The 144179-nt window shown below is 40.5% G+C and overlaps 1 protein-coding gene across 1 annotated transcript; it reads left to right on the top strand.

Annotated features, from left to right (window-relative positions):
* Window positions 1–35974: 35974 nt before the first annotated feature.
* On the top strand, window positions 35975–135076 carry ARL13A (ADP ribosylation factor like GTPase 13A). Its single transcript, XM_056124132.1, has 8 exons — window positions 35975–36033; window positions 36697–36767; window positions 45877–46126; window positions 46956–47061; window positions 47572–47759; window positions 48318–48408; window positions 48501–48659; window positions 134846–135076. Exons 1-8 carry the CDS (start codon window positions 35975–35977, stop codon window positions 135074–135076), a joined length of 1155 nt encoding a protein of 384 aa, XP_055980107.1.
* The last annotated feature ends 9103 nt before the right edge of the window (window positions 135077–144179 follow it).

Below are 144179 nucleotides of genomic sequence, written 5' to 3'. Positions count from 1 at the left end.
GTCGGCCATGTTGGCCGCTTGTAAGGCGAACGCTCTACCGCTGTGCTATTGCTCCAGCCCTATGCCATAATTTATGTATTTATTTTGGTGACTGCTATTGGGTTATGGGGAGTGGGGCACATCCAGGGATGTTCAGAAATTACTTCTGACTTAGTGCTCTGGAGTCACTCCTAATGGTGCTTACAGGACCATGTGTGCCAGGGATCAACCCCAGGCCTCCTACATGGAAAGCACTCACTATAGCACTGTCCTCCCGTTGTTCATTGATTTGCTCAAGCGGGCACCAGTAACGTCTCCATTGTGAGACTTGTTGTTACTGTTTTTGGCATATCGAATACATCATGGGTAGCTTGCCAGTCTCTGCCATGCTGGAGGGATACTCTCGGTAGCTTACCAGGCTCTCAGAGAGGGGCGGAGGAATTGAACCCGGGTCTGCCTTGTGCAAGGCAAATTCTCTACCCACTATGCTATCGCTCCAGCCCATGGAAAGCGTATGAATCAGAAATTACTCCTGGTGGTGCTCAGAAGATCATATGGGATGTCAGGAATCAAATTCTTGTAGGCCATGTGTAAGGCATGCATTCTACAACTTTACTATCTTTCCAGCCCCTAAATATTCCTGATTTATAATGAGATGGAGCACATTTCATAGGCTTATCATTTGATTTGCTTTATGTTTCTAAGGGCATTGCTCAGGGGCCGAGGGTCACTCTTGGCAATACTCAGTCCTGGCAGTGCTCAGGGGCCATTAGGTCTATAATTGGTGGGTTGTTGCTTGGAGGCTATGTAGTGCTGGGGATGAAACCAGGACCTTTCACATGCCAGGAATGTGCTCTACCACTTGAGCTATCTCTCCAGTCCCCAATATGCTTTCTTAAAACCGATACCAACAGAGATACGAAAAGGAAAAGAAATACATGGTAGTGAATTGGGCTAGGAGCAAAGGTTTTAGAAAGAAGATCCTAAAAGCATGAAATAAAACTTTCCTAGCTGACCATTTTTTTCTGAAGACTAAGGATATACAGATTCCGAATTCTCAAGTGCAGCAGCTAAAAGTACATCTAAACGTGCACATAAAGCATGTTAGAAGTCTAACTAAAAATTCCTGTCAGAGACTGAAGGGGTAGTTATAGGGGTTAAGGTGCTTGCCTCGTATGTAACTGACACGGCTTTGATCTCTGGCATATGTGAATATGGTTCCCTGAAAATTTCCAGGTGTGGCCCAACTGCCCTCCCCTAAATAATTTCTGTTAGAAACCTATATCTAAACTGTTCTTTTTCAACCGGGACAGTTACTGTTGTTTCCTGGAATCTCTTATCAGGTTGTATTTTCACCTGGATCTTAATAATGCCCTTGTCTCAAAAATGGCAGAATCAGTTTTTGCAGATTCCAGCTAAAAATCTGTATGAAATCAGATTAAAAAAGCAGAGAATAATAATGTTTTCCTTATTTCCAGCTTTATTAAACTATGATTTACAAAATAAAATGACATAGACTTAAGAAGTACACTGTAATGCTTGATATACACAAACATTGTGAAATGATTATTATAATAAAGCTAATTAAAATGTCTATTTCCTCAAACAGTTACATTTTGGGTGCATTCTTTTACCCAGCACAAATCAAACAAAATTCTAGAGTAGTTGATAACAGACTATAGAGTAACATATTTTAGAACTGACAATCATTCATGTACCTATGATTCCTCCGGAAAATCTTATTAAAATGCAGATTCTGAATCAGTAGGTATGAGGTGAAGCCTGGAATTGTACATTTTTAACCAGCTCCTAGATGTAGCTAATCTGTAGACTGTATTTTGAGTTTAGCATATATACTACAGAATCGGACATCTCTGACTTTAAATTCCACCTCTGCTTTCTTTTCTTCCTTCCTTCCTTCCTTCCTTCCTTCCTTCCTTCCTTCCTTCCTCCCTCCCTCCCTCCCTCCCTCCCTCTCTCCCTCACCCCTCCCTCCCTCCCTCCCTCCCTCCCTTCCTTCCTTCCTTCCTTCCTTCCTTCCTTCCTTCCTTCCTTCCTTCCTTCCTTCCTTCCTTCCTTCCTTCCTGTGAGTTCAGTTGTGTGATGTGTAGAGTGGCCCAGTATCACCTCCTCAGTCCTCCCCAGCAGAAGAACTGAGAGATGGGGGACTCATATATAGATGGTAAAACGGCCCATTTATTGCAGAGCTGTTAGTATACTTATAGAACATCTGAGGGGTTATGAGGTATAGGACTGCACGTAGGTGTGATTGGTCATTTACAAAAGAAAGCATTTCAACTGAGGCAATTCTCGGGGTGGGGGGGGGGAGTTAACTCAAGAAGACACTCTGCTCCCAGGGCTTCTATATTGCTTTTCTCTTTCCCTTGCTACTAGTACATATTAAAGAATTAAGTTTACTTATTAATACTGGCAGTTATTTGGATAAACACAGTAAAAGATACAGATTCAAAAACTTAGTTCTCTGGGCTCTAGTGGCAGAGCCACAGGGCTTCTACTGTAAATCCCAGACTAGATCTTCAGACCAGTTTAGCTTTTCCTTCTCCATGGAAGTCCTTTCTCTTAAATCATAATAATCAAGATCCTGCTTTTATGCTTTCAGTTGTCCCATTTTAATTCCAGGGTAGCTTTGCTGCTTGCCCTGGGTTTATCCAAGTCCCACAGCAGGATCCCCTTTTGGGGGGTGTTAGAAACTATGGCAACCAATGCCTGAGTCAAGTAATTATGATGGATGCCCAGAAGTAGATTTATTTTAGAGTCAATTAACTCCCAAATATTAGGAGCATAGCATTAATGGTCTTTCTGTATTTAAGCATTGCCCAATAGAAAAATATGAAAAGGCCATAAGGGAAATAGAAAAACAAGTAAGTCACTACAAATATAAAGTTCAGAATAACTAAGTAACTAAGCCTGACTTGGGCATTTGTAAAGCACAAAGGAAAGGTTAAAGATAAACTCAGGGGTCTAGGGGTGCTCATAAGAGCACTGTAAGTTTCTCTGGGAGGAGGATAAGGGGCAATTCATTTAGGGTTAATACCCCAACACTTTCTTTCTCTTTGTCAGAGCTGGCAGTTCTCAGGGATGACTCCTGGCTTTGCACTAAGGTATCATTCCTGGTAGTGCTCAGGGACCATATACTGTGTTGGGGATTGAACCCAGGTCAGCTACATGCAATGCAAGCATCTTACTCACACTACTACCTCCCCAGCCCTGCTTTCTTAACTGTAACTTTTCTGGTAAGTTTTTTAATTTCTCTGAATCTTAATTTCCATACCTTTAAAAAGATTATAAACATTACCTACTTTATTGGGTTGTGGAGGTTAAGTAAGATAGTGTATGTGAAATATGTTTAGCATGATGTATGGCAAAAGTCAGTTACTAATAAAAGCTACTGTTGATATTCCATGAACTGGCACTCCTACATATCTATGATACTCTGAGGACTGTAGTTCAGAATGATTATCTGAAAGCAATGCAAGAGCTTAGATTAATCAGAGAGAGCAGATTGAATCTTATTTAGTCATATTTGGTGTTACGCTTATTTTATTGTGTTCTGAGTCTTTTAAAATTGAGTATTCATCTATATCAGTCAGGATCCCAGCAGGAAACAGATGGCACTCTCAGATTAGCATAGTGTAAAGCTTAACAAAATGACTATTTACAAAGGTGTGACCATAGTGGGTAAAAACCAAGAGGAACAGGCAGTGCAGTGACTTGGGGCTGTTACTCCCACTACACTCAAAAGAATGAAGGGAGTAAACAGATGCCAAAGAAGTGACTGTGGTCTAGAGAGGGTCCTTTTGGCAGAATTTGTAACTTTTAGTTAAGGTTAGATGTCACTCTGATCAAAGAATAAGCCATGCATAAATACCCAGACTTCAATTTTGTTTTTTCTAATTTTTAAATTTTTTCATTTTATTTATTTATTTATTTATTTTTAATTTATTTATTTTATAAGTTAGTTCACAATATTTGATTACATTTAATATTCAAACATCAATCCCACCACCATTACACCTTCCCACCACCAAATTCAGGAAGTTTCTATCCCAAGCCCCATGTCCCAAAACACAACCGAAAGAATACATTTTGTATTGTCTGTTATGAAGAACTGCTGAACATGCTTACAAAAAAGTGTTTATATAGAAAATAATGTGAAGATTGTTCTATTTTGGCAGGATCCATGAAGACATTCTATAGGATATTACTAACTTGTTGTTAAAGTTTGGGTGATGTGAGCTTTGCTATATATATCTGAAAATATGTATATATGCATAAATATATATTTCCCTCTATGATTGGTTGCCTACTGTCTGAACCCCATCAAATATGGTGTGGTAATTATGGAGAATGGGTAGGGAGTGTCTTATGATGTGTCGCACAGCCTCTTTTGCTTCCGTGTGGTTCAGGACTATATTCACTCATATGTGAGGCTCAGCCCCAGCATGTGGGGAGAAGCCTTGAGCATGGCGGAGGTTGGGTTGTGGAGGTTAGCTGCCGGGGCTGGACCCCTTGGGGCAGGGAGCGCTCTCACCCACTCCACTCTGGGGTGCCCCGAGTGAAAACAGCCTGGCGCAGAGTCTGGTGGCATGGCGATGGGGGCCTCATGTTATGCTCCCTTCTGGGAGATGCAGCCATGTGATCTGGATGGTGGCCAATGATGAGATTATATGGCACCAGCAGGAAGTGGCTTATGGGCGTGACCCCTCAGTTGCCGGAGATTGGAGGAAATGGGCAGAGGATCTCTGCTCCCAGGTCCCATTGAGCCCAGAGTCCAATGTCACAAAGTTCTGCATTACCTGGGTTCTTGTGGGACTTCACTCATGTGTGAAGCTCAGCCGGAGCATGTGGTAAGTGGCATGGAGTGTGGCGGTGGTTGGGTTGTGGAGGTCGGCTTCCAGGGCTGGGTCCCTTGGGGCTGGGAGGGCTCTCACCTGCCTCCCTCTGGGGTGCCCCGAGTGAAAACAGCCTGGCACAGAGTCTGGTAGCATGGCTATGGGGATCTCATGCTATGCTCCCTTCCTGGAGAAGCAGCCGTGTGATCTCCTGACTTCAATTTTGAGGGATGGGCCTTCCCAAAATGTCCAGAGTAGGCTTTTTCAAGTATTTGTCCCTTTGACATGTAGAGTTAACATCGGTAGAGTCCCTGTGGGCTTTGTACATTTTTGTCTTCTTTTTCAAAATTTTAGTTTAGGCACTGCAGTTTACAAAACTATAATTGGTATGACTTCAAGAGAAATTATTACCATTATCTTAAATAATGAAGATACCCAGATTTAAGGTCATCTACAGAAAGAATCATTTTTATCAAATAAGATCAAAGAAATTGATCTTATTAATAATAAATAAAAACATTAAAAAACTATCTAAAGACAAAGCAAACATATGTGCCACTCTTTTTATTTATTTATTTGTTTATTTACTTATGGTTTGAGGGCCACACCCTGAAGTATTCAGGGCTTAATCCTGGCTCTGCACTCAGGGATCACTCCTGGTGGGGTTTGGGGGACCATGTGGGGTAACCAGGATTAAAGCCTTGGTAAGCCAATTGCAAGGCAAGTTCCTTACCCACTACACTATCTTTCTCCCTCCAAGTTACTATCTTAAAAAAACACATTTTTTTTTACTTTATTTGGTGGTAGGGGATTTGGGCCACACCTGACTGTGCTCAGGGTAGCAAATGTGGTGCTGGGGATTGAACTGTGGCTGGCTGTGTGCAACGCAAGCCTCTTAACCTCTATATCTCTCTGATTCCAAGTCACCTTTTTTGAGGTGGGGGAGTGCATAAATGGTGGTGCTCAAGACTTTCTGCTGAACTCTGTACTCAGGGAACACTATTGATGGCATTCAGGGTACCATATGGGATACTGAGATTTAAACCTGGATAAACAGCATACAAGGCTTATCCACTGTGCTCCGTATCCAGTCCCTAGTCATATTTTGTAGTACAAAACCCCTTCTTATCTTCTTGACAACCCAGTCATTGTACACAAAAAATTAAAAGTTTTTGCGACTCTGTGCACTTTTCTCCCCCTTAAACTTAAAAGGCCTTTCTATGTTTATTAATACTAAAATAGACTGGCCTGAAACCTATTGTTAGGACTTCTGGGAGAAGTCATTTTGATATACTCTTTTGGTTTTAATTGGCCTAAGACAGAACCTTAAGAATATTTTCGGAAAGCAATGGGGTGGGGAACATGGATGGTTAGAAGTGGTCTCTGGTGAAGAGAGCAGTGTTGAAGCATTTTATGCCTGAAACCCAATCATGAGTAACTGTAATGTCACGGTCGCTAAATAAGAAAAAGAATGCTTTTGGGGGGCTGAAATGAACAGTTGAACAGTTGGTCCAATCCCTGGCACTCCATATTGTCTCCTGAACACTGCCAGGAGTGATCTCTGAAAATAGAGACAGGAGTAAGCCCTGAGCATCGCCGGATATGGCACAAAAACCTAGCACCTAGCACTGTCCTCCTGTTGTTCATCGATTTGCTCAAGCGGGCACCAGTAACGTCTCCATTGTGAGACTTGTTACTGTTTTTGGCATATTGATCACGCCACAGGATCTTGCCAGGCTCTGCTGTGCGGGCGGGATACTCTCGGTAACTTGCCGGGCTCTCTAAGAGGGGCGGAAGAATCAAAACTGGGTCAGCCGCATACAAGGCAAATGCCCTACCTGCTGTGCTGTCTCTCCAGCCGGGCCCAAAAACAGACTAACAAAAATAATATATTTGTATGAATATTCATAAGGACCCCAGACTCTTGACGAGACAGTAATGGTCAGTGTGGACTGTGCAGTAGAATTTTCCTCAGCCTTGTCATTAGCATACTAAAATATTTTCTCTGCTATTTTCTAAAATATCAATATATGTCCACTGTATATACCTTAGCTGTGCATGCTTACCATTCCCCACCGTAAATATGCATCAGTTTCCTGAAAAATTGCTAAATATGTATAGATTCTGACATCATCCTAACTCTGCCAAGCATAAAACCATTTTCATGGCTGTGGTTTCTTGTTCTGTAACACAAAAATTTGTGTGACAGAGCTGAGTTTATGAACAGCTGGTTTCTTTTTTCTCCAAGCAAAAAGGAACACACTCTGGTGGAAGAAACCAGGACTATCTATCTACAAAGTCAGTAAGGCAGACTTCTCAAAATGTTGATTTTTGCAGTAAGGTTTTGTAACTTCCTGTTACAAAGGAAGGGTTTTCAATTTGTTGTCTTGTAAGCTGGGTGAGAGAGACCATTAGAATTCAAAAGTTTTTGTTAGGATTTCCATCCTTTGGGGGAGGTTAAGAAACAGCGGGGTTTGGAAAAACCCTTTTGTTCAGTCTCCCACCCACTGGCTTCTCTCTGGCTAATGCAACCCTGAAGGGCAGGCAGCAGAAGACATACTAAAAGAAAAGGACCCCTGAATCAATTCTCCACAAATATAAGGGGATATTAATAAAATAACAACAGTAACAATACTAACAAAATCAGATCTCCACTTTGAGTTTGCTCAATCACCTATGATGATTATGTATGATTTCCTACTTTTATTTATACTTGTCTCTTTTTTGTTGTTGTTAATGCTATTTTTAATGTGATTCTGGGATTTGATTCCAGGGCCTCACATATGCAAGGAATGCAAGTATAGTTCTAACTCATATGCCCAGCTACTCTATTTATTTCTTTGTCAACAAAGCCCTTCTTTTCTATTGAATTGTTCATGTGCCTATTTTGGACAACAGAGTCTATACCATTCCTTAGCTCAGAAATTAAAAATCCTTCAGTTTGTCTCAATTATTCTGTAATTTGAATCCATGTAAGTTCTCCATAACTGTCATTGTATCACTGTCATCCAATTATTCTTTGATTTACTCGAGCGGGTGCCAGTAACATCTCCATTTGTCCCAGCCCTGAGATTTTAGCAGCCTCTCCTTACTTATATTTCCCAATGCTGTCATATTGGAGGCTCTTTCAGGGTCAGAGGATTGAGACCTGTAATAACTGTTTTTGACAGATCGAATACACCATGGGTAGCTTGCCAGGCTCTGCCATGCAAGTTCTCCATACACACACACACACACACACACACATATATATATATATATATATATATATATATATATATATAATTGTTACTGTTACTGTGTCTGGCATATCGAATACTCTCGGTAGCTTGCCGGGCTCTCCGAGAGGGGTGGAGGAATCGAACTCGGGTCGGCCATGTTGGCTGCATGCAAGGCAGACGCCCTACCTGCTGTGCTATATATATAATGAAATTTGTTTTTCCCTAGTAATCTGTGTGATATTGATTTGTTTGCTTGATTAACCAAGAGAAAAAAAAACAGAGGGGTGAGGAAATGTTCCTCCTGCACCCTATAGTTCCTTCGCTTTTTGGATGTCCTGCCATGAATCTCCACTACGAAAACCCTAGTAGTAGTCAAGAAGGCAAGGGAACATGTTGATGCAGTCTAAAAAATTAGTTTCCCAAGGCAAAGAGCAGGGTATAAAATGGTGGAGAGTAGATCGGGTGGGGGTAAATAGAAGATATCTACTATACAACCTATGACATATACAATCAAGAAAAATACTATACAGACCAGAATATTGTTCCTCTGACCAAGTCAAGAAAAAACAAATTACAGTTTTGGAAAAAGCTAAAATCAACTAGTTTATTATGAAATGGAGTCAATAACTTCCATATTATTTCCCATTGACTGTCCTTTAATCATCCAAAAACTCAACATAGCTAAACCTGAATTTGCTTAACCAAAACCCAACTTTCCTATTTCCATCAATGGTACCCTTTAATATAGGTAATTCTCTCCACCTGAAGCAGTGCTCCATTTCTTTCATGAATATGGAAATCAATCTTACCTATCCTTTAATTTCTAACTCAAACTTCTGCCATTCCAAGAGGTCACTCTTCGACTACTTTTGTCTACATTCATTTCCCTTTTCTCTGAATTACCATGGCCAGTAATTTATTCACTGCAATCAGGTATTGCTATTAAACTAGTTTGGGCATATATAGTTATCCCCATTAGATACTGCTCTTGTTTTCTTTCTGTCATGATCCAGTATCTTGCCACCACGGGTCTGTGACAATTCATGATAACTTCTCAGAAAAAAAGTGAATGCCAGGGGATCTTACTGTTCATATATAAAGATATAATCACTAAATACATACATACATATATTTATGTATAAAATACCAAATATATTAATACAAAGCTCATCTAAATATCCCTCAAGTTATACATAGAATTAAACAAATTATGAACTATTTAGGTTCCACAGTGATACCACCAGGAGTGAATCAGAGCACAGAGCCAAGAGTAAGATCTGAGACCATGGGATGCTGGATATTGAACCCCAGCTGGCTTCATGCAAGGAAAGGACCCTATCCTCTACTATTTCTCTGCCCCACTTTTTTGTCTTTCAACAATACCCACCAAGTATTTATTTATTTTCAATTTTTTAATATTGCACAGACTTTTATTTATTTTTTCTGTTAAATTCATTTTCTCTTTCTGAAAATTATCTTTCGTTTATTTTTTATTTTTTTAATTTTATGTTTTTATTCATGAAACACCATGAGATACAGTTGTAGACTTACAAACTTTCGTGCTTGGGTTTCAGTTATACAATAATCGAGTACCCATCCCTCGACCAGTGCCCATTCATCACCACCAATGACCTCAGTAGCCCTCCCACCCTCCACTCCATCCCCCCAGCCCATCCTGCCTCTGTGGAAGGGAACACTCTCTCCTTTAGGGTGTTGTAGTTTGCAATAGAGGTATTGAGTGGCCATCATGTTCGGTCTATAGTCTACTTTCAGCAAACATCTCGCATCCCAAGCAAGTCCTCCAAACATCCTTTACTTGGTGCTCCCTTCTCTGTCTGAGCTGCCTTTTCCCCCAGCACATGCTGCCAGCTTCCAAGCCGTGGAGCAGACTTCCTGGTACTTATCTCAACTATTCTTGGTTGTTCGACTTCCATTCTGTTACTTTTTATTCCACAGATGAGTGCAGTCTTTCTATGTCTGTCCCTCTATTTCTGGCTCATTTCACTTAGCAAGATACTTCCCATGTAGAACCACTTGTATGTAAATTTCATGACTTTAACTTTTCTAACAGCTGCATAGTATTCCATTGTGTAGATGTACCAAAGTTTCTTTAACCAGTTATCTGTCCTCGGACACTCTCGTTTTTTCCAAATTTTGGCTATTGTGAACAGTGCCATATGAACATAGAAGTGCAGATGTCATTTTGACTGTACTTTTTTGCCTAGCCTGGATATATTCCCAGGAGTGGTATTGCTGGGTTGAATGGGAGCTCAATTTCTAATTTTTTGAGAACTGTCCATACTGTTTTCCAAAAGGGCTGAACCAGTCGGCATTCCCACCATCAGTGAAGGAGTGTCCCTTTCTCACCACATCCACACAAACACTGGTTACTTTTGTTCTTTTGGATGTGGGCCAGTCTTTGTGGTGTGAAATGATATCTCATTGTTGTTTTGATCTGCATCTCCCTGATGATTAATGATGGAGAGCATTTTCTCATGTGCCTTTTTTGCCATTCGGATTTCTTCATTGTGAAAGTTTCTGTTCATTTTGTTGCTCCATTTTTTATGTGCTTGGATGTTTTCTTCTTGTGGAGTTCAACCAGTGCTTTGTTTATCCCTGATATCAACCCCTTATCCAATGACTATTGGGCGAATATCCTTTCCTATTCTGTAGATTGTCTTTGTATTTTGGTCACTCTCTCCCTTGAGATGCAAAAGCTTCTTAGTTTAAGATAGTCCCATTTGTTTATCTCTATTTCCACTTGCTTGCGTTTAACCTTTGAAGATACCATTAGCTTCAATGTCGTGGAGGATTTTTCCAACCTTGTCTTCAATGTACCTTAAGGATTCTGCTCTGATGTTGAGGTCTTTAATCCATTTTGATCTTACTTTTGTACATGGTTTTAGGCAGAGATCTGAGCCCAAAGATTAGATGATCATATATTTGGGGGGAGATGTCAGTATATTCAGCCCTGTTTCATTGATCTGCAGCTCTGCATTTTTTTCCAGCACCATGCTGTTTTAATTATTACAGCTTTGTAGTGGAGGTTGAGCTCGGGGTGATTGATTCCTCCCACTTTCTTTTTTCCAAGGATTGCTTTAGCTATTTGTGGGTGCTTATTGTTCCATATGAATTTCAGGAGTGTTTGCTCCATTTCTTTGAAGAATGTCATGAGTATCCTTATAGGGATCGCATTGAATTTGTATGATGCTTTGGAGAGTATTGCCATTTTGACAATGTTAATTCTCCTGACCCATGAGCAAGGGATATCTTTCCATTTTCTCATGTCGTCTTTTATTTTCTGAAGTAGCGTTTTATAGTTTTCTTTATGCAGGTCCTTTATTTCCTTAGTTAAGCTGGTTGCTAGGTACTTGCTTTTCTGGGGCACAATTGTGAACAGGATTTTTTTTGTGTCACTTTCTTCTCTCTTATTATTTGCATATAGGAAAGCCGTGGACCTTTGGGTATTGATTTTATAGCCTGCAACTTTACTTTACAAGTCTATTGTTTCTAGGAGTTTCTTGGTAGAGGTTTTAGGGTTCTCTAAGTGTAGTATCATATCATCTGCGAATAGTTTGAGCTTTATTTCTTCCTTTCCTACCTGGATGCTCTAAATATCTTTTTCTTGCCTAATCGCTATTGCAAGTACTTCCAGTACTATATTGAACAGTAGTGGAGAGAGTGGGCATCCTTGCCTCGTCCCTGATCTTCGGGGGAAGGCTCTCAGTTTTTTCCCATTGAGGATGATGCTTGCTGTAGGCTTGTGGTAGATGGCTTTAACTATATTGAGGAAAGTCCCTTCTATACCCATTCTGGTGAGGGTTTTCATCAACAATTGTTGCTAGATCTTGTGAAATGCTTTCTCTGCATCTATTGATATGATCATATGGTTTTTATCTTTTCTTTTGTTGACATGATGGATTACGTTGATTGATTTCCGAATATTAAACCATCCTTGCATCCCTGGGATGAATCCCAGTTGATCATGGTATATGATCTTTTTGATGAGTTGTTGAATTCTATTTGCTAGCATTTTGTTGAGAATCTTTGCATCCGTGTTCATCAGGAATATCGGCCTGTAGTTTTATTTTCTTTTGGTGTCTTTGTTTCCTTTTGGTATTAGAGAGATATGAGCTTCATAGAAACTGCTTGGGAGAGTTTCTGTTTTTTCAATTTCCTGGAAAAGCTTGAGAAGGACTGGCATTAGGTCCTCTTTAAATGTTTGGAAAAATTCGCTAGTGAATCCATCTGGACCCGGGCTATTGTTTTTGGGAAAACTTTTGATTACAGTTTCAATGTCCTTGATATTAATAGGACGATTCAGGTATTCTAGATCTTCTTGATTCAGCCTTGGGAGATTATAGAATTCCAGGAATTTATCTATTTCTTCTAGGTTCTCTTGTTAAGTGGCATACAGACTTTCAAAGTAGTCTCTTATGATCTTTTGAATTTCTTTGGTTTCTGTTGTGATAGCCCCCTTCACATTTCTGATTCGGTTTATTAGGGTTCTCTCACTCTCTCTCTTTCTTTGTGAATCTTGCTATTGGTTTATCTATCTTGTTTATTTTCTCGAAGAACCAGCTCTTGGATTCATTGATTTTTTGGGTTTTCATGTCATTGATATCTGCTCTAAGTCTTTTGTGTGTATGTGTGTGTGGTTTTCAGTGTTTTTTTTTCTTAAATTTTTATTAATGAAACACCATGAGGTACAGTTGTAGACTTACAAATTTTTGTGCTTGGGTTTCAGTTATACAATGATCGAATACCTATCCCTCCACCAGTGCCCATTATCCACCACCACAAGTCTTAGTATCCCTCCCTCCTCTCACCCCAACCTACCTCTGTGGCAGGGCATTCCCTTTTGTTATCTTTCCTCTTCAATGCTGTGGTTTGCAAAATAGACAATGAGTGGCAATCTTGTTTGGTATATAATCTACTGTCATCATACATTCCCCATCCTGAGAGGAACCACCCAACACCCTTTATTTGGTGCTCCCTTCTCTATCTGAGCTACATTTTCCCCTAGAGTGTGCGGCTGTCCTCAGAGCCATGGACTAATCCTCCTGGTACTTATCTAGGCTAATCTTGGGTGTTAGTCTCCTATTTTGTTATTTTATGTTCCCTGGATGAATGCAATCTTTCTATGTCTCTCCCTCTCTTTCTGACTCATTTCGCTTAGCATTATACTTTCCATGTAGTACCACTTGGGAATGAATTTCATGACTTCATCTTTTCTAAAAGCTGCATAGTACTCCATTGTGTAGATGTACCAAAGTTTCTTTAACCAGTCATCTGTTCTCGGGCACTCAGGTTTTTTCCAGATTCTAGCTATTGTAAAGAGTGCTGCAATGAACAAACAAGTGCAGATGTCACTTTGACTATACTCTTTTGACTCTCTGGGATATATTCCCAGGAGTGGTATTGCTGGGTCAAATTGGAGCTCAATTTTTAATTTTTTGAGGATCGTCCATACTGTTTTCCCAAAGGGCTGAACTAATCGGCATCCCCATCAGCAGTGAAGGAGAGTACCTTTCTCGCCACATCCGCCAACACTGGTTGCTTTTGGTCTTTTGGATGTGGGCCAGTCTCTGTGGTGTGAAATGATATCTCATTCTTTTGATCTGCAGCTCCCTGATGATTAATGATGTAGAGCATTTTCTCGTGTGCCTTTTAGCCATTCGAATTTCTTCTTTGAGAAAGTTTCTGTTCATTTCATCACCCCATTTTTTTTATCATTTTTTTTATTAGTGAAACACCATGAAGTACACTTATAGACTTATAAATTTTTGTGCTTGGGTTTCAGTTATACAATGATCAAGTACCCATCCCTCCACCAGTGCCCATCCTCCATCACCACGGGTCCCAGCATCCCCCCCACCCTTCATCCCCCCGTCCCACCCTGCCTCTGTGGCAGAGTATTCCCCCTTGTTCTCTCTCTCTTCTTTTTGGGTACTGTGTTTTGAAAGAGAGGCATTGAGTGGCCATCATGTTTGATCTATAGACTACTTTTAGCATGTTTCTCCCACCCTGGGAGGGCCCCCACAACACCCTTTATTTGGTGCTCTCTTCTCTATCTGAGCTTCCTTTTCCCCTAGCACGTGTGGCTGGCCTTCAAGTCATGGAGCAAAATTCCTGGTACTAATCTCAGCCATTCTTGGGTGTTAGTCTCCATTTTTGTTGCTTTATGTTCTCCAGGTGAATGCAATCTTTCTGTGTCTATCCCGCTCTTTCCGACTCATTTCTCTTAACATGATACTTTCCATGTAGTACCACTTGTATATAAATTTCATAACTTCATCTTTTCTAACAGCTACATAGTACTCCATTGTGTAAATGTACCAAAGTTTCTTTAACCAGTCATCTGTTCTCGGGCACTCAGTCAACCAGTATTTTGTATATTCTTGATATCAACCCCTTGTCAGACTGTATTCGGAGAATATCCTTTCCCATTCTGTAGACTGTCTTTGTCTTTTGGTCACGGTTTCTTTGGAGTTGCAGAAGCTTCTTAGTTTAAGATAGTCCCATTTGTCTGTCTCTGTTTCCACTTGCTTGGCCAGTGGCGTGACATCTTTGAAGATACCATTAGTTTCAATCCCATGGAAGGTTTTGGCAACTTTGTCTTCAATGTACCTTATGGTTTCTGGTCTGATGTTGAGGTCTTTAATCCATTTTGATCTTACTTTTATACTTGGTGTTAGGGACAGATCTGAGCCCACTTTTTAGCATGTAGCTGTCAAGTTTTGCCAGTACAATTTGCTAAAGAGGCTTTCCTTGCTTCACTTCACATTTCTTGCCCCCTTTTCGAAGATTAGATGATCATTTGCTTCGGGGGAGATGTTAGTATATTCGACCCTGTTCCATTGTTCTGCAGCTCTGCCTTTCTTCCAGTACCATGCTGTTTTCATTATTACTGCTTTGTAGTAGAGTTTGAAGTTAGAGAGATCGATTCCTCCCATTTTCTTTTCCCCCAGAATTTCTTTAACTATTTGTGAGGGCTTATTGTTCCATATAAATATCAGGAGTGTTTGCTCCATTTCTTTGAAGAATGTCATGGGCATCATAATAGGGATCACATTGAATTTTTACAGTGCTTTGGGAAGTATTGCCATTTTGACAATGTTAATTCTCCAGATCCATGAACAGGGCATATTTTTCCATTTCCTGGTGTCCTCTTTTATTTCCTGAAGTAGCGTTTTATAGTTTTCTTTGTACAGGTCTTTTACTTTCTTAGTTAAGCTGATTCCTAGGTACTTGATTTTCTGGGGAACAATTGTGAACAGGATTTTTTATTCATGACACTTTATTCTCTCTTATTATTTGCATATAGGAAAGCCATGGACTTTTGGATATTAATTTTATAGCCTGCAACTTTACTATACAAGTTTTTTGTTTCTAGGAGTTTCTTGGTAGAAGTTTTAGGGTTCTCTATGTATAGTATCTCATCATCTGCGAATAGTTTGATCTTGATTTCTTCCTTTCTTACCTGGATACCCTTAATATATTTTTATTGCCTAATCACTATTGCAAGTACTTCCAGTACTATATTGAACAGCAGTGGAGAGAGTGGGCATCCTCGTCTTGTCCCTGATCTTAGAGGAAAGGCTCTCAGTTTTTCACCATTGAGGATGATGCTTGCTGTAGGCTTGTGGTAGATGGCTTTAACTATATTGAGGAAAGTCCCCTCTATACCCATTATGGCAAGGGTTTTCATCATAAACGCGTGCTGGATCTTGTCAAATGCTTTCTTTGCATCTATTGATATGATCATATGGTTTTTATCTTTTCTTTTGTTGATATGATGGATTATGCTGATTCATTTCCGAATGTTAAACCATCCTTGCATCCCCGGGATGAATCCCACTTTGGTCATGGTGTATGATCTTTTTGATGAGTAGTTGAATTCTATTTTCTAGTATTTTATTGGGAATCTTCGCATCCGTGTTCATCAGGGATATCGGCCTGTAGTTTTCTTTTCTTGTGGTGTCTTTGTTTACTTTTGGTATTAGAGAGATATGGGCTTCATAGAAACTGTTTGGGAGAGTTTCTGTTTTTTCAATTTCCTGGAAAAGCTTGAGAAGGACTGGCATTAGGTCCTCTTTAAATGTTTGGAAAAATTTGATAGTGAATCCATCTCGACCTGGGCTTTTGTTTTGGGGAAGATTTTTGATTACAGTTTCAATTTCCTTGATGTTAATAGGTTTATTCATGTACTCTAGATCTTCTTGATTCAGCTTTAGGAGATGATAGGAAGTCAGGAATTTACCCATTTCTTTTAGGTTCTCTTGTTTTGTGGCATACAGACATTCAAAGTAGTCTCTGATGATCTTTTGAATTTCTTTGGTTTCTTTTGTGATATCCCCCTTCTCATTTCTGATTCGGTTTATTAGCATGCTCTCTCTCTCTGTTTCTTTGTGAGTGTTGCTATTGGTTCATCTATCTTGTTTATTTTCTCGAAGAAACAACTCTTGGTTTCTTTGATCTTTCGGATTGTTTCTTTGTTTTCCATGTCATTGATTTCTGTTCTTAGTTTTATGATCTCTTTCTTTCTGCCTGATTTGGGCTCTTTCTGTTGATCCTTTTATAAGGTCTTCAGCTGTGAAGTCAAGTTGTTTAATTGCACCCTTTCTCCCATCCTGAGATTTGCTTGCAGAGCTATAAATTTTCCCCTTAATATGGCTTTCGCTGCATCCCATAAGTTCTGGTAGCTCATGTCTTCATTCTCATTTGTTTCCAGGTATCTTTTGATTTTGTCCTTGACTTCCTTCCTGACCCACTCGTTGTTCATCATTGAGTTTTTTAATTTCCAGGTGTTTGATTTGGTTGTCCGTGTCTCTGTGTGATTCAATTCTATCCTCAGTGCATCGTGGTCTGAAAAGGTGGTTGATACTATTTCTATCTTCCTAATTCTATTAAGGTATGTTTTGTGACCTAGCACATGGTCTATTTTGGAAAATGTTCAGTGCCCACTGGAGAAGAATGTGTATTCTTTCTTTTTGAGATGTAAAGCTCTGTACAGGTCTATAAGCCCTTTTTCTTCTATTTCTTCTTTCAAAGCCAATGTTTTCTTGTTGAGTTTCGTTCTTGTTGATATATCCAGAGGTGATAAGGCGATGTTGAAGTCTCCGGCTACTATTGTGTTGTTAGCAATGTCCTCCTTAAGATTTGTTAGTCAGCATGGTACTGGAACAAAGGTAGAGCTGCAGACCAATGGAACAGAGTTGAATATACTGACACCTCCTCCCAAGCATATGATCATCCAATCTTCAATAAGGGGGCAATAAATGTGAAATGGAGCAAGGAAAGCCTCTTTAATAAATTGTGCTGGCAAAACTGGACGGCTACATGCAAAAAAGTGGGCTCAGATCTCTGCCTAATGCCATGCACAAAAGTAAGATCGAAATGGATTTATGACCTCAACATCAGACCGGAATCCATAATGTTTATTGAAGACAGAGTTGGCAAAACTCTCCATGATATTGAAGCTAATGGTATCTTCAAAGATGTCACACCGCTGGCCAAGCAAGTGAAATCAGAGATAGACAAATGGGACTATCTTAAACTAAGAAGCTTCTACACCTCCAAAGAAACAGTGACCAAAATACAAAGACAGCCTACAGAATGGGAAAGGATATTCACCAAATACACATCCGACAAGGGGTTGATATCAAGGATATAAAAGGTACTGGTTGAACTCCACAAAAAGAAATCACCCAACCCCATCAAAAAATGGGGCAAGGAAATGAACAGAAACTTTCGCAAAGAAGAAATCCGAATGGGAAAAAGGCACATGAGAAAATGCTCTACATCACTAATCATCAGAGAGATGCAGATCAAAACAACAATCAGATATCATTTCACACCACAGAGACTGGCCCACATCCACAAGAACAAAAGCAACCAGTGCTGGCACGGATGTGTTGAGAAAGGGACCCTCCTTCACTGCTGGTGCGAATGCCGGCTGGTCCAACCCTTTTGGAAAACAGTATGGACAATTCTCAAAAAATTAGAATTTGATCTCCCATTTGACCCAGCAATACCACTCCTGGGAATATATCCCAGAGAGGCAAAAAAAAGTATAGTCAAAGTGACATCTGCAATTGTCTGTTCATTGCAGCACTCTTTACAATAGCCAGAATCTGGAAAAAACCTGAGTTCCCGAGAACAGATGACTGGTTAAAGAAACTTTGGTATATTTACACAATGGAGTACTATGTAGCTGTTAGAAAAGATGAAGTTATGAAATTTACATACAAGTGGTACTACATGGAAAGTATCATGTTAAGAGAAATGAGTCGGAAAGAGTGGGATAGACACAGAAAGATTGCATTCATCTGGGGAACATAAAGCAACAAAATGGGAAACTAACACCCAGAAATGGCTGAGATTAGTACCAGGAATTTTGCTCCATGACTTGGACGCCAGCCACACGTGCTAGGGGAAAAGGAAGCTCAGATAGAGAAGAGAGCACCAAATAAAGGGTGTTGTGAGGATCCTCCCAGGGTGGGAGAAGCATGCTGAAAGTAGACTATAGACCAAACATGATTGCCACTCAATGCCTCTCTTGCAAAACACAGGACCCAAAAGAAGAGAGAGAGAATAAGGAGGAATGCCCTGCCACAGAGGCAGGGTGGGATGGGAGGGATGGGGGGTGGGAGGGATTCTGGGACCCGTGGTGGTGGAGGATGGGCACTGGTGAAGGGATGGGTACTTGGTCATTGTATAACTGAAACCCAAGAACAAAAATTTATAAGTCTATAACTGTACCTCATGGTGTTTCACTATTAAAAAAATTTTTAAATACAAAAATAAATAAATAAATAAAATTTGTTAGTAGTTGTTTTAAATATTTAGCTGTTCCCTCATTAGGTGCATATACATTTAAGAGTGTGATTTCTTCCTGTTGTACGTATCCCTTGGTGAATAGAAAATGGCCTTCACTGTCTTTTCTAACCTTTTTCAACCTGAAATTAGTCGGATACTAGTATGGTAACCCCAGCTTTTTTGAGGGAGCTGTTTGCTTGCGGGATTGTTTTCTATCCTTTGATTTTGAGTCTGTGTTTGCTCTGACTGTTGAGATGAGTTTCTTGTAGGCAGTAGAATGTTGGGTTCTGTTTCTGAATCCATTTTTCTACTCTGTATCTCTTAATTGATGAATTTAGACCATTGACATTGAGAGATATTATTGTTATGGGGTTTTGTGTCATCTTTCTGTAAGGGTCTGTTGTGCTTGTAGGGTTTGTCTTATCTTATAGTAGCCCCTTTAGCCCTTGTTTTCGGTTTAGTTTTGAGTCTATGAAGTTCCTGAGCTGCTGTTTATCTAGAAAATAGTGTACCATTCCTTCAAGTTTGAGCGAGAGTTTAGCCAGATAGAGTATTCTTGGTGAAGCATTCATTTCAGTGATTTTTTTCCGCTATATCCCACCATTGCTTTCGGGCTTGGAGGGTTTCCTCTGATAGGTCTGCTGTGAATCTCAGGGGTGCTCCTTTGTATGTGATTTTCTTCTTTGCCCTTGCTGCTTGCAGTATTGTGTGTCTATAGGTGGTATCCATCATTCTAACTATGATATGGCTTGGAGTGTTTTTGTTACGGTCTCTTTTAGCTAGCACCCTTCGGGCTCCTTGAATCTGAATGGCTGCATTGTTGAATTCTCGGAATTTTTCAGCAATGATTTGTTTGACCATGGCTTTTTCATTGGGATTGTTTCCCTGAGCTTCTGGGACTCCTATGATTCTAATGTTGTTCCTCTTTGAATCATCTATTAGGACTTTGATTCGCTCTTGAGCTATTTTGAGGTCTCTTGCCATTGTTTGTTGTTGCCTGTTGGCTTGATGCAGCTGATCTTCCAGCTCACTGATTCTTTCATCAGCTTTGGCCATTCTACTTTTGAGGGCACAGACTGAATTTTTTATTTCATCTATGGAATCTATGATTCGTGACATTTCTGTGCATAGCTTTCCAATTTCTGCTCTCATTTCTTCCTGTACTTTCTCGATTGTGCGATCCATTGTTTCTTTCATGTCTTGTTTCAATTTACTGGGTATCTGTCTGACTGTTTCATTGAGTTCATTCAACATCCTCATGACTTCATATCTGAATTCTTTGTCAGAGAGTTCCTTAGGTGAAAGGCACCTACTGAGGCTTCTGGACTCTTTACATCGTCCTCTCCATGTGGATTTGTGTTGTTTCTTCATGTTGGTGTGTAGGTATAGAAACTGTGATGTCACACTAGATGTCTTGGTATAGTAAAATACCTGCAGCTGCGTGAGCATTGGCCCGCCTCAAATTAATCCACGCCCACTTCTACCGAGGCTACACCCCTTCTGAAGAGGCCACACCCCCATGGGAATCAGGTTTGTGTGTGAGGGGTGAAGGCTGAGTTGGGGAGGAGACCGGCAGAGCAGCGTTGGGGGCGGGCGAGGAGGAAGGGACTCAGGTCAGCTTTTGTTCCAGGGTCCGAGAGGACGCCTGGGCCTTTGCAGGGTGAAAGCCAAGTCCTGGATTCCTCTGCTCTAAGTCTTATGATCTCTTTTCTTCTGCCTGGTTTGGTCTCCTTTTGTTGGTCCTTTTCTAAGATCTTGAGCTGTGAAGTCAAGTTGTTTATGTGGGCTCTTTCTTCCTTCCTGAGAAATGCTTGCAGAGCTATAAATTATCCCCTTACACAGCTATATCTGTGTCCCATAGGTTCTGGTAGCCCATGTCTTCATTCTTATTTGTTTCTAGTTATCTTTTGATTTCTTCCTTGATTTCTTTCCTGGCCCACTCGTTGTTCAACATTGATTTTTTTAATTTTCAGGTGTTTGCTTTGGTTTTCTGCATCTGTACATGATTAACTTCTATCTTCAGTTCATCATGGTCTGAGAAAATAGTTGATACATTGTCTATCTATTTATTTATTTTTAAATTTTTATTTGTGAAACACCATGAGGTACAGTTGTAGACTTACAAATTTTTGTGCTTGGGTTTCAGTTATACCATGATCGAGTACCTATCCCTCCACCAGTGTCCATTCTCTACCACCAATGATCCCAGTATCCCTCCCACCCCCCATCCCCCAATACCACCCCGCCTCTGTGGCAGGGCATTTCCTTTTGTTCTCTCTTTCCTTTTGGGTGCTGTGATTTGCAAAAGAGACACTGAGTTCCGCCCCTTTTATTTAGGTTTAACATAAAAGTTTAGGGGACAGAGAGATAGTACTACTCTTCAGGGCACTTGCTTTGCAAGGGACTGACCCTTATTTGATCCCTGGTACCCCATATGATACCCCAAGCACTGCCAGGTGTGATTCTCTGATATATAAGCCCTGAGTACCAATGAGTGTGGCACAAAAGTCGAAGAAAATTACAGTTATAAAGAAATAAGGATGTTATATGCTATGTAGTGGCTAGAGTTGGTATTAGAGAATTCCATATTTGAATATCACTAAGAAAGTAAATCTTAAAAGTTATCACAAGAAATAATTGTAACTATGTATGGGAACAGATGTTAATTAGACTTATTGTGGGGAACATTTTGCAATATATACACATATGATCCCCAAAGCACTGCAATATTACTTTTGTGGTAATTTGTGATAACTTGGTTTACAACAGTTCCTTATTACTGTTCTATACTTGCAGTGCTACTTTACCACACCTACCACTGTAGTGCCAGGCTCTGCACTTAGGAATTACTCCTAGCTTTGCTCAGGGGACCATGTGAGATGCCAGGGATGGAACCCGGGTCGGCAGTGTGCAAGGCAAATTCCTACCCTGTACTCTGGCCCCAGCATCATCAGTTTTACCTGGGAGCTTGTTAGAAACTAAAACTTTAGGCCTTACCTCAAACGTTTTGAATAAAAATTGGCTTTAAGTATGAGAAATGCTACTCTATCATGACCTTACTTCCCACAAGTTACAACAGTGATTCCCAAATTTCAGTGCACCTAGAATCTTAAAAAAATAATGACTAGCCTCCACCCTACACGTTATGATTTGATGTATATGAAGAAAGAGTCCATTGGATGTTTTATAAGCTTCCAGGACATCTAAAGTTCAATAGAATTTGAGATCTACTAGATTACAACTTTCTTTTCCTGATATTTTGCAGTCAAATTTCAAAGTAATATTTTTATCTGTTTTATTTTTCTATGTAAAGGCTTGACATGACCCATTCTATAAAAACTTAATCCAATCAGCAGTGGGAAGAAGAATGACTACAGAATGAATGGATGATCAAAAATATAGCCACTGCTGCTCAGAAAGGCTGTGGGAAGTGTAGTTTTCTTATGTTCAGTATTTTTCAATTATAGCTGCATATCTGAATAATATGGAAAGCTTAAAAAATCTCAAAACCTGTGATAAAAAGTAGGTAAAGGGATACACATGATAACCTTTCAACATTGCACAAAAGGAGAGAGAGAGAGAGAGAGAGAGAGAGAGAGAGAGAGAAGAAAAGTGACTGCATAGAGGAAGGCTGGTGGGCATTGGGGATGGGGTATGATGGGAGGGAGACTGGGGAAACTGTTGCTGGGAAATGTACACTGGTGGAGGGATGAGTTTTGAAACAGTATATGAATGAAACCTAATCATGAACATCTTTGCAAGAATCTATCTCACAGTGATTCAATAAAAAGTCTATTAAAATAAAAATTAAATCAAAAATCTCAAAACCTAAGCATCATAGAACAGAAATAGGAAAGGAAACTTAAAAAATTGGCAGGGACAGGGAAAAAACTTACAGGGCTGTAGAGCATGATTTGCATGTGGGAATTCCCCGTTCCATCCCCTGCACCACTTGGGCTATGGTCTCCCTAGTAGTTCTTGTAGTGACCTCTGAGCAATGAGCACAAAGTACTCCCCCAACAAAGGAGAATGTGACCCTAAAACAAAAAGCAAGCAAAGAAAAATATTTTGGCATTTTTCTTGTGCCTCTTCCATTTCCTCTCCAACTCAGAACTGTTGAAGATAGTGACCTGATTTTACAGTATCAGACTCTGATGCTTTTACTTTTTTTTTTTTTGCTTTTTTGGGTCACACTCGGTGATGCACAGGGGTTACTCCTGGCTCTGCACTCAGGAGTCACTCCTGGTGGTGCTTGGGGGACCATATGGGATTCTGGGAATCGAACCCGGTTCGGCAGCGTGCAAGACAAACGCCCTGCCTGCTCTGCTATTGCTCCAGCCCCCAGATCATGATACCTTAACCCAGGAATAGCATTAGAAGCATTTCTTTATAAATTATTACTTAGATATATTCTAAGCTGTCAGAGTCTATCTAGAGGAAGAATGCTGAGAGTAGTCTCTGTTTCACCTAATTCGGGATTTACTTGGAGCACAAAGCTGATGTTCATTGCTTAGGGGTATTTTGAGTCAAATAAAGTCCCAAGGTGCCTAATATAAAAATAGCTGATTTTTAATACACTACCTAAATATATCCATGTCTAAAGCCAATTGGATTGGTACTTTTGACCCTATCCATCAGGGGTCGGTCACAGAGAATGAGACAGACAAACATAAGGAGACAGAAAAGCACACATACAGGGACTGTCCAAGCTTTAGGTCGCTTGGGCAGTCATCGGTGGTCTCACAGGGCAGCCATCTACTCAATGCACTATGGGTTCCCAGGGCATCTAACAGGTGAGCCTTTGTTGACAGAGACATTAAGGACAGTAATTAAGCACATCAGCATTCAATAGGTACATGAAGATAAGAGACAGGAGTATTCTACATTGCTGTCAGAAGGCAGCCTACAAATATAAAGTCTTGACAGTTTCCTATTCTATTTTTGCCCATGCTGTCCTTCTAAAAGGACCCTAAACAGTATCACATTACACTTGCCTGGTGCATTTTTGCAGCTGGTAGATATTAGTTATCTGTTCTTTCTTGCAATATAATTCTTTCCTTAGTGCATTTTTGCAAACCCCTTGCATTCTAAGACCTATTTTACCGAGGGGCATATCCTACCTTTGGGCTTTTCTGCCCCTCCCACCTTTGGGGGTACAAATTCCTACATCCATGTAATATACTATGTAAATATAGCCACATCCATATAATATACTATCAATATTTAAAGCCAAAGAAATATGGCTATATTTTAAAGCCAGAGAAATATTTCTTTGGGAAATAAAAATATTTTAAAATTACTATAATGGAAAAGTTAGAAAGTCCCACATAGCCAGGGCATGCTCAGAAAAGACCAGAGAAGACAAGAAGCTTTATCTCTGGCTCATCTAAGTTCAAGAAGTCTGTTCTTTAGGTTGATCTTTTTTTTTCACTGTTTTGACTTTTTGGATCACACCCTGTGATACTCAGGGGTTATTTCTGGCGCTGCACTCAGGAATCACTCCTGGCAGTACCCATAACTGGGGTCAGCCACTTGCACGGCAAATGTCCTACACCACCTGTTATACTATCACTTCTGCCCTAGGCTGATATTTAGTCTGATCACGGAGAAACTGAGACTAGGGCAGACTTGTAAAGAGCCTGGATAAGAAATAAATTAACCCCTACCTACAGCACAGAAAAGAAATGAGGGTTCCTTTTACTTATTTTTATTTCCTCATGTTCAAAGAAATCTCTTTCAAAACACTAGCTTAACTTTAGGTAAAAAATACTTCAGTGAAAACACACCACAAATAATTCAGTGCTTTGTAAGTACTTTAGAAAAGTCACTAAACAGATAACCATAGCTCTCAACAACCAAGAACCAAAAACATTTGGCACAGAGAGCAAATTTGATTTCTGGAGTTACCACATTATATTTAAAGTTCAGTTTTCAATTTAAAAAAATCACAGGCAAGACAAAAAGGGACAGGTAATTATGGATCGTTCACAGGAATAAAATAAACTGGCAGACACGGCTCTTGAAGAAATCCCAGGGACAACAAAGACTAAATTAATGGCCTTAATTCTCAAAGAGATTTGAATGTTATAAATGCAATGCTCAAAGAACTAAAGAAATCCACAAACACTGAACAAAAGAAAGCCTAGAAAGTAATATGTGAACAGAATAAGAATATCTCTGTAGCACTGTCCTCCTGTTTTTCATCCATTTGCTCGAGCGGGCACCAGTAACGGGAGGACAGTGCTACAGAGATATTCTTATTCTGCCACTCAAGGACCAAGGGATACCCGGTTCTTGTCTAGCCTCTCAGAAAAATTTCAGAAGTAGACAAGCAGTGAAGTAAAACAGATTAACAGATTTTATTTAGAGATTTTTGGTGAAGGGGAAGGAGGAAGAGAAAGTGAGAGAGTCGAGAGTTTCATGCTCAAGAGAGAACTTGGAGAGTGGGCTTCTCCAAGGGCGGAGAGAGCATCTATACACACCCCAGCATTAGGCATGAAAGCATGAAAGTACACATATGAAGAGGGGAGATGCTGGCGGTACATGTGCTCGACCATTGTGCGCACAAGCAGCACATGGGCTCGGGAAGCATATGTGCCCTTCCTTTGTTCAAGGTGGTTTTTATAGTTTTTTTCCAACCTACCCCCACGTGAGGCTTCTACCTAGGTAAACATCCGTTGCTAGGGAGGTTGTCAAAGCGGGTAGGGATGGGAGTAGTGAAGGTCTTCTTTGAAATTCCTTGCCTGGCCTTTTTTCTCCTATTGGGGCTTCTCTAGAAGCGGGGGTCCAGTCTTCTCTGGGTCTATTGCTGGCCAGGTGAAAGTCTTATAAGGTCTTATTTCCTGTTTTCTGCAAAGTCTTTCTAAAATTTCAGAGCTACTGATACCATTATTTCCCAGGAAATTCATTGCCATTACTTTAAAGAAGGGGGCCTTCCCTATCTGCCTGCCTGCCTACATCAGAATCAATGAACTTATGATCATTGAAATAAAAAATGAAGAATAGTTAACAAAACTTAACACGGTTAAGCAGACAAACATACACATTATGGAAATATCAGATTCAGAAGAGAAAGTAAAAGGTCTAGAAAGAATCACGGTCACGGTCACGGTCGCGGTGCTCCCGTTCATCGATTTGCTCGAGCGGGCCCAGTGACGTCTCCATTGTGAGACTTGTTACTGAGTTTGGCATATTGAATACGTCACAGGTATCTTGCCAGGCTTTGCCATGGGGGCGAGATGCTCTTGGTAGCTTGCTGGGCTCTCCAAAAGGGGCGGAGGAATAGAACCAGGCTCGGCCGAGAAAGAATATTTGAAAAAAAATTATTGCTGAAATTTTCCCAAATCTGATGGCAAGACATGACTCTATATACGTGGTAAGTGCAAACTCCAAATAACGATGTTTCTATTTCCTGGTGTCAGCTTCTATTTTGCCCAAAACTGACATAATTCACAATGCATAAGTCTTTCACTTCCTTTGTTGATTCCTAAGTACTGTGTATTACTGAACACTATTTTAAATTAAGTTGCTTTTTTAAATTTATTTCTCTTCTAGCTCATTGCTTGAATATAGACACACAACAGAGTTTTGTACATTGGTTTTGTAACCTCCTACTTTGCTATATTGTTTTTTTTCCTAAGAGACTTTTGTTGGAGTCTTTAGCATTTTCTATGTATATTATGTCACTCTCAAATAATGATAGTTTAACTTATTTTCCAATTTGAATTTCTTTTATTTATTTTCTGTACCTGATTGCTGTGAGAAAGACTTCTAAAACTACAGAGTAGCACTGTAGCACTGTCCTCCCATTGTTCATCGATTTGCTTGAGTGGGCACCAGTAACGTCTCCATTGTGAGACTTGTTGTAACTGTTTTTGGCATATAGAATACGCCACAGGGAGCTTGCCAGGCTACGCCATGGAGAAAATGAATGTCCTTGCTTTATGCATGATCTCAGAGAAAAGACGGAGTTTTTCTCCATACAGAATGATGTTTGCCATGGGTTTGTTGTATATGGTCATTACTAGCTTGAGGTATATTCCTTCTATCTCTATTTTATTGATAGGTTTGCTTATAGATGAATGTTGAATTTTGACAAAATCCTTTTTGTATCAATTGATATGACTACAATTTTATCTTTCCTTTTGTTGATCTGGTGTTATTATTTGATTGATTTGCATATATAAAATCAGCCTAATGACCTTTCTACCCAAAGCAATATATAGATTCCAACAATCCCCATCAAAATATTGACAGAATTCTTCAAAGAAATAGAAAAAATGCTACTATAATCTATATTTACATACATAAAATACTCTAAATAAGAAACCAATTCTGAGTGACAAAGAAGATGAGAGGTATAACATTTCCTATATTTAAATCATACAACAGTAGTAATAAATTAATATGTTGCTGGAATACAGACTCTCAGACAAATGGAATAGAATTTAGAACCCAGAGACAAATTCTCAGATATATGAACATTATCTATAATAACGGAGCAAGAAATGCTCCATTTTGCAATTTTTTATACATAAAGTGGAGCAAGAAAATCCTCTTCAATAAATGTTGCAGGAAAATAAGGATAGCTTTACAGAAATAAAGAAGAGAAAATAAAAAAACTGGAACCATATTTCACATCATACACAAAAGTTAATTTTAAGCAAATTAACGATCTTGAGATGGGGCTAAAATGATATTACAATGGATAAGTCTCTTGCCTTGCAGATGGATAACTTGGGTTTGATCCCCAGCACCACATATAGCCCCCCAAACTCCCACAAGGAGGGCTCCCTGAGCACAGAGCCAGGTGTTAGCCCTGAGTACCACAGGGTGTGGCCCAAAAATAAATTTAAAAAGTCTTGATATTACACCAGAATTCATAAAATACACCAAAGAAAATATAGCAGCTCTTCATAGGATATGGACCTCAAAGATGTCTTTAATGATTTGGGTCTACTAGCAAAGAAAATAAAAAACAAAAACAAATAATTAAGACTACATCAAATTTAAGAGCCTTTGCATGGCAAAAGAAATGTGGGCTAAAATGAAATAAACACCCTACAGAATGGGTTTAGAATATTTCTAAACCATATATCAGATAAAAGACCAATACATTCATTTTATAAAGTTATCACATAGCCCAACAAAAGAAACTAATACCTCATCACAAAGTGAGGAGAGAAGATGAACAGACACTTACCTGAAGAGGATATATGGATGGCTAGTAGGTACATGGAAAAAGTGTTGGTCATTTCCTATTAGGAAAATGCAAACCAAAATGATAATGAGATAGCATCTCATACAAATGAGAATGGCATTGATTTGAAACACTGAAGACAACCAGTATTTACAGGAATAGGATGAAAAAGAAACCCTTTATTCTTTTCTTTTCTTTTTTTGTGGTAATGACACTCAGCTCAGCCTCCGAGGAAAACAGCATGGAGACTTCTTTAAAAATTAAAAATAGGGGGCTGGAGCAATAGCACAGCACGTAGGGCGTTTGCCTTGCACGCAGCCAACATGGCCGACACAGGTTCGATTCCCAGCATCCCATATGGTCCCCCGAGCACCGCCAGGAGCAATTCCTGAGTGCAAGAGCCAGGAGTAACCCCTGAGCATCGCTGGGTGTGACCCAAAAAGCAAAAGACAAGAAAAGAAAAGAAAAATTAAAAATAGAGCAGTAGAAAGAAGCCTGAATCATCACGGGTCAATTGATCTTTGGGCTGAAAACTCTGAGCTGAGAACTCTGGGCTAAAAACTCCAGGCTGAAGCCTTCTTGGAATGGGAGCAGGCTGACTTCTTTCCCTTCCAGAGAGGCCCAGCACACGAGACCTTATAAATGGCCTAGTTCCACACATCCTGGAGTACATGGTCACATACGTGGCAGCATGATACTGCATCAGTATTTTACAGTAGTAACAGCCCAGTAGAACCAAACTAAACTTACTGGGAAAGTTGCACAGAAGCCCACCAAGCTCAATGAACAAAAACAATACCGTGAAAGGCTCAGTAAATCTTCAGACAATGGCGTTCTTTAGGAACACCATCGTGAGATATAAAAATTACCACAAATTTACTTTTACTGATCTATTTTATGATGATCACATTTGTCATTTTGTTGTAACAAGCAATATAAAATAAATTATTTTGTGCCTGCCATGGGGACAATATTGGGGGGGAGTAGGTGGGAAACAGCTGATATTGGTGGATGGAAAGTCCAACTAGTGATGGGACTGGTGTTGGAACATTGAATGCCTGACAGCCTGAAATAACTGTATTATGAATAACTTTGTAAATCACAGTGTTTAAATAAAAATAAATAAATAAAATTTATAAAACAAAACTAAGAATAGAGCTTCCTTATGCCATTATAATGTCACTGGGCATCTATCACAAGAACGTAAAAACATTAATTCAAAAATATGTATGCACAACTATATTCATTGTGGTGCTTAGTACAATAATCAGTATATGGAAACAGCTCAAATATCCAACAACTGGTGACTAAATAAGTTTTTGTACAGCATGTGACTGACCCCAGTTTTATCCCTGGTCCCCTAAGTACCACCAGGTGATTCCTCCGGAGCACAGGTATATTCCTTGGAATACTGTGTTTGACCCCCAACCAAGAAACCCTGATGTTTATATATATATATATATATATATATATATATGCATATATGTGTATGCATATATATACAATGGAATACTATGCAACTATAAGAAAAGATCAAATCTTGTAGCTTGCTGCAACTAGGATGGAACCTGAAGGACATCATGTTAAGCAAAATAAGTCAAAGGGAGGAGAACAAATACCAGATGATATCACTCATCTGTGGTATATAGAGAAACAGAATAAGGGAATTAATAATATCTAATGATGACAACATTTTGGCCTTTGAATGAAAAACTGAAATTACCAAGTAGTAGGGGCAGATGAGGGGTGACAAAGAAATAATGGTGGAAGGTTTTAGGCACATTGGTGTTTGTGAGTACAGTAACTTTGTTAATCAAAAAACACTAAAGTTAACACATTTGTAATCTTTTGCCTAACTTATGATAATTTAAAAAATTAAGTGCTAAAACCAAGAATATCTACCAAGAATTATATATCCAACTCTTCTTCAGAATAGAGTGATTAAAGCATTCCCAGATAAAGGTAGTAGAATACATTACCAGTAGTCCATTCCATATTATATGCCAAAGAACATCCTTCAGGTTGAAAGAATAGGACACCAGAAAGTAACTAAAAAGTATATAAATAAATACAGATTTCTGGTAAAGAAACACTTATATAAACATATATATGAATACATATGTAAACATAAAATCAAACATCATTGTATTTATAATTTATATTTTTACTTCTCTTACATGATTTGAAAGAAAAATGTGTAAAAAATAATTTGAAATACTATTATTGGGCACATCATATATAAAAACCTAAGTTATGACAAAAAATGGGAGTGGAGCTATAAAAGAGGAGATTTTTGCTACTGCTGCTAAGTTAGTGTCAATTTAAACTAAATTGTTAGTAATTTAGAATGCTCATTGTAGTTACCATAGCAACCACAAAGAATACACATTAATAAACTGTACCATCTAGGGATGCATACTTAGGAAAGAGAATCACTAGAGATATAAGAAAGTGAGTACTAAAAAAGTCATGGTAGCTGTTATTTTTTAAGATAGAAAGTGGGCTTAGGATGGTGATTAGGATGTGTTATTAGGATGGGTTATATAGAAGGACTTATGTCCTAGTATACAATATTTTTTTCTTTACTTTAGTGGTAGTTACATGGATGTTTGTTGCAACTCTTTAAGCTAAGTTTTGTTCTATGTAATTTTCTGTATCTGTGTTAATTTACCTTTTAAAAAGTTATAAAAAATAAAATAACAGGATGAAAGAAAAACAAAAATAACCTGGGTGAGGTATAGCTTATTTGAAAAGGTTGCATTTAAATTGAGAACTGAGAACTGGTGATTCAGCTCTGTGGTAGGACACATACTTTACATGTATAAAGTCCTGAATTTATTACCTGAAACTCCCCCCTCCAAGAAAAAGATGAACTAATAATTGGCAGATAAGAAGAGTAAAGGGACTAGAGACTGAGGCAGAGAATATGAGTCAAGATAGGTGTAGGATAGAAGAAGGTCCTGATGCAATAATTAGTTTTTTTTTATACCCCCAACAATGGAGTATGCGTATGTTTTCTATATGTGAGGGTGTGAGTTCATGTGCTCTAGATTGTGCCCAAGAGGAATAAAGTTGGGCTATTATAATGAAATTAAAAGAGGAAGATGAGATACATAGTTAATAATATATGATTTATGTTAAGAAGCTTAAAGTATTGGCTATCATTAACTATTCTCTCTAATAGATGAAAAGATAACTGCTTTATTCCATCCTCTGCTAAAATATATAATAATCAGTTCTAGATGACTTCTCAATTATTTGCTTGACTATTTCTAGAAATTGCACCTCCATGTGCCAAAAAAAGTTAAGAATGATATCCCTTACTTTTTGTAAAGTTGTAATAGGGATTAAATGAGTAAACATGTACAAGTGCTTAAATGAGTACTTAATTTACACAGTAAATTCTATATAGATACTCTGAAAACAAACTGTTTTCAAATTAGAGAGATGGAGGATTGACTCTACCTACTAAGTAGTGGTTTCCATAGTTATTTTTGAAACCTAAGCCAAAGCATTTGGATGTTGTCTTACCCCTTATAAACAGGGAACTATGCTGTGTTAATTTAGCAAGACAGAAATTTATGTACATTTTTCTTTACTCTAGAGAGATTTTGTCCTTTACACAAATAAGAAGTAGCTTCTCTTCAGATAAATAATAACTTTCCGATAAGAAAATTAAATAATCTCCATTCTACAGATAAATCTGAAAATGTAGGTTTAATTTAGTTGACTTTATTAGGGTAACCACTCTCTAATGAATTGTGAATGCATTATGAATTGTGGACTAGTCCCTACTCCAATCATTTTCCTCCTTAGTTACATATGTCACATATCTTCTTTAAGAACTTGTATGGTGTTGGCTTCACATTCTTCTTTTTTACTTTTTGCTTTTTTGGGGGGGTCACACCCAATGATGCTCAGGGGCTACTACTGGCTCTGCGCTCAGGAATTACTCCTGGTGGTGCTTGGGGGACCATATGTGATGCAGGAGATGGAACCAGGGTTGGTCACATGAAAGGCAAACATCCTACCCACTATACAATTACTCCAGTCCTGACATTCTTTTTTGGGGGGGGGTCTTCATTTTTTATTGAATCACCATGATATACACAGTTACAAAGTTGTTCATGATCCAGTCTCAGTCGTACAATGTCCCAATACCCATGCCTTCTCCAGTAACCAGTTTCCCTTCTGCCTGCCTCCTCCACTTGCCCCCCCCACCACATCCTACCTCAGACACTTTTCTTCTATGTCAGTTTCTCTCTCTCTCTCTCCCCCTCTCTTATTTTTCTTTTAGGCACCATGCTTGTTATTTGCAATACTGTTACTGAAATGGTATCACGCATATCACTTTACCTTCTTTCAGCACTCAGTTTGTGTCCAGAGTGATTATTTCCAGCCATCCTACTCATAGTGGTCTCTTCTCTGTCCTAAATGCTCCTGCATTTGGTGGCAAGCTTCCTACCATGGACCAGTCATTTGTACCCTTGTTTCTACTGTCTTTGGGTATTATTAACATACTATGTTTTTTTTTAAAAAATCCTGCAAATGGGTGCAATCATTCTATGTTTGTCCCTCTCCCTCTGACTCATTTTACTCAGCATGATGCTCTCTCCATTTTCATCCATGTTATTACTTCATTTTATCCTAACAGCTGCATAGTGTTCCATTGTGTAGATGGGCCATAGTTTCTTTATCCAATCATCTGTTCTTGGGCACTTGGGTTGTTTCCAGATTCTGACTACTGTAAACAGTGCTGAAATGAACATAGGAGTGCAGTTTTCTTTTCTGTGTTGTCTTTTTGGGCCACTAGATTATATTCCCAGGAGCAGTATTGCTGGGTCATATGGAAGTTCAATTTCTAGGTTTTTTGAGAAATATCATTATTGTTTTTCAGAAAGGCTAGACCTTCTAGCCTTGACCTTCTAGCTTGACCTTCTTGATGACACTAACAAATATAAACAATTTGAGACAAATCTCAAAATCTCTGCCAATTATTAGAAAATAGACATGAGTCTGCCTGTCTTAGAGAGAGATGGCTATCAGAGAATCAAGATCATCAGGTTCTGGTGTTTCAGGCTTCAGGTTTTATCAGTTTGTCAGTTTTGATAATAGGAAATACATAAGGTTTTCTCTTTTGTCTATCATAAGTCATAGCTATTCTCTAGGGGTTCCCTATGTGAAGTCAATTTTCTTTATTAAGGAATGAATTGCACACTAAAATATTTTAAAATCTGAGCCTTCACTGTTTATTGGAGTGGTGTTAAAATTATATCCATGAGAAAACATTATTAATAGTATTGTAAAGAAAAAATAAAACTTAAAAAATATTAGAAAAACATTTTAATTAATAAAATGAGCCTTTAATTGGGAGTTAAAATATGTACATGTACACATAAATGTATACACAAGTGTATATCCAAGATAATTGAAATATATGTACCTGAATTCATAGAAATGTACCCAAGATAATAAAAAACACATGTCCATAGAGACAGGGCCAGGAATATTGCTCCATGTTTGGTAGGCTGCCTCATGAGCTGGGGGAGAAGGCAGCTGGAATAGAGAAGGGATCACTGAGTCAATGATGGTTGGAGGGACAGTTTAGGATAGGAGATGTATGCTGAAAGTAGATAAAGGACCAAACTTGATAGCCTTTCAGTATCTGTAATGCAAATCATAATGACCAAAAGTAGAGAGAGAGTATGGGGGAAATTGTCATAGAGGCAGGGGGAGGGTTGGGATGGGGGATACTGGGGACATTGATGGTGGAAAATGTGCACTGGTGGAGGGATGGGTGTTTGATCATTGTATGACTGAAACTCAAACACGAAAGCTTTGTAACTGTGCTCATGGTGATTTGATAAAAAAACACATGTCCACATAGAAATTTGAATATAAAAACATGTATATAACAAGTGGTACAATATGGAAAGTATCATGCTAAGCGAAATGAGTCAGAAAGAGAGGGATAGACATAGAAAGATTGCATTCATCTGGGGGATATAAAGTAACAAAGTATGAGATTAATACCCAAGAATAGCTGAGATCAGCACCAGGAGGATTACTCCATAACTTAGAGGCTAGCCGGGTATCCTAGAGGAAAGGGCAGTTCAGATAGAGAAGGGAGCACCAAATAAAGGATGTTTGGAGCATCCTCCCAGGAAGGGAGATGCATGTCGAAAGTAGACTATGGACTGAACATGTTTGCCACTCAATGCCTCTTTTGCAGACCACAACACCCAAAAGGAGAGAGAGAACACAGGGGATTGCCCTGCCACAGAGACAGGGGGGATGGGGGGATGGGGGTGGGAGGGATATTATCCATGGTGGTGGAAAATGGGCACTGGTGGAGGGATGGGTATCTGATCATTGTATAATTGAAACCAAAGCACAAAAAATTGTAAATCTACAACTTTAAAAAAAATAAAATAAAATAAAGGGGAAAAAAACATGTATATAAATGCTTATATAGCAGCATTACTCATAAGCATTATTCATAGAAACAATTTAAATGTCCATCAAGTGATGAATGTGTAAACAACATGCAGCAAAATCCATGCAATGTAATGTTATTTAGCTCCCCAAAGTGATAAGGTGCTGATATATACTACAACATATAAACCTTGAAGAAATTATGTAAAATATGCTTTCTACTTAGGCACTTTTAATATGTATATTATTTTTGGTGCAGAGAACACACTTGGCAGTGATCCCAGGTTACCTGTTTCTAAGCTCAGAGGACTTTAGGTTGCTGGGAATCAATAGGATAGAACTTGAATATCCTGCATACAAAGGGCACACTCAGGATGTCAAGCTTTCTGGCCAGACCATACTTGTTTTTTTCCTTTTTGGTCACACCCAGCAATGCTCAGGGGCTACTCCAGGCACTGCACTCAGGAATTACTCCTGGTGTTGCTCTGGGGATCTTTTGGGATGCCAGGGATCTAACCCAGGTAAGCCACATGCAATGCAAACAACATACCCACTGTACTATTGCTGCAGCCCCAGGCCATATACTTTAAATCACTTGAGAAACCTGTGAAGTTCATTGGAAATGAGGGAGGCATCTGGATGTATGTTTGAAATCAGTTGGACCAGATGATATCTAGAATATCTTATAGCTTTAGGAACTGTATAAAATGTATAAGAGTGGATCACCAATATTTATTTTTTAAAAATAGAAATAGTAATAAAACCAAGCCAAAAAATAGGTGTTACTTAGAACAGGTACTTCCTGAAATCTAATTTGGTTTTTAATGCATAGACTTCCACCCAAGGTTAAATATATACATGCATGTTGATTTTCAGTGATGCACTCAAAAACCTATATAATGTTCTAAGTCAATGTTACTTCAGTAACAAAAGGTAAAGGTAAAGGTAAAGGCCCTCCCGTTGATCGTCGATTTGCTCGAGCGGGCCCAGTAACATCTCCATTGGAGACTTTGTTGCTACTGTGTCTGGCATATCGAATACTCTCGGTAGCTTGCCGGGCTCTCCGAGAGGGGCGGAGGAATCGAACTCGGGTCGGCCATGTTGGCCGCTTGTAAGGCGAACACCCTACCCGCTGTGCTATCGGTAACAAAAAAAAAATGTATTCCTAATAGGGATGAATTATGGCTAAAGAGGTAAGTCACATATGATGTCATAGTGCCTGTGTAGTTTGCTTTATCAATAATGACCCCGTTTCTCAGAAACTAGCTGGCTGTTAGGGTTAAGGAAAAACAGTGCCTTCCACTAAGAGATTAATAGATAAAGCTGTACATAATGAAATAATTTTGACAGTTCCGGGTTTTCTTTATCAGTACTTTTGTAGTTATAAGCTAACTAAGGTTCATTGTTAATAATGGAGTAAATTTCTTACGTATTTGCTTTCCATGACATTAAATAACAGGCAAATCATGTTCCGGCTACTAGCTGCCTGCTGGTCTCGGCTTAAGACAACTGAAGGGACACGAAGGTAGTATTACAATAATTTCTCTAAACCTATTTTACTATTTCCTGCAACATATCTGCCTGCAGTTTGTCAAGGGACAGATATTTATAATATATGTTGTTGGATAAAGTGATTTAGCAGTAGCTGCAATACAGGGGCACAGAGCTGAGGAAATATTGTCAATTCAAGTGGGAAATGTATACTGGTAAAGGGATGGGTGTTGAAACACTGTATGACTGAAGCCCAAACAAGAACAACTTTGTAACTGTGTATCTAATGGCGATTCAATAAAAAATATAAAAAGTGAAAAAAGGAAAGTAAGAAAAACACAATTCAGGACTTTTGGGAGGGATTCCACACCACCTTCTGCCACTTTGGTCATGTCCTTTTGTTTTTGTTTTGTTTTGGGGCCACACCTGGTGGTGCTCAGGAGTTAACCCTGGCTCTACATTCAGGGATCACTCCTGGAGGTGCTCAAGGAACCACATGGGATGCTGGGGATGGAACCCCAGTTGGCTTTATGCAAGGCAAGTGTCCTACCCCATTCCAGTCCCAGTCATGCATTTTATGCACAGTCATAAGTACTACTGTAGACAGAGTCCAAACATCAAGGGAGGGTACTCTAATTTTAACCTAAGAATTAACAGTGTTTTGAACGCTTTGGCTTATTTTTCTTTTCCTTTTCAGAAACGTGAACATCATTACCGTTGGATTGGACAACGCTGGTAAAACTGTTATTGTTGAGGCCTTCCAAAGATGTAAGGAAATTAGAAACTGGCTTAGGTCTTTTATAGGACCCAAGGACCAAAGAACTACAGAAAAAATAATTTTACCCTAGCTTTACTTTATGACCCTCAGGTTTCTTCTTTTGATGATAAATACTACCCAACACATACACGTATACTCCCCCTATTATGCTGTCAGACATGTCTGTCACCTTGTCCCTTTATGAGCTACCCTAATTAAACTTTCTCTCAGTGTCAGAGTGGGTGAGCTTGATCTATGCAAAGCATTACAGTAAATTATGAAGGATATCATGGTTGAAACAGTCTCTAGTTTCAGGTAGAGCTTAATTAAAGCAAAATTTGGTTTAGAAAAGAAACACGTGTGGAATGATGAATTAGTTTAATAGTATCAAACCCATCTGACAGTTAATATAGAGGGTTGGGGTTTGAGAAATGTCACTACAGAGACAGGCAAGCTTAATACCAGATCTCTAATTTAATACCTTGACATATCAAGAAGCGGTTAGATGGAATTGCAGGAGGCTATTCTTGTTATGAAGACCCAGCTGAGACTGTAGCCAATCAATCAAAGATGCCCATTACCCATGCTTATTAAATAAAAGAAAGTGGTTTGATGATATGGCAAGATTTTACATAACCTGGCAGCCTTCAGAAAAATACAGGAAAGAGCTAACCTGACTCCTCTGCCACTGACCAACCTGAAGTCCATATCAGTTGCTTTGAATTAGAGCTTGAATTGGTGGCTGGTTTCTCTACAATCTCTAATTGTCTGTGTGCTGCCTCTCCCCCTGCACAGAACATACAGTTGCTTAGCAGATTTTTACGGAAAAATCTTATCGTGGCATTTCCCTGCTTAAAATTATTTACTTTCTCCTCGTGGTCAGTAAGATAAAACTTTAGTTTCGTAGCAGAAAACAAATTTGGCTCCTGACTTCTCCAGCTTATTTTCGTGCTCTTAACATAAACCCCCACCAAGAGAGTCAAAATAAGAAATTTGTCATACCTTTGCCTTTATACCATTTTAGTTGATATACATACACCTTCTGTAGAGGTGGTCTACAACCTAGCATATTTGGTCAATCAATACTTACCTGCTTGACCAAAAACCTTGAGGGCTAGCCTAAATATGACCTCAGCAAAGTCTTCCTTAATTCTCTGTACACCTCCTTCCTTTGTTGCCACTGTGTCTACTTCCAACGTGCACTCATCACATCATTGCACAATACAAGTCCATTCCCCTACATTCAATTTCTCCCTCCTCCTTTCTCACCCTCCACCATGGGAACCCAGAGCACCACAATCTGATCAATGGACCAGCCTAATGTGTCACCTTACATTAAAGGCAGAAAACTTAACTCATTGCTTCTTCCACTGCTCTGTTATCTGTAAATGGCAAAAAGGTAAACAGCAACAGGACAGTCAAGGAGCCAGGAAATATTTACAAAATTACCGCAATCATTTTCAGAAACCCAACCTAGCCCTACCCCTAAATTCCCATCCACTAGGTAAGGCCTAGGTATCTATAGCTGCTGAATTAAGGTATTTCTGATAACCAGCCAGCTTTGGTAAGCACGTAGCTTACAAAATGATATACTTAGCCAAATGATATTTTGACTCTGAGAATAGTGTCTGATTTCCTAACTCTTAGAGGATAGAGCCTGGTGTCTGGTCAACCTGTTACTGCATTACTTGGCTTTGTGAATGACTTGGGACTGAGTCATAAACCAATAGACTTATGATTATAATTTCATCCATAGCAAATTATTTAATGTTCAGGAAGAAAAATATCACATTCTAAAGAGTATCTCAAGCCATCTCATGAATGACCACCAGGGCAACAATAGAAATTTCATGTTTACCTTATAACCAAAAAGGAATAGCTCATCCCCTCATCCCCATACCTAAAATGTTTATAATTATCCAGAACAGATAATTGCCTAAATAGGGAATTCCAATCTACAAGTAGTAACTTGTGTGAACAATTGAAGACACTATAAAATATTTGAGGAGACAGGTCATTATTACCTATGACATCATTCACCATTATGACAGGCATGACCACTAGAGCATAAGCAGCTGCCATAAATGATGGCATTTAGCACAATACTTCTTAAATCTGGTTTAAATTTCAGTGGGGTTTTTTTGTTATTGTTTTGGGCCACACCTTGCAATGCTCAAGGGTTACTCCTGGCTCTGCACTCAGGAATTACGTGGGAAGATTTTTTAAAAACATTTTTTGTTTGGTTGATTTTTTGCCACACTCAGATGCTCACTCCTAGGGGGCTCAGGGGGTGATACAGGGTGCTGGGTATCAAACCTTCATTGTCTACCTGGAAGGCAAGCGTCCTACCCACTGTGTTATCACTTCAGTCCCTAAAATTTCAGTGAAGATGTCACTTACATCAGGTATGAGCCAAAAAAAATTAAAGGTTCACATGTGATCCTGGAGAACAGTGGGAACAAAGAGTCCAAATTTGAATTACCTTGGGAGTTTTCTTTCATACTTACTGACCCAAGACCTGGAGGCACAAACACTTTCATTTGAGGAGGGTCAGCATAATTGAAATGTTAACAAGCTCACCAAATGATTTTAAGAGACAATAGGCTTCAAGATTTTGTAACCTGTGGAAGCTTGTTAAAACCTGCAAATGCTTGGACTTCAAGCCTAAAAATTCTGATTCATTGGGTCTAGGTAGTACTTAGCTACTCCAGTGTAGCTAAAGCAGATTGTTCCCAGTCAGTGTTCTATGAAGTGTGATGCCAGAGATACAAAGATAATTAGACTAAGTCCTGTCCTCAGGGAGTTAATAAACAGAGGAAGTCAGAGAAATATAAATTGCCATGGGACATCTCCTGGCTTCTGGGTTTTACCAACAGTGCATTGCATTATTAAAGGAATTGCTCAGGTATCACGAAAAAGAAAAACAAGCTGGTGAAAATGTTTTACTCTGACAGGGAAAAAAGGATAAATCTTGCTTCAAAGTAGGAAACAAGATTTAGAAATTTCTTTTGAAATCTTAACCTATTTGCTTACTAGTTTTAAATAGCCTTATACAAACCAAGTAAATATCATATCAATGTTGTGATTTTAATTGTTATCTGAAACTATAAATAAGAATAATTGACTAACATGTAAAGAAAATTTCTAAAATAATATTAAAACATAATGATAATATGTACATTCTCACACATACGTGTTTATAATCATATGTTTCCAAATATATGAAGCTACCCTACTAGCTTCTCAGCTAAATAACTTATTCTGGAAATCCTATAGAAATGTTACAGGTAGACATGAAACTATAAGTAAGAAGCTACTGATTCTGCTCTTAAACCTCCTTGGGATATATATTGAATCTAAAAAATTAGTCTGCTACTAATGTGGGCACATTGTCTTTATGCATTCGTTAATCCCCTATTATGTTTCTTTATATCCTGTAGATGAATGATATCATTCGGTGTCTGTACCTCTCGCTCTGACTCATTTTGCTCAGTATGAAACTCTCCAGAGTCATCTATATAGCAGAAAATTTCATGATTTTGTCATTTTTAACAGTCTTTCAGTATTTCATTGTGTATATGTACCAAAGTTTTTTTTTTTCTGGTCATCTTTTCTTGGGCAGTCGGGTTGTTTCTAAATTTTGGCTATTGTGAATAGTGCTACAATGAACAAAGGAGTCCAGATGTCTTCTCTGAATTGTCTTTTTGGATACTTAGGGTATATTCCCAGAAGTGGAATTGCTGGGTTCTATGGAAGATCATTTCCTACTTTTTTGAGGAATGTCTATATTGTTTCCCAAAAGGCCTTGACTAGTTATCATTCCCACCAGCATTGAATGAGCATCCCGTTTTCCTTCATATCCACTCCAACACTGGTTGTTGCTCTTTGCGATGAGTACCAGTCTCTTTGGTGTGAGCTGATGTTTTGATTTTCGTTTTCCTGATAATTCGTGATATAGAGCACTTTTCCATATGCCTTGTGGCCATTTGTATTTTTTCTTTTAGGAAGATTTTCATCTACTCCCCATTTTTTGGATGAGTTTAGATGTTTTTTCTTGTAAAGTTCTTCAGGTATTTTATATCTCTTAAATATTGTGGGCAAATAATTCCTCCCATTCTGTGGGCTGTCTTTGTATTCTGGTGTTTTTTCACTTTGAGGTGCAGAAGCTTCTTTTTAAAAGGATTTTATTTTATTATTTCAATCTTTCAAAATCTACAATTTTGTGACATTTGCTATATTTTTTGGCTGAAAACATAGCAAGTAATCTATACATTACATTTTAGAGAAATACAGAAAGTAACTATAAAACATGGTGATACTCAATAAAGACAATTTTTAGTGATCAGTATTGTGCCAAGAGCAATTTCCATCTTTCAAAATGGTCTCCATAATGTAAGATGTTAACACTGAAGCAGTCTGGTGAATGACACAACATGGGAATTCTCTCACTACTTTTTTTTATCATTGAATCACCATGAGAACAGTCACAAAGCCTTTCAGTTCAAGTCTCGGTCAGTCATACAATGATAAAACACCCGTTCCTTTACCAGTGCACATTTTCCACCACCAAGAACCCCAGTATACCTCCCTCCCACCCACCTCCCGCCTATGTGACAGATTTCCACTTTGCTTTCTCTCTGTCTATGTTGATCACAGTCAATATTAAGAAAAAATACCCAACATTGTTGTTTGGAATTTTCCCCAATATTTAGACCTGCCACAAAGACATCATTAGAAAATTTGTTTTCTGTTGCTGATTATGAAGAGCATATGATGTTGTGTGGCCACAATAGCAGCCACGTGAATTTGGATTTCTGATATTTTAGTAATAAACCTAACCTAAAGTGATTAATGCCAGAAGCCCCTGGTTTCCAAGATTGGTATGTGTGCCTCTGGGATCATTGTCGGTCATTGAGTATCATCACTGGTACTCATCTCAAGAAGCCAGAGGAGGCATTTGAAGGTGGCAACCCGGAGCAATGTCATGGCAGGGAGCAGGGCCGATTCCACCCCCATCCCATGAAGCCCCGTGTGCCTCATCAATGCAGTCTCATACCTGGCTGATCATAAGGCTCTAAAAGATGCAGGCCACCATGTCGCCACTGCAAAGGGGGACAGGTGGAGGGACAGACACCATTCCCCTCCCAGGGCAGCATAGCACCATAGTTAAATACACAGTCCAGATGTATTTCAGTTGGGCATTATCTTTTGCTCAGATTTACCCACCACCATTCAAGCCTGATTTTCAAGGCCAAATGCTAGATCATTTGCTTTCCATTGATCACTTTGCATATTGCAGTTCGGAAAACAGTCCTTGTACCCGCATACCAGAGCCATGCTTGTAGAAGCTCATGGTAACTGGGATTCCATCTGGAGAAGGCAGGGAGACAGCACCCATCTGGGACCTCCTGGTGATATTGGCTCTAAATGGGGCCCAGAGAATTCTCCGGGAACTGTGGGGCCCTCTAGCCGGTTTTTTTCTTCGCTGCTGTGTGCTGTCGAATTCTCTCACTACTTTTGAAACTATTTGCAGGTCTGTGATCATTACAAATGAATTAGTTTTTTTAAAAATTTTTATTAGTGAAACACCATGAAGTACAGTTGTAGACTTACAAAGTTTTGTGGTTGGGTTCCAGTTATACAATGATCAAGTACCCATCCCTCCACTGGTGCCGATTCTCCATCACCACTGAAGTGGCGGCCACCTTGCTGCCAGGGGGGAGAAAGGCAGAAGGGATCAACACCCTTTCCCTCCTGGGGAGGCATGGCGCTGCAGTTTAACGCATGGTCCATTCACTTTTCTGCCGCAAGCTGCCGGGTTCTGGATTAAGTCCTTTTGCCTCTGGAGCCATGGCCGTGCCAGAGAGCCGCTTGTGGGGGGCAACTCATGACCTCAGTAGGTCGTGAAGGACATACCGGTACTGCCCCCCTTCCCATGAGACTGCAGGTGCTCCATCACTGCCGGCTAATACCTGCTTTCCAATAAGCTCTGAGCTGGCGACCATCTTGTATGCAGTTCAGATGTATTTCTGCCAAAAGCCGCTGGGTTTCAAGATTTGTTTCTGAGTCTCCGGTATCGTGGCTATTAATCAGCTTGATCAGGAGCCAGAGAGGCTGTTTGTAGGCGGCAGCTCAGGGTCTCGTTGGGATGGGGAGAAAGAGTCGGCTCCACCCCCATGTGGTGAGGCCCCGTATGTCTCGTCACTTCAGGCCCAAACATGACTGTCCAGTGGCCTCTGGAGGATGGAGGTCACCAGGCCGCCAGGGGGAACAGGCCAAGGCACAAAACCCATTCCCTCCTGAAGTGGCCCAGCACCAGTAACCTACTGCAGGAACAGGACGTATTTCTGCCAAAAGCCTTTGGGTTCCAAGATTCGTTTCTGAGACTCTGGGATCATGGTCATTAAGCAGTTCAATCAGGAACCAGAGAGGCCATGCCTCCTATTATATAGCTGAGCCGGAGGTGGTTTGTGGGTGTGTCTCCCACATACCTAACTTTTGGCCGTTTACTTTCTTGGTAAACTTTGCCCCAAGTTTTTGGGGTCTGGCCAAAGGCACAGCAGCAATTTCGGTGTATCTGAAAGTCTGACATTGCCATCAGGCTGCTGATGCACTTACCTCACAGGTACAGATTGACCTTCTGGTGGTACCATACTCCCTGACATTGAGATCTTTAATCAATTTTGATTTAATTTTTGTTCATCATGTTAGAAAGAGACATCGGTTCATTCGTTTGAATGTTGCTGACCAGTTTTTTGCAACAACACTTATTTAAGAGGCTTTCCTTGGTCTAGTTAATATTTTTTCCATCATTGAATATTAACTGTCCATACACTTAGGAATCTGGATTTTCAACTCTATTCCACTAATCTCAGGGTCTATCTTTATTCTAGTACCAAACTGTTTTAATTATTACCACTTTGTAATACAATTTGAAGTTGAGAAAAGTGATACTTCCCATCCTCTTTTTTCCCCAATGATTGCTTTGGCTATTTTAGGGCATCCATAGGAATTTCAGAATTGTCTGATCTATTTATTTGAAAAAAATGTCATGGGTATCCTTATAGGGATTGCATTGAATCTGTAGAATGCTTTGGGGAGTATTGACGCACTTTTAAAAATAAGTTTTTGCACTCTAGTTTACAGTAATGTGAGGGTTTCATGTATAACACTTTACCATCTTTCAGCAATCCCCTCTTCTTCGGGTTCAACACTTCCCTCCAACATACTTGTAGTTCCCTCCTTGTCCTATTCCCCAAATCCCCTAAGTAATATTTTTCCAAAGGAAACAAAAGTTTATCTTTAATTTGCCTTTCATGCTGCTGACCCAGTTTAATCCCTTGCACCATGTATGGTTCTCTGAACTCTGAGAGGAGTGATCTCTGGGAGCAGAGCCAGGTATAAGCAAGCACTGAGCATCACTGGATGTGGACCAAAACCCCACACCAAATGTTGATATTTCAAAACAAACAAAATAACAGTGGGAGTTAGCTAAACAAAGAGTAATGGAATATTGTTCTAAACAGTTACAATGGTATCTTGTAAAGCCCTGAGCAGGTGTGCATAACATTTATGTGTCATGGTAGGGGAGGGAGGTACAAAGTGATTTAAGGAGTAAAGACAGAAAATAGGTATATATTAAGGACACTGCATACACTAATCAAGTTGTAGAGAGGCATGGCAAGATAAGACACTAGAAAGTCAATATTCTGTCTTGGAAATGGTAGGTACCTACCAAGTGTTATTGATCAATAGAGGGTAACATAGTCAGACTGCAGGTTAAAGGTAAAGGTAAAGGCCCTCCCGTTGATCGTCGATTTGCTCGAGCGGGCCCAGTAACGTCTCCATTGGAGACTTTGTTGTTACTGTGTCTGGCATATCGAATACTCTCGGTAGCTTGCCGGGCTCTCCGAGAGGGGCGGAGGAATCGAACTCGGGTCGGCCATGTTGGCCGCGTGTAAGGCGAACCCCTACCCGCTGTGCTATCGCTCCAGCCCTATAGAATATGTCTTTTTGTTGTTACTGTGTCTGGCATATCGAATACTCTCGGTAGCTTGCCGGGCTCTCCGAGAGGGGCGGAGGAATATTTATATAGAAAGGGCTGGAGCGATAGCACAGCGGGTAGGGCGTTCGCCTTACACGCGGCCAACATGGCCGACCCGAGTTCGATTCCTCCGCCCCTCTCGGAGAGCCCGGCAAGCTACCGAGAGTATTCGATATGCCAGGCTGACTCTACTTGCCATTATTCCCCTCTCGGAGAGCCCGGCAAGCTACCGAGAGTATTCGATATGCCAGACACAGTAACAACAAAAAGTCTCCAATGGAGACGTTACTGGGCCCGCTCGAGACTGCAGGTTAAGAAATATTAATCTGTGAGCATGAGAAGCAGGGAAGAATACCTCAGGATTCCTCAGGAAAGACTAGTCAATAGTCAGATAATAGGTGGACACATTTTTGTTGGTGAGATAACTATATACATCAAAACCACAAACATTAATATAATATAAACATGGTCTAAATTACAATCATTAAATAAGGAAACAGCTGGAGCGATACTATAGCAGATAAGCCATTTGCCTTACATGTGGCAGACAAACATTCCATTCCTGGCTTCCTATGTGGTCCCCCAAGCACTGGCAGTAGAAATTCCTAATTGCAGAGCCAGAAGTTACCCTGAACATTGCCATGTGTTTCCCCTAAATAAATAGAACCCCCAAATTCTTTGCTCTAATTATATTCCCCCTTAGCTGTAATAGAGAGGGGATCACTAAGAAAAAGATGGCTGGAGGAATTGGTAGGGATGGGAGATGTGTATAGAAAGTAGATAAAGGACCAAACATGATAACCTCTCAGTGTCTGTATTGCAAACCATAATGCCCAAAAGTAGAGAGAGATTATGAGGAATCATTTCTGCCATGGAGGCAGAGGGAAGGTGGGAGAGGGGTGTATACCAGGGATATTGGTGGTGGGGAATATGCACTGGTGGAGGGATGGATGTTTGATCATTGTGTGATTGTAACCCAAACATGAAAGCTTGTAACTATCTCATGGTGATTTCATAAAATTAATAAAAAAATTATATTCCCCCTTGCTTTGTCTTTTTCTCTCCTCTCTACACAGTACTACCTAATAGAGTGAAACGTTGCTTGAAATCTGGACTGGTTACACTCCTGGTGGATGAGTATGAAGTTGCCATCTATGACCTGAATGGAGACCAAAAGGGTCAAGAAATATGGCCGAACTATTATACACAAGCACACGGACTTGTTTTTGTCCTGGACTCCAGTGATTTGGGTCGCATGCAAGAAGCAAAGATCATCTTAACACGTCTGCTGTCAGATAAGAGAGTTGCAGGGAAACCTATGTTACTGTAAGAGTCTTTCTTTGAGTCAAATTTCTCATTCCTAGAGAAATGGCTTGATGTTCCTTTTATCAAGTTCAGTTAGACCACCTCTTCCCTTTAGCTGTGAGGGGGAGTAGGCCAGTCTTCTAGAAGTTGTTTTCACTTTGAGTCACAAACTGCCTGGGGTGGGACAATTTTACAAAGGTAATTATGAAGCAAGCAAAAAGGGAGTGTATTATCTGGATCTACCACTCCCATCCCTCATCTCTTCCTGAAAATTTGCCTTCCTGAATTTACTTATTTTTATGGCTTCAGCTCCTTGACACTGATGGTGGCAGAAAATTATCCTTATTTTGTATAATTGATGCCAATGGCCTCCTCGCTTGGCAAGATTGCTCAAGTTTTATAACTAGTGCTTATTCCAAGCTGGTGATTTCAGGTGGCCTGGCAATCCTCACCCACTCCCTTTCTTTGTTTTTCATTAGCACCCCAAGTCAGGCATGAACAGAGTTTGGAAGAGGATGTAAAAACTTCAAATATGTTCATATCCCTGTTAGCAAATTCTAATTCAAGACTGATGATGTAATGTAGATGAAGTGAGAAAAATGACCTAGGGATTATCTTAGATTCAAATTGTTAGTGTTATTATTTCCACTATTTAATGTTGGCTAATTATTTTTCTGATTCATCTCATCAGGCATATCTTTAAACTATACATCGTGGACATATATTATTTGTACTGGAATTTGTTCTCTTATTTTCCCCTTTCTTGCCCTTGGTATCTATTTCTGTTTCACTCTTCTCTTTTTCTTTCCACTCTCCAATGTCTTTCTTCCTCTCTAATGTACTTCTCTAGCCTCGCAAATAAACAAGACAAGAAGGGTGCACTCCTACCTCATGACATAATAGAATATCTACTACTGGAAAGTCTAGTAAATGAGAACAAGTCCATCTGCAGAGTGGTAAGTGCCAATATCCCTACTCCCTTACCCTTGAGAGAACAGCTAATGCAGACTTTGGACTGTTTCATAATCAGACCCATATACAGGCTCTGGGAAAAAGCCTCTCCATAGCATAAAACATCAGTGATTATTTCTGACTTGATGGTGATAATGAATATCACATTCTTATAACACTTACAACATCTGTTTTTCTCATTAAATCTTCAAAATAGCTCTGTAAAACTGCACATTTTAACATCATTTTATGGTTAAAAAAATCTAAGGTTGAGTGACTTGCCCAAGGCCATACATCCAAGACATCATATCACCATCACTTTAGTAAAGGACCTTAGTATTTACATCTGTCATTTATCTTAGGAGTAAATTCTGCATATCTCCTAGTAAATCTCATAGTTTCTCTAGTCATGGCAAAGCTTATTATCACTTTTTCTCTTTGAGGGAACCATGATTGGTACCAATGCCCTTAGTGACCCCAAGCTCCTGGGTTTGGTCATTCTAATTTTGTCACAGGAATCCTGTTCAGCAATCAGAATTTTACAAAAGAGGAACCATCAGCACATTATTGAAAGTCTGCGCTGGCTATTAGCAGCCATTGGGGATAAATATGAAAATCTGAATACTGGCCAACAATCACTCACTTCAAGCATCTCGACCTCGAAGAACCCAAGAGGATCTGGGAAAAGATGCTCATCAGACAGGTACTAAGTGTAATCATGAGAATATATGCATAATCAGTCTTTGACATGGGCAAGGAGTTGTGGGTGGTACATAGATTCTGTGCAACATTCAATAAATCTCTCAAGATTAGTACAGTAAGCCTGTATCCTAGCATAATATAAACAATAATATTAGTGAGATGACTTGTATAAAGTTAATGTCAACCTATTGGCATTAGAACTTTTTCAAAACAGGATTTCTATTCCCTTGCATGCCATATGTAGGTGGGGGAGTGGGTTGGATAGATAACCATAGGGCCCTGGCAGAACTTACTGGCAATGTTTTATAGATGAATATCCCGATCCAGTTCTGTGATCCTTCCTATAAGTAAATATGGATAACAATGGTAATATGGAAATAACTGAAAAATAAAAAAGAGGTGACCAAAAACTTTTGAGAATTAAAAGTTCAAAATGTCCTCTTGCTAATGTTCCTTTAATTGTTCACCGGTAGAGAGGAGCAATAGCTGCACTGAATTAAAGAGACTGACTGTATCCATTTTCACTATCATTTATCACTATCCTTTATGTCTCCTACAGATTCTCTACCAGATTTGGATTTGCCAAAGATAAAAGACAACATATGCAGCAATGTTCATCGGAACCTAAACCCCTAAAGCCAATCCTGCAGGTATACAGGTATTGTTGGTAAATGTTATTGAACAAATACCAATCACTGAACTGTGGGCATTAACTTTTTTCTTCCATCTTCTTGCTGAACAGAAAGAAGACTTAAGATTAAGACCTAAGAAAAATATATCAGTAACATTTGATTTGGATGAACCTGTGGAAGAAGGTGAATGTTCTGGGGGTGTGGAAGGGAAGAGCTCAGAATATGGTTGTTTTGCCACAATCAGAATAACTTTCAGACATCAATTCCAGGTACCGCTGATGATACTCTTGAGGTAGTGCTGAATCAGTTAGACAGAGGAAAAACTTATGCATAGATTTTCCCTCAAAGTTTATGAAACAATATTCTTTTGAGTCTGAAACTTTTACTATGGTTGGTGGTCAGAAAAATAAAGAGAAGTGGGATAATACTCAGGGAATACTGTATGATACTTTGGTATAATACTCCAAGCACAAGATACTGTTTGGGTGGCTTTAGGATGTAATTTATTTTTAATTGAATCACTATGAATTACAAAACTACAAAGATATTCATGATTGAGTTACATATATAAAATGTTACAACATCAATCCGTTCACCAGTGCCAATTCCCTCCAACAATGTTCCCAGTTTCCCTCCCACCCCCCAGTCTGCCTCTGTGGCAGGCACATTTACCCTCCACCATTGCCCTAGTGTTACCTTCCCTAACTTTGTGCCACTCCGAAGTAACAGGGTTCCTACTGAAGATGAATTCTCCTGCTCTTCATTTTTATTGCCTTTGGGCACTTGCTATTCTTCTGCCAGAGAACAGAGATCATTCTTAGTCTGTTCCTCTCCTGATGACTGATTTCACGCAAAATGATATTCTACATACTATGTAGCTGTTAGAAAAGATGAAGTCATGAAATTTACATATGAGTGGTACTACATGGAAAGTATCATGTTAAGTGAAATGAGTCAGAAAGAGAGGGGTAGACATAGAAAGATTGCATTCATCTGGGGAACATAAAGTAACAAAATAGGAGACTAACACCCAAGAGTGGCCGAGATTAGTACCAGGAGGTTTGTTCCATGGCCCTTGGAGGGCAGCCACACATGCTAGAGGGAAAGGGAGCTCAGAGAGAGAAGGGAGCACCAAATAAAGGGTGTTGGGAGGATCCTTCCAGGATGGGAGAAGCATGCTGAAAGTAGACTATAGACCAAACATGATTGCCACTCAATGCCTCTTTTGAAAACCACAACACCCGAAAGGAGAGACAACGAAAGGGAATACCCTGCCACGGAGGCAGGGTGGGATGGGGGTGATGGGGGATGGGAGGGATACTGGGACTCGTGGTGGTGGAAAATGGGCACTGGTGGAGGGATGGGTATTTGATCATTGTATAACTGAAATCCAAGCACGAAAATTTGTAATTCTACGACTGTACTTTATGGTGTTTCACTAATAAAAATCAAAAACAAACAAACAAACAAACAAAAACCAAAATGATACTCTACAGATCCATCTGTGTAGGAGCAAACTGCATGACTTCATCCTTTCTTATGGCCAAGTAGTTTTCCATTGTGTATACGTACCATAATTCCTTTATAGGATGTAATTGTAAATGTAAAGATTTCTAGGGTCCATGGAGATAACCCAAAATTATTGAGCACATTTTTGCATGCAGGAACCCTAGCTTATTTCCATGGTGCCACATGGTTCCCTGAATAACGTCAGGAGTGACCCCCAATCTCTGAACTTGGAGTAGCCCCCGAGTACCATGGGCTACAGCCCAAACCTTTCCAGTAAAGGTAATAATTTCCAATGGTGGAAGAATTGCTATGTTAATTGAGAGTAATTTGGCTGTTTGTCTACTTCTTTCTGTGCTTTCCTCAATGTACTGAGAACTTTACAATTGTGGAAACTCTTTGAGACAATGATTCCATTTCATTAACTGTACTCAAATATATTTCACACTACAAAATGGGTGCTCATGGTTGTCTACTGACATCATTATATACAAAAGCTAGAAGCTGAACACAATCTCTATGCCTAATAATGTAGAATAACTAAATAAACTATGGCACATCTACATAATGGAATACTGTGCAGATATTTAAATGGATAATACTTACTTATATTTACTTAAATGGAAAATTTTCCAAAGCCTGATGTTTTGTTAGAGAAAATGACCAGAATAGAGTATTACCACATGATGTGTTACATGCATAAAAGATCCAGAGGAAAATCACCAAAACATTAGTAGTAGTTTTCTCTAGAATCAAATACTAGGGTATTTTAAATAGTGAAAGGCCTAGGTCTAGGTGAGTTTGTATTTTTTTCTATAATCCAGTTTTTTTTAAAAAAATGTACAAAAGTGTGTATTTTAAATTAGAGATATGTTCCCGAGAACAGATGACTGGTTAAAGAAACTTTGGTACATCTACACAATGGAATACTATGCAGCTGTTAGAAAAGATGAAGTCATGAAATTTGCATATAAGTGGATCAACATGGAAAGTATCATGTTAAGTGAAATGAGTAAGAAAGAGAGACAGACATAGAAAGATTACATTCATCTGTGGAATATAAAGTAACAGAATGGAAGACTAACACCCAAGAATAGTAGAAATAAGAACCAGGAAGTTAGCTCCATGTCTTTGAAGCTGGCCTCACATGCTGGGAGAGAGGGCAGCTCAGATAGAGAAGGGAACACCAGGTAAAGGGTGTTTGGAGGACCCTCTCAGGATGGGAAATATGTGCTGAAATTAGACTCCAGGCCAAACACAATGGTCACTCAATACCTCTATTGCAGACCACAACATCCCAAAGGAGAGAGAGAACAAAAGAGAATGCCCTGCCACAGAGGGAGGGTGGAGCGGGGGTGGGATAGGGTGGGGGTGTTGGGAGGGTTACTAGGATTACTGATGGTGGAGAATGGGCACTGGTGGAGGGATGGGTACTCAATCATTGTGTGACTGGAATGCAAGCACAAAAGTTTATAACTCTGTAATTGTATCTCCCAGTGATCCACTAATAAAAAATTCTAAAAAATAAAATAAAATAGAGATATGGATATTTGAAGTCCCATTGATGTTATTGGTGACTTCTCAGGATTCCTTTGGACCCCAATCTCCAAGATCGTCATCTGTCAATAATACTTTCCAAGGAATCTCCAAATGATCTTGGCTGTTCAGGACACTACTGGCCGACCCGAGTTCGATTCCTCCGCCCCTCTCGGAGAGCCCGGCAAGCTACCGAGAGTATCTCGGCCGCACGGCAGAGCCTGGCAAGCTACCCGTGACGTATTCGATATGCCAGACACAGTAACAACAAAGTCTCCAATGGAGACGTTACTGGGCCCACTCGAGCAAATCGATGAACAACAGGAGGGCCTTTACCTTTACCTTTACCTTATTCATGTCAGAAACTACCCCTAAACAGCTGTTCAAAACTGAAATCCACTTTTTGTTTCTATAACCTCAGAACACAGGTCAAAGAAAAGAAGAAACACCTGGTACACAGAAGATATGTTGCCGGAAAATCCTTGTGAATAAGCCTTTCTATCCTGTGGTTAGTATTCCTTGAATGAAGAGGTTAAGGTTGAGAGAACGTAAGAGGGCAGGAGCTTCATGGGGTCCAGTTTTTACTCCCTGGGAAAGTGACCTCTTAACCTGAAGTGATCTAAGAAAGAGAGAAAACCTGATCTTTAACTTTGTTTGCAGTAACTCACTATTTTCTTTCTCTTATTAGACTTCTGATAGAGATCTAAACAGACAAATGGAGCGAAGTCAAAAGGACAACTGATATCTCTTCCTCATTAAATGATTTCAATCCCAGAACCAGCAAGAAAATTCATTTTATTCTACTTGCTAATAACTCTATGTTGATACCTCACAGCCTTCCCATGACCGCACTTACTCTAAGCATTACATCCATAAGCACCCTCACCCATAAATACCCTCATTTTCCTATACATCTCTGCCTAGCCATCACATGAATCCTACACCCTCTTCCTTGTGTATCTTCATTCAATCCATAATATTAATCCTATACCTACAAAGAGACTTAAAAATGGTAGGTGGCATCCATTTGGGAATGAAGACAGCATTGAGGAAGAAAACGAGACTTTGCATCATTGCAGCTAGATGTTTCTGATGAAGCCTGTGTGCATACCATGGGTGAAATCAAGCCTTAGAAATAGAGGGTCAGTTTGGAATGACAGCTCCCCCTTGAGTTCTTGAATGTAAGGGAATGTGGGGATGGTAGGGGAAATGAACAACTTTTCTGCTGACAGTATTGCTCTACTGAATCATTTTTAGTAACTCCCAAACAACTCACTTTTGAATTTCCAGGTGCTGTCTGTGAGACCTCACACTAATTTCTTCCTTGTCTCTTCAGGAACAGTAAATTCTGTCTCTCCTCACACTGGATAGGCATTCAAAAACTGTGGGAGCTTAAATGCATTCAACCCTCAATCCCATAGGTGATAGTGACTGTCGTTACTTACTGTTACTATAACTTTTACCATAAGTAGCACAGGTATTGAGTGCATTCCGAATATTAGATATGGTACAGTGTTCTTCACATTAATTTTCTTATTTACAACAACACTTGGGGTACAGGAATTATACCTGACTATTCTGAACTGTTCAGGAAACTAGGGGAGACAGAAGCTAAATAACTTGCTTGGGTCCCATAACCTGTAAGAAATAGAATAAAAAATTGATCTGACTTTCGATCTACTTTGAGCCAGAAATATTTGGTGATGTTTTCCCCAAACTCTATTCAGAAAAGAAAGATACCTCAAGGGAAAATGCCATGCACATATAATGATAATTGCTTTGATAGTGCACCAATAACAGTAAAGACATAGTTGACTGATTATTTTTACTTTGCAAGGTGTTGGTATAAGTACTATACATACATTATAGTATTTTATCTTCACAAGCCTATGAGGTTAGTTTTATTATAATCATAATGCAGAGGCAGAGAAGGAAAATCATTTGTCCTACTTGGAAGCAGTAAAACTGATTTTTGAACTAAGGTCCAGTTCCATAACTCTTGGTCTTAAACATAGTTTCATTAAGCAGTTAAAAACAAATAGCATGTGACTGTGAGAAATGGAAAACATACACAAAAAGATCAGTTTCCTACCCCATCTGGAGACTCTGATACTATTTAAGGATACATCATTTGCTGTTGTGTATTGCAAAAAGCCTATTTCCAAGGCAACCACTCAAGGCACCTTGTAGGTCCTCAAAAAGATCTGGAGCTTGCCTTATTAGTTATAAAGCTTGGGGAAATTTATAAACACAATTATAACTCCAATTGTTAACTTGAGATATTAAGTGACTTCCCCAAGACTATACAGCCATTTAGTGACAGGCTTCCTAAAATCCAGTTCTTTTGGACGCTCAGGCAGTAACCTATCTCTGCCACACAAAAATGCTATATCCTGGGGTTGGAGCAATAGTATAGGGAGTAGAGTGTTTGCCTTGCATGAAGCTAACCCAGGATCAATTCTCATCATCCTATATGGTCCCCTGAACACCACCAGGAGTAATTCCTGAGCACAGATCCAGGAATAAGTCCTAAGCACTCCAGGTGTGGTCCCAAAACATACAAAAAAAGATATATCCTGATGAGTATTCTTTTTTGGGGGGTGGCTTTTTGGGTCACACCGGCGATGCTCAGGGGTTAGTCCTGGCTCTGCAGTCAGGAATCACTCCTGGTGGTGCTCAGAGAACCATATGGGATGCGGGCCCTGAACTCGGGTTGGCTGTGTGCAAGGCAAACACCCTGGCTGCTCTACTATCACTCTGGCCCTCTTAAGAGTATTCTTGACCACTCTTGACCCATTTGCTTTTCTATAATTTTCCCAAATACATGGGATAAATCTCATAATAATCATTATGACACAGGAATGTAACAAATACCTCTACTGAAGAATATTTTTATGAAGCAGGACTCTAATCCAGCAAACTAACATTCTCATGGGATTTGCACATGTGTCCGTGAGGCAGGAACACTTTCTCAGCCCAGGGGCAGGAAGTAGTGTATCTTTGGCTTTTTCTACCAGAAGGAAGCAACATGATGCCCACCATAGTCATGCCACCAGACCCCACGCCAGGCTGTTTCACTTGGGGCGCCCCAGAGGGGGTGGGTGAGAGCCCTCTCCACCCCAAGGGACCCAGCCCCGGCAGCCGAAAACCTCCAGAACCCAACTGCCACCATGCTCATAGGCCACTCCCCATACGCTTGGGCTGAGCCTCACCCAGGAGTGAACTTATTACTGGAACTCGCAGCCACATTTGCGACACATCATAAGACACTTTCTACTCATTCTCCAAGAGTACCACACCACATTTTATGGGGTTCAAATAGTAGACAACCAATCATAGAGGGAAATATATATGCATATATACATATTTTCAGATATATATACAAAAGTTCACATCACTCAAACTTTATCTTTTTTTAAAAATTTTATTAGTGAAACACCATGAGGTACAGTTGTAGACTTACAAATTTTTGTGCTTGGGTTTCCGTTATACAATGATGGAGTACCCATCCCTCCACTAGTGCCCATTTTCCGCTACCACTGATCCCAGTATCCCTCCCACCCCCCCATCTCCCCATCCCACCCTGCCTCTGTGGCAGGGCATTCCCTTTTGTTCTCTCTCTCCTTTTGGGACATCACTCAAACCTTAACATGTAAGTGATATCCTAAAGAATGTCTTAATAGCCGCTGTCAAAATAGAACAATCTAAACACAGTTTCCTCTATAGATAATTTTTATAGCATTTTCATCTGTTTTCCATAACAGAAAATACAAAATATATTATTTCGGTAGTGCTTTGGGACAGGGCTTGGGGCTTGGGATGGAAACATCCCAAATATGGTGGTGGGAAGGTGTAATCGTGGTGGGATTGGTGTTTGAATATTAAATGTAATCAAATATTGTGAACTATCTTATAAAATAAAAAAATTACAAAAGGAAGTAGTGTCTTAAAAGGGCTGAAACAGCTACGTATGAATGTATGCAGATGAATAATCTAGATAGAAATAACCTTTAACGAGACTGAATTTCAGTGTATAGAAATGCTTCCCTTTGTACGGTGTGTTCCTGTTTTAACCACATTTTTCCACATAGAGCTATAAATCACAGAATGTTATTTAATACTCAGGGCCAGAATGACAGTATGGCAGATAGGGCACTGGTCTGGCACTCGTAACGTCTGACCTGGATATTATCCCCAGCACCACATATGGTTTTCTGAGCCAGAAGGATCAGGTGCTCCACAAATGGTAAAGACTGGGCAGAACCGGGGTACAAAGTCCCTACACGCTGGAAGTCTGAAGCACCACAATTGGTGTAGAATTGGCAAGGTTTCATGGATGAGCCTTATGGGCCAGGAAATTGGCGATAATGTTGGGATTGACCCCGCTAAACTGGATTAGCACACCTGTGTCAGGTTCCCCACAGTTGTCACCAACAGGATTCTGAAGTAGGTTGGTATGAAATATGTGGCCTATTTGTAGGGAGAGGAATCCTGCCACCAGTGTGTGTTCCCCAGTGGAGAGGGTGTTTTTTTCAGTCATATCTGGGGATGGACGGAAAGTCTGGGAAGAGTACTGGATGCCTAGTAGCCCAGTGGCTGCAGGTGCGGTAGCGAGGTAGCACAAGTGAAGTGGGGCTGTGGGATTTGTTGCTTCTTTACAGGTTTGCAATGAAGTGTGATATACCACTGAGTAACCAGCACACTCAGAATCTAGCACAACTACAGTTGGATAGCTTCAGAAACCGCAACAGAATAGAAATGCTTTCGGACAGCAGACTTGAGGTCTGGGGACTGAACTGCAGATCTTTGGAGCCCAATCAATGGTCACATGACTGCACTTGCTGCTTAGGCAAGGTGTAAAGCCAGCAACCCTGAGAGTCTTGACTGGTCACTTGAAGCAGTGGGGCTCTTGGGAGAAAAGGGTTACTCTGTGAGAATCATCCACAGTCAGGTGTGGGTTAATCTACTGGCAGCGGGGCTGGCAGATCCTTCAGAAATAAAGAGTTCAGGCAATGGGCAAAGGGAAAATAATCCTTGACTGCTGGCTTATCTGTGAAAGCTATGAGAGCATTTGGCTGAAGTCCAAATGATTTCCTCCATGGAAGCAGTTAACCTCTGGCTTCCTGGAGAAAATGCTTGTGTTTGCAGGTATGAGGAGTGCTGAGTTCCTCTCCTACTGGTGCCCCTGTGTGTGTTGATCCTTGGGAATGGGGTGACCCAGGATTGGGCCCTCAGAATAGAAGGTAAAGTCCTGAGATGAAGTCCATCTCAGGATTGTCCCAGAGCAGGATAGCAGAGTCCTAAGATGGGACCACAGAAGCAGTTGCAGCTTTTATTGCTCCCAAAAGAGGGTAGTAAAAGTGTCCCTAAATCTGAGGGATTGAGGGTGGAACTTTAAGCAGTTCTCAAGTAACACAAGCAGCAGAAGCTGGAGTTCCCTCACTGAGAAGCAGTTAGCAGACCCCAGAACAGCCTTCAGACATATCAAAAGACAGGGGACAGAGTACAAGCCCAATACAGGCAAGAATGATAAGCTGTGCTGGGCATGTGTATTACCTGAATTAGTCTCTCCCCACCTTAGAGCTATAGATGGGACTTGCCTGAATCCTGTTCAGTGGGGTTAAGCCCAGCTCCAGAAGAAACCCATTCTGTGAACAGCTCTTGCTACAGTGGTTCATAGCAGCTGTCCAGCCCTCTAGGGCATCATGGAAAGGGTGTTGGAGGGGAATGATGAGATAAATACTCTGGTGAGGGTGTGGGAGGTCTTGTATAGAAACCAGTAATGTCTGTATAATAAGTTGTATGCTGGCCTCAACCCCATGTGTATAATAACGCAAAATTGGGAGTATGCTTAGTGGTCTTGGAGGGGTGCATGTGATCTCTGCCAGCACCAGGGGGAGGAGATAGTGAGCCATGCAGTGAGGTATAATGCCTCTAGTCTCTGAAATTCATTGCTGACCCCGTGGCCCTGTGGGCAATGGTGTGGAGTTAGAACTTGCTTGTGTGAACACAATTCCCGGATTGTTGGCTGTTTTCTCAGCATTGGTCAGAGAACTATGATTAGAGGCTTGAAAGGACTGTGGGGGCAGTCACAGCAGGAGCAGCAACCACAGCAGCAATAAGCAAAAGTAGTGGAGGCAACTAATGAGGAGGGCTGCCAATCATGGTGCTTGAGTTTTCACTGAGCTGGACTAGTGACATGACTGGATTATGTTGGAAGGTGCATCCCGTCATCCGAGAAACTGAATGTTGTGACAAACATGGGAGCTAAGCATCCCACAATTCAATGGACTGTGATTAAAGCCCGTGTGTTTGCTCCTATGGAAGAGCAAGTGAACTGTCCCCAACCCTGATCAGGTGAGGGCCTGGGACACTGGGAATATAATTTTGAAGCCCCACTGCTGAGATGAGGGGGTGAAGCTCCTATGCTTCATTGCTGAGAAGGAATGGGAAAACAGAGGTTTGTAAAAAAGTGTACTGGGGAAGTTTGTTCTGGCCCTGTGATCGACCAAGAGGGGTGGTCAGAGCGTGAGTTGGGCCCTGACCCAGAGTTGATCCTTATGAATTGGAATCTGCAATGCATCTGGGAGGTGGCTGCTCTTCCCTGTAAAAGGCAGGCCAATTCTAGAAAAACACTCTGAGACTAGACTTGCCAAGGGAAAATAATGGAATATAGGATAGGTCATGAAGATTGCAAGGTGAAAAGTCTTAGAATAAGTGGAGTGTGGGGATTTCTGTAGAAGTTTTAAGCTTTTCTCTCACACTAAGCACAGCTGGGCCTTAGGTCTGAAGTGGCTCCATGCTCAATAGCCTGATTTGGAAATGGGAATGAGTCCTTGATTTAGGTAACACAGTGGGATCTTGGGAATGGAGTCCATTGAAAACAACGAGACCTTGAACTGTTGTGTACACACCCAGGCTTTGGCATAGAGCTAACTTTGTCCTGCTCTCCTGTAAAATAGCTTCCCCAGGTCTCGGGGGGTTGTCCTTGTGGGAACAAGAACTTCAGGGAGGACTTTACAGAATATGTGTTTGTAGGGGCACAATAGATTAGGGAATTCTGACACTGCTAGAAACTAGCCGTAGCCACACAGAGATGAACTCTCTCCACTCCAGAGAGTTGGAGTAGTGCAGAGGTGTTTCTGCCCCCAATCCCTGTGAGACAGCAAAGAACTGTGGGGGAGCCCTGAGAGTCCCAGGCCTGCCCCCACTCCTGTGAGTAGAGTAGCAGAATTATGTATGGCATACAGCAGTGAACTTCCAAGGTTGCTACTATCAGAGAACAGGCTGCTATGAGAGTCCTGAAACAGCTTATGGGAAAGAGAGAATGTTTGACTCTTTCCCCATGCTTGGTTTCCTTCTTGTCTGTTTCAACTACAAGATCCAGAGACTACTGGGGAGGATGAAATGCTTCACAAGTGGCAAAGAGCGGACAAGGAGCTATGAACCTATGGTCGAGCATCCCTCCCACTGAGCCAGGATCCTGAAGCACCACAATTACAGAACACAATCAAGAGAATGTGAACAGCTGTTGACATGTGGAATGAGTGCAAGCAATTAGAGGCTCCTCGCTTTCTCCCTTGTTCTTAGAATATGCACTTCACTTGCCTTTGCTACCCCCAGAAACTGCCCCAACACATATCTCCATGATATAACTTGTTCAAACCATCTTGAAGGTGTACATGATTAAACCCTGTAAAAGGTCTCTATACAATAAGATTTAGCAGATATATGAAGAAAACACTGATCTTGTAGCCACCCAAGACAAATATTCTAAAATAACTTGATATAAAAAAAAACTGCTGTCACCCCCCAGGAATAATCCCTGAGTGCAGAGACAGGAGTAAGCCTTAAATACTGCTGGGTGTGCCCCACTCTCTCTCCTCCCAAGACAACAAATCAAACAAAACTGCTGACAACAAACATAGAGTGGCCTGCCTTTTTCTTCAGTATCTCCTTGCCCTCTGTGTAGTGGGGAAAAGAATATAACTGGGACACTCGTGAGGTTGTAACTCATTAGAGTGGACATTTTCTTTCAGGCAAGTGGTTGTCTTGGGATTTCTTTGTAAAGGTCCTCACCCCCCCCTCCAACTTTTAGAACCTTGCTCCTTGCAAGGGCACTTTGATCATATGACCCTAGCACATCATCCAACAAGCCCCATGTACTTCTATGTACTTGCCATTTTGTCTTGTAAGGCAAGTTTAGGCTTTCTGGCTAGGGAACTCAATACGCATAAGTAGGGAGGTCTCTAAGGTCTGAAAGGTTTTCAACTCCTGAAATATAGTCACCGCTCTTCAATTGTAGGTTATTTCTGCCCACAAGTAGGATTAGTTCCCAATATGATCTTTAGAACAAGGGTTCTATAGTTAGTACACATTAAGGGTTAAGAAAGGACAGTGATAATTTAAGGTTTGCATGTGGAAACCAGCAGTAACTAATCTGTTAATACATCTCCTGGAGACCTGAGTGTTCGGTACTTGAGCCATACTACTTGTGCTTTGAATATCATTATTCTCTCCCAGTAGTGTATTAAAATCACTCATGTTCAAGGTAGTTGCTGCTGGTAAGATTTAAGTACAAGAACACACCACCACTTTTCTCAGCAGCATCCTTCCAACTAGAAAATGCTTAGGGGGGGTTCTAGATCCACTGTTTTGTCACTCATCCCTTTAAGCCCTCTATTGAATGACCAAAACTTGTGCTTTACAGGAAGAGGTTGGAAGGAATGAGAACTAATGTCCAGCTTTTCAAGACCTAAAATATCCCTGCAACCCACTTGATTTTCCACAGGTATGCCTAAAAGAACTGTAGTCATGGCATCATGAGCTGAACCTTAACTTTTTAGCTAAAATAATCCATCATTCCACTCCACTTGATTTTTATATTATTCTGTGTAAAACACATGTGGAGCTGTTGTCACATGAGACAAAAAGCATCAGTAACTTCTTGTTCTTAGCAAGGAGATAGTATCAGTTGAGGGCTGTGGGTGTCAGGAGGTTTGTTCTTCCAATCTCCTGACTAAGAACTGCCCGGCTCAACTCCCCGGAGCCTAGCAGGCTATGCTGTCAGATGGTGGGCTAAGAATTATTCACAAAACATTCAAACTGTGCCATGAAATGATGACTCAGGAATCCCACATAATCCCATGCTCATGCTAGCCACCACTTCTAGAAATAAACTTCTGGTGCTAAGAGACAGTAGGCCTTTTATATCTGCTCAGAAAAGGTGTCCAGTTCTAAGAACTACCAAGCTATTAAATACAATGGAATGGTACAGAACCATAAAGATGACAGTTACACATACTGTTCAGGTGGGAACCAATATGTGAAATAATTTTATGTAAAAAAGGAAAAATAGGAAAAAGCATGTAAGCATGCTGACCAGAACTATGAAAAATATACATAGACAAGTTCATTCCTAAAGAACCAAAGATAATGATTATGAAGAGCACCCATAATGAACAAAAAAGGGACACTTTTTTGGTTTGGTTATGTTTACCTAAAATCAAATATTGAATAAGGAAAAAACTGATCAGATTATTTTTACTAGTTATCTCAAGAGTAGAAAGGCAAAGCAAATAATGATGCCCATTTATTGTTAACAAATAATTGTTAACAAATAATCCGATTATCAGTAATAATTTCCATTTATTCACATGCCAGGAAATTACAAAGTGCTTTACAAATACTGTCTCACCTGTACATTCATTGCAGCACTGTTCATAATAGCCAGAATCTGGAAACAATCCAAGTGCCTGAGAACAGATAACTGCTTAAAGAAACTTTGGTACATCTACACAATGGAATATTATGCAGCTGCTAGGAAAGATGAAATCATGGAATTTTCTTATAAGTAGATCATGGTCATAAGTAGGTCATGGAAATTATCGTGCTAAGTGAAATGAGTCAGAAAGAAAGGGACAGACATATAATTACTGCACTCATTTGTGTAATATAAAGTAACACAATATGAGACTGACTCCCAAGGACAGTAGAGACAAGGGCCAGGAATATTCCTCCATAGTTGGAAGCCTGCCTCATGAGCTAGGGGAGAAGGCAGCTGGAATAGAGAAGGTATCACTAAGTCAATGATGGTTAGAGGGATCATTCATGATGGGAGATGTGTGCTGAAAGTAGATAAAGGACCAAACGTGATAGCCTCTCACTATCTATATTGCAAATCATAATGGCCAAAAGTAGAGAGAGTATGGGGGAAATTTTCTGCCATAGAGGCAGGGGAAGGGTTGGGATGGGGGGGGATACTGGGGTCATTTGGTGGTGGAAAATATGCACAACTAGACTGAATAAAGGTTAAGAATAAATTATTCTATAGAATGGGGAAAAATACTGTCTCACTGAGCCAGTCACAACAATCCTATGAGGGAAACATTATTATTACCCTTCTTTTATAGGGAGAGGGGACAGGAACAGAGTCAGAGAGATTAAGTAACTTGTCAAGGTCATACAGCATATAAAGCCAGGTCAACTGGATCCCAAACCTCTTCCTGACACATTCCAGACTCTGCTTTCTGCATGCTGGACAGAGGATTACAACAATGAACAGTACATAGCCCCCCATTTCTTCAGACTCTACAGTCTAGTTGGAGAGACCATTAAGTGGCTAAGTACACTACAACTTTCTCTTTTCAGTCGTTCCTTGGATTGTGTATAAGTGGTGATCCGTGTTGTAAGTACTGATGTTGGAATTACACTGGCATAATAAAAAATATATGTGCACTGACATTGTAATAACCCTGAGTGAAGAAAAGGTAGGGGCCACTGAGATGAAGCCACATCCCAAAGACGAAAAGTTATTTTTCTAAAAGAATAATTTGGCTTATGTAAGTAATCTTAATACATGTGTAAAGGCAAGAAAGATAATATATGGCTGTGTGAGAGATTGTACCTAAATGAAAATTAACAGGAAGCCCTGTTACTATACCTCTAAAATGTGGTCCAAATCTGGGCATCAATTGAACCAATTTTGAGATATATTCTGGAATTCATTCCCATGGTCCTAAAGCCTTCTCCAGAAAAGACTACTAGGATCCTCACTTAACAACAATAACTTGATCACTTGATCACTTGATATCCCATTACTCATTGATTTGCTCGAGTGGGCGCCAGTCCAGTAACATCTCGATTTGTCCTGTCGCGTGCTAGTGTAGCCCAATGGCGTCTGCTCACTACAGGAACACAAAGAGCCTCAAAATGTTTGTTCAGGGTCTTGACAAAGAAGTCTGACCATCTCGTAGGTGGGTGGCCATGCATTCTTTTGACGTCATGTGGAATCCAGTCGGTAATAGCTCTAGTCCAGTGGTCGTCTTCAAATTACTTTACGTGTCCAGCCCATCTGATTTTCAATGCCTTGGCAAATGAGAGAGCGTCCCTGATTCTCAATCATCCCTGGAGATTGGAACTCCAGATTCCTTCTCTCACTTGAGTGAAGCATGATACTCCAAGCATAGCTCTTTCGATTCCTCTTTGGGTGACCCGAATAGCATTCTCATCCTGTTTTCGTGGGGCCCAAGTCTCTGAGGCGTATGTTAGTGCAGGGAGAACAGTGGAGTTGAAGATTTGTGCCCCGGGCTGTAGGTTCTTCGTCCTCTTAACTATTTCTTCAATGCTCTTGAAGGCATTTCACGCTGCTCTCTTCCTCCTGTGCAGCTCAGGTGCCACGTCTTACATCATGTTGAGTTCTCGACCTAGGTAGACATAACTGCTGCATTCGGAGATGTTCATTCCATTGAGAGCAAAGGGAACGTCAGGAATGAGTCAATTTTTCATAAATACTGTCTTCATGAGATTCAGGTGCATTCTGATCTTTCCACTCTCACGGTCAAAGTGGGCCAGCATTTGTGCTGCTTGGCTAATGTTTGGTGGTATTAGAACGATGTCATCAGCGAAGTGGAGGTGGTGTAGTTGCCACCCGTCTGTCTTCACTCCCATTCCTTCCCATTCCAGTCATCACATGACGTTCTCGAGGGTGGCACTGAAGAGTTTTGGTGAAATGGCATCACTCGACCAAACCCCTCTCTTTACATCAATGATCACTTCCTTGTAGAATGGTGAGATCCTGGTGGTGAAACCATAATACAGCTTATGGAGGATCCTGATGTACTGAGTTTGAACGCCCTGTCTGGCTAGGGCTTTGATGACTGCTTCAGTCTCAACAGAATCAAAGGCCTTCTTTAAATCAATGAACGTTAGACAGAGTGGCATCTTGAATTCTCAAGAAACCTCAATGAGCTTGGTCACCAGGTGTATATGGTCAGTCGTGCTGAATCTTTTTCAGAACCTGGCATGATCATATGGTTGTCCTTCATCTAGTGTTCTGCCAACCCTATTCAGGATAACTCGAGTGAACAGCTTGTAGAGGATGAACAACAGGCAGATCGGGGGATAGTTGCCAATGTCGTGGATGTCTCCCTTCTTGTATAGTAGAACGGTCCTGCTAGTTTTCCAGTGGGACAGAACCTTGCATTCAGACAGGTAGCATGTGAAGAGCTGAGCCAGTGTATTGATGAGTACTGATGGCAGATTCTTCACGTGTTCAGATCTGACCTTGTCTGGGCTGGGTACTCTTCGCTTTTTAACCAACGAAATGGTGTGTTGGATTTCGGAAGGGAGAACTTTGGGAATGACATATCCATCCTGCGGAATTTGGTATGTGTGCAGGCTATCGAAGAGATCCAAGTAGAAGTCGTGGATAATCTTCTCCATTGCCCTTCTGGAAACGTGATAGATCCATCTGGATGTCGGAGGGCAGTCATCTTGGTTTTGTAGTTGGCAAAGGACAGGTGGGCGTTATGAATACTTTTCCTGGCTTCTGCTGCATCAGCCAGCACTGCCGCTCTTTTCTCTTTGAGGTCATCTTTTATCGCTTCTCTGCACTGCTTTGCGAGTTTGGACTTTAACTTGTGGTTGCCTGAGGCTCGCGCAAGCTACATTGTTGAATGTGCTCTAGAGTTTCCGAAGACAGGCATCTTTTTGTGGCTTTCTCTCTCTCGGCATTCCTCGCACAATCATGGAGGTGCTGAACCAGTCAATCATATTCCTCATCAATGTTGTCAATGACGGCATCTTCCCATGTTGCCTCAATAGCACCAAAGAACTTCCAGTTGGTGGTCATTATGGGAGTTTTCTTCTTAAACTTTGCAGCCCTTTCTCCCCGCTCCATGAAGTAGAATTTTGCACGAAGGAGATGGTGCAAACAACAACAACAACAAAAATCCATTCTTCCCTGCAGACAGACAGCAGCAATGGAACTCACCAAACTCTGTTGCTATTACTACTAAATTTGTCAGCTAGCGTGTCTTCTAAACCTCTGCCTTAAGTGGTTCATATACCTTCTTCCACCCTTCCATACCAATTTAATTGTATATATGCATTGCTTTCATGTCACTTCTCATGCCCAAAATATCATACTGTAGTTATATGCAACTGGGTTCAGTTGTAAAGTGAAACCTTCTACCTAAAGTGGTAGTGAGCATTCTTGTATATGACGATCATATCAAAATTAGTATATACTATTTGGGAAAGCCAAAACCTTTAAATATTTAAAAATCCTTTTGAAGGGAATGGAGCGACAGTACAGGTAAGGCATTTGTCTTGCACGCAGGTAACTCAGACTTAATCTCTGGCACCCCATATGCTCCCCCAAGTCCTCCAGAAGTGACCCTTGAGAACAGAACCAGGATTAAGCCCTAAGCACCACCAGGTGTGACACAAAAACCAAAAAATAAAATAAAATTGAAGATACTGACATATTCCTCTCCTTCATGGCTCTGAGTTTGACACAGCAGTTTAGTGTTTATTTATTTTTTTGGAAGAGAAACAATAGGGAATATAAAGTAGACATACATATAATGATGGAATCAAAGCAGCTAAAAGAACACTTGCAAGTCTGAAACATAATTTTTATTGAACTATATTACAATATTGGAAATACTGAAATGACATTCTATTTAACCTGTTCTTTTGCATTTGAATTAAATGGTGACCTCTAAATATAAGCTGGTTTAAGACTAACTTCACCCGAAAAACTCTCTGTATAAAAGACATTTGCACTCCTATGTTCTTCGCGACACTATTCACAGTAGCCAAAATCTGGAACCAGCCAAAGTGTCCAAGAACAGATAACTGAATAAAGAAATTATTGTGCATATGCACAATGAGATGCATACTACTTGTCTATAAGAAAACACGAAATCATACAATTTGCAGGCACATGATAGATCTGTAGAGTATCATGCTGAGTGAAGTGAGAGATAGAAACAGAATGATTAACATGAAACAAGAACCTAGAAGAAATGGATAAATTCCTGGATTCCTATAATCTCCCAAGGCTGAATCAAGAAGATCAAGAGTATTTGAATAGACCTACTAACATCAAGGAAATTGAAAGTGTAACCAAATGTCTTCCCAAACACAAAAGCCTAGGTCCAGATGGATTCACTAGCGAATTTTTCCAAACATTTAAAGAGGAACTATTGCCAGTTCTTCTCAAGCATTTCCAGGAAATTGAAGAAACTGAAACTCTCCCAAACAGTTTCTATGAAGCCCAATCTCTCTAATACAAAAAGGAAACAAATACACCAAAAGAAAAGAAAACTACAGGCCGATATCCCTGAAGAACACAGATGCAAAGATTCTCAACAAAATACTAGCAAATACAATTCAACAGGGCTTGAGTGATAGCAGAGCAGTAGGGCATTTGCATTGTGTGCAGCCAGCCCGGCTGAGCCAGGTTTGATTTCTCTGGCCCTATTGGAGAGCCCGGCAAGCTACCAAGAGTATCTCGCCCACATGGCAAAGCCTGGCAAGCTACCCATGACGTATTCAATATGCCAAACACAGTAACAACAAGTCTCAAAATGGAGATGTTATTGGGCCCGCTCAAGTAAACAGATGAACAATGGGAGGGCAGTGTGACAGTGTGACAGAATTCAACAACTCATCAAAAAATCATACACCATGATCAGCTGGGATTCATCTCGGGGATGCAAGGATGTTTTAACATTCGGAAAACAATCAACATAATCCATCATATCAACAAAAGAAAAGATAAAAATCATATGATCGTATCAATAGGTGCAGAGAAAGCATTTGACAAGATCCAGCACCCATTTATGATGAAAACCCTCACCAAAATGGGTATGGAAGGGACTTTCCTCAATACAGTTAAAGCCATCTACCACAGGCCTACAGCAAGCATCATCCTCAATGGGAAAAAAACAAAAGAAAAGATAAAAACCATATGATCATATCAATAGATGCAGAGAAAGCATTTCACAAGATCTAGCAACCATTGTTGATGAAAACCCTCACCAAAATGGGTATGGAAGGGACTTTCCTCAATACAGTTAAAGCCATCTACCACAGGCCTACAGCAAGCATCATCCTCAATGGGGGAAAACTAAGATCAGGGATGAGACAAGGATGCCCACTCTCTCCACTGCTGCTCAATATATTACTGGAAGTACTTGCAATAGCGGTTAGGCAAGAAAAAGATATTAAGGGCATTTAGATATGAAAGGAAGAAATCAAGCTCAAACTATTCGCAGATGATATGATACTATACTTAGAGAACCCTAAAACCTCTACCAAGAAACTCCTAGAAACAATAGACTTGTAAAGTAAAGTTGCACGCTATAAAATCAATACCCAAAGGTCCATCGCTTTCCTATATTCAAATAATAAGAGAGGAATGTAACACGAAAAAACAATCCCGTTCACAAGATTGTTTTTGTGCCCCAGAAAATCAAGTACCTAGGAGTCAGCTTAACTAATGACGTAAAAGACCTGTACAAAGAAAACTACAAAATGCTGCTTCAGGAAATAAAGAGGACATGAGAAAATGGAAAAATAAGCCTTGCTCATGAATTGGGAAAATTAACATTGTCAAAATGGCAATACTTCTCAAAGCATTGTAGAAATTCAATGTGATCCCTATAACGATACCCATGACATTCTTCAAACAAATGGAGCAAACACTCCTGAAATTCATATGGAACAATAAGCCCTCACGAATAGCTAAAGCAATTCTTGGGGAAAAGAAAATGGGAGAAATCAACCTCCCCAACCTCAAACTCTCCTACAAAGCAGTAATAATTAAAACAGCATGGTACTGGAACATAGGCAGAGCTGCAGACCAATGGAACAGGGTTGAATATACTTACATGTCCCCCCAAACATATGATTATCTAATCTTTGATAAGGGAGTAAGAATTGTGAAGTGAAGTAAGGAAATCCTCTTTAACAAATTGTGCTAGCAAAACTGGACAGCTACATGCAAACAGATGGGCTCAGATCTCTGCCTAACACCATGTATAAAAAAGTAAGATCAAAATGGATTAAAGACCTCAACATCAGACCAGCATCCATCAGGTACATTGAAGACAAAGTTGGCAAAACCCTCCATGACATTGAAGCTAATGGTATCTTCAAAGATGTCACACCACTGGCCAAGCAAGTTAAAACAGAGATAGACAAATGGGATTGTCTTAAACTAAGAAACTCATGCACCTCAAAAGAAACAGTGACCAAAATACAAGGACAGTCTACAGTATGGGAAAGGATATTTGCCCAATACACATCTGACAAGGGGTTGATATCAAGGATATACAAAGTACTGGTTGAATTCCACAAGAAGAAAACATCCAACCCCATCAAAAAGTGGGGCAACGAAATGAACAGAAACTTTGTCAAAGAAGAAATCCAAATGGCTAAAAGGCACATGAGAAAACGCTCTACATCATTAATCATCAGGGAGATGAGATCAAAACAATAATGAGATATCATTTCACACCATAGAGACTGGCCCACATCCAAAAGAACAAAAGCAACCGGTGTTGGCGTGGATGTGGCGAGAAAGGGACCGTCCTTCATTGCTGGTGGGAATGCCGACTGGTTCAACCCTTTTGGAAAACAGTATGGACGATTCTCAAAAAATTAGAAATTGAGCTCCCATTTGATGCAGCAATACCACTCCTGGGAATATATCCCAGAGAGGCAAAAAAGCATGGTCGAAGTGACATCTGCACTTGTTTGTTCATTGCAGCACTGTTTACAATAGCTAGAATATGAAAAAATCCTGAGTGCCCGAGAACAGATGACTGGTTAAAGAAACTTTGGTACATCTATACAATGGAGTACTATGTAGCTGTTAGAAAAGATGAAGTCATGAAATTTACATACAAATGATACTACATGGAAAGTATCATGCTAAGCGAAATGAGTCAGAAAGAGAGGGACAGACATAGAATGATTGCATTCATCTGGGGAACATAAGGTAACAAAATAGGAGACTAACACCCAAGAATAGCCGGGATAAGTACCAGGAGGTTTACTCCATGGCTTGGAGCCCAGCCACACATGCTAGGGGAAAAGGCAGCTCAGATAGAGAAGGAAGCACCAAATAAAAGGTGTTTGGAAGATCTTCCCAGGATGGGAGATGCATCCTGAAAGTAGGCTATAGACCAAATGTGATTCCCACTCAATGCCTCTTTTGCAAACCACAGCACCCAAAAGGAGAGAGAGAACAAAAGGGAATTTCCTGCCACAGAGGCAGGGTGGGATGAGAGATACGTGGGGTGGGAGGGATACTGGGATCAGTGGTGGTGGGAAATGGGCACTGGTGGAGGGATGGGTACTCGATCATTGTATAACTGAAACTCCAGCATGAAAATTTGTAAGTCTACAACTGTACCACATGGTGTTTCGCTAATAAAAATTTTTTTAAAAATAAAATAAATAAATAAATAAAATTTGGATGGTGGAAAATAAAAAAAATTTTTTTTAAAGTGACGGAATGATCTCCCTCGTGTTTGGTACACAAAGCAACATAGTAAAAAAAACAACAAATAGAAAGTGAGAATTGGTTTTGAATAAGTATCATATGATTGTACGGGATAAGGGGCTATGGGAAGGGAGGATAATGGGACATAGTGGAGGATATGATGTTGAAATGTTTTTTGCCACGAAACCCTGTCATTATCAATATTATAAATTATGTTGCCTAAAATGTATAGTCGAAGTGACATCTGCACTTGTTTGTTCATTGCAGCCCTCTTTACAATAGCCAGAAACTGGAAGAAACCTGAATGCCCAAGAACAGATGACTGGTTAAAGAAACTTTGGTACATCTACACAATGGAGTACTACGTAGCTCTTAGAAAAGATGAAGTCATGAAATTTACATACAAGTGGTACAATATGGAAAGTATCATGCTAAGCGAAATGAGTCAGAAAGAGAGGGATAGACATAGAAAGATTGCATTCATCTGGGGGATATAAAGTAACAAAGTATGAGATTAATACCCAAGAATAGCTGAGATCAGCACCAGGAGGATTACTCCATAACTTAGAGGCCAGCCGGGTATCCTAGAGGAAAGGGCAGCTCAGATAGAGAAGGGAGCACCAAATAAAGAATGTTTGGAGGATCCTCCCAGGAGGGGAGATGCATGTCGAAAGTAGACTATGGACTGAACATGTTTGCCACTCAATGCCTCTTTTGCAGACCACAACACCCAAAAGGAGAGAGAGAACACAGGGGATTGCCCTGCCACAGAGACGGGGGGATGGGGGGATGGGGGTGGGAGGGATATTATCCATGGTGGTGGAAAATGGGCACTGGTGGAGGGATGGGTATCTGATCATTGTATAATTGAAACCAAAGCACAAAAAATTGTAAATCTACAACTTTAAAAAAAATAAAATAAAATAAAGGGGGAAAAAAAAATAAATTGTTGCCTAAAATAAAATTTGAAAAAGACTAAACTTTACAGACAAAAACTTGAAATATATTTCTTATAAATACCAAAGTAATTACATTGTAAATTCTAAATTGGTTATGTGATTTTGAAGGTCAGGGGGTGGAAAACTTAAATATCAGCAATCATTCTACTCTCCCTTCTAATCCCTAAACAGAGGCTGGGGAGATTAGCACGTGCTCTTCATGTAGTTGCCCGGAGATCAATACTCAGCATTCCATGGTCCTTCATGTAGCAAGGAGTAACCCCCAAGCATTGCACGAGGAGTACCCTCCAAGCAAAACCAAGTGTGCTCCTCCAAACAAAACAAAACGCAAAAAGAACAACACAAATCAAATACCCTAACCTTGTTCTTATAGGTGGGCTGCACTTTGAAATCACAATCTTCGAAATCAACAAAGTCTGTGCCCCACACCCAGAAGTTCTGACAATTTGATAGGTCTTGGGTGTGTGGCCTGGGCTTTGTAAAGTTTAAAAGATTCCCATGGGATATTAATGAATGTCAGGTAATGTAATGTCAGTGTCCTCCCGTTGTTCATAGATTTGCTCCAGCGGGCCCAGTAACGTCTCCATTGTAGACTTTGTTGTTACTGTGTTTGGCATATCGAATACGTCACGGGTAGCTTGCCAGGCTCTGCCGTGCGGGCGAGATACTCTCGGTAGCTTGCCGGGCTCTCCAAGAGGGGCAGAGGAATTGAACTCAGGTCGGCCATGTTGGCTGCATGCAAGGCAAATGCCCTACTGCTGTGCTATCGCTCTAAAATATAATTAAGGCATATAATATAAAATTATATTAATATAAAATTAAGGCAATTTTGACAGCAAAAACTCTAATAAAGGGACATAACTTGACTGTTCATTAGAATTACCTTGGGGATGTGTAAAGCCCTCACAAAAGTCAACAAAAAACAACCCCATGCAAAACTGAGAACAGGAGATGAATGGACACTTTCCCAAAGAAGGCATTCAGATGGCCTGAAGGCATATGAAAAAGTGTTTATTATTGTTTGTGCTTAGGGAAATTCAAGTAAAATCAACATTAAGACATTATCTCATGTTGGTGAGAATGACACATGTCCAAAAGTTTATAAAGAGCCCCTTTTAGTGGGAATGTGATTTGGTTCAGTCTCTATGGAAAACAATATGGAAATCTCCCCAAAAACAGTAATAGAACTCTCCGACGACTGGTCAACACCACTTCTCCATATTTATCCCCCAAACACAAAATTATTAATTCGAAAGGAAAAACACACATTTATGTTCATTATAGCACTTAGCCAAGATATGGAAACAACCACTGCCCAAACAAAAATAATCAAAATAATCAAAAGGATATAGATACATATATATATATATATATATATCACAAATACAAAAGTATATATATATCACAAAATCATGCAATTTGCTGTGACATGGATGAAGCTAGAGGATATTATGCTGGGTGAAGTCAATCAGATGGAAAGGGATAGATTCCGAATGATCTTTCTCATATATGGGAATTTAAGATACACATCAAGGTAGTAACAAAAGTCCAAAGGCAACACAGTAGTTGAGTTATTCACACAATTTAGCGTGAGGTGGGGTTTGAAAGGGAGGGGCACTGGGGACCTAGGGGAAGGGATGTGGGTGAACTCGTGATGAGTATTGTTGTAGGAATTGTGTTCACAGTAAGCCATCACTAACAATATTGTAAAAAACAGTGCCTCAATCAATAAAAATATACATACATGCAAGATAAAAATGGATCACCTTGGGGGATCTTTTAAAAATCCAGATCTGGGGTGTAGGATGTTTGCCTTGCACACGGCAGACCCGGGTTCAATCCCCAGCATCCCATATGGTCCCTCAAGTACTGCCAGGAGTAATTCCTGAGTGCAGAACCAGGAGTAACCCCTGAGCATCGCTGGTTGTGACCCAAAATGCAAAATAAAATAAAATAAAATCCAGATCTGAGGCCAGAGAGATAGTATACAAGGTAGCATGCTTGCCTTGCATGCAGTGGACCTGGGCCCAATTCCCAGCACCCTATATGGTTCCCTGATCAACATTAAGTGCAGAGCTAGGAGTAAGCCCTGAGAACTTCTAAGTGTGGCCCCAAACTGTGACCAAAGCAAATAATAATAATAAATAAATGTAAAAAATAAAAATCTAGATCTTTGGGTCCAGAGAGAGGACAGGAAGTAAGGTATTTTCCTTGCAAGTGAATGACCCCAGTTTGAATCCCTAGTACCACATATGATCCCCTGAGCACTGCCAGGGGTTACTCCTGGATACAGAGATAGGATTAGCCTCTGAGCACCACTGGGTATGCCCAGTTCCAGATCTTTGTGCTATACTACAGACCAACTAAATAAAAATATCTGGGGTATGATCCAGGTCCTAGTAACCAGGATTTTATTTTATTTTAAAATTTGCATTGGACCAGAGAGTTAGAACAGCAGGTATATCACTTGTCTTACATGTGGCCAACCCAGGTTTGATCCTGGAATCTTATATGGTCCCTCAATACCACCAGGAGTGATTCCTGAGTACAAAGCCAGGAGTAACTCCTTGAGCAGCTCCAGGTATGCCCCCCAGATTTAAACAATAAAATTTGCATTAGTGGGGGCTGAGTATAGGGGGAGAAATTCCCCAGTGATGCTCTGTGGTCCAGGAGTCACTTACAGTCACATTGCTGACAATGCAGGCTTAATGACTCATGACTAGGCCTGACAGTGCAGTGGTGCTTAGATAATAGTGCTGAGATTTTCACTACGGACACATTAGTGGAACTCAGAGGGTCAGTTACGCAGAACAAATGTTATGTACTTAAATTATTTTTATTATTATATTAGTTAAAGTTATTGTTATAATCCTCTAAGATATCACTTAATTAAGGACGGCAACATCCTACTAGCTAAAAGTTTAAGAAGACATTTCATATGTTGTTAGCCCTGAGTATTTAGAAGCCACAGTTTGGTGCTGACTATGGTATTTACAGCAAACATAGAGCTTATAAGTCTGGAAAAAAATGTGCTGTGACCCTGAGCCATGTAAAAGATCATTTGTGGGGGCAGGTGCAATAGTATGGAAGGTTGGGCATTTGCCTTGCATGGGACTGACCGGGATTCTATCCATGGCATCCCTTATGGTCCCTCAAGCACCACCAAGAGTTATTCCTGAGTTCAGAGCCAGGAGTAACTTCTGAACTTTGCTAGATATGACCCAAAAAGTCAAAAAAAAGAAGAAGAAATCATTTGCTCCTGTGTGAACTGTATATTGCTCTCCTTTAATGTTTGAATGTAATGTATCTTGTTCTTATATGTCATTAGGATGTGGAAAAGTTGCTTTGTTTTTGATATAAACATAAGACAAATTGTTGTTAATCTTGCAAGGTTTTAATTGACACTTTGGAATGACGTTTTGGAGTATGAATGCACTCTCAGTTTTTGAAGCATTGTTGAATGTATTAGAGTCCCAAGACTCCTCACAATCCCTGAGCCCATGTCTATGAAATAAACTTATGTGCTATTCCCCTGTCTGTCTCAGCTATCTCAATGAGTTATGATGAATTTGGGCATAGCACAAGGAATCAGGGAATCAAACTCAGGCACAGCACATTCCAGAGTACAGCCCTTTGGTTGTTTATGTTATTATTATGATTAATTATTATTTTGCTTTTTAGGTCCCACCCGACAATGCACAGGGTTACTCATGGCTCTGCACTCAGAAATTACTCCTGGCAGTGCTCAGGGGACCATATGTGATGCTGGGAATTGAACCCAGGTTGGCTGTGTGCAAGGCAAATGCCCTACCTGCTGTGCTATTGCTCAAGCCCCAAGTACAGACCTTTGAAATGTTTCCCTAACCCTAGGTATTTTTCAAGCTCCCAGACTAAGTGCAGCCAAGACTGAGAATCACTGTCTTAGATGAAACTTCAAACCCCTAATAAGGGGATAGATAAAATTTGCATTTAGGAAGATTTAGCAACTCTGAGACTAAGGAAACCAGTGTGAAATATGGGCTGGACATAAGCTGAAGATAAAGTCTTAAAAATGGCATACTTTAATATTAAACGGAGATCACTTTTCTCTTGCACACCTGAGGATTAATTTTAAGACTTGACTGGGATTACAAGTAAGTAACTGATAGTAACTAAGCCCCACTCTCTAACACCCACCAAAACAATTGCCAAACGAATGGAGAAGGAAATCTTTAAAGGATAAAAACCTTTAAAAGGTCTGCAAATTGATGCTCAGAGAGCTTGGCTGGGTCTAGACCAGTCACTTTCTTTTTTTTTATTAGTGAAATACCATGAGGTACAGATGTAGATTTACAACTTTTTGTGCTTGGGTTTCGATTATACAATGATCAAATACCCATCCCTCCACCAGTGCCCATTTTTCACCACCATGGATAATATCCCTCCCACCCCCATCCCCCCATCCCCCCCTGCCTCTGTGGCAGGGCAGTCCCTTGTGTTCTCTCTCTCCTTTTGGGTGTTGTGGTCTGCAAAAGAGGCATTGAGTGGCAAACATGTTCAGTCCATAGTCTTAGACCAGTCACTTTCAACTGCTGGTCCAGGGACCAGTACCATTCTTCCAATGTGAAAAAGGCTGAATACCACTGATCTTAGGCAAGGATATGGAAACATAGCTTTTGGCCTAAGCATTAACCAGTTAGTATTTAATTTCCAACTTATTATGCGCTTTTGCTCATCAAGCCAAACACTGGATTTGGAGACAAAAATCCGTAGTCAATGATTCTCATCTGTGGTTGTCAAGTACAGTCATCTAGTGAGCTTTTAAAATTCATGAGGGTGGGGCCACATCCAAAATGAATTAAATGACAATCTCTGAGGGGAAGACTCAGAGGATCCTGTTTCAAAAGGTCCCCAGGTGACTGAATATGCAAGCAAGGCTAAGAACTGTAGCACAAATGCATAATTACCAAATATGAGTTAGCATCAGAATCACCTGGAGGACATGTTAAACCATACTGCTGGGCCCCAGTTCCAGAATTTCTCCCTGAATTTAGTGAAGTCTGAAAGTATAAATTTCTTTAAAACATTTTTTATTAAAACACAATTATTTGCAAAGTTATTGATATTACAAAGTTTTAGACATACAATATTCCAGCACCAATCTCAACATGTGTCAATGTTTGTTCACCAAAGTCCTCAGGTTCCCTCTGACCCCCAGCCTGTTCCTTGTCAGGCGCATTTTTAGTTTTGGAAGTTTTAATTTTGGGATTTCAATTTTTGGATTTCATGTTTCCAGTGCAACTGGTGTTTTGGCTTTTATATATAGCTATACCCTTTCTCTATATCCCTGATGTATCCGAGGCTTTTGACCCCTGTCCCTTCAGCTTCATATGTCTCCTTTCAATTTCTATCCTTTTCTGTCTTCCTTGCTTCAGTCTGGGGTCATGGGTGGTCTAGGCAATCCCCCTTTTAAACATTGCATTCCTTTGGGGCTGGAGGGATAGCACAGCGGGTAAGGCGTTTGCCTTGCACGCAGCCAACATGGCCAACACAGGTGCGATTCCCAGCATCCCATATGGTCCCCTGAGCACCGCCAGGAGCAATTCCTGAGTGTATGAGCCAGGAGTAACCCCTGGCATCGCCAAGTGTGACCCAAAAAGAAAAAAAAAACATTGCATTCCCTCATCCAGTTATTTCATATACTACAAAGAAGTGAAATCATCCTGAGTTTGTCCTTCTGAATTGCTTCAGTCAACATGTTATTTTCCAGTTACATCCATGGTGCGGTGACTTGCACTGTAGCACTGCACTGTCCTCTCCTTGTTCATCGATTTGCTCCAGCAGGCCCAGTAACATTGTGAGACTTGTTACTTTGTTTGGCATGTTGAATACATCACGGGGAGCTTGCCAGGCTTTGCTGAGCGGTGGAGATACTCTCGGTAGCTTGCCAGGCTTTCCGAGAGGGGCGGGCGGAGGAAACAAACTTGGATCGGCCCCATCAGCCTCGTGCAAGGCAAACGCCCTACCCGCTGTGCTATCGCTCCAGCAGTGACTTGCATTATTTTATAATTTCTTATAGCTCCATATATTCCATTGTGGATATATACCACATTTCACAATCCACTCATCTATCATTAGACACCTAGGTTGATTCCATATCTTAGCTAATGCACTAAGTGCCACAAAGAATAATGATGTGAATATGTTCTTTTGAATGGATGTTTTTGTTCATGCGGATTTATACAGAGAAGTGGGATTGCTGAGTTGCACTCAATTCCTAATTTAGTGAGACATCTTCATATCGCTTTTCAGAGGAGTTGAACCAGACTGTATTCCCACCAACAGCAGATGAGAATTCCTTTTTTACCACATTTCTCCCAACACAGGTTGTTCCCCATACTTTTGAAATATGGCATTCTCACAGCTGTGAGATAATACCTTATTGTCATCTTTGATTTGGATTTCCCTAATCATAAGCGATGATAAACATTTTCCCCCATGTGTCTGTTGGCCATCTGTTGGTCTTTTTTAGAGAAATGCCTGATTCATTTCCTTTCCCCAGTTTTGATTGGATTTTGAATTTCTCTGTGATGATGTTTTTGAGTACTTTATGGATCCTGGATATCAACTCTTTGTGTTGAATGAGAATATTTTCTCCTATTCAGTTAGCTGTCTTTTAGCCATTGTTTTAGCCTGTGTTTTTTCCATGCAGAAGTTCTTTAATTTGATGTAGTCCCATGTTTCTATTTTTGATTATATTGTCTTTGGTAGTGGCATATCAGCAAAGACATCTTTGAGGTCCAAAATTGGAATGTTTTGCATACATTTCCCTCAATGTACTTGGAATTTATAGGTTTTCACCTGATCTCCAGTTCTTTGATACACTTAGAATTGACTTTTGTGTAAGGTGTGGGATATCGATTGTTTTAATTTTTACACGTCAGTTTTTCCAGCATCGTTTGTTGAAGAGATTGTCTTTATACCATTTCATGCTCTCAGCTCCTTTTTATTTCAATATTTGATTCTGAATCATTGGTCTGAGAGTTTATCTGAAGGTATGTATTTCTAACAAACTCTCAGGTGACAGCAATGCTGTTGGTCTAGGGGCCACACTTTGAAAATTAAAGTAACTCTGCCTAACACCATGTACAAAAGTAAGATGAAAATGAATTAAAGACCTCAACATCAGACCAGACACCATAAGGTACATTGAAGACAAAGTTGGCAAAACCCTCCATGACATTGAGGCTAATGGTATTTTCAAAGATGCCACGCCACTGGCCGAGCAAGTGAAAACAGAGATAGATAAATGGGACTATCTTAAACTAAGAAGCTTCTGCACCTCCAAAGAAACAGTGACCAAAATACAAAGACAGTCTACAGAATGGGAAAGGTTATTTGCCGAATACACATCTGACAAGGGGTTGATATCAAGGATATACAAAGTACTGGTTGAACTCCACAAGAAGAAAACATCCAACCCCATCAAAAAGTGGGGCAATGAAATGAACAGAAACTTTCTCAAAGAAGAAATCTGAATGGCAAAAAAGCACATGAGAAAATGCTCTACATCATTAATCATCAGTGAGATGCAGATCAAAACCACAATGAGATACCATATCACACCTCAAAGACTGGCCCACATTCAAAAGAACAAAAGCAACTGATGCTGGCGTGGATGTGGAGAGAAAGGGACACTCCTTCACTGTTGGTGGGAATGCTGACTAGTTCAGCCCTTTTGGAAAACAGTATGGAAATTTCTCAAAAAATTAGAAATTGAGCTCCCATTTGACCCAGCAATACCACTCCTGGGAATATAACCCAGAGAGGCAAAAATGTGTAGTCGAAGTGACATCTGCACTTGTTTGTTCATTGCAGCACTCTTTACAATAGCCAGAAACTGGAAGAAACCTGAGTGCCCGAGAACAGATGACTGGTTAAAGAAACTTTGGTACATCTACACAATGGAGCACTATGTAGCTCTTAGAAAAGATGAAGTCATGAAATTTACATACAAGTGGTACAATATGGAAAGTATCATGCTAAGCGAAATGAGTCAGAAAGAGAGGGATAGACATAGAAAGATTGCATTCATCTGGGGGATATAAAGTAACAAAATATGAGATTAATACCCAAGAATAGCTGAGATCAACACCAGGAGGATTACTCCATAGCTTAGAGGCCAGCCGGGTATTCTAGGGGAAAGGGCAGTTCAGAGAGAGAAGGGAGCACCAAATAAAGGGTGTTTGGAGGATCCTCCCAGGAGGGGAGATGCATGTTGAAAGTAGACTATGGACTGTACGTGTTTGCCACTCAATGCCTCTTTTGCAGACCACAACACCCAAAAGGAGAGAGAGAACAAAAGGGGATGCCCTGCCACAGAGCCGGGGGGGGGGGGGGAAGGGGAGAGGATATTATCCATGGTGGTGGAAAATGGGCACTGGTGGAGGGATGGGTATTTGATCATTGTATGACCGAAACCCAAGCACAAAGATTTGTAAATCTACAACTGTACCTCATGGTGTTTCACTAATAAAAAAAAAATTAAAGTATCTCCTAGACCTAAAATACTAGCAACCTTGGATGCAGGTAAGAGTCACGGGGATGCATTTTTTAAAAAATACTGATGCCTGGGTCCCTCCATAAACCAACTAACTTGCAGTGTTTATTTAGGGGTCAAAGTATTACTATTTTTTATTCTCTACATTAGAAGGAACCAAGTCAGGGTTGGAGAGATATTACAGCAGGTAATATGCTTGCCTTGCATTACATATGGCCCCATTAGTCCCACCAGGAGTGATCTCTGAATTCAGAGGCAGGAGTAAACCATGAGTATAGCTGGGTGTGGGCTCAAAACAAACAAACACAAAAGCAAACATAAAAGGAACCAGGAAACTTTGAAAGTAGCTGACTTCAATCATGAAATTTACATACAAGTGGTACTACATGGAAAGTATCATGCTAAATGAAATGAGTCAGAAAGAGAGGGACAGACGTAGAAAGATTGCATTCATCTGGGGAATATAAAGTAACAAAATAGGAGATTAACACCCAAGAATAGCCGAGATAAGTACCAGGAGGTTTACTCCATGGCTTGGAGGCCAGCCACACATGCTAGGGGAAAAGGCAGCTCAGATAGAGAAGGGAGCATCAAATAAAGGGTGTTGGGAGGATCCTCCCAGGATGAGAGATGCATGCTGAAAATAGACTATAGACCAAACATGATTGCCACTCAATGCCTCTTTTGCAAACCACAGCACCCAAAAGGAGAGAGAGATAACAAAAGGGAATGCCCTGCCACAAGGGTAGGGTGGGATGGGGGGATGAGGGGTGGGAAGGATACTGGGAGCACCGAAGGTGGAGAATGGGCACTGGTGGAGGGATGGGTACTCATTGTATAACGGAATCCCAAGCACAAAAAATTGTAAGTCTACAACTGTACCTCATGGTGTTTCACTAATAAAATTTTTTTTAAAATGTAAAAAAAAAAAGTAGCTGACTTCAGAACAGGAAACAAAGAAATTTACAGTATGTTTTAATCTCATGCTGGAATCAAAGAAAGTTGAAAAACTCATAGAGGAGGGTCAGAGAGATATAGGAGTCAACCTACAGACACTGTCATGGCCAAATCACCAAAAATTTGAGCATTACAAAGGAAATTATGGAACTAGATTTAAAACAGTGATTAAAATAATAAAATATTGAATCAAGAGATAGAAAAGAAAAATTACTTTGATAATAAAAGAAGTAGCTATCATATCAACTTCTTGTCATAAAAATTGATACTCAGAGGCAAAGAATTAGGCTTTCACATGTTTTGGTTCATTTCTTATAATAGGAAAAGAGCTTATTATAATTTTTGAAATTTTACTTTATTATTATTGAGGTAACATGGTGACTTTCTAAATTATTGTTACAGTTAGTCTTTTTCTGATGTAAACACCTACCACACTGAGGTTATATGGCTTATAATAGCGTTGCTGTTTCTGTTTTTGACATGCAATGTTTCCATACCACAACAAACCACCACCAAAGTGCTAAACCTTCTATAACTGCCCCTCCATAGCCCCACCTTACCCTTATTTGGCACCCTCAGTTCTGTTATTAGAGTTGAAGGACTTGTTTTAATTGAATACTGTTTGCTTTCTTTGCTTGTTTATAAATCAAATATGAGTGAGATAATTTGGCATTTATCCTTCTCCATCTGACTGACTTCATTTAATATTATGACATCCTCTAGTTCCATGCAAGTTGTAAAGCTCATAATCTAGAGAAGAATGTCAGTTACAAAATGTAGATTATATGAAAAAATAGAAAATCACATTTATTATTATCATTATCAACCCTCAATTGAATCACCAAGACAGGAAATATATTTTCAAAATTAGAAAAATAACTGAATCAGGAAATAGTAACAAATGAGAACATGTTTAGGTATGAGGTTATTAGGGAACGGGGCAATCACATGATACTAAAGAAACTCCTTGTCTCCTAAAAATGCTGGTCATATATGGGTTAATCTTAGAGCTGCAGTAATATAGTACAGCAGGTAGAACATTTACCTTAGATATGGGCAACCGGGGTTCAATCTATGGCACCACATATGGTCCCTCCAACCCGCCAATAATGATCTCTGAGTACAGAGGCAGGTTTTAAGGCATGAGCACCGCACCATCTGTTGTGGCCAAAAACCAAAAAAATTTGAATGGATTAATTTTAATTTAATTAGCTTCTAGACCTTTTTGTTCGTAGGGAAATTTGTAGGCAGTAAAAAAGAGCTGAACACCACAATTAGGCAATCAATAAGCTATTCTGATTTGACGAATAACAATGGGTGACCCAATATGGATGATTAGTACTTTAATGGAGGCAAACAAAAAAAGGTTCATTACCCTATAAGCAGACATATGTATGATATGCAGCAGACCTGGTCTCTCAAAGCAGTGGGGGAAGAGTAGAGAGACTTTCTTTTTTAAAAATTTTTATTAGTGAGACACCAGGAGGTACAGTTGTAGACTTTCAAGATAAAACACTAAAACAACTCAACGACCAAATGTACCATGTGAATTGCCCATAAAATATATGTAGGGCAGAGCTGGGAAAATATGAATATAGGGCAGTGTTACTCAGCCAAGCATATAAATATAAGTGACCCACGCCACTAAACACTGCTTAATTTGGCTGACATTGTTTTTCATGTAACCTCTGGTGAAGGAATTTGTACTCAGATATACACCCCAGTTAAGCTCCTAATCTCCCTGTTAGTGAGTCTATGCACCATTCTTCAGCAATCATTGAACTAGATATAAATGTTAGAGAATAATGAGGTACTATTAATTTTCTTAGTTGGATTTATGGTATTATGTTATATAGAAAAATGTATATAATTGTGGTCAGGGTGATAGCAGGTCGGGCACTTGCCTAGCATGAAGTTGAGCTAGATTCAATCCCCAGCACCCCAGAAGTTTCTCCGAGCTGCACCAGGAGTGATCACTGTGCACATAGCCAAGAGAAAGCCCTGAGTAATGCCAGATATGGCCAAGCCAAAAATGTATATCATTAACCTAATGTTTAGAAGATGTATGCTGAGGTATTTTTAAGTGATGTCTAGATGTCTTCTATGATGTCTAGAAGTTAATTTTGGCATGGCTTATCACAGAGCATATGGGGCAGAAGAAATAGTAAAGCAGTTAAGGTGCTTGCCAAGAACACAACCAACTTCTCAGTTCCATCCTCTTTACAACACAGAGTTCCACCAGCACTGACCCCTGAAGACCAAGCCAGGAATAAGCCCTGAGCACAGCTGGATATGGGTAAATCCATTCCCAAAAGAATATATACATACATTAAGATAATATGGCAATATGTTAAAGTTTGTTAAATCTTGATGGTGTTTATACTGGATTTCTCTCCTTGTCTTCTTCATTCATACAGACAACAATCAAATATCCCCAGTGGATGCCTATAACTGTGGGTACTGCTGAACTAAACCCTTCACATGTCATACTTTTTCTCTTTTTTCTTTTTGGGCTGCGCCCAGCAGTGCTCAGGGCTTACTCCTGGCTTTGTGCTCATGAATCACTCCTGGAAGTGCTTGGGGAACTACACATACTGCCAAGGATCGAAACCAAATCAGCTGCTTGCAAGGCCGGTGCCTTATTCACAGTACTATCTTTCTGGCCCCAATCATGCTTTTTTCATATATGTACATACCTACCACAGTATCTATTAATTAGGCAGATAACTGATTAACCACAACTGTTGGGTATTAATCCTAAATGTTTTAGGCTTCCTCAGTGAATTGCCTCTTTTCCTCCTCCCAGAGGGGCCTACAGTGCTCTTACAAGCATCCCTAATCCCCTGAGTTTACCTTTAACCTTTCCTTTGTGCTTTACAATTCCCCAAGTCAGGTTTGGTTATTTAGGTTATTCTGGACTTTGCATTTGTAGTGAATTACTTGTTTTTCTATTTCCCCTATAGCCTTTTCATATTTTACTATAGAGCATTGTTCTTTGCTTGAACACAGAAAGACCATTAATACTATGCTTCTATTATTTGGGAATTAATTGACTCTGAAACATATCTACTCCTGGGCATCCATCATAATTACTTGACTCAGATTTCAGTAGCTGTATTCCCTAACACCCCACAAAGGGAGGTCCCTCCGTGGGTCTGGGATAGACCTGGGGCGAGTGGCAAAGCTACCCCGGCATTCAAATGGGAGAGTCCAGAAAACATAAATACATGGTCTTGATGCAAGCTGTTAGACTTAAGAGACAGTACCCCCATGGGGAAGGATAAGATGGACCTTTCTGAGGATTTAGTCTGGGATTTATGGTAAAAGCCTTGCTTGCCCTCAGAGCCCAAAAACTAAGTTTTGGTATCTATATCTCTTACTGTGTTTATCCAAATAACTACAACTATTAATGAGAACTAAACTTAATTGTTTAATATGTACAACTAATGGGAAAGAGAAAAGCAATATAGATGTCCCTGGGAGACAGAACATCTCCTTGAGTCAATCTCCCCAAGAGAAATGCCTCTGCCAAACTTTTTACCTTTGTAAATGATCAATCACACCTATGTGCAGTTCTATACCTTGGACCCCCTCAGATGTGCTCTAAGTATGCTAACAGCTCTGCATTAAAGAGGCTATTTTTACCATCTGCCTATGAGTGCCCTGTCTCTTTGTTCTGCTGGGGAGGCCTGGAGAGGCGGCTCTCAGCCACCCACCGCAGGCGTTGTGCACGCATACTTTGAACTCACACATAACTAACAATAACATAGATTAATTATGAAAACAATACATTTATAAAAATGATGTAAATATGTTCTTTTCCTCAAAGTATTTTTTCTCATTGGCAGTAATAAATATATTATCACAGAAAAAGATTTAATGGGTATTACATTAAATCTGCATATGTGTGGGATAGAGCGATAGTACAGCAGGTAGGGCATTTGATTTGCCTGCGGCTGACCCAGCTGACCTGGGTTCAATTCCTCCATCCCTCTCAGAGAGCCCAGCAGGCTACCAAGAGTATCTCTCCCATACGGCAAAGCCTGTCAAGTTACCCATGACGTATTCGATATGCCAAACACAGTAACAACAAGTCTCACAAAGGAGACGTTACTGGGCCCACTCCAGCAAATCGATGAACAATGGGAGGACAGTGCAGTGCTAAACAAGGAATGTCTTTCCATTCCTGGTGTACTATTTCTCTTAGCAGTATTCTATTTCTCTTATAAGTGATTCATAGTTTGCACTGTATAAATCATTCACCTCCCTTTTTTTTTTTCTTTTTGGGTCACACCCGGCAATGCTCAGGGGTTACTCCTGACTCATGCACTCAGGAATTACTCCTGGTGGTGCTCGGGCGACCATATAAGATGCTGGGAATCGAACCTGTGTCGGCCATGTTGGCTGCGTGCAAGGCAAACGCCCTACCCTCTGTGCTATCGCTCCAGCCCCCTCACCTCCCTTTTTAAGTTGATTTGTAGGTATTTGATATCTTGAGGCAATATTTTGTAGGGGATAACCTTTAATTGATTGTTTTCTAATTCATTATCTGTGTAGAGGAATGGCACTGATTTTTTGTGCATTAATTTTAACCTACTCCTTTACTATGAATGTTTCTGTGGCATCCTTAGGGTATTCAACAGCATCATGTCATCTACAGTGATAGTTGGTGACCTTAGGAGAGGGAAGGGGCACACTGGTGACGGGTATGAGGTTGGAATTACATGCATGAAAAACCATTATAAACAGCACTGTAAACTATAGAGTGTCAAAAAAACTTTTTAAAGGTTTTATATTGCCCTTATCACTGGTTACTCATTTAAAAGATTTGGGAGGACTGTTGCTATTTATTCTTTTAAATTTAATTATGGTTTAGGTCATATGTTACAATAGTGATGACATTTATGGTTTTTACATATACTAGCTTAGTGAAATACTTTCAGACTGCAATTGACAACAAGTAACTGAAATGCAGAAAGCAAAATTGTAGATAAGAAAAGATTACCATATTTTTATTTCAAATTTCTTGTATGTTTTCATAATAAAAATGATAGAAACATGATTTTAAAATCATCTTATAGGAGCAGTAACAATTAAAACAGCATGGTCCCCACAAGTGGCTCTCCAGCACGGCCATGTCACCAGAGGCACATGGACCTAATTCAGAGCCCAACGGCTTTCGGCAGAAATGTGACTGGACCATGCATTGAACTATGGTGCCGTGCCCCCCCCCCCAGAAGGGAAAGGGTGTCTGTCTCTTCTGCCTTATCCCCCCACCCCCGGCAGAACGGTGGCCACTGCCTCAGAGCTTATTGAACAGCCAGGTATGAGCCGGCGGTGACGGGGCAACTGTGGCCTCATGGGATGGGGGGGTGGGCAGAACTGGCACATCCTTCCCGCCCCACCAAGGCTGAGAGTTTCCCCCCAAGAGTGGCTCTCCGGCACGGCCATGGCCCCAGAGGCGCACAAATCAATCTTGTAACTATGCGACTTTTGGCAGAAATTCATCCAGACTTAATTAGTAAAATATCAGAAATCCAAAATCATATGGTCATCATATGGTCTTCATAACCAGCAATAGAAAACAAAGTACTTCACAATGCCTTTTCAGCAGGTCTGATTGTTGGGGGAAAATTCCAAATAATAATGGTGCATCTTTTGTCAAAATAATTAATGTTATCAAAGTAGAGAGACAGTTAAGTGGAAATCATCTGCCTCACAGGCATCGGGAGTGGTGGGATGACGGGGGGGGGGGGGTATATTGAGGTTCTTGGTGTCTGACCGAGACTTAAACCTGAAAGCTTTGTGACTTTTCTCATGGTGGTTCAATAAATAAATTAATTTAAAAAAAAACATGGCACTGGAACAAAGGCAGAGCTGTAGACCAATGGAACAGGATGAAATATCCCTACACAAAAGCCCAAATGTATGAACATTTAATCTTTGATAAGGGAGCAAGAAATGTGAAGTGGAGCAAGGAAAGCCTCTTTAACAAATGGTGCTGACATAATTGGACAACCACAAGCAAAAAAAAAATGGGTTTAGACCTCGACCTAACACCATGCACAGAAGTCAGATAAAGATGGATTAAAAACCTCAACATCAGACTAGAATCCATCAGGTACATTGAAGAAAAGGTCAGCAAAACCTTCCACGATATTGAGGCTAACCGTATCTTCAAAGATGACATGCCACTGACCAATCAAATGGAAACAGAAATAAACAAATGGGACTACATTAAATTAAGAAGCTTCTGTATCGCAAAAGATACAGTGACCAAAATACAAAGACAATATACAGAATGGGAAAGAATATTCACCCAATACCCATCTGCTAAGGGATTGATATCAAGGATACACAAGGCACTGGTTGAACTCTGCAAGAAGAAAACATACAACCTCATCAAAAAATGGGGCAATGAAATGAACAGAAACTTTTAAGGAAGAAATATGAATGGCAAAAAGGCACATGAAAAAATGCTCATCATCACTAATCATCAGGGAGATGCAGATCAAAAAACCAATGAGATACCACCTCACACCATAGAAACTGGTACACATACAAAAGAACAAAAGCAACCAGTGTTGTCGTGGATGTGGGGAGAAAAGGACCCTCCTACGCTGCTGGTCGGAAAGACAACTGGTTCAGCCCTTTTGGAAAACAGTATGGATGCTTCTCAAAAAATTGTAAATTGAGTTCCCATTTGACCCAGCAATACCACTCCTGGGAATATATCCCAAGGGTGCAGTAAAGCATGGTAGAAATGACATCTGCACTTGTAAGTTCATTGCAGGACTGTTTACAATCGCTAGAATCTGGAAAAAACCTGAGTGCCCAAGAACAGATGACTGGTTAAAGAAACTCTGGTACATCTACACAATGGAATGCTATGCAGCTGTTAGAAAAGATGATGTCATGACCTTTGCATATAAGTGGATCAACCTGGAAAATATCATGCAAAGTGAAATGAAATGAAAAAGACAGACATAGAAAGACTGCACTCACATGTGGAATATAAAGTAACAGAATGGGAGACTAGCAGCCAAGAATAACAGAGATAAGTACCAGGAAGTTTGCTCAATGGCTTGGAAGCTGGCCTCACATGCTAGAGAAAAAGGCAGCTCAGATAGAGAAGGGAACACCAGGTAAAGTGTGTGGAGGACCCACTTGGGATGGGAGATGCGTGCTGAAAGTAGACTATAGACCAAAAACGATCGCCACTCAATACCCGTATTTCAAAACACAATACCCAAAAGGAGAGAGAGAACAAAAGGGAATGCCCTGCCACAGAGGTGGGGTAGGAGGGGGAGGGGAGAGGGATACTGGTATCATCGGTGGTGAAGAATGGGCACTGGTAGAGGGATGGGTACTCAATTATTGTATGACTGAAACACAAGCACAAAAGTTTGTAAATCTGTAACTGTACCTCACCGTGACTCACCAATAAAAAATTTTTAAAAAATCATAGGACATAACACTAACCAAATTATCAGTAAGCCTATTATCCACAGTCAATCCTATATTGACCTATTAAATATTTCTAGAATATTCAAGTTTAAAACAGAAAGATCACTAGAGCTGACCAGAAGACGTAAAGAAAAGCATTTCAAACTGAGAAAAATAAATGTGAAAAGGATCAGAATGGAATATAGTTGAACTTTTCAGGGAAAGGAATTCAATATGAATAGAGAAATAAAATTTCCCAGATTATGAAGGGGCTCGGAGTCTACATCAGGAATTTGGGATTGTTTTAAAGGTTATAAAAATATAGTGACACACAATTAAACTGTAGAGGAAAAAATGCAAATGGAATTTTAGAAAACTTTGTGCATGAAATGAATAAGAACTAGAAAACAAAATCAATCGTGAATACTACCATTTCAATAGCATTCTGGCAAGTAACGATGGTGGCATCCAGGGATGGATATTTGGTGATATAAAAGACAAGAACAGTGAAACTCAGAAATCCCCAGACTTCTGACTTTGGTGACTAAGCAGGTTTTGTGTTTAATCAAAGCTGATAATATATGTGAAAAATACATTCTTGGGAAGAACATGTGCGACATTAACTACTAGTGTTTTGAGTTTGGAGTTCCTGGGAGATATCCAAGTGAAATCCACCATATAGGCAGTTGAATACTAGAGTACAAAAGATAAGTCTGGGGGCTGGAGAGAGAGTACAGTAGGTAGGGCACTTGCTTTGCATGCAACCAACCTGGGTTCGTCCCTGGAATCTCATATGGTCCCCCAAGCACTGACAGGAATAATTACTGAGTGTAGAGCCAGGAGTAACCCACGAGCATCACCAGATATGTCAACCTCACAGTAAATCCAAAAAGTAACTCTGGTTTCCTGCTTACATAATATGTAAATAGGATTGTCACTTACAGATATGGGAAACAAAGGAGGAGGGGAAGAAATTCTATTTAAAAATTTGTAATAATGCAATGGATTTCTGTGTTTTGGTTCTGTAGCCTGCCACATTACTATATGAGTTACTATAAAACCATAATGTTAGTATAAACCATTTTGAGGAAACAGTCCTACCATTTTATTTTTTATTTTATTTCATTTTTAGTTTTTTTGGGTCGCACCAGTGATGTTCAAGATTACTCCTGGCTCTGCACTCAGGAATTACCCCTGGCGGTGTTCAGGGAACCATAAGGGATTGAACTCGGGTCAGCCACATGCGAGGCAAATACCCTACCTGCTATAGTATTGTTCTGACCACTATCATTTTATTTGGATTTTTAAAATCATGAATGGGTTTTACAACCTAGCAAATGCTTCTTATTCATTTATTTATATAATGCTATACTTTTCGTTTTTCCTTGAATTGGTATCAGATTCTGCATTTATTTGCACATGTTAAACCATATTTGAACCTCTAGGATAAATTCTACATGGTATGGTGAGTGATCTTGTTTATATATTGTTGGATTCAGTTTGCTACTTTTTGTTATAGGTCTTTGTGTCTAGATTAATCAAGAATATGGGACTACAATTTCATATTTTAGTGGTGTCTGATTTTTTGTATCAGGGAAATGTTTGCTCATAGGAACTGTTTGGGAGGATTACTATTTCTTTGCCTTTATGGAGGAACCTGAAAAGGATTGGGAGATCATCTTTAAAAGGTCATCTTTTATGGCCTTTTATCTTTGGAAGAACTCACTAGAAAACTCATCTGAGCATTTCAATATGTAAACAATAAAAGAGAAGGGAGAAAAATTAAAAATCTCATTCATAATAGCATCCCCATAATCAGAAATGCAAATAAAACAATGATACATCATCTCACACCAGTGAGAATATCACATATCATGAGGAACAAAAACAACCTGTGTTGATGAACCACCTCTAGTGCCACCACGTAAGCTTCCAAACTTTGACGAGAGAGAGAGAGAGAGAGAGAGAGAGAGAAAGAGGAAAAGTGCCTGCCATAGAGGTGGGTGGCAGAGGGAAACTGGGGACATTGGTGGTGGGAAATGGACACTGTGGAGAGATGAGTGTTGGAGCATTATGCGACTGAAACCCATCCATAAACAGCTTTGTAACTGTGTATCTCAAGTGATTCAATAAAAATACAATAATAAATAATTAAATAAATAAATCTTGAAAGAGATCAACAAAACCAAAACATTTCTCTGAAAATTTGGCTGAGACATCCAGGGCACTACAGAAGGAGGTGGGTCAGCACAGTGGCTGCCCAAACAGAGCCCTGGCATTTACTTGCCTCCACACTCCAATAGACCCACCATGTCTCTGGACAGACTATACTGCCCCAGGATCAAGCATTATCCAGAACTTAGTCTGCTGAAAATCTCAGATATGCTGGTTTTGTGACTGAAATCTCCAGGGTTTTTCAGAGTCAGGATGGGCTACCTCCCTCCAATTCCCTGTACTTGCAGAAAATCCAGAAATCTCTCTCTGTCTCTCTTTCTCTCTGTCTCTCTGTCTGTTGTCTCTCTCACATACACACACACAAACACACACCAAAACCACCACCCAAGGATTGCTCTAAAAGCCCATGATCTCCCTTGAACATGTACCTCGTTTGCTTGTCTCTATATATCTTAGCTTACTTTCTTCACTCTGGAGAAGCCCATGTTCTCTCTTGAACATGTATTTTCTTTCTTTCTCTCCCTTTGCATCTTTCTTTTTCTTTTTTACCAAGAAAGAAATCACTACACTTATTTTCATACAGATATAACAACTTTTTTACATTCACAGTTTCCACTTTATCCACTTAACAGGTAGAATCAGAGATGAAGCATACAAGAGGGCGTACTTCAAAATGGGTGAGAACCTGAATCCCACAGTCACTGCTATGTTAACAGCCCAGTTTCACAGCTTTACAACTAATCTCAGAAGAGATGCCAAGCCAAGTTGAAAAAACTCACAGGTACACTGGTCTTGAGGCTGAAAACTCTGGGCCCCTTTGAGAAGGGCGGTGGGCTTAGTCTCTGCCCTGTCTGAGTTCTGGCAGTTGCAACCATAACCAATAGTCACCTTTGTACAAATGGCTCAACTTTACTGCTTCACAACTAAATCTCTGAAGAAACACCAAGCCCATGAAACTCCCAGATATACCAGTTTTCAGGCTGAAAACTCTAAGGTCTTCTCATAATGAGGACACACAGACTCCCACTATCCCCCTGTACATTTGGAAGCCCCATAAGCCACACCAGCAGCCAAACATATTAATGGCCCAGCTTCACAATCTCACAACTAATCTTTTTAAAACTTTTTAAATTTTTATTAGTGAAACACCATGAGGTACAGTTGTAGTCTTACAAATTTTTGTACTTAGGTTTCAGTTATACAATGATCAAGTACCCATCCCTCCAACAGTGCCCATTTTCCACCACCATGGATAATATCCCTCCCACCCTCATCCCTCCCATCCCACCCTGCCTCTGTGGCAGGGCATTCCCTTTTGTTCTCTCTCTCCTTTTGGGTGTTGTGGTTTGCAAAAGAGGCATTGAGTGGCAATCATGTTTGGTATATAGTCTACTTTTAGCATGCTTCTCCCATCCTGGGAGGATCCTCCCAACGCCCTTTATTTGGTGCTCCCTTCTCTCTCTGAGCTCCCTTTTCCCCTAGCATGTGTGGCTGGCCTCCAAGCCATGGAGCAAACCTCCTGGTACTAATCTCGGCCACTCTTGGGTGTTAGTCTCATATTTTGATACTTTATGTTCCCAGATGAATGCAATCTTTCTATGTCTATCCCTCTCTTTCTGACTCATTTCGCTTAACATGATACTTTCCATGTAGTGCCACTTGTATGTAAATTTCATGGCTTCATCTTTTCTAACAGCTACATAGTACTCCATTGAACTTCACAACTAATCTTGGAAGAAGAAACCTACAAGTACACTGGTCATCAGTCTGAAAATTCTGGGACCACCTCGGGGTGGGGGAGGCCAAGAATCATCCTAGTTTTAAAGATCATGGATCTCCTGTATTTGAACACCTCCAAAGTCCACAACACTGACAGTCTAGTAGGAGCACAGCAAATTATATGGGAAAGCATCTTAGAAGCCAACTAAGCTCAGTAACCAAATACAGTAACAAAAAAGACTCAATTTGCAAAAATATAACTCAGTGGATTCCTAGACAATGACTTCAATAACCCCACTGAGAGACACAACAAGTTTCACAAACTCTCTTTTACTGAACTATTTTTGATAATTCACCTACCATTTGTTGTAACAAAATATAAAATATATATTTTGTACCTGCCAAAAGGGCAAGCTTCAGAGTAGGGTGTGTGGAAAACTGGTAGGAAGCTCATACTGGTGGTGGGGTTGGTGTTGGAACACTGAAAACCCATAACAACTGTATTGTGAACAACTATGTAAACCACAGAATTTATATTATGTTTAAATATCTTTACAGAGCAAAAATATTCCCCACAAACTGGGAGAAAATATTTGCACACCACTCATCTGACAAAGGGCTAATATCCAAGATATATAAAGATCTTGCAAAACTTAACAAGTAAAAAAATCAATGTGGAGAAGAGTTGAACAAAAATTTATTCAATCTGTAAAAAGAATTACAGATGGCTAATTTATATATCGCTGGAGCGATAGCACAGCAGGTAGGACGCTTGCCTTGCATGCAGCTGATCCGGGGCCAACCCCGGTTCAATTCCTCCGCCCCTCTCAGAGAGCCCGGCAAGCTATCGAGAGTATCACGCCCACATGGCAAAGCCTGGCAAGCTAACCATGACATATTTGATATGCCAAAAACAGTAACAAGTCTCACAATGGAGACGTTATTGGTGCCCGCTCGAACAAATCGATGAACAACGGGAGGAAAGTGACAGTGCAATTAATATATAAAAATATTCTACATGCCTTATTATCAGGGAAATGCTAATCAAAACTACACTACCACCTCACATCAGTGAGACTGGCACATGCATCACAAAAACAAAACAAAAAAAGAACAGTGTTGGTAGCGATGTGGGGTAAAAGGAACTTTCATTGACTGCTGGAGGGAATGTTGACTGGTCCAACCTTTTTGGAAATCAGTATAGACACGTCTCAAAAACCTAGGACTTGGTCTTCTCCCCCACCCAGTTCAGTTTATCTGCCGCTTCTCAAACCCAGGACTTGGATTTCTCCCTGCAAGCCCCCAGGCGTCCTCTAAGGACCTTGGGAGAGAAAGCAGCCCTGAGCCTCTGCCTCTTCCTCTTTGTCCCCCAAGCTGAGCTGGTCTTCTCCCCCACCCAGGTCAATTTATCCGACGCTTCTTGAACCCGGGACTTGAATTTCTCCCTGCAAGTCCCCAGGCGTCCTCTCGGATCTTGGGAGACAAAGCAGCCCTGAGCCTCTGCCTCTTCCTCTTCGTCCCCCAAGCTGTGCTTCTTTCTCCTCCACCCAGTCTTTACTCCCCCCACACACACCAGGTTCCCGAGGGAGTGTGGCCACTTTAGAAATGGGCGTGGCTTCTGTAGAAGAGGGCGTGGCCGAATTTTCAGTGGACCATTGCTCAAGAGGCCACAGGAGCCACTAGATTTCTTCATACCAAGAAATCTAGTCCCCACACCTACACACCAACATGAAGAAACAACGTAAATCCCCACCACAAGGGGAGGTAGATGAAGAGTCCAGAAGCCACTCTAGGTGCTACTCACCTAAGGGACCTCTCTGACAAAGAATTCAGATATGAAGTCATAAAGATGTTCAATGAACTCAAGGCAACAGTCAGACAGATATCCAGTAACATGACAGAAAAAATCGACAAATTACGGGAAGAAATGAAAGCAGAAATTGGAAAGCTATGCACAGAAATGTCACGAATTAAAGATTCCGTAGAGGAACTAAAAAACTCAGTATGTGCCCTCAAAAGTAGGATGACCACAGCTGAGGAAAGAGTCAGTGAGCTGGAAGATCAGCTGCACCAAGCCAACAGACAACAACAAACAATGGCAAGCGACTTCAAAATAGCTCAAGAGTGAATCAGAGTCCTAGGAGACGATTCCAAGAGGAGCAACATTAGAATCATTGGACTACAAGAAGCTCAGGGAAACAATCCCAATGAAAAAGACACGGTTAAACAAATCATCGCTGAAAAATTTCCAGAGCTCCACAATGCAGCCATTCAGATTCAAGGAGCCCGAAGGGTGCCAGCTAAAAGTGACCCTAACAAAAACATTACAAGACATACCATAGTTGGAATAATCGATGCTGCCGATAGAGACACAATACTGCAAGCAGCAAGGACAAAGAAGGAAATGACATACAAAGGAGCACCCCTTAGATTCACAGCAGATCTATCAGAGGAAACCCTCCAAGCCCGAAGGCAGTGGCGAGATATAGTGAAAAAACTCACTGAAATGAATGCTTCACCAAGAATACTCTATCCGGCTAAACTCTCACTCAAACTCGAAGGAACGGTACACTATTTTCTAGATAAACAGAAGCTCAGGAACTTCCTAGACTCAAAACCAAAACTAAAACAAGGGCCAAAGGGGCTACTATAAGACAAGACAAACCCTACAACAACACACCCATACAAAAAGATGACACAAAACCGCATAACAGTAATCTCTCTCAATGTCAACAGTCTAAATTCACCATTTAAGAGACACAGAGTGGCAAAATGGATTTAGAAACAGAACCCAACATTCTGCTGCCTACAAGAAACTCATCTCAACAGTCGGAGCAAACACAGACTCAAAGTTAAAGGATGGAAAACAATCCGGCAAGCAAACAGCTCCCTCAAAAAAAAAAAGCTGGGGTGGCCATACTAGTATCCGACAATATTAATTTCACGTTTAAAATGATTAGAAGGGAGAGCGAAGGCTATTTTCTCTTCATGAAGGGGATACGTACAACAGGAAGAAATCACACTCTCAAATGTATGCGCACCTAATGAGGGAACACCTAAATATTTAAAACAACTGCTAACAGATTTTAAGGAGGACATTGCAAGCAACACAATAGTACTTGGAGACGTCAACATTGCCTTATCACCTCTGGAGAGATCAACAAGAACAAAAGTCAGCTAGGAATCACTGGCTCTGAAAGAAGAAATAGAAGAGAAAGGGCTTATAGACCCATACAGAGCTTTACGCCCCAAAAAGAAAGAATACACATTCTTCTCCAGTACACATTTTCCAAAATAGACCATGTGCTAGGCCACAAAACATACCTGAATAGAATCAGGAAGATAGAAATAGTATCAACCATCTTTTCAGACCACGATGCACTGAGGATAGAAGTGAATCACACATAGACACAGAGAACCAAATCAAACACCTGGAAATTAAACAACTCAATGCTGAACAACGAGTGGGTCAGGAACGAAGTCAAGGACAAAATCAAAAGAAACCTGGAAACAAATGAGAAGACATGAGCTACCAGAACTTATGGGATGCAGTGAAAGACATATTAAGAGGAAAATTTATAGCTCTGCAAGCATTTCTCAGGACGGAAGAAAGGATGCACATAAACAACTTGACTGCACAGCTCATGACCTTAGAAAAGGATCAACAGAACGAGCCAAATCGGGCAGAAGGAAAGAAATCTTAAAACTTAGAGCAGAAATCAAAGACATGGAAACCAAAGAAACAATCCGAACGATCAATGAAACCAAGAGCTGATTCTTTGAGAAAATTAACAAGATAGATAAACCACTAGCAACACTCACAAAGAAACAGAGAGAGAGAGAACCCTAATAAACCAAATCAGAAATGAGAAGGGGAATATCATAACAGAAACCAAAGAAATTCAAAAGATCATAAGAGACTACTTTGAAAGTCTATATGCTGACTCCCAAGACTGAACCAAGAAGACCTGGAATACCTGAACTGACCTATCACCATCAAGGAAATTGAAATGGTAAAAAAATTCTCCCCAAGCACAAAAGTCCTGGCCGAGATGGATTCACTAGTGAATTCCTCCAAATCTTTAAAGAGGATTTACTCCCAATTCTCTTTAAGCTTTTCCACGAAATTGAAATATCAAAAACACTTCCGAACAGTTTCTACGAAGCAAATATCACACTGATACCAAAAGCAGACAGAGATACCACAAAGAAAGAGAATTACAGGCCGATATCCTTGACGAACACAGACGCAAAGATCCTCAACAAACTATTAGCAAATAGAATTCAACGACTCATCAAAAAGATCATACACCATTACCAAGTAGGATTCACCCCAGGGATGCAAGGATGGTTTAACATTCGGAAATCAATCAACATAATCCATCATATCAACAAAAGAAAAAATAAAATGCAGATGATCATATCAAGAGATGCAGAGAAAGCATTTGACAAGATCCAGCACCCATTTATGATGAAAACCCTAGCAAAAATGGGTATAGAGGGGACTTTCCTCAACATAGTTAAAGCCATCTACCACAAGCCTACAGCAAGCATCATCCTCAATGCGGAAAAACTGAGAGCCTTCCCTCTAAGATCAGGGACGAGACAAGGATGCCCACTCTCTCCACTGCTGTTCAATATAGTACTAGAAGTACTTGCAATAGCGATTAGGCAAGAAAAAGATATTAAGGGCATTCAGGTAGGAAAGGAAGAAATCAATCTCTCACTATTTGCAGGTGATATGATACTATACTTAGAGAACCCAATAACCTCTACCAAGAAACTCCTAGAAACAATAGACTTGTATAGTAAAGATGCAGGCTATAAAATCAATACCCAAAAGTCCATGGCTTTCCTATACACAAACAGTGAGAGAGAAGAAAGCAACATAAAAAAAGCAATCCCGTTCACAATTGTGCCCCAGAAAATCAAGTACCTAGGAATCAGCTTAACTAAGGAAGTAAAGGACCTGTACAAAGAAAACTATAAAATGCTACTTCAGAAAATAAAAGACGACATGAGAAAATGGAAAGATATCCCTTGCTCATGGGTCAGGAGAATTAACATTGTCAAAATAGCAATACTCCCCAAAGCATCGTACAAATTCAATGCGATCCCTATAAGGATACCCATGACATTCTTCAAAGAAAAGGAGCAAACACTCCTGACATTCATATGGAACAATAAGCCCCCACGAATAACTACAGAAATTCTTGGGAAAAAGAAAATGGGAGGAATCAACCTCCCTAACTTCAAATTCTACTACAAAGCCGTAATAATTAAAACAGCATGGTACTGGAACAAAGGCCAATAGACCAATAGAGCAGGGTTGAATGTACTGACTTCTCCCTTCAATCATATGATCATCTAATCTTTGATAAAGGTGCAAGAAATGTGAAGTGGAGTAAGGAAAGCCTCTTTAACAAATTGTGCTGGCAAAACTGGACGGTTACATGCAAACAAATGGACTCAGATCTCTGCCTAACACCACCATGTACAAAAGTAAGATCAAAACGGATTAATGACCTCAACATCAGACTGGCATCCATAAGGTACATTGAAGACAAAGTTGGCAAAACCCTCCATGACAATGAAGCTAATGGTATCTTCAAAGATTCACGCCACTGGCCGAGCAAGTTAAAACAGAGATAGATAAATGGGACTATCTTAAACTAAGAAGGTTCTGTACCTCAAAAGAAAGAGTGACTAAAATATAAAGACAGTCTACAGAATGGGAAAGGATATTAGCAAAATATACATCTGACAAGGGGTTGATATCAAGGATATATAAAGTACTGGTTGAACTCCACAGGAAGAAAACATCCAACCCCATATCAAAATGGGGCAACGAAATGAACAGAAACTTTATCAAAGAAGAAATCCGAATGGCTAAAAGGCACATGAGAAAATGCTCTACATCATTAATCATCAGTGAGATGCAGATCAAAACCACAATGAGATACCATCTCACACCTCAGAGACTGGCCCCCATAAAAGAACAAAAGCAATTGCAACCGGTGCTGGTGCGGATGTGGCAAGAAAGGGACCCTCCTTCACTGCTGGTGGGAATGCCGACTGGTTAAGCCCTTTTGGAAAACAGTATGGACGACTCTCAAAAAATTAGAAATTGAGCTCCCATTTGACCCAGCTATACCACTCCTGGGAATATATTCCAGAGAGACAAAAAAGTAGAGTCGAAGTGACATCTGCTCTTGTTTGTTCATTGTAGCACTCTTTACTATAGCCAGAATCTGGAAAAAACCTGAGTGCCCAAGAACAGATGACTGGTTAAAGAATCTTTGGTACATCTACACAATGGAGTACTATGTAGCTGTTAGAGAAGATGAAGTCATGAAATTTACATACAAGTTGTACTACATGGAAATTATCATGTTAAGCAAAATGAGTTAGAAAGAGAGGGATAGACATAAAAAGATTGCATTCATCTGGGGAACATAAAGTATCAAAATAGGAGATTAATACCCACGAATAGCCGAGATAAATACCAGGAGGTTTACTCCATGGCTTAGAGGCCTGCCGGGCATGCTAGTGGGAAAAGGAGCTCAGAGAGAGAAGGGAGCACAAATAAAGGGTGTTGCGAGGATACTCCCAGGATGGGAGAAGCATGCTGAAAGTAGACTGTAGACCAAACATGATTGCCACTCAATGCCTCTTTTGCAAACCACAACACCCAAAAGGAGAGAGAGAACAAAAGGAAATGCCCTGCCACAGAGGCTAGGGGGGATGGGGGGATGCGAGGTGGGAGGGATACTGGGATCCGTGGTGGTGGGAAATGGGCACTGGTGGAGGGATGGGTATTTGATCATTGTATAATTGAAACCCAAGCACAAAATTTGTAAGTCTGCAACTCTACCTTATGGTGTCTCACTAATAAAAATTAAAAAATAAAAAACCTAGGACTTGAGCTTCCATATGATCCTGCAATTTCTCACCTTGTCATCTCCCATAAGGGCCCAAAGGCTATATTCAGAAATTACATTTACAGTTCTATGTTCTTTGCAGCACTGTTCACAACAGAATCTATGGAATAGCAGCAAAAGTTGTTCTAAGCGGGGAAATAAATAGCAGTGCAGGCTTATAATGGGTGTTGGAACATTGTATGACTAAAACCCCATCATGACAGCTTTGTAAATAAACTTTTTTAAAAAAGAAAGAAGAAAAAGTACAAGTCAACAATCTAAATGCACATTAAAAAGTCTAGAGAAGGAACAACTAAGGAATCCAAATAGTAGTATAAGAAAGCAAATAAAAACTAGAGCACAAATCAATAATTTAGAAATGAAGAAATCAATAAAAACAACCAACAAAACCAGAAGTTGGTTATTTGAAAGAATAATCTTGATAAACAAACCTTTAGCCAGCCTTATGAGAAAAAAGAGAGAAAATGTTCGGATTAATTGGATCAGAGACAAAAGGGGAGAAATTACAACAGATCGTTCAGAAATCCAAGATGTTATGAGATGTTACTATGAACAACTCTGTGCTGTTAATATGGAGAACCTATAGAGAAACTATAGGGAACATATAGAAGAATAGACAGGTTCTTAGAATCTTGTAATCTCCCCAAAACTGAATGAGTAGGAAGCAGAAACACAGAACAGGCCAATTACAAGCAAGGAAATAGAAACAGTAATTATGCATATCCCCAAGAACAAAAGTCCTGCCCCAGATGTGTTCACAGTTGAGTTCTATCAAATCTTCAGAGAAGACTTATTGCTGGTATTCCTTAAACTCTTTCAAAATATCAAAGAAATGGGAATCTTTCTAACATCTACTACAAAATCAACATCACACTAATATCCAAAGTACATAGAGATACTTCAAAAAAATTTCAGACCAATTTCCCTGAAGCAAAAATTGATGCAGGAATGCTTTAAAAAAAATTCCTAGCAAACCAAATCTGACAGCACTTCAAAAGAATCATACATTACCTTGACAGAGTGGAGTTTATCCCAGGGGTGCAAGGATGGTTCAACATATGTAAATCAATCAACATAAAATACCATCTAAATAAAGGGAAAGATAAAAATCATATGATTATATAAATTCATACAGAATCTGTAGTGATAGTACAGTGGATAAGGTGCTTGCATTGCACGTGGCCAACCACATTCAATCCCCATTATCCCATAGGGTCCCTGGAGCACCACCAGGAGTAATTCCTTGGTGCAGAGCCAGGAATTGCTCCTGAATATCACAAGGTGTGGCCCCAAAAGAAAAATAAATAAATAAAATAAACCCTTAAAAATAAAAATAAATAAAATGATACAGAGAAAGCTTTGGATAAGTCCAACAATCCATTCACAATTTTAAAAAGCCCTCAACAAAATAGGGATGGAATGAGCCTTCCTCAAGAGAGTAATGGCTCTCTATAATGAGTCCAGTGCCAATATAGTTTTTAATAGTGAAAAATGAAAGCATGGGGCTGGAACAATAGCACAGCGGGTAGGGCGTTTGCCTTGCACGCAGCTGACCCGGGTTCGATTCCCAGCATCCCATATGGTCCCCTGAGCAACGCCAGGGGTGATTCCTGAGTGCAGAGCCAGGAGTAACCCCTGTGCAGAGCCAAGTGTGACCCAAAAAGCAAAAAAAAAAAAAACACCAAAAAAACCTGAAAGCATTCCCACTGAGATCAGATACAAGGCAACAAAAGTGTCTCTACTTTTATTCAATGTAGTACTATAAGTCCTATCAATAGAAATTACGCAAGAAAAAGAAATCAAAAGAATCAAATTTGGAAAAGAAGAATTCAAATTATCACTATTTACAGATGAGATGATATTATACAGAAAACCTGAAAAAGTGCCAAAAATACCTTCTAGAAACAATAAATCAATACAGTAAAGTGGCAGATTAAAAGGTCAGCACGCAAAAATCAGTTTCATTCCTATACACAAATAGTGAACCAGGAGAAAAATCAAAGACTCTATCCCATTTAAAATAGTGTCGAAATCATCAAGTACCTAGAAATCAACCTAAGAAAATCAGTGGGGGGGCTACACTATGAACACTTTTAAAATCACTCAAGAAAGAGATATTAAGAAATGGAAAAATATTCCATGCTCATGAATCAGAAGAATAAATATTGTTAAAATGATCATCCTACATGAACTATAAAAGATACTAACTGAATGGGGAAACTGTTTGCATTCAACACATCAGATAAAGGCTTGATATCCAGAATATATAAAGACCTCACAAAGATCAACAAAAAATCCAAAAACCCAATAAAAAATGGGGTGAGGAAATGGATAGACATGTCTCAGGGGTACAGAGGTAGATAACCAGTAGGTACATGAAAAAGAGTTCAGCATTGCTTATTATTAATATTATCACTGTAGCACTGTCCTCCCGTTGTTCATCGACTTGCTGGAGCAGGCCCAGTAACGTCTCCATTGTGAGACTTGTTGTTACTGTGTTTGGCATATTGAATGCATCACAGGTAGCTTGCCAGGCTTTGCCATGCGTGTGAGATATTCTCACTTGGTAGAGAGGGGCGGAGGAATCGAACCCGGCTCTGCTGGTCCAGCCACGCGCAAGGCAATCACCCTACCGCTCTGCTATCGCTCCAGCTCATAGTATTATCATAGCTTATTATTACTATTTTTATAAATCCAAATCAAAATGACAATGAGATATCATCTCACACCAGTGAAATGACACATATCCAAAAATAGTGGGAACAATCTATGTTGATGGGGATGTGGTCATAATGAAACTCTCATCCAATAGCGGTGGGACTGCAATGTGGTCCAATCCCTGTAGAAAACAGCATGGAGAGTGCTCAGTAAACTTAGAATTGAGCTTAAATATGACTCAGCAATTCCACTGTTGGGCATCTACCCCCTGGACAAAAAATCATTCATTCAAAAGGACTATGCACGCCATTCACTGATGTATTTAGTATAATAGCAAAGAAATGGAATCAACCTAGGTGTCCTATGAAAGACGAGTGGATTATGAAGATACTATGTATATAGACACACAGTGAAATATTATGCAGCTGCAAAGATAGGAGAAATCATGCAATTTGCTGCAACCTGGTTGGAACTGGAAGATATGATAATGAGTAAAGTAAGCCAGAAGTACAATGCAGGATGATCTTACTTATCTGTGGTACTATAGAATATCTGGATGAGTGTATGTAATGGAGTAAAGGGGGAATGCCTAGATGAGCCTTGACCCCAGAATATAGGGAGGAGAAGAACAGATAAGGAAAGGAATCAAATGGGGTAAGAAAAATATAGAATAGAAAAATAAGTAATGCGGGCATATGGGCTAGGAGCCTCAGTTACGCTGGTGATGTGAGAGGGTGTTATAGCTATATATCCAAAGACAGATTCAACAACACTGAAAACATGAGATCTAAACTACAATCACAGAACTTTGAAATGTTCCTGGCAAAGTGTCAGGTGAAAGAAGGCAGGAAGGAACATGAGAACACTGGTGGAGGAATGTTGACACCGGTGGAGGGATTGGTGTCAAAATGTTATATGTCTAAAACTCAACTATCAATATCTTGGTTAATCATGGTTCATTAATTAAAGGAAAACAACTTAAATCTCAAGAAGGCTTATGTTTTCTGGTGTAGTTACCAACCACACTAAAGAGAAAGAAGATGAGAAATTTTACCTGAAAGAGAAAATCTTGCCCTCCAGTTTTTTTTTAAGTGAGTATTTGGGGTTAATGAGATAGTACATAGGGTGAGGCAATTACCTTGTATGTGGACTATATGGGTTCTATTCCCAGAACCCCATGTGGTCCTCTGAGTCCTACCCTAAGTGATCCCTGAGTGCAGAGCCAGGAGAAAGCCCTGAGAAATGCAGGTGTGGCCCCAAAACAAATAAAATATTCCCCACAGGTATATTTATGTGGTCTTTTAAGAGCCCTGTCTTTCAGGAAAGGAGTTTTCTCTGGAAATATTTATAATTGATAAGAACTATACGCACTAACTGACCAGTTGTTTTATAAATAAGACCATTATTACTAAATACATATTCTCAATAGTTAGAGTCAAAACAGGGATTGAAGAAATTGTTCAGAAATTAAGGCACTTGATTTACATGTGAATGATCCCAGTTCAATTCTGGTAATGCATGGTCCCCTGAGCAATGCCAGGCATGGGCCCCTTGAGCAATGCAAAGTATGACCCAAACCCACGTCTCAATAAAAATAGTCAAAACAATATAGATTGTTGGACAAGTATACAAGAACCACTCTAAAACTGAAGAAAACATGGAATAGAGAATGTTTCAGTATACCGTTTATTATAATATATATTGAATTATTATGGGATTCTATAGCTTCCTATCAAAAACCAAAGTCTTCATAGTCCACAGCATAATTACAGGTGTCAGTATCTTCTTTGAAGTGCTCCTCTCCCATAAGGTCTCTCCTAACAGTAATTCCCCCTCCCCTCCTCCGGTTCATTAGTTACATTGTCCCTAGGCGTGGCCACATTTTAAAAGAGTATCCTAGATGCCTCGATGACTTCAAAACTCAAAGGAATGACATTCTACTTAACTCACATAGTCATATTGCAATCACATCATATTTTACAGTTTTTAAAAAAGCTATAGTTGGGCCAAAGCAACACTACGATGAATGTGGCACTTTTCTTGCATGTAGGTGACATGGTTCTTGAGCAACTCCAAGAGTGATCCCTGAAGGCAGAGCCAGGAGTAAGCCCTGAGCACCAGTGGGTGTGACCCAACACTTCCACAAGAAAAGAAAAGCTTTGTTAGAGGAAACATAATATAAACTGGCACAAAGGGCACCAATCCAGACTGACATAAATAAAAGAACAGTTTAGATCCTGGGTGAAGGAGTGATCAAAACCAGGCAAACTGCAAGAGAACAAAGGAACCTGAAAAATATCCTATCAATTGACTTCAGATAGAAGGTCTACAGTGTTCTCCCTGCCCATGATCCAAAGATGTGTATTTTCCCATCATTTACCCTTTTTCAAAAAGATAGTTTCCTATTATATAAGCAATTTCACACACCTTGCTATTTCTACTTAATAGCAAACCTTGGAACCAAAATTGCAAGCCGCAAAAGAAAAGTACTCCGTACATCTTCAAAATAAGATACTCTTGCGCTTCAAAGGACACTAGCAATAAAGTGAACAGAAAAGTCAAAGTATGAGAAATATTTTTTACAAATCATATATATTATAAGGGACATACATCTAGAATTCATAGATATGTTACAGCTCAATAATAAAAGGCAGTCAAATTAAAAAGCAGGTATAAATCTGACTAGATATTTTTCAAATATATGCAAATATCCAATAAGCGCAAGAAAAAATGCTCAATATAATTAGCAAATATGGAAATACAAATAAAGACCACAAGAAGGCAACACTTTACAATCACTAGGATGAATATAGGATAAAAAACAGACAATACCAACAGTTGATAAGATTGTGAAGAAATTAAAACTCTCATGCTTTGGGGAGAATGTAATACTAGGGAATCATTTTGGACAGTCTTGAGGAACTGTATTGTAGTTCATCAAGTTAAGAGTCACTGCATAATCTAATAATTGCTTCTGTTGTGACATGAATAGCAATTAGTTTCTACTTTGAATGTTGTCTCCTGTTTTTGCTTTCAGTGTCCTTTGTCATATAAGTTATTCATTTGAATGGGGAATTGGGGCCAGATCCAATGGTGGTTCAAGTTTACTCCTGGCTCTGTGCTCAGGGATCACTCCTGGTCATCCTGAGGAGAGCATATTCAGTTCCCGGAATTAAACCTGGGTTGGTTGCATGCAAGGCAAAATGTCTTGCCCTCATACTATCTCCCCAATCCCTTTACTTATGTATTTTAATAGTTTTATAAAGATGTAACTACTATCATACAGCTCATCCATTTAAACAGTACAGTGGTTCTTACTATATTGCAAGTTTGGATCTATCATGAAAATCAATTTTAATTAAAATTAGATATGTTGAAGAAAAATGAGTATGCTAAAATAAATTTTGGAATACTTCAATTCCCCCTTTCCATACTATGCAACCAATACTCTGCCTTCTAACTCTAGAGATTTGCATAGTTGTAATATTTCCTATCAAGGGAATCGTGCAGTATGTGGCCTTTTTTTGTTTTGGGACCATACCTGGCTGTGCTCAGGCCTACTCCTGGCTCGGCATTCATAGACAGCTTCTGGAGGGCTCCACGGAACAGGGATTGAACTCAGGTCAGCCTAATGCAAGGCAAATGCCTTACCAGCTGTACTGTTTCTCTGATCTCAGAATGTGGCTTTTTGTGTTTGGTTTCTTGAAACCAGTCCCAAATCATTTACAAATATTTTCTCTCGTACTCACGTTTGTTTCTTCACTTTCTTGACTATATAAATTTATAACACAAAAGGTTTTTGTGTGTGTGTGTTGGTAATGTCCAACTACATAACTACATACAAACCTATTCACATATACGTGCCTTATATAAAATATGCATATATGTGTGTATATGTATGTGTCACGTGAGTTTTTGATGTAATGTCTAGACTTTGCCTAACCCAAGATCACAAAGATTTATTTGTATGTTTCAGTTTTAGTTCTTACATTTAGTCCAATGATAAATTTTTAAACATTTTTAGCCACACCTGGCAGTGCTTATGGCTTATTCTTAGCTCCTATCTCTGTATTCAGGGACCACTCCTGATGGGGCTCAGGGGATCTTATGTAGGGAGTCGAACCCAGGTCAGCTATATGCAAGGCAAGCACCTTAACTGCTGTACTGTCTCTCTGATCTCATTTTTGGGTTGTTTTTTGATCATACCCAGAGGTGCAGTACTACTTCACACCCTCTCATCTTTTACAAAGTCTTTTATTTTTCACTATCTTTATAATGATGTCACACCTTTATGTGTTTGTAATTGATATCAATCCCACCGCATACTTTCCAATGTCATTCAATCACAAAAAAAAAAAAACCCTCTTATCTTTCGTTGTCCTTCCCTCCTTCCACATCTCTCTGGTAACCATGATTACCTTTTACTTAGTTTAAAAGTTAGTTATATTGTTTCTTACCAGATAGTTCATTTTAGTAATTAATATTCCACATATGAGTAAGACCATCTGATAACTGTCTTTACTTTCTGACTTGTTTCACTCAACATAATTAGTTCAAGATCCATCTATTTTGGAAGACTGAATAACAGTACAGTGGGGTAGGGCACTTGCCTTGCATGTGGTTGACCCAGGGTTCAATCCTCTACATCCCATATGGTCCTCTGTGAAAGTCAGGAGTAATCTGAGGACCCTAGGTGTAACCCCAAAACAAAAAAATCCATCTATTTTGTCCCAAAGGGTACTATTTTATCTTTTTAAATGGCAGAATAGTATTATAATGAAGACATATGCATAGCACAATCTTAACTATTCATCTGTTGATAGTAATTTAGATTGATTCTATATTTTGGATATAGTGAATAATGTGCCATAAGCACAGGGGTACAAATATTCTGTTAAAATAGTTTTTACATATATTTAAAATAATTTCTAGAAGTTATGTTGCTGGATAATAAGAAACTTTCATTTTTAAGTTTTAAGGAACCTCCATACCATTTTCAATTAAGGCTACACCAAATTACATTTCCACCAAAGTACACGAGATTCCCTTTATCCCCACATCTTCACCAAAACACATTGCTACCAATCTTTTTCATATAGAGAATTCTCAAGTGTGTGAGGTGATAGGTCTTGTGGATTTGGTTTTCATTTCTCTAATAAAGTGATAGGCATTTTTCCATGTGTCTGTGGGCCACTAAAGTGTTTTCTTTGTAGAAGTGGTTTATTGCTTTCAGTGTTATCTAAATATTTTTATTTCTCCTTGATTTTTTCATTGACCCTACAATTATTCAGAAATTTGTTTAGTCTTCCTTCACGTTTGTTTTTTTTCTCCATTTTCTATTTACTGCTGATAGCTAGTCTCAAATTATTGTGATTGTAAAAGGTACTTGATATACTTCCAGTAGTTACATATCTATCCAGAACTCTCTTGTGTCTCTACATATATACTTGATAAAGTCCCATATGCCTTTTATATCAACATTTATCCACACATTTGAGGTGGAAATTTCAGTATATATCTATGAAGTTCATCTCTGAGTAGTTCGTTTTGTTATTATTATTTGTCTAATCGATCTGTTCATTGCTCTTGTTTGTTGATACCCACTACATTTATTATGTTGCTGTCGATGTAACCCTTGAGACCTGTTAATAATTTGTATAATTGTATGCCTCAATCTTGAGTGCATATATAATAATGATTGTTATATAGCCTGGTTTCATTGACCCCTTGATCAATATATACAATATCCATATTTGTCTTTTATTACCCTTTTTGACTAGAAGTCAGATATGAGAACACCAGTTCTTTTATTTTTTCTGCATTATTATCTTGGAATACCTTGCTCTGACCTAATTATGTTGGTTTTCTATCTGAAACAAGATTATTTTGTGCATAGTGTACATGAATTCTGTTACTCTTATCCATTTCACCTCTCTTTGTCTTTTGTTTGGTGAGCTTCAAACCATTGATATGGAATATGATTATTAATGTATGGTGCTTACTAACACCATTCTATATTTTGTTTTCTGATTTTTTATATTTCTATTGTCCTTGTCCCCAATTGTTTCTGTCTCTATATTTGAACGATTTACTTTGGTGACTCTTTATTGTGTCTTATGTCTTTGTTAAAAAATTATAATTTCCGTTACATGAAATTGTATTTGATTTTCTATACCTAAAATTTTATTTGAAAGCCAAACAATATGGGCAGTAAAGCATTTGTCTTACATTTAGCCCACATGAGTTTGATCTCTGGAATTACATATGGTCCTCCAAAGACTACTAGGGGTTATTTCTGAGCACAACACCAGGAGCACAACTCCCCTCCAAATAAATATTTTTTAAAAAATGTTTAAGTCATTGGGGGCTGGTATTGATTTATCATTTGACTCTGGCAGTCCTTTCTCATCCTCTCTTATCTTTTGTTGCTATTTAATGTAATTGTTATTTTTCCCATTGTTTCTACATTACTATCACCTTGCTCAAGATTTTATGATATTTTGTTTCTTTTAATTAAGAACTCATTTCAACATTTCTGGTAGAGCAAGACTGGATTTGGTAAACTCGGAGCTTTCGTTGTCCGAAGAAGCCTTGATTTTAAAATCATATTTGAATGACAATTTCTCTCGGTAAGGTATTTTTTCTGGCAGTTCTTTCCCTTCCCTTTTCTACTGTTGTTCTCATAAGCAATGTCTGGGGTCACATGTTTGTTGTAGTGCCCAAGCTCACATACTTAGTTGTAGTGCTCAGACAGACTTTGCAGTACTCACCAAAGATTACATACTTATTTGTGGTGCTCACATTTTGGTTGTAGTGCTTACATACTTCTTTATCGTGTACCAGATGTTCCACATTTGTTATGTCTCAGGGATCACTCTCAGTGATGTGGGGCAATGCCAGTGACCATCGTTGGGTCTGACACATGAAAGACAGGCACTCTGTCACTGACCCACATGCCCCAGCTCCTTGCCTGGTAGGTTTTGTTTATTAATTATGTGGCTATATATTTTCACTCTCATCTAGTCTTTAGAGTTTCTGGTGATAAGTCTGATGAAAATCTGACACAGGTGGCTTTGCATGTTACTTTTTCTTTTCCCTAGCAGCTGTATAATACTTTCCTTTATCAATGTCTTCTGAAATTTTAACAATAGATCTCTTGGTGTAAGTCTTTTTTTTTTTTTAATTTTTTATTTATTTATTTATTTATTGAATCACTGTGGGAAAGGTTACAAAGCTTTCAGGTTTATGTCTCAGTCATGCAAATATCAAACACATTTCCCTTTACCAATACTTGTTTTTTCCCATGAAGAACCCCAATAAAACCCCACCCCCCACCCCTCCCCGTCCCTGTGAGGCAGATGAATTCTAGTTAACACTCTATCCGCTTTGATTAGATTGTTTCAATAAAAGATTCACCACTATTATTTAGAGTTTACCCCCCCCCCAAATCAGACATGCTGAAAAAGCATTGTGAAGTGATTTGCTTTCTACAGCTGGGTTCAAGAATTAAATGTTGGTTTTGGATTTCTGCTATTTTACCTATTGACCCTGGAAGTATTTCTACTGAAAGTCAGATAGTTAAGAAATTGGTTTCTGTGTTCTGGAGTCGTGGCCGTGCTCGAGAGCCACTCGTGGGGGGCAACTGGTGGCCTCGGTAGGGCGTGAAGGGCGGAGCGAAACGCCCCCCTTCCCACGAGGTTTTAGTCGCCCCCACACGCCCGGCTCATATCTGCTGTCCACAAGGCTCCCATGTGGCCGCCATCTTTCTTTCCAGAGGGAGGAGGGCGGAAGGGAGCAACACCCTTTCCCCTCTGGGCAGAAATGATTGCCTGGATTAACGCATAGTCCTTTCACTTTTCTGCTCCAAGCTGCTGGGTTCTGCATTAAGCCCTTGTGCTTCTGGGGCTGTGGCCGTGCTGGAGAGCCGCTCGTGGGGGGCAACTGGTGACCTCGGTAGGGCGTGAAGGACGGACCGGAACGCCCCCCTTCCCATGAGGTTTTAGTCGCCCCCACACTCCCGGCTCATACCTGCTGTCCACAAGGCTCCCATGTGGCCGCCATCTTTCTTTCCAGAGAGGAGAGGGCGAATGGGGCAACACCCTTTCCCCTCCGGCAGACTTGATGGCCTGGGTCAACCCATAGTCCTTTCACTTTTCTGCTCCAAGCTGCTGGGTTCTGCATCAAGTCCTTGTGCTTCTGGGGCCGTGGCTGTGCTGGAGAGCCGCTCGTGGGGGGCAACTGGTGACCTCGGTAGAGCGTGAAGGACGGACCGGAATGCCCCCCTTCCCATGAGGTTTTAGTCGCCCCCACACCCCCGGCTCATACCTGCCGTCCACAAGGCTCCCATGTGGCCGCCATCTTTCTTTCCAGAGGGAGGAGGGCGGAAGGGAGCAACACCCTTTCCCCTCTGGGCAGAAATGATTGCCTGGATTAACGCATAGTCCTTTCACTTTTCTGCTCCAAGCTGCTGGGTTCTGCATTAAGCCCTTGTGCTTCTGGGGCTGTGGCCGTGCTGGAGAGCCGCTCGTGTGGGGCAACTGGTGACCTCGGTAGGGCGTGAAGGACGGACAGAAACGCCCCCCTTCCCATGAGGTTTTAGTCGCCCCCACACTCCCGGCTCATACCTGCTGTCCACAAGGCTCCCATGTGGCCGCCATCTTTCTTTCCAGAGAGGAGAGGGCGAATGGGGCAACACCCTTTCCCCTCCGGCAGACTTGATGGCCTGGGTCAACGCATAGTCCTTTCACTTTTCTGCTCCAAGCTGCTGGGTTCTGCATCAAGTCCTTGTGCTTCTGGGGCCGTGGCTGTGCTGGAGAGCCGCTCGTGGGGGGCAACTGGTGACCTCGGTAGGGCGTGAAGGACGGACCGGAACGCCCCCCTTCCCATGAGGTTTTAGTCGCCCCCACACCCCCGGCTCATACCTGCCGTCCACAAGGCTCCCATGTGGCCGCCATCTTTCTTTCCAGAGGGAGGAGGGCGGAAGGGAGCAACACCCTTTCCCCTCTGGGCAGAAATGATTGCCTGGATTAACGCATAGTCCTTTCACTTTTCTGCTCCAAGCTGCTGGGTTCTGCATTAAGCCCTTGTGCTTCTGGGGCTGTGGCCGTGCTGGAGAGCCGCTCGTGGGGGGCAACTGGTGACCTCGGTAGGGCGTGAAGGACGGACCGGAACGCCCCCCTTCCCATGAGGTTTTAGTCGCCCCCACACTCCCGGCTCATACCTGCTGTCCACAAGGCTCCCATGTGGCCGCCATCTTTCTTTCCAGAGAGGAGAGGGCGAATGGGGCAACACCCTTTCCCCTCCGGCAGACTTGATGGCCTGGGTCAACGCATAGTCCTTTCACTTTTCTGCTCCAAGCTGCTGGGTTCTGCATCAAGTCCTTGTGCTTCTGGGGCCGTGGCTGTGCTGGAGAGCCGCTCGTGGGGGGCAACTGGTGACCTCGGTAGGGCGTGAAGGACGGACCGGAACGCCCCCCTTCCCATGAGGTTTTAGTCGCCCCCACACCCCCGGCTCATACCTGCCGTCCACAAGGCTTCCATGTGGCCGCCATCTTTCTTTCCAGAGGGAGGAGGGCGGAAGGGAGCAACACCCTTTCCCCTCTGGGCAGAAATGATTGCCTGGATTAACGCATAGTCCTTTCACTTTTCTGCTCCAAGCTGCTGGGTTCTGCATTAAGCCCTTGTGCTTCTGGGGCTGTGGCCGTGCTGGAGAGCCGCTCGTGGGGGGCAACTGGTGACCTCGGTAGGGCGTGAAGGACGGACCGAAACGCCCCCCTTCCCATGAGGTTTTAGTCGCCCCCACACTCCCGGCTCATACCTGCTGTCCACAAGGCTCCCATGTGGCCGCCATCTTTCTTTCCAGAGAGGAGAGGGCGAATGGGGCAACACCCTTTCCCCTCCGGCAGACTTGATGGCCTGGGTCAACGCATAGTCCTTTCACTTTTCTGCTCCAAGCTGCTGGGTTCTGCATCAAGTCCTTGTGCTTCTGGGGCCGTGGCTGTGCTGGAGAGCCGCTCGTGGGGGGCAACTGGTGACCTCGGTAGGGCGTGAAGGACGGACCGGAACGCCCCCCTTCCCATGAGGTTTTAGTCGCCCCCACACCCCCGGCTCATACCTGCCATCCACAAGGCTCCCATGTGGCCGCCATCTTTCTTTCCAGAGGGAGGAGGGCGGAAGGGAGCAACACCCTTTCCCCTCTGGGCAGAAATGATTGCCTGGATTAACGCATAGTCCTTTCACTTTTCTGCTCCAAGCTGCTGGGTTCTGCATTAAGCCCTTGTGCTTCTGGGGCTGTGGCCGTGCTGGAGAGCCGCTCGTGGGGGGCAACTGGTGACCTCGGTAGGGCGTGAAGGACGGACCGGAACGCCCCCCTTCCCATGAGGTTTTAGTCGCCCCCACACTCCCGGCTCATACCTGCTGTCCACAAGGCTCCCATGTGGCCGCCATCTTTCTTTCCAGAGAGGAGAGGGCGAATGGGGCAACACCCTTTCCCCTCCGGCAGACTTGATGGCCTGGGTCAACGCATAGTCCTTTCACTTTTCTGCTCCAAGCTGCTGGGTTCTGCATCAAGTCCTTGTGCTTCTGGGGCCGTGGCTGTGCTGGAGAGCCGCTCGTGGGGGGCAACTGGTGACCTCGGTAGGGCGTGAAGGACGGACCGGAACGCCCCCCTTCCCATGAGGTTTTAGTCGCCCCCACACCCCCGGCTCATACCTGCCGTCCACAAGGCTCCCATGTGGCCGCCATCTTTCTTTCCAGAGGGAGGAGGGCGGAAGGGAGCAACACCCTTTCCCCTCTGGGCAGAAATGATTGCCTGGATTAACGCATAGTCCTTTCACTTTTCTGCTCCAAGCTGCTGGGTTCTGCATTAAGCCCTTGTGCTTCTGGGGCTGTGGCCGTGCTGGAGAGCCGCTCGTGGGGGGCAACTGGTGACCTCGGTAGGGCGTGAAGGACGGACCGGAACGCCCCCCTTCCCATGAGGTTTTAGTCGCCCCCACACTCCCGGCTCATACCTGCTGTCCACAAGGCTCCCATGCGGCCGCCATCTTTCTTTCCAGAGAGGAGAGGGCGAATGGGGCAACACCCTTTCCCCTCCGGCAGACTTGATGGCCTGGGTCAACGCATAGTCCTTTCACTTTTCTGCTCCAAGCTGCTGGGTTCTGCATCAAGTCCTTGTGCTTCTGGGGCCGTGGCTGTGCTGGAGAGCCGCTCGTGGGGGGCAACTGGTGACCTCGGTAGGGCGTGAAGGACGGACCGGAACGCCCCCCTTCCCATGAGGTTTTAGTCGCCCCCACACCCCCGGCTCATACCTGCTGTCCACAAGGCTCCCATGTGGCCGCCATCTTTCTTTCCAGAGGGAGGAGGGCGGAAGGGAGCAACACCCGTTCCCCTCTGGGCAGAAATGATTGCCTGGATTAACGCATAGTCCTTTCACTTTTCTGCTCCAAGCTGCTGGGTTCTGCATTAAGCCCTTGTGCTTCTGGGGCTGTGGCCGTGCTGGAGAGCCGCTCGTGGGGGGCAACTGGTGACCTCGGTAGGGCGTGAAGGACGGACCGGAACGCCCCCCTTCCCATGAGGTTTTAGTCGCCCCCACACTCCCGGCTCATACCTGCTGTCCACAAGGCTCCCATGTGGCCGCCATCTTTCTTTCCAGAGAGGAGAGGGCGAATGGGGCAACACCCTTTCCCCTCCGGCAGACTTGATGGCCTGGGTCAACGCATAGTCCTTTCACTTTTCTGCTCCAAGCTGCTGGGTTCTGCATCAAGTCCTTGTGCTTCTGGGGCCGTGGCTGTGCTGGAGAGCCGCTCGTGGGGGGCAACTGGTGACCTCGGTAGGGCGTGAAGGACGGACCGGAACGCCCCCCTTCCCATGAGGTTTTAGTCGCCCCCACACCCCCGGCTCATACCTGCTGTCCACAAGGCTCCCATGTGGCCGCCATCTTTCTTTCCAGAGGGAGGAGGGCGGAAGGGAGCAACACCCTTTCCCCTCTGGGCAGAAATGATTGCCTGGATTAACGCATAGTCCTTTCACTTTTCTCCTCCAAGCTGCTGGGTTCTGCATTAAGCCCTTGTGCTTCTGGGGCTGTGGCCGTGCTGGAGAGCCGCTCGTGGGGGGCTACTGGTGACCTCGGTAGGGCGTGAAGGACGGACCGGAACGCCCCCCTTCCCATGAGGTTTTAGTCGCCCCCACACTCCCGGCTCATACCTGCTGTCCACAAGGCTCCCATGTGGCCGCCATCTTTCTTTCCAGAGAGGAGAGGGCGAATGGGGCAACACCCTTTCCCCTCCGGCAGACTTGATGGCCTGGGTCAACGCATAGTCCTTTCACTTTTCTGCTCCAAGCTGCTGGGTTCTGCATCAAGTCCTTGTGCTTCTGGGGCCGTGGCTGTGCTGGAGAGCCGCTCGTGGGGGGCAACTGGTGACCTCGGTAGGGCGTGAAGGACGGACCGGAACGCCCCCCTTCCCATGAGGTTTTAGTCGCCCCCACACCCCCGGCTCATACCTGCTGTCCACAAGGCTCCCATGTGGCCGCCATCTTTCTTTCCAGAGGGAGGAGGGCGGAAGGGAGCAACACCCTTTCCCCTCTGGGCAGAAATGATTGCCTGGATTAACGCATAGTCCTTTCACTTTTCTGCTCCAAGCTGCTGGGTTCTGCATTAAGCCCTTGTGCTTCTGGGGCTGTGGCCGTGCTGGAGAGCCGCTCGTGGGGGGCTACTGGTGACCTCGGTAGGGCGTGAAGGACGGACCGGAACGCCCCCCTTCCCATGAGGTTTTAGTCGCCCCCACACTCCCGGCTCATACCTGCTGTCCACAAGGCTCCCATGTGGCCGCCATCTTTCTTTCCAGAGAGGAGAGGGCGAATGGGGCAACACCCTTTCCCCTCCGGCAGACTTGATGGCCTGGGTCAACGCATAGTCCTTTCACTTTTCTGCTCCAAGCTGCTGGGTTCTGCATCAAGTCCTTGTGCTTCTGGGGCCGTGGCTGTGCTGGAGAGCCGCTCGTGGGGGGCAACTGGTGACCTCGGTAGGGCGTGAAGGACGGACCGGAACGCCCCCCTTCCCATGAGGTTTTAGTCGCCCCCACACCCCCGGCTCATACCTGCTGTCCACAAGGCTCCCATGTGGCTGCCATCTTTCTTTCCAGAGGGAGGAGGGCGGAAGGGAGCAACACCCTTTCCCCTCTGGGCAGAAATGATTGCCTGGATTAACGCATAGTCCTTTCACTTTTCTGCTCTAAGCTGCTGGGTTCTGCATTAAGTCCTTGTGTTTCTGGGGCTGTGGCCGTGCTCCAAATTTAACTCTGACTTTCAGGGAGAAAGATTGGGTGGATTACTTCTCATTGATCACTTTGTATATAGAGAGATGTCGCGCGGCCGCTTACGCGGCCGCGCGGTTTTGAGAAAAAGTCCTCGTTCCCGCATACTCGAGCTGTGTTTGTAGAGGCTTCTGGTCACCGGGGTTCCATCTGGGGGAGGCGGGATGCGGCGCCTACTCCATCTGGAACTTGCGGGTGAACTCGGCTCTTTTTGGAACCTGTTTTTTCTTTTTTTTTTTCCTCCGGGATCCCGCACCCTCCATGTGTTCTTTCTCTTATCGGTGTAAGTCTTTTAGAGTCAAAATTTTGGATATTTTCTTGGTTTCACGAACATCAACAGTTAGTTCTTTCCACTGATTTGAGAAATTCCCAGCTATTATTAATTTGAATATGAGTGATTTCAGACCCTGCTCTTGACTTTTTGATAGTCCTGTTTATATTGATGGTTATCATTCATATGGAGTCTGATACTTATCATAGGTATTCCTTATTTTTCCAAAATATTATTTCTTCTCTTTCATTTGAGTCATTTTTGTGATTTTATATTCAACTTTTTAATCTCTCTGTAAGGTTATTTACTTGTAATGCTTTCCATGTTACACTGAATTTCATTGTGCTCTATTTTTGGTTTCTTTTTTGTTTGGGGGCCATAGCTGGTGATGCTCAGGGGTTACTCCTGGATCTTCCCTCAGAAATTACTCCTGGAGGTGCTCAGGGACGATATGGGATGCTGGGGATCAAATTTGTGTTTGCCAAGTGCAAGGTAAATGTCCTACCCACTGTACTATCACTTTGGGTCTTCAATGTGCTCTCTATTTGGAATTTAAAATATATATATATCTTTAATTTCTTTGGTGAAAAATTCCTCGTGTGTATGTGTTCCTTTTGATATCTTTGACTTGAATCTTTTGTTTAATTGAGATAGTCTATGTCCGTTAAGTTTTGTTATAAAAGCTCTTCTCCATATTTCTATTACCTACTCCAATTCCTTTTACATATTTCAGCGATTTTTATATTTTATTTATTTATTTAAAGAACAATAATTTACAAAGTTATTGATTTTTAGGAATATATTTCAACACCAATCCCACCACAAGTGCCAACTTCCCAACCTCCCTCCACCAATGTTCCCATACTCCATCTCCTGTGGCCCTTTCCCCACTGGTCACCTTGACAGACACATTGCCAAGTTCAGTAGTTGCAGCTTTGATCTCATGTTTTCAGTGTTTTTGAGTCTGTGCTTTGAGTTTATAACGATACCACTCTCCTAATTCATCAGTATAACCAAAGTCCCAATCTGTTACCCATTACTTCCATTTCTCATCTCTTATGCCTCATTTGATTTCTTTCTTTCTCTGTCCTTCTCCTCCCTAAGCTCTGGGATGAATACCTCCTCCAACTCTATGTCCTTAAATTTGCCCACTGAAGACTTGTCATTTTCATTAGTAATTCTGTCTCTTTTTTACAAAGGTGTCCTGCACCTGGAGTCACATCCAGAGCAGTTCTCAGAGACTACTCCTGGAAGTGCTTTGGGAAATATGCAGTACTGGGGATTAAATCAAGGGATTTTTGTTTTGTTTTTTGCTGGAATGCACATGCTCCAACCCCAAGTTATTTCCTTGGCCTAACCTGCAGAAATTTTCTGCTTATGCATCTGTGTTATCTTCTTTTGTTCTGCAAGGGATGCTGGGAATTACGTGTTAAAATTCTCTTTCGTTTTCATGACTGTGTTGTGGAGGAGAAATATGATGGCGATGAAGATACTGAAAAACCTTTTTTAAATCAATCACAACTTTGCTAGTTCAGAATGTGAGGGTATCAGCTCAGCGGTAACCCTTCACTCTTCCAATTCTGTAGCCATTCCCATTCTTGCCAAAAATCTGCCTAACAATCTGTGCCTCTTAGACATAGCTCAGAACTATACTAATATCCAATGAAAATAAAAAGAGGACTCAGCTAGTGCAGGTGGGTTTTCCCAAAGTTTGATTTGTGTAATCAGCAAGGCCTTTTACATCTAACTGAATGACAAACTGCTATTTCTACATTCTTGTTCTTCCCTTTGCCATATCAGTTCTACTGGCAGTAATGTTGATTGATTGGTATATAACACACCACTCGTGGGGCATCTTCATTAACTCATCTTGCCCCTCCTATGCCCTTCTACACTGTGCTTATGTACTTTCAGATAAATGGGCACATGTATTTCTCAGACGTATCAGACAATGAGTAGATGGTGATTTTTCTGTGATTTCTGGTTGTACATCAGAGAGCTTTGCCTGGCAATATGTATTGCATAATTTATCCAGAAGTCAATGACCCCACAGTTTTATAAATATCTTAATATTCTATCATGGGTTATTTTGAATTAATTTTTATTCTTCTGAAAAGTGCATTAATTTTTTCTTGATTATTGATATTTGGGGTAACCTCTTAAATTTGTTACCTGAAATGAATTATATTATCTTAGACCATATCCTATAATTGGATCTTTATGATAATATTGTGACTTTTTACTGTTTCTTTCTATTACTCTGCATTATTTAAGTTTGGCATAATGAAAAATTATTTTAAAAAACAAGTCAAAACTCAATGGCATCCCTTGTGGTTTCAGAATAGAAATTGCAGGAAACCAAAACCTGTGTGCAGATGAACCTATTGTTACTAATGATTTGAATTAGCTGGTAATCTGAAGGATGAAACACATTGCTATTAATAGTATAACTAAAGTATCAAGGTCTGTATTATCAAAAATTTCCAAATGATCAGTCATCTATAATTAATTAGGTAAAGATTCAAAGCCAGCCCACTGAAAACACTATTTGTGTGATGTGGGAATAAGGGACCAAAGCTTGCTGGACATAAAAAGGTATACTCATATAGTTTTATAGCAGGAAACATTTACATAGTCAAGCCTAGGCTGAGGCTACCACATCAACAAATAACTTGCCATCTTCATTTGATTTTAGTAGCTATGGAAACAAATATATGCTTGACCATTGTGGAATTCAATTGGTAATGCCTGCAAAAGAGTGACTCACATGAGAATTTAAGTACAGCAGTACAGGTCAAATTCCTGCAGCTTTTTAGAAATGTACAGGAATCAGGATTTAGATATTCCCTTTAGATCTAGTAGAACTCTAAAAAAATGTAAAATGTCTTGAACCTGATTCATTTTTTCCAGTGTACTTTCTCTTGGTATATCTCTGTAAACCTTGCAACTTGAGAGATTGTTTTACAACTTAGTGACTCACACAGAAGTACATATAACAAGGGAAGGAACTTGACTACAGCTCTTAACTGCTATATTTTCTATGTCAGAGTTTTTCATACAGATCTTCAGGAGATGAAGTATAGAGGACAAGAGAATCACTTTTCTGTAATACAGTTTGATGTAAGATTTTATTAAAATTAATGTTCTATGGATAAAACCCTTCTCATAATGTAATGCCAAGAATCAAGAAAACTTCACTCCATTCAGCATTACAATGGTATCTCTGTACCAGAATCTCTGTACCAGCAGTGTTAACCTGTACAAAAGCATCTGAAGAGGTGAGAATCCTTAAATCTTGGAAATCTTCAAAGATACAGGGTTCCTTAAATATTACCTGGCAGGGCTTCAACAGGATATGATACTGAAAAATAAGAATAGGATAAAATATCTCAGAACAGCATACCATACTATTTCTAAGTTATTGGTTGGAGATGGAGGCCCAGCATCTCTGCTAGGAGATGCATCATCTTTGTCACAGTTCTGTGAATTCTTTAAAAGTTCCCTTCTTAAAGAAGGATGGGAAATGCAGACACTCCCTCATCTATAATCTGGCCTAAATTCCCAGACCTGCCTTGTATGAGAGCCAGAACTGCTTAGATCAGCTCCTCTGCAATAGCTCCTCAAGAACCTAGTTACCCAGACTATTTTTCCCCACAGCTTGTTTCTTATTTTTATAAAAATATTTATTTGAGATTCTGTGGCTCACAATGCTGTTAATAATGTTTTATCATGCACATAGTTCTAACACCATACCCATAACAGTGTATCCACTCCCTCTAACAAGAACCTCAAGACCCCTTTTTCCCAAGCTCCCTGAACTCAAGTGTGTGGATCAGTTCTCCCATTATGTTGTCTTTGGAACTTTGTTGCCACCTTACTGTGTATCCTTAAGTCCCACATATGACAGAGATCATTCTTCATCTATCCTTTATGACTGATGTTACTCAACACTATATCCTCTAGTTTCATCCATGTTACTGCAAATTGCATGATTTTGTTCTTACTTAGAGCTGCATAGTATTTCACTGTGTGAGTGTGCGTGTATATATGTGTATGTGTGTGTGTGTGTATATATATAACTTTGTACATATAACACAACTTCTTTATCCATTCCCAGACTATTTTAGTCCTACCTTATTCATGGAAGATGCATTCCAAGACTCTCAGTGAATACCTGAAATTGAAGATAGTGCCAAACCTTATCTATTTTATGATTTTTCTGTACATACATAACAACGATAAGTCAAGGATGTCATTCATGCCTTAATGATAAAGTTTAATTTATGAATTAGGGCCAATAAGAAAGTAATAATAAATAATAAAATAGAATGAACCTTATAATATACTATACTAAAATTGGGACCTAAGAGATAGTACAGCAGGTAAAGTGCTTATCTTGCATGTAACTGACCCAGGTTTAATCCCCGGCACCTCATTATGATCCTCCAAGCTCACTAGGAGTGATTTCTGAGCACAGTGCCAGGAGTAATCCCTGAGCACTGTTGTGTGTGGCTCCCAAACCAAAAGAAATTATGTGAGAATGGTCTGTCTTTCCTGCAAAGTATTTTTTGTGTGTAATATTTTTGTACTCTCTTTGTGAACAACAGAAATGGCATAAAGTAAAACCAAAGAAAATAAAGTGGTTCGGTTTTATAGCAAGCCAATCAACCACCTACTTGCTGCTTTACTATCACAGGTTTATCTTTCCTGGAAGTAAAGTGAAAGTCAAATCATAGGCTGCTCCTGGTCCTTTGGTGACAAATTCCTTTACAGTCTCCTTCTGATCAGAGTTTCTCCTTCATAGACAGCAAAGTCAAGCAAGGACAAGTTTTCTCTCCAAGCTTTAGAGTAATCAGTTCTATAGTAGTCAGACAGGAAGACACACTTCTCAACTCAAATCAAATTATAAATAATACTTACTTAAAGCAGCACTCTGGAATTCCGCCTCCTTAAAAAGCTATTTTCATATATCAGTAGAAGCAATGTTGGGGTTTTTTGTTTGTTTTTTGGCAACAAGAGTAGGCTAATACAGAGTTGAATACCAAGAAGTGGATAGCTGCAGTAACAAATATTGAAAATAGACGCATAGCTATTTTGGACACCAAGAACAGACTAATAGAGCTCAGTACCAAGAATTGGATGCTGCTGAAAAAGTAGCAGTGGTTTTGGAACTGGTATCAGGTAGCAGCAGAAAGAGCACTGAAGCACATACCAAGAAAATGTCTAGAGTGCTTTAAAGAGACTATTAGTGGGAGCTCAGAAACAAATATGGAGCATGTTTTTAGAAAGTAGAGAAAAGGCTAGGCTGGATATAAAGTGGAACAGAACTTGGAAAAATTGTTTTGATTTTTTGTAAATTTTTAAAAAAACAATGATTAACTTAAATATTTACATGAGGAATATTTTTTTGGTACAGTATTGAAAGATGTGGCCTGTTTTCTGCTTTTTACTTTTAGTAAAAAAGCAAGAGGAGAAACATAAAAGTGAAGGGATAGTTTAGCCAAAAAGAAACCAAAACTTGAAGATGCAAAAAAAATCTCCGCTTAATTACATAACAAATCACACACACTTGTTCAAAACAAAATTCCAAGATTATGGTGAGATGATCTTTTGATGAGAAATTACAATTGTAATTCATAGATTCACTCAGCTGTCTAAAAAATAAATGTTTAACAGAGTCAACAACACTGAAATTAAGAGACCCAAACTCTAAAAACTGAACTTAGAAATTGCGCCTGTCAAGAGGGCAGGCTGAAGGGGGCGGGAGATATGGGAGCGAACCTGGGAACACTGTTGAAGGGAAATTTGACACTTTGACACCGGTGGTGGGATCTGTGTGGCAATATTGTATGTCTAAAATTCAGCTATGCATTATTTTGTAAATCACAGCACTTCAAAAAATTGTTGATTGAAAAAATAAACTAATGGTTAACTAAACCATTTAGTTTGGGCTTTAGTAGGGCTTTCTCTCCCAAGTCCTACTAAAATAAAACAAAGGAACAAAAAGACATAAACTTATTTAAAATCATTGCTCTTATTCTATCTTTCTTAGATCATTTCCATCAATCTACAACATGTTTTTACTCTGCTGCTTAGTAAAGAATGGGAATCTTTTTGACCCCATGTTCCCTGCTAGCCATTATTCCATTTCTCTGAATTTCTCAAAAAAAAGTATATATATAGATATATTCATTGCCTCTCATTCCTCTCTGTTTACCCACTTAAATATGGTCTCAGGCAAACTATGTAAACAACACACATTAATGGACCAATGATCTCCTCGATGTACATTTCAATGGCCAATTCTTAGTCGTCATCACATTTGTCTTATCATCAGCATATGACATGGCTGAAATCTTTCCTTGTTTCAGATTTCTTTGGATTTTCAGAACATCCCTTCAACACACACACACACACACACACACACACACACACACATGGTCTTTGTTTTCTCTTACTTCAATGCTGCTCTTTCTCACTCCACAGACTTCTTTGCTCCCAGATCTCTTAATATCGAAGTTCTTCCCCACTTAGTACATGTACCTTTTCTTTTTCCTTTCTACTCTCACTCCCAGGGTGATCTTTTCCAGTTTCATATATTTAAACATCATCAACACGTTAATTAAAAAAAAACCCTTTCCTCTAAGATCATGCAGAAGACAAGAATTTCTATTATTCATCATAGTATTGAACACTATAACAAGAAAAGAAATTAAAAGGAATTCAAATTGGAAAAGAAGAATACTATCACTATTGACAGATAACTTGAAAATATACATAGAAAACCCTAAACACTCCATAAGAAAGATATTGAAAATAGTAAACAAATACAATAAAGTGACTGTTTACAAAATCAATATATAAAGACCCATTTTATCTCCATATGCATATAATGAACTAGAAAAGAAAGAAAAAATTAAATCCCTGTTACATTTTTTGGATGCAGTTACAACTGCATCCAAAAAATTAAGTACATAGGAATCATTTAAAAGGAGTTGAAAGACTTATACATTGAAAACTACAAGTCAATATGACAAGAAATAGAAGAAATTGGAAACTATTCCTTGTCATGATTTGGGAGAATGACCATGCTTCCCAAAACATTACACAGATTAGATGCAAACCACAGCAAAATTCCAACAGCATTTTTCAGGGACACAGAACAAATGCTACTTAATTTTTTATTGGTTTTTGGGCCACACTTGGCAAAACTCAGGGATTACAGTTGACTCTGCACTCAGTAATCACTCTTGGTGATGCTCAGGGAACTATGTGGGATGCTGGGTATTGAATCCAGGCTGGCCATGTGCAAAGCAAACACCTCACTGTCTCTCTGACCCCAAAACAAATGCTACTTAAGTTTGTATGAAACTGTCCTCCCATTGTTCATCGACTTGCTCAAGCAGGCCCAGTAACATCTCCATTGTGAGACTTCTTGTTACTGTTTTTGGCATATTGAATACTCTCGGTAGCTTGCCAGGCTCTCCGAGAGGGGTGGAGGAATCGAATCTGGCTCGGCCAGGCTGGCTGCGCGCAAGGCAAACACCCTACCTCTGTGCTATCACTCCAGCCTTGTATGAAACTACATAAAGAAAAAGAAGATGGGAGGCATTGCATTCCCCGCCTTTATAAACAATGAATACCACCTCATACCGGAGAGAATGCCCTATATCAAAAAAGTCAGAAACAATAAATACTGGCAGTGGATGTAAAGAAAATGAAACCTTCATTTACTTCATTCACTGTTAGTGAGAATGAAAACTGGTCCATCTTTTATGGAAAACAGCATGGAAATTTCTTTTTTTAAAAAAAAGAACTACCATGTTAACCAGCAATTTAACTCCTAGGCCTTTATCCCTAGACATCAAAGCACCCTACCTGCTGTACTATCACTTCAGCTCTAAGATTATACTCTTATATGCCACTGTTACCTCAACCTGTGAATATACATTTAAAAAGAGAAGATAAATTAAACCTATGATTGAAATAGTAATATATAAATGCATATTCCAGTTTTAAAGTTGGACTTGTTAAAATGTATGATTTTATAAATTACAATGTTCTTTACACTTTTAAGAAAGTAAAAATGCTAATGGCAAGGCTGGAGAGATAGTATAAGGGTTAATGTGCTTGCCTTGCACATCTCCAGTTAGATTGCTGACACCATGTATGGTCCCCTTAGCACAGAACCAAGCTCAAACCCTGAGTAAGCTGGGTATGGCCCACAAACCAAAAAAAAAAAAAATAGTCCTTTGAAATGAAAAAAAAATTTCAGGGAGTGCTACTGCAGGAACCAATGAGTCTTTCAAGGAGAGAAATAATAACAGTAAGTGGTATCAAAGGCAAAGAAAACTTGAGTAAATTGGGGAAAAAATTTCCAATGAATCTGGAAAAATAAAATTGTTCACTTATGACTCTGGCCAAGATCAGCTTCTATGGAAGGCCGGGGAGACAAGAAAGAGACTTCAGATTTTTTCAGTCATAGGAGATATTCAATACTTCTACAATCTTTAAACAAAGGGTCACTAGATATTAGAGGAAGAAGGTAAAGAAACATAAAGATGGTATTAATAAAGGTGCAAGGATCTGGGGAATGTGATCAGTCTAAACAGGAAGAGTCAAAAATGGGGAGTGGATCACAACATTCACTGAGATAGGAAGGAAAGAGAGGTAAGATTTCAGGTTGGAGAAGCAGCTGAAAGAGCTCTGATGACTGGCTTTCCTGTGAAAAACCAAGCACAGTTATATGCTAAAGAGCAAGGGTAAAAAGTTTAATGGGTAAGTAAATTTGAGAGGTAAGAGTTCAGAACAGTCACTGAAGAAAATGGGAGGAGTAGTTAGGGGCCATGTAGAAAGATTTATGGACAACAATCCTATGAAAAGAGTTCTTTCCCTAGTAGAAAAATCTTAGAGGTCAATGACTACACTCATTTTTGGAATATAAAATAGCATATTATGAGACTGGCTGGAGCGATAGCACAGCGGGTAGGGCATTTACCTTGCACGCAGACGACCCAGGTTCAATTCCTCCATCCCTCTCGGAGAGCCTGGCAAACTACCAAGAATATCCCGCCCACACAGCAGAGCCTGAAAAACTACCCAAAGCATATTCAATATGCCAAAAACAGTAACAAGTCTCACTTTGTGTTCCTGAGCAAGCAGACAGGGACAAATGGAGACATTACTGGTGCCCATTCAAGCAAATCGATGAACAATGGAATGACAGTACTATGACAGTGTTACAGGGCTACAGTATGAGACTAACACCCCAGGAGAGTAGAGACAATGGCCAGGAGGATTGATCCACAGTTGGAAGCCTGCCTCAAGTGCTGGGGAGAAGACAGTTGGGATAGAGAAGTGAACACTAAGTCAATGGTGGCTGGAGGGATCTCTCCAGATGAGAGATATGTGCTGAAAGTAGACAAAGGACCAAACATGATGGCCTCTCCGTATCTGTATTTCAAACCATAATGCCCAAAAGTAGAGAGAGAGAAAGAAAGTGACTGCCATAGAGGTGGGAAGATGGTGTGGTGTGGTGTGGTATGGGGGTGGCGGGAGGGATACTGGGGACAGCGGTGCTAGGAAATGTACACTGGTGGGTGTTCAAACATTGTATGATTGAAGTTCAATCATGAAAGCTTTGTAACTGTATCTCAGGGTGATTCAACAAAAGCTCAAAAAATAAAATTATTATTTATTTAACTTCAGAGTACTTCCAAGTGTGGCCAAAAAGCAAACAATAAAATTAACAGAGAACAGAAGTGTCAACTAGGTAGCCAGAGAGAATACAGGAACTTGGAGGTACTCTGAAGTTACTCCTGGCTTGATGCTTAAGAATTGTTGGATCATTGTATAACTGAAACCCAAGCACAAAAATTTGTAAGTCTACAACTGTACCTCATGGTGTTTCACTAATAAAAATTAAAAAAAAAGAATTTCTCCCTAGTGGTACTCACTGGACTATGCAGTTCTGAGGATTGAACTGCAGCCTCCTCATGCAAAGTATATGCTCCAGCACTTTGAGCTATATGACTGTTCCTTTTTAATTCTTAATAACATTGACTTTCTTAATGATTTATGTTTCTAAAATTTGAGTGGATATTCTGATAGGTCACATTTTTTACATTTATTTATTTATTTATTTTTAAATAATTTTATTTTCAAAATTTTTTTGTTACCTTACACTCAGCCACTCCAAGCACCAACAAAGGTCTCTCCTGAGTATAAAGCTACAAATAGGCCCAAAACACCATTAGATATTTTTCTAAAATCCCCCCCAAAAAGTTGCCAGCTGGGAACCTGTTCAGGTTTTTTAAGTTACATGATGACAGGCACCATGTCTGTCTCATCACTAGACACCAAGCACCAATAACAGTGCCCATAATATAGTAGGCACTCAATATATAGTAGGTGCTTGAAATAGATATAAAAGTCTTAAAGGTCAACTTCATGATGTAGGTGTCTTACCATCACTCTTTAGATATCTTATATTTCTCAATTCTGTTCTGCCAAAAATACCAGCTTTTCAAATATTTCAGACACCTGCCACTTGCTCTACTGCTCACATCAGTACCTCTTTCCTAATACTACTATTAAGTTCCCCGCATGACTTACATTTTCAATAACAGGCATGGTTCTCCCCCTCTTTTCCAGTCTCCCCTTCTCCCTTGGACATGATAGATACACTAGCAACATTCTCTTGGCATTTAGAGGTATGCTTTTAGAACAGAGCCCTTCCAACCCTCTGGAACTAAAAGCAGTTCTATTATTTAAAATGTCAGGGATGGTGCCGTTATAAACAGCAATGACTGGATCATCTCGAGCTAGACGTTGGTTCTTTATTACCTATGCTTCTTGATTGTCAAGAATGTTTTAGGCTGTACGCAGATAATGATCCTGTCTATGGCAAGTAAACTAATTTAATTTATTGGTTTTCCTCCCTAAAATAATGTTCTCCCTGAAAGACAGTTTAGAAAATATTTGGCCACTCAAATTCCCTCCTTTGAATAGTATGTGCAGACATAAAAAGCCAAGTACCTAATTGAAGTTCAAAGCCATTATTTTTTGGGAAACCTGTGTTCTGTTCTAGCCATTAAAACTCATTATTAATGGAGATAGTCTGAAATATTTTCTCTTATATCACAAATGTACTCTATAACAATGCTTTCTTTTGAGATTTTAAGAGATAAATAAAACATAATTGGTTTTGTTTTTTGTGTGTGTGCGTGTGTGTGTGTGTGTTTTCTGTTACTGAGTAATAGAACACTGACGTCATACTCATTCAACACAGCACACAAGGGAGAGAAAGCCAAAGCGTCTGCCCTAATGAACTGGCATTTAAGTCATATGGATATTAAACAGTGTGACTAATACAAGTAGACTTACTGGAAATAGGCAAATGGAAAGTTTAGGAATGAAATATGGAAATGGACATTAAGTCAAGAAATATGCCACTGGGATTTCTCTCACCAATGCTTAACTTCCATATCAATTCTTTAAGGGATATTTATCACAAAATGTTCCCGTTTTCAAGGGGATGGGGATATTAAATAGAAAAAATATTTTAATAAAAGGACTCCCCAAGGCTAGAGAGATAGTACAGAGGATAAGGCTCTTTCCCTGCACCTGGCCGACCTGGGTTCAATACCTGGCATTGATACCCAGCATCCCCAATCACTGTGAGAGGGATTCCTGAGTACAGAACCAGGAATATCGCTGAGCTCCGCTCTGTGTGACCCAAAAACAAAAAAGGGGAACTCCCCCAGTACATAAAATAGCATAAAATGATGATGACAATGGTACCAATCAAAGAGCAGCAGCAACTTAATATTTACTCAGTGCTAACTACTCTAAAGCATATAGCTTTAAGAGGAAGAAAGAGTAAGAATTGTGAATCTAATAACTAACCACCGGGCTGTGTGTGCGTGTGTGTGTATGTGCTATCGGGCTGGAGCGATAGCACAGCGGTAGGGCGTTTGCCTTGCACGCAACCAACATGGCCGACCGGAGTTCGATTCCTCCGCCCCTCTCCGAGAGCCCGGCAAACTACCGAGAGTATCTCGCCCACACGGCAGAGCCTGGAAAGCCACCCATGATGTATTCGATATGCCAAACACAGTAACAACAAAATCTCCAATGGAGATGTTACTGGGCCCGCTCGAGCAAATCGATGAACAAAGGGAGGGTCTTTACTTTACTTTTACTTTTACCCACCCTAAATTATATATAACTAACCATGATATCATGTTCTGTACCAAGGATTTCCAATTCAACCCTATTCTTTAAGGCCTCTGCATGTTTCCACTCTTTTTCATTCCCACCAACACTATTCTCTGCATTTATACCTTTCTTCTCAGTCTTTGGTTTATTATTTCTACCAGTTATGGTCTTCAAGTAACTTCTCCAAGCTTCCAGACAATATCTCAGATTTTGGATTGTCATTTGAACATTGATTCAGAGAAACAGTGGACTTATTTTAGTAGCTATTGATGACAGGCTAGAGAAGGAAGAGAACAGAAGAGAGACAACAGGTTTGATTGAACCTAGGAAGAAACAATATAAGGACAATCAGGCAGTTCTCTTGATGAGGACAAGAAAATGATGCTTGTTTGGAAAGTATGGCATACACGAAAGCCCACGACTAAGATCAAAATACTCTTTAGTAGAAAGTAGCTTCAATATTTCTATAAAACAAAAAGGAGCAAACTTTCTCAATAAAAATCCAGAGAGTAAATTAATTTAGGTTTGAAGGCCATCTGGTCCCTGTTGTAGGCCAATAAACCTTTATTTACAAGAACAAGTGGCAGTCAAATTTTGGCCTAAGGGGTATAGTTTGTCAACCTCTGCCATAAGTTTAATTCTGTTTCTTCCCCTGACTCTAGTGAACTTAGCTGACTCAGCTCTACAAATTCAAATGGCCATGATTTCAAATACCTGGTGCCTGCAATGTACCAAGCATGATCCTGGCAGCCATGCTGTCAGAGATTTCTAATGCTGCAAATTATTTCCAGTTGCACCACAGCCAGGTGTGTGTATGTGTGTGTGTGTATGAACCTTAGGAAATGGGGCATGACCCTCCCAGTGACAACCACAACAAAATAAGATGCATAATAGTCACAACCAGGCAGTAGCAAGCATATGAATGAGCATCACAGTGACTTCCCCCCAATAAGCACCACAACCAAATCTTGTGTGCCTCAGCTGAGAGTATTCAGTCCACTGAGTGGATGCACAAAATCTTGGTAAGTACCACAACTGGATATGTGACATCTGGCAAGCACCAAAGAAAAAAATCTGTAGGCATCAATACCACACTTGTGTGCAGCCCCCAGTTACCACAGTAGCATCCACACATGGGGCTAGAAAGATAGTACAGGAGTAAGGCATTTGACTTGCTGCCAGCTGACTCAGGTTTGATCCCCGTCATCGCATATGGTCTCCTGAGTCCTGCCAAGAGTGATCCCTGAGCACAAAATGAGGAGTATTTCCTGAGCACCACCAGGCGTGGCCCCCAAATAAACAAAAATTCATAACAAGAATAACAACACTTAAGGGGAGAGGGGAATGAAAAATCATTAATTAGACTCATGTCTAGCCATAAGAATAACAAAAAATGTAAAAGAAAGGAAGCAGGCATTTAGATATATGGTTCTAGAGTTTGGAAGATGTGACTGGCCTATAATGAAAATGTCTAAGTCATTTTTTATCGAGTTTAAGGAACTATGGGAGCATCTGTATAAAACCATACATACAAGCTTCCTACAGGTGTACAGCATCATGTACCCGCCAGAATGGAGGTGTGAAGACTGAATTTGGGTGCCTACCATACGCAGTACTTCATCATTCAGCCTCCAGAGTGGCTTCACAACATCAGCCAGCCTCGTATAAAGTCATTCAGACACTTCGTTCATTAAATGGATATGTACTCTGCACGTGCTTTGCATAAATACTCCCTGCCACCATTTTCTCTAGCATTTTACTTATCATTCAGAAGACCTAACTCTCATGCCCCCAGGGAGATAGAGTCTGGGAGAAGAGCCCATTTTGGTGCTATTTAACAAAGCACAACAGATGGACAAACCTAATATAAGAAAGATCCAGATTTATAAGGGGGTAATTAATCATATTACAAAAGGCTTCAACTGTTGGATTTCTTTAAATAGCTCACTTCCCTAATGCTTTTAAAGTATAATTTGATTTAGAAAAAATACATTTGTTGTATAAAATGAGGTATATTTGTGTTTGCAAGATTTCAACGGGGCTATTCATTTCTAATGCAACTAATCTCTCTCTGAGTCCACGGTTTTCAGCGTACCTTTCTTAGACCTTTTTAGAGACAATGCCCCAGTTTATTATCTCCTTTCTGCCAAAAACACATGCAAAGAAAGAACATTCTCTGAAATCCTGACACACACCCACACTGAGTATACCGCCTTAGATATCACCTGTGTCTTTGCAATGACACATTATTTACATCAGAACACAGAATTTCAGGGGCCTGAGCGATAAAGTGGATAAGGCACTATTATGCTGCCTTGTATGTAGCCAACCTGGGCTAGATCCTTGGAATCACATATAGCTCCACAGTTGGCCAGGAATAATCCCTGAGCTCAGTGGCAAGATTAAATTCTGGAGCAGCGCAAACATCAAAACAAAACAGAATTTCAGTAGCTCCAGAGATTCAGATCAGCCTGGCACACCAAGGAAGCATTCCTGGTTTAGAAAAGAGATTCATCCTGGAGAAGAAGCTTCTACAGTTGTGTACTGGGATTTCTCTCTTAGTTACTGCCAGTCACAAGAACACGGAAATTCATTTGCAAGTAAGGTAGACAAACAGAAATTGGGAAACAGAGGCATAACTCCTGTACCTCTTCACTCATTTATAAATCCTAGTGAAAGCCCAGCACCTAGCATGGTGGTGGAAACAGAGCTAATATTCAGAAAAAGCAGCTCTGTAGGACATAATTGACAGCCTACTAGGTCCTATCTTAGGCTTCCATAAATACAAAATGAGGTGTCTCTCCTGTCCTGTCCTCCAGGAAAGTCTTGATACACTTCTATAGGTAGGCTTTCTCCATATTCTACCTTCCCAACCAACATCCAATTAATCAATTAATATTTAGTAAGTATATACTACATGCAAAGCAATGCACCACACTGGGTACTGGGGGGAGATGCATAGATTACAATCTGACGTCAAGTGCAGATACAGTAAAATGTAATAATGAACAGGATATGTTTGATTACTGATCAGTGCTCACAAGAAGGCTTCCTAGAGTAGGTAAGCCTTGTACCAAGTCCTAAAGGACAGCAGACAAGTTAACGGAGGGCAATGATTTGTACAGTCAAGATAAAATAGATGTTCCTTTTAGTGTCAGAGCAATAGTACTGTGGGTAGGGTGTTTGCCTTGCAGACAGCTGACCTCGGTTCGATCCCCAGCATCCTGTATAGTCCACCAAACACTGCCAGGGATAATACCTGAGTACAGTGCCAGGAGAAACCCATGAGCATCTCTGGATGGGACCCAAAATCTAAAACAAAAAATAGTTAAATAAAAGATATTCATTTTAGCAAATATAGGAAACAGGGCTGAAAATTTCCTACACGGTAAGATCTAGAAAAACTTTATGGATTGAATACAATTTGGAATTTATTATTGAGTCAACAGTAACTTGGCAGAGCCTTTATGTAGAGAAATAAAGATGAAGTGTGGGAGGTCAATAAAAAGCAAATTCACAGGCCAGGGAGATAGCACAAAAGGTTGGTGGATTTGTTTTTGCATGAAGGAACCCTGGATATCAACCCCAGTACCATATGATCTCTGGGGTACTGCCATAAATATCCCCTAATCACCATAAGATATGATTATTCACCCCTAAAGAAACAAAGTTTAATTTTATTTGAAATGGTAAGGAAACATTCAAGTTGAACAGCCAACAAGTAGGTAGAGAAGCGGTACTATAAATCAGAAGAAAAGTCAGAGCTAGAGATTTGGCTGAGTGTTTGTAAGAAGCATGAGCTGTACTATCAAGAGAGTTTTGAGTAATGAGAGCAAAAGGACAACGACTAAACCTGAGAAAAAGGCAGTATTTGGAGAGCGAGAAGAGATGTTGTTAACCCAGGAGGGCAAGGAAAGGACAGGACTTGGAAGCCAAGGGAGATGCTTTTTTTAAATTTTTTTATTTATTTATTGAATCACCGTGAGAATAGTTACAAAACTTTCAAGTTTAAGTCTCAGTCATACAATGCTCAAACACCCGTCCGTTCATCAGTACATATTTTCTACCACCAAGAAGCCCAATATACGCCCGCCCACCCCACCCCTCCCCATGCCTGTGAGGCAGATGATTTCCACTTAACTTTCTCTCTATTTTGATCACATTCATTATTTTTTTTAGATTTACAATTTTTTGTGCTTGGGTTTCGATTATACAATGATCAAATACCCATCCCTCCATCAGTGCCCATTTTCCACAATCATGGATAATATCCCTCCCACCCCACCCCCATCCCACCCTGCCTCTGTGGCAGGGCATTCAAGAGAGATGCCTTTTGGGGAGGGACTGGCACTGGCAGATTCAGTATGTCTAAAGCTGAAGAAAGAGGGAACTACAGCAATGACAAGTGACAGACAGAAGATGAGATCTTGAGAGTGCAGACAAGAGTCAGGCAGACCCAGGGACTCCACTGGCTCCACCACTTACTAGCTAGGTGCCTCTGACAGCTTTACCCTTCTGATCTTCCTTTTTTATTCATCTGTAAAATGAAAATAATATCTCAATGGTTCTAAGATATAAAATAATAAAAAGCATTTAGCAGAAGATTAAGTGGAGACATTTGTAAAACTGAACACAGTGTGCAATGTCTGGCAAAAGCTCAAAAACTTGCTCTTTCATCATCATGGTCAACATTTGCTTTTGTTTTTTGTTCATACCTGGAGGTGCTCAGGGCTTAATCTGGCTCTATGCTCTGGGATCACTCCTGGCAGGCTTGAGGGACCATAAGGGATGCCAAGGATCTAACCCAGGGAGTCGTTTACAAGGAACATGTCCTGCATGCTGTACGATTGCTCTAGGCCCCTTTGCCACACTTTCTGTATTGGAAACTCTCTCCTTATTAAAGTCACTTTCTTGTTTGGGGGCCACACCTGGCAGCGTTCAGGGGCTCTGCCTGACTCTATACTTAAGGCTTACTCCTGGGCAGTGCCTAGCAGGTCTCTGGGGAGTATATATGGTGTCATGGATTGAATTTGTGACTAGTACGGGTTATCTCTCTGGCCCTAGAGTAATTTTTGCTTGTTTGGAGGCCATACTTGGTGGTGCTCAGGGATCATACCCGGCTCTGCCTGCAAGACTTGGGATTGAAGTAGGGTTGTCTGCATGCAAGGAAAGCAAGCATCTTACTTACCCTCTGTACTAGCTCTCTGGTCCCTCAAATTTTCTATTTAATAGTCCCATACTTCCCAAAGCTATAACTTTTCTATGATTAATATGCATTAAAAAATTGTAGGGAATCAGGGATATAGCTTAGATAACAGGATCATATGCTTGTAGGCAGTTAAATCCTTACCACTGTGTGATTCCCAAAGCATCACAGATAATAGCCCCTTACCACCTCAATTGCAGCCTCAAAACACACCAAAAGAATTGGTAAGTTAGGTCAGTGTGCTGTTGAGGAAAATTTAGTGTTAGTAACTGTCTTAATGTCATTTATACTCAAAGACTGCATGGAACCAAGAGGGGACACTGAACAGAAGAAAAGACTAGTAGAAGTAACTAATGCAAAATGTGGATGACCTAGAACAGATAGAAGACCTGAATTTAGAAAGAGAAAGAAATCTTTGTTCCTGCAACACTGGACTCTGACATTTCCTAGCTTTCTTATGAAACCTGATGATAGCTGTGAAACTTTTTTGAGTGTTTAGGATATATGAATGAATTTGACCTGACACCTTCCTGATCAACTGTAAAATTGCCTTGACCACTACCTTGAATTTTCCTAATGTTAAATTACACTCTAATTCAAAATAATATGCAAAAGTCCAATGAATGTCATAATTTTGTTTTGTTTTAGATGTCATATCCTGTGGTTCTCAGGGCTTACTCCTGACTCTGCACTTAGGGATCACTCCTGGAGAAGTTTAAGGAGTCATATAGGATGTTGGGGAATCAGCCATGTGCAAGGCAAGCACCCTACCTGCTGTACCATACCTCTCCTTCCCCGTCATAGATTTACAAGGAAAGATTTTACCGTGGCTCCTTCTGTTAGTGTGAAATTAGTACACCATGATCACCAAGTATATTAGATGGCTCTGACAAGGGCCCTGTAATATTTAGCTTGTTATACATTTTAATCAAATTGTATTCATTTAATATTGGTTTATAATATTCTATAATATCATTACAATGATTAGCCCCACCATGTATGATTACGAAGTACTAAAGAATATAATAATTGTCACCATATGGAAGTTTGGGGGGGGTCTTAAATTTTTAATGGACTACATTCAGATGTTAATGACTGCATTCAAAATGCAACTCCCAGAGCTCCCTGAGAACATGGGCTTTGGAGTCATAGTTATATCCCAGCTCTGCTTCTCACTAGAGATGTGGCTTTAGGCAAGTTACTTAAGCACTATGAATCTCACTTTCACCATCTATGTAAAACAAGAATGATAACAGATCACACCAACCTGTCAGGGCTGTGGTGAGAATTAAATAGATTCATATATATGAAGTATTCAGAACTATGCCATCACAGCAGGTGATCAACGTGTGTCACTGTTCTTAAGCTCTGATTTGAAGCATGTCACTTGACTCCTTTTGTCTCTATAATGAGTCCAAACTACACAGCTGGTGAAATGCAATAATACATGATAGCGTTGTGAAAATTACATAGAACCCTATGAGAAGCTTTAAAAAACAATAACAACAAAAAGTTGCCTGTGTTAGTACATGATGAAGTGTAATAAGCTTGATACCTTGCCCAGCCTGAGAGCACTATCAAAATTGGGTGACCTTTGCTAGACATCTTTCCAAAGTGGGACAGATGTCTGTATTTGATAGGGCAAAAAGTAAGATCTGGGGAGAAGAAATGAGTAAAGATGAAGGAAACAAATAAAAATGTTAGGGAGAAAGAAGAGGAAGTCCAGTGATGCTGGCTTTCCAGAGAGGGGAACTAGAAAGAAATGCAGGCCCTTTTGGAGGTTGGCAGAGGAGGGAGAGATGATCTGAAGAATTTGAAGACAGCTATCCCTACTCTAGGACATTTAGAATATTCGTGAGGGTACAGGTCTGCTGGTGACTGCCACCACCAGTGTCCCCAGCAGGAGGGCCCTTATTCCTCCAAATAATCTAGTAGCACTGCACTGTCCTCCTGTTGTTCATCAATTTGCTGGAGCGGGCACCAGTAACGTCTCACAACAAATTGTGAGACTTGCTGTTACTATTTTTGGCATATTGAATACGTCATGGGGAGCTTGCCAGACTTTGCTGTGCAGGCGAGATACTCTTGGCAGTGCTTGCTGGGCTCTCCAAGAGGGGCAGAGGAATTGAACCTGGGTCAGCTGCATTCAAGGCAAACACCCTACCGCTGTGCTATCGATATAAAGTAATTGTATAAGAGAATTGTTTGTATGGGTGGATGCCTAGATCATTCATGGTCTTGATCTAAAATCAAGATCTTAACCTTTCATCACACTTGGTAATTCCAGTAGTGAACTCTATTGTTCCACTAGTGAACAGGAATACCAGTCAAAATGTGTTATGTCTATTTGTTTCTTGATACCAGAGAGGGCATTTGTTCACAAGACAAATGTTATTTTTAGATAAATCTCTTTTCTAAAAATAACAGCAAAACAAAATAAAAGATTTTCTTTGTAGAACTTTTCTGTTTTAAATAAATACTGAGTAAAGGGGGAGGTGTGAATAAGTGTCACAACTACTGTATTCCTGCCTCAGGAATTGATCAGACAGGGAACCAGGATCCTGAGCTGGGGGTAATCAGTCCCCAAGGACTGGAAGAAGTAACAGGCCAGAAACTCAGAAAGGTTCAAGTCAGAGATTATGTTGTAAACCTGAACGTCGTTGGTGCAAAATGTTCACCCACAGATAAGGGTCCTAGTTACACTTTCTGATTCCCCCTTTCTTCAGTCGACATAACTCTCTGGACTTGGTTTTTCACTAACCCAGACCTGCAAAGGGGTTTGTCCACTGCTGTGGCACAAGGTCAGCATCCTTGTACAGTCAGGGCCTTCCTTCCAGCCTCTACCACATACTCCAGACTCCGTCACCAGCCCCTCCAAATCCTTTTGGGAGGAAAGTGTCAAAAGAAGGGTTCAGAAGATACTAGTAAAGGCTCCCGCTGAACTAGAGTGGGCTGCAAGGGAAGATGGGAAGTGGGAGAGAGGAAGCCACGAACACACGGGACACTGGCGGGAAGCGACCTTGTGTCACCACAGTGGGTCCCAGACATGTCCCACCCCACCTATAGCCTGCTAGCTCAATTCCCCGCCCACCAGCAGTTTGGTTCAGTCCGCAGTTTTCATTTCAGTAAGGTTTAAATTGGGTTTTCTGAGCTCCCCACACCTCACCACCACCCTTTTACCTTAATAACCTTTAAATCTGTTTACAAACCAAAGACCAGCGACTGCAGCCGAGAAAGGCCTGAGAACGGCCTGAACCACAGTTTCCAGGGAGATTCACTTCCTGCTGCGCCAGGATTCCCCAGCGGGCCCAGGAGCCTAGCCCGGGCGAAGGCTCAGGGACACTCGGACCTCTCCTGGACACACCCAGCTAAACTTTGGAAACCTTCTCCCTACTTTGTCGGAGAAGTGAGGGAACTGGAAACTCCGCCCAAGAGATCTTCCTGAAAAGCATACAATTCTCGGAGGGATGGGTATTTGATCATTGTATGACCGAAACCCAAGCACAAAGATTTGTAAATTTACAACTGTACTCCATGGCGCTTCACTAATAAAAAAAAAAAGCATACAATTCTCCCCTCCTCAACCCGCTAACCCTCCCACTGCATGCTCTCTCGGTCTCATTGGCGGGTGGAGCAAAACCCTCAAAATCACTAAGAAATAAGCACATCTCATAGGTTCTGTTGCTTTATAGTATAGAACTAGTGTTCAACCAAACGAGGTTTCTTAATCTGATCCAGGGTACATCGGAAACTAGAGAGAAGGAAGGGTAGGGTTGTATCCTCAAAACACAGGGTTTCTTTGTACATCAGCTCTGTTCTGGGGTAGAGGATTATTTCAGGCATTTATTTTTCTTCTATTTTATTTCTTTTTTTAAAAAAAGTATTATGTTATTATAACAAGGTAAAGATGGCTTAAGTAGATCCCTCTTAGGGCTATTGAATCTAAAATCTCTAGGAAATAATTGTTTTTCTTCAATTACAGAACTCAAAAGGTTCTATATCACTAGTTCTTTACAGCTCTTCCATTACATTTAATAAGGCCTCTAATTTTTAGAGAGGTCAAAACCCCGCCAGATAAGTAAGAGAACATTAAAGGATGGACATGTGTGTGCTATAAAAATTGTTGTTTTAATCAAATATATTTTAAAGCAAAGTGAATCTACATTTAATGACACTTCATTTTCATTTGTAATAGTAATTGGCCTTAAATGAAAAGCACTTCATTGTCAATATTTCCTTTATTAGCTTATTCAAAGTAGATCTTGCCTGATATATAGAAGGGAATGCATTAGTATGAGTACAGCAGTAATTTAAAGATGACTCAATACCTCACTTAACAACACATTAACTAAGTTGGCCAAGTTTAAATTCCAGATCCAGCTCTTTCTTATAAACTATGTAAAGTTAGACAAGCTGGTTCATTGCTCAGTTTCCTCACTGATAAAAAGTTTATAATAATTTCACCTACCTTATAACTTCGTAAGAAACACTAAACTTTCTAAGTGCTTAGAACAGAGCAAGAGCACATTCAGTTTTTGTTTGATTCAAAAATGGTTTTATACCCATCCCTCCACCAGGGATGGGTATTTGATCATTGTATAATTGAAACCCAAGCACAAAATTTGTAAGTCTACAACTATACCTCATGGTGTCTCACCAATAAAAATTAAAAGGAAAAAAAAGAAAGTGCATAACATGAAAAAAATAACTGGACATATTTGTCTGATTTATTTATGCATTTTTCATTGTCATACTCTTATCTTTGTGTTTATTGCTATACTAATATATTCCTAATTATTGCCATTACACTAAGGTAAAGGTAAAGGCCCTCCCGTTCTTCATCGATTTGCTCGAGCGGGCCCAGTAACGTCCCCATTGGAGACTTTGTTGTTACTGTGTCTGGCATATCGAATACGTCACTGGGAGCTTGCCAGTCTCTGCCGTGTGGGCGAGATACTCTGGGTAGCTTGCCAGGCTTTGCTGTGTGGGCAAGATATTCTCGGTAGCTTGCCGGACTCTCCGAGAGGGGCGGAGGAATCGAACTCTGGTCGGCCATGTTGGCTGCATGCAAGGCAAACGCAAGCCCCGGGCCTGGAGTGATAGCACAGCGGTAGGGTGTTTGCCTTGCACGCAGCCAACATGGCCATTACACTAGAAGCCTTAAATTTTGGAAAATAATGTTTCTTCTTGTTTCACCATTAATCTTGATTAAAAAATTCCATTTGGAATATACCCCAGAGAGGCAAAAATGTGTAGTCGAAGTGACATCTGCACTTGTTTGTTCATTGCAGCACTCTTTACAATAGCCAGAAACTGGAAGAAACCTGGGTGCCCAAGAACAGATGACTGGTTAAAGAAACTTTGGTACATCTACACAATGGAGTACTATGTAGCTCTTAGAAAAGATGAAGTCATGAAATTTACATACAAGTGGTACAATATGGAAAGTATCATGCTAAGCGAAATGAGTCAGAAAGAGAGGGATAGACATAGAAAAATTGCATTCATCTGGGGGATATAAAGCAACAAAATATGAGATCAATACCTAAGAATAGCTGAGATCAACACCAGGAGGATTACTCCATAGCTTAGAGGCCAGCCGGATATTCTAGGGGAAAGGGCAGTTCAGATAGAGAAGGGAACACCAAATAAAGGGTGTTTGGAGGATCCTCCCAGGAGGGGAAATGCATGTTGAAAGTAGACTATGGACTGAACATGATTGCCACTCAATGCCTCTTTTGCAGACCACAACACCCAAAAGGAGAGAGAGAACAAAGGGGAATGCCCTTCCACAGAGGCAGGGTGGGAGGGGGGGTGGGGGGAAATGGGCACTGGTGGAGGGATGGGTATTTGATCATTGTATGACCGAAACCCAAGCACAAAGATTTGTAAATCTACAACTGTACCTCATGGTGCTTCACTAATAAAAAAAATTTTTTTTTAATTTAAAAAAAAGAAAGGTAAAAAAAAATTCCATTTAGGAAAAAAATCTAGTATTTAAAGTGATATTTGATTAGCTGTGTGATTTTGAAATATATTAAATATCTTATTTATCATAATAAATGCATTCAAGAAAACAAATCACACATTTGATTTTAGAATAAATTTAAAATTTAGAATCTGAAAAAACAAAAAACCAGAAATGGTTTTATATTTATGTAATGAATTTATATTTATAGCTATGTGTATATTCATGAGTATATACCTTTCTTTACAAAAATATTTTTTCTAAAGTCTTGAGAAGAAAAACAAATATTTTATTAGAAAACTGAATCCTATCTTGAGAAAAAGTATATCCTCCCATTTTCACCCCCACCCTTACTTTTTCTAAGCAACTAAGCAAACCTTTTAAGACAGGTATAGTGTTTGAGAAAGAAAAACCCTGAGGGTTAAAGAGAAGAGAGGAAAGAAGCTATAGGGGATTATTTTGCTATTAACCTTTAATATTTATTTAATCTGATAAAGCCTGTTCTTCTCTAAAAGAGAACTAAACCATTATGTTGCCAGTGGACCAGTCTCCTAGAGCCACAAGATGAAAGATTACTTACCCAGATTCAGCAACCAATTCTGCCTGGTCCACAAAAGCAGAAGCCAGTCAAGTCAGGCTAGACTCAAGTCCTAATAATCTGCTTGGCCTGGGAGCTTGTCCCTGCCACTCAGGGAGCCTAGTACTCAGTGAAACCACAGAATTGGATTCGGGATGAGATTTAACTCTTTCAGATTGAAGCTAGCTAGGGATCACTGACTTGTCTTTGCCAGAGGAAGAAGGCAAGGACAAGACAGAGAGCATACAGAAAGCAAAAGAAGTTGAGAAATAAACACCATAGACAAATCTAGAGGTTATCAGCTAAAGCCTGTGGTTGGTAGATTTGAGGTAAGGACTTTATAGAGTGTGCTGACTAAGGCAAGAAATATTCATGAAGGGGTTAGGCTATTCTGCACTGTGCTGGGGTTGCACAGGCTTTTGGGATCACAGACATGCTCATCTGTCACATGCCTCAGCATCTCATTAGCTAGAGGGTATATGAGTTAATATATGTTTCAGGCTTAATGAAGGAAAAAGGTGAAATCAAGGTCAAGGGTATCCTCTTTGAGCATGCATCAGAACAAATTAGAACTAGTTCTTCTGAGTTCCCTTATTATCAGAGTCTGGTAACCACAAGAATCAAAATAAGCGGGACGGGCATGGAGGCCCAGCTCTGGGCAACAAAGCTGAACAGCTCCAATTCCAAACAGGTACAGCCCGCCCCCAAGGGCCTGGGACCCTCCTTGGGCATGCGCAGCTAGATCCAGCTCCTAGAAAGCCGGTTTTCAACCCCTGATCTGTGCGGGACGGGCACGGAGGCCCAGCTCTGGGCAACAAAGCTGAACGGCTCCAATTCCAAACAGGAGACATTCCCAACTCCTCGCCCAGTGCCAGGGACTCTTTCCGGAGCAGCGGCCACATTAGCCGCATTATTTTCCCACTACATGTGCCATAGGAACCATAAGCTACCTTCTTAGATGGAAACTTCTCTAGTTTAGCTCTGCCACTAGAAACACAGTAGCCAATAACTCATAAGCCTATCTTAACTCACACTGCATATCAAGCAGAATAGTAACAGTGAACGTGAAGGATTAAACCACACCTCTCACAGTGGTAAAGCAACGCAAAAGCCCACCAAACTTTCATATTGAAGAGTCTAGTCCAGATGACACCAACAGTACTGTAGTGTTAGACAACCTCTCTGACAAGGAATTCAGAAGGGAGCTACTTAGGATGCTTAGGGAATTAAAAGAAACAATGGAAAGCAATGCCAATAGAAGACAAGAGGATCTGAAGGCAGGAATGAGGAAAATGCAATCAGAAATGTCAGACCTGAAAAATCTCGTAGGCGAATTGAAAAGCTCAGTGAAGGCCTCAGCAGCAGAGTAAGAGCTGCTGAGAACAGAATCAGTGAGCTCGAAGATCAAGTTCAGAGACTCTCCAGAAAAGAGCAGAAAATGGAAAAGAGACTCACAATTCGGGAACAGATGGCAAGAGAAGATCGTGATGAAGCCAAGAGGAGTAACATAAGAATTATTGGAGTCCCAGAGGTACAGGAAGAAAACCTTGATGAAGAAGAAACTGTCAAAGACATCATTGCTACAACGTTTCCAGAGCTGAAGAAAACTTGTGACCACATTCAGAAGGGTACCAGCTAGAAGAAATCCGAATAAAAATACCCCAAGACACATTTTGATCAAAATGACCAAAACCTTAGACAGAGACAAAATTCTGAAAGCAGCAAGATCGAAGAAAGAAATCTCTTACAAAGGAGCATCCTTAAAATTCACAGCTGATTTTTCTGATGAAACCCTCATGGCCCGAAAACAGTGGTGGGACATAGTGAAAAAAATCAATGAAATAAATGCCTCCCCAAAAATACTTTTCCCAGCAAGACTTTCATTCATAATAGAAGGAACAACACACAGTTTCGCAGACAAACAACAGCTCAGGAACTTCATAGACTCAAAACCATGGTTACAAGAACAACTAAATGGGCTACTTTAAGGGAAGAAAGGCCCCTCAAATACACCAAATTTTAACAGAACAATGGGACAAAATCCCATAACAATAATCTTTCTCAATGTCAATGGGCTAAACGCACCAATTAAAAGACATAGAGTGGCAGGATGGATTAGAAAATTGAACCCAACATTCTGCTGCCTGCAAGAAACGCATCTCAATAGTCAAAGCAAACACAGACTCAGAGTCAAAGGCTGGAAAACAATCCTACAGGCAAACAGCTCCCATAAAAAAGCTGGGGTAGCCATCCTTATATAGACCACATCGATTTCAGAGTGAGGAAGGTCATAAGAGACGGTGAAGGCCATTTCTTATTGATCAAAGGATCTGTACAACAGGAAGAACTTACAATAATAAATGTATGTGCACCTAATGAGAGACCAGCAAAGTACTTAAAACAACTACTCATAGATTTGGAAAAAGACATCAATAGCAACACAATACTAGTGGGAGACTTCAACACTGCTTTGTCACCTCTTGATAGATCAACCAGACTCAAGCTTAGCAAGGACATACTTCATTTGAGGGAAACAATGGAAGAAAGGGACTTAGTAGATATATACAGGACACTTCATCCACAAAAAGCTGAATACACATTCTTCTCAAGCGTACATGGAACATTCTCCAAGATAGACCACATGCTGAGCCACAAAACATGCCTCCATAAAATTAAGAAGGTAGAGATTATATCAACAATCTTCTCAGACCATAATGCGCTGAAACTAGAAGTAAATCACACACAAAAACAGAAAACTAAATCAAACACCTGTAAATTAAACAGTGCACTATTGAACAACGAGTGGATTAGACAGGAAATCAAAGAGGAAATCAAAAGATTCCTAGAAATGAATGAAAATGAGAACACGAGTTACCAAAACTTATGGACACAGCAAAGGCTGTGTTAAGAGGAAAGTTTATAGCTCTACAAGCATTCCTCAGGAAGGAGGAGCGAGCACACATAAGTAACCTAACCTCACAGCTTAAGAGCTTGGAGAAGGACCAAAAAAAGGAGCACAACCCGAAGAGGAGAAAGGAAATAATAAAACTCAGAGCACAGATTAACGAGATGGAAACCCAAAATACAATCCGAAAGATCAATGAAACCAAGAGCTGGTTCTTCGAGAAAATTAACAAGATCGATAAGCCTCTAGCAAAACTCACAAAGAAAGGGAGAGAGAAAACCCTAATAAACCGAATCAGAAATGAAAAGGGGGTCATTACAACAGAAACCACAGAAATTCAGAGGATCCTCAGGGAGTACTTTGAGAAGCTTTATGCCACGGAACATCAAAACCTCGAGGAAATGGATAAATTCCTAGACTCCTACAGACTCCCAAGGCTGAACCAAGAAGACCTGGAATACCTGAACAGACCTATCACCATCAAGGAAATTGAAATGGTAATAAAAAGTCTCCCCAAGCACAAAAGTCCTGGCCCGGATGGATTCACTAGTGAATTCTTCCAAATCTTTAAAGAGGACTTACTCCCAATGCTCTTTAAGCTTTTCCACGAAATTGAAATATCAAAAACACTTCCAAACAGTTTCTACGAAGCAAATATCACACTGATACCAAAAGCAGACAGAGATACCACAAAGAAAGAGAATTACAGGCCGATATCCCTGATGAACACAGATGCAAAGATCCTCAACAAACTACTAGCAAATAGAATCCAACTACTCATCAAAAAGATCATACACCATGACCAAGTAGGATTCATCCCAGGGATGCAAGGATGGTTCAACATTCGGAAATCAATCAACATAATCCACCATATCAACAAAAGAAAAGATAAAAAGCATATGATCATATCAATAGATGCAGAGAAAGCATTTGATAAGATCCAGCACCCCTTTATGATGAAAACCCTAGCCAAAATGGGTATAGAGGGGACCTTCCTCAACATAATTAAAGCCATCTACCACAAGCCTACAGCAAGCATCATCCTCAATGGGGAAAAACTGAGAGCCTTCCCTCTAAGATCAGGGACGAGACAGGGATGCCCACTCTCTCCACTGCTGTTCAATATAGTACTGGAAGTACTTGCAATAGCGATTCGGCAGGAAAAAGATATTAAGGGCATTCAGGTAGGAAAGGAAGAAATCAAGCTCTCACTATTCGCAGATGATATGATACTCTACTTAGAGAACCCAATAACTTCCACCAAAAAACTCTTAGAAACAATAGACTCGTATAGTAAAGTTGCAGGTTATAAAATCAATACCCAAAAGTCCATGGCTTTCCTATACGCAAACAGTGAGAGAGAAGAAAGCAACATGAAAAAAACAATCCCATTCACAATTGTGCCCCAGAAAATCAAGTACCTAGGAATCAGCTTAACTAAGGAAGTAAAGGACCTGTACAAAGAAAACTACAAAACGCTACTTCAGGAAATAAAAGAGGACATGAGGAAATGGAAAGATATCCCCTGCTCATGGGTCGGGAGACTTAACATTGTCAAAATGGCAATACTACCGAAAGCATTGTATAAATTCAATGCAATCCCTATAAGGATACCCATGACATTCTTCAAAGAAATGGAGCAAACACTCTTGAAATTTATATGGAACAATAAGCCCCCACGAATAGCTAAAGCAATTCTTGGGAAAAAGAAAATGGGAGGAATCAACCTCCCGAACTTCAAACTGTACTACAAAGCAGTAATAATTAAAACAGCATGGTACTGGAACAAAGGCAGAACTGCAGACCAATGGAACAGGGTTGAATACACTGACATCTCTCCTCAATCATATGCTCATCTAATCTTTGATAAAGGTGCAAGTAATGTGAAGTGGAGTAAGGAAAGCCTCTTTAATAAATTGTGTTGGCATCACTGGACGGCTACATGCAAAAAAATAGGCTCAGAACTCTGCCTAACACCATGTACAAAAGTAAGATCAAAATGGATTAAAGACCTCAACATCAGACCAGAAACCATAAGGTACATTGAAGATAAAGTTGGCAAAACCCTCCATGACATTGAAGCTAATGGTATCTTCAAAGATGCCACGCCACTGGCCGAGCAAGTGAAAACAGAGATAGATAAATGGGACTATCTTAAACTAAGAAGCTTCTGCACCTCCAAAGAAACAGTGACCAAAATACAAAGACAGTCTACAGAATGGGAAAGGATATTCACCGAATACACATCTGACAAGGGGTTGATATCCAGGATATACAAAATACTGGTTAAACTCCACAAGAAGAAAACATCCAACCCCATCCAAAAATGGGGCAATGAAATGAACAGAAACTTTCTCAAAGAAGAAATCCGAATGGCAAAAAAGCACATGAGAAAATGCTCTACATCATTAATCATCAGGGAGATGCAGATCAAAACCACAATGAGATACCATCTCACACCTCAGAGACTGGCCCACATCAAAAAGAACAAAAGCAACCGATGCTGGCGTGGATGTGGCGAGAAAGGGACACTCCTTCACTGTTGGTGGGAATGTCCACTGGTTCAGCCCTTCTGGAAAACAGTATGGACGATTCTCAAAAAATTAGAAATTGAGCTCCCATTTGACCCAGCAATACCACTCCTGGGAATATATCCCAGAGAGGCAAAAATGTATAGTCGAAGTGACATCTGCACTTGTTTGTTCATTGCAGCCCTCTTTACAATAGCCAGAAACTGGAAGAAACCTGAATGCCCAAGAACAGATGACTGGTTAAAGAAACTTTGGTACATCTACACAATGGAGTACTATGTAGCTCTTAGAAAAGATGAAGTCATGAAATTTACATACAAGTGGTACAATATGGAAAGTATCATGCTAAGCGAAATGAGTCAGAAAGAGAGGGATAGACATAGAAAGATTGCATTCATCTGGGGGATATAAAGTAACAAAGTATGAGATTAATACCCAAGAATAGCTGAGATCAGCACCAGGAGGATTACTCCATAACTTAGAGGCCAGCCGGGTATCCTAGAGGAAAGGGCTATTCAGATAGAGAAGGGAGCACCAAATAAAGGATGTTTGGAGGATCCTCCCAGG

Source organism: Sorex fumeus, unplaced genomic scaffold, assembly GCF_029834395.1.
Source record: "Sorex fumeus unplaced genomic scaffold, SorFum_2.1 ptg000050l, whole genome shotgun sequence".
Classification (NCBI taxonomy): Eukaryota; Metazoa; Chordata; class Mammalia; order Eulipotyphla; family Soricidae; genus Sorex; species Sorex fumeus.
This window is presented reverse-complemented; position numbering and strand designations above follow the sequence as displayed.

Coding starts and splice junctions, on each gene's coding strand:
- ARL13A (XM_056124132.1), top strand. CDS start 35,975: ATGTTCCGGCTACTAGCTGCCTGCTGGTCTCGGCTTAAGACAACTGAA. Junction 36,768..45,876: donor TGTTGAGGCCTTCCAAAGAT/GTAAGGAAATTA, acceptor CTCTCTACACAG/TACTACCTAATAGAGTGAAA. Junction 48,660..134,845: donor CTTTCAGACATCAATTCCAG/GTACCGCTGATG, acceptor TACAAACCAAAG/ACCAGCGACTGCAGCCGAGA.